At 37.5% G+C, this 123,156-nt stretch overlaps 7 protein-coding genes, 1 long non-coding RNA gene and 2 other non-coding genes across 13 annotated transcripts in view; 5 read left to right on the top strand and 5 right to left on the bottom strand.

Annotated features, from left to right (window-relative positions):
- Window positions 1-5,307: 5,307 nt before the first annotated feature.
- LOC129732308 (uncharacterized) lies at window positions 5,308-10,204 on the top strand. Of its 2 annotated transcripts, XM_055693107.1 has the most exons (3): window positions 5,308-7,284; window positions 8,148-8,195; window positions 8,502-10,204. In XM_055693107.1, the coding sequence occupies exons 1-2, from the start codon at window positions 6,058-6,060 to the stop codon at window positions 8,187-8,189; spliced, it is 1,269 nt and encodes a 422-aa protein (XP_055549082.1). In that variant the 5' UTR covers window positions 5,308-6,057; the 3' UTR covers window positions 8,190-8,195; window positions 8,502-10,204. The 2 variants fall into 2 exon arrangements, with proteins under 2 accessions (XP_055549082.1, XP_055549081.1); XM_055693106.1 differs by having other exon boundaries at window positions 8,148-10,204.
- Window positions 10,205-11,190: 986 nt separating this feature from the next.
- On the bottom strand, window positions 11,191-11,315 carry LOC129733485 (U5 spliceosomal RNA). The gene has a single exon (XR_008729565.1). It is a non-coding gene; the product is annotated as a U5 spliceosomal RNA (small nuclear RNA).
- Window positions 11,316-11,579: 264 nt separating this feature from the next.
- Window positions 11,580-93,225, bottom strand: LOC129730197 (uncharacterized). Its single transcript, XM_055689349.1, has 3 exons — window positions 92,600-93,225; window positions 38,284-38,487; window positions 11,580-12,446 (listed from the first exon to the last, which is right to left on the bottom strand). Exons 1-3 carry the CDS (start codon window positions 92,661-92,663, stop codon window positions 12,235-12,237), a joined length of 480 nt encoding a protein of 159 aa, XP_055545324.1. The 5' UTR covers window positions 92,664-93,225; the 3' UTR covers window positions 11,580-12,234.
- On the top strand, window positions 21,936-22,065 carry LOC129733488 (U5 spliceosomal RNA). The gene has a single exon (XR_008729568.1). It is a non-coding gene; the product is annotated as a U5 spliceosomal RNA (small nuclear RNA).
- Window positions 90,763-92,135, bottom strand: LOC129730198 (uncharacterized). The gene is made up of 2 exons (XR_008728805.1): window positions 91,938-92,135; window positions 90,763-91,527 (listed from the first exon to the last, which is right to left on the bottom strand). It is a non-coding gene; the product is annotated as an uncharacterized LOC129730198 (long non-coding RNA).
- A 14,503-nt stretch (window positions 93,226-107,728) lies between the features above and the next one.
- LOC129727601 (glyoxylate reductase/hydroxypyruvate reductase-like) lies at window positions 107,729-109,755 on the top strand. 2 transcript variants are annotated; one of them, XM_055685585.1, is made up of 4 exons: window positions 107,729-108,121; window positions 108,513-108,605; window positions 108,673-109,445; window positions 109,513-109,755. In XM_055685585.1, exons 1-4 carry the CDS (start codon window positions 108,051-108,053, stop codon window positions 109,638-109,640), a joined length of 1,065 nt encoding a protein of 354 aa, XP_055541560.1. In that variant the 5' UTR covers window positions 107,729-108,050; the 3' UTR covers window positions 109,641-109,755. The 2 variants fall into 2 exon arrangements, with proteins under 2 accessions (XP_055541560.1, XP_055541561.1); XM_055685586.1 differs by lacking the exon at window positions 107,729-108,121 and adding an exon at window positions 108,442-108,457 and having other exon boundaries at window positions 109,513-109,754.
- Window positions 109,756-116,935: 7,180 nt separating this feature from the next.
- On the top strand, window positions 116,936-118,288 carry LOC129727927 (glyoxylate reductase/hydroxypyruvate reductase-like). Its single transcript, XM_055686211.1, has 3 exons — window positions 116,936-117,149; window positions 117,224-117,990; window positions 118,056-118,288. Exons 1-3 carry the CDS (start codon window positions 116,998-117,000, stop codon window positions 118,172-118,174), a joined length of 1,038 nt encoding a protein of 345 aa, XP_055542186.1. The 5' UTR covers window positions 116,936-116,997; the 3' UTR covers window positions 118,175-118,288.
- LOC129727928 (28S ribosomal protein S7, mitochondrial) lies at window positions 118,192-119,093 on the bottom strand. The gene is made up of 2 exons (XM_055686212.1): window positions 118,952-119,093; window positions 118,192-118,893 (listed from the first exon to the last, which is right to left on the bottom strand). Exons 1-2 carry the CDS (start codon window positions 118,984-118,986, stop codon window positions 118,248-118,250), a joined length of 681 nt encoding a protein of 226 aa, XP_055542187.1. The 5' UTR covers window positions 118,987-119,093; the 3' UTR covers window positions 118,192-118,247.
- Window positions 119,094-120,724: 1,631 nt separating this feature from the next.
- LOC129732041 (uncharacterized) lies at window positions 120,725-122,401 on the bottom strand. Of its 2 annotated transcripts, XM_055692506.1 has the most exons (3): window positions 121,942-122,401; window positions 121,562-121,883; window positions 120,725-120,961 (listed from the first exon to the last, which is right to left on the bottom strand). In XM_055692506.1, the coding sequence occupies exons 1-2, from the start codon at window positions 122,285-122,287 to the stop codon at window positions 121,582-121,584; spliced, it is 648 nt and encodes a 215-aa protein (XP_055548481.1). In that variant the 5' UTR covers window positions 122,288-122,401; the 3' UTR covers window positions 120,725-120,961; window positions 121,562-121,581. The 2 variants fall into 2 exon arrangements, with proteins under 2 accessions (XP_055548481.1, XP_055548483.1); XM_055692508.1 differs by lacking the exon at window positions 120,725-120,961 and having other exon boundaries at window positions 121,529-121,883.
- The window catches only part of LOC129732040 (transducin beta-like protein 3), a 2,874-nt gene continuing 1,918 nt past the window's right edge, over window positions 122,201-123,156 (top strand). Inside the window, exons 1-2 of the mRNA XM_055692505.1 lie at window positions 122,201-122,620; window positions 122,680-123,156. The exon at window positions 122,680-123,156 is cut by the window's right edge and continues 1,918 nt beyond it. Of these exons, the coding sequence (XP_055548480.1) occupies window positions 122,538-122,620; window positions 122,680-123,156 (560 nt within the window). The 5' untranslated portion in view covers window positions 122,201-122,537. The remainder of the gene's footprint in view (window positions 122,621-122,679) is intronic.

The following is a 123,156-nucleotide window of genomic DNA, read 5'->3' as shown; positions in this document are numbered from 1 at the left end:
CCATTGTTGACCTCAGCCAGGTTTTCACCCGCCGTAATGTTCTGAACGAGCGTTCAATCGTGCGCGTTTCACATGGTAGAGCAAGTGCAATTTGAATTACTTTCTCAGTCGCATGGAAGAAAGAACGGACTTTAGTTAGCAGGTCTAAAAGATCCAACTCTTCCAAGTTCTTACGGTCTGCTCTCATGCTGCTGCAATGTTAATACAAAACTTCCACCTCTCCAACAGAATTGACAACTTTTTAAAAAATTACGAAATTTTCGGTTTTGCGCTTGAACTCTTCCAACGACATGCGTATTACGTTAGCGGGATGCAGCAAGGACAACGCGTAGGCAGGTGCACTATTTTCATCGAACCGTGTTTCAAGTGAGGTTACAAGAGAATCAAGGTAAGGAACCATTCAAATATTACATAACGCGGAATTTGGCACTTTTCATACGTGATACGGTGAACATGGTAGCTTGTGTACCACTAGTGTCTAATTCAAAAAGCTTTTTTTTGTGTGAAATAAAGTGCTATAGGTGATCTAGTGCTAGTGATCCGACGGCCAAATTGGATATCTTAACGTATAAGTAGAAGTGTCTTTGCATGCTTTTGATTTATTCTGTTTTTTATTGATTTAATTTGTGCCAGCGCCGACCACCGCGTCTATATCACATAGACGCTACGGCTGCTGATTGAAATTTCATTGTTGTTTTTTTTATTGTTCGCTGCCTATAGCCTCTGCCGTTGCTGCTGGACGATACCAGCGTATTTGTCTGCAGCGGCGTCTGCTTGTTTGTATCGGGATAATTGATTGTGCGAAATGTGGCAATACCATTCGCATTAGCGATGTTCCTGTTATTTGCGTTGGTAAATGCAAGTCTCAATTCCATAGAGTTTGCACACCACTGACCAAAATAGCAGCGAAAGTCGTAAATGTTAATGATAATATTGTGTTGTGTATGTGTATCATGTCTATCAGCCCAAGATGACGGCGGAAACATTGATGCTTTGAGTGGTGAGCTGACCAAGATTATGGGTGTTTTGTCATCTATGTCTCAGTCGCTTACCGATAACCAAAGCAAAATTGAATCAAAGATAAACAAGGCAATTTCAAGTGGTATCGAGATGATTTTGAAATCGGTCAGTGACTCTCTGCGTGAGAGTATGGTATGCATTGAAACCAGTGTTGCCAGTAAGCTGAATGATTTCAAAAAATATCTTGAAATTAAAGATCGGGAAAATAATGCAGCCTCAATGAACAGAAAGAGAGCACGTAATGAGAGAACGGTTCACTCTGAATCGGACTCAAATCCCAGTAAGAAAATGTTTTTAGCACGCGATGAACTGATTGTGGACGATACGAGACGCGATGACGAGGTTTTTTTGTTGCAATAAACAAACCTACGCGAACGTTTTAGCGGGTCAACTGGGGCCGTTTTTAAAAAAATTCAAAGAAAAGAGAACCGTAAGGCTCGGCCGGTCATTGTGATCAAACCAGTCGAGTCTTCTCAATCTAGTGAAAACACTAGATTATTTTTGAAAGAAAAATTGGATCCAAAAATTCACAAAATTAGCAATTTTAGGAACGGAAAGAATGGCTCGATTATTGCTGAGTGTGCAACAGGGGATAATGTTGAGGTTGTGAAAAAAGATATAGAGAATAATCTAGGTGAAAAGTATAGTGCTGTTATTCCCACAATTCCGAAACCAAAGTTGGAAATAGTGGGAATGAGTGATCGGTATTCCTCTGAAGACTTCATTGACCTGTTGAAAAGTCAAAATGACATCAACGTCAATGAAGTAAAAGTTATTGCGGAGTACGAAAATACTCGCTTCAAATATAATAAATATAATGTAATTGTTGAAGTTGACAAGGATACTTCTAACGCCTTGATGAGTGCTGGAAAAGTAAGCATTGGGTGGGATAAGTGTCCTGTACAAGAGGCCATTAATGTTTTGCGTTGTTTTAAATGTGGAGAATTTGGCCATAAAAGCACGGAGTGTGTTAATCCCGAAACATGTTCCAAATGTAGCGGGCAACACAAGACATCTGATTGCTCTTCAACTGAATTTAACTGCGTGAATTGTTTAAAGTCAAATAAAGAATTGAAAATGAATTTGGACGGTAAACATCCAGCTTCTAGTTCACAGTGTCCGGTTTATCGGAGACTGTTCGAAAAAAGAAAAAGCAACATGTTTTTTAGTAAATAGCAGCTAAAAGAATCGCAATGTGAGAGGAAGTTAGAAATATTATATCTGAATATTGCTGGTTTATCTACAAATTATGTTGCTTTGCGACATCTTGTGGAAACAAAACGTCCAATGTTAGTATTTATAACCGAAACTCATAGTAGATGCTGATGCATTTGATCAGTATAGTTTTCCGGGATACAAAGTTGCTTTTTGCCTTTCGCATTCCAGACATACTGATGGGGTTGCTATTTACGCCAAGGAATCAGTAACATTCAACATTCTATCAAACGAATCTGTTGAAAACAATTGGTTCCTTGGAATTTCAGTTGAAGGAGGCATGACGATTAGAAACTTCGGACTTTTATATCACTCCCCTAGATCAAGTAACCAGCGTTTTTTAGAAATATTAGATAACTGGTGGGATAACTTCGTTGATTTAAACAAATTAAATGTCATTGCTGGTGATTTCAATATTGATTGGTTAAATGATCCAAATTCGAATCAATTGAAGCAGTAAGCTAACTTTTACAATTTAACACAAACGGTTTCAGAATTTACGAGAATTTCCAGACATTCGCGTACATTAATTGATCACGTGTTTGCCAATTTTGACAACGTTCATTCTGTTACAGAGGCCGATTGTAAAATTTCAGACCATGAGACAATTTGTATTTTGATAAAGAATGATCGAAACCGTGATGAAAAGGTAAAAATTAAGTGCTGGAATAGATATTCAAAGCAGGCATTGTCTCAGCTTGTTTTGAGAAGCTTGGATTTTCTCCCAATAACTGGTGATTTGAATAATAAAGCAGCTGTTCTCACCAATACGCTGAAAGAGTGTACCAGTAGTCTAGTTTTTGAAAAATACATTGAATCGGATAAATCGAACAGCTGGTACTCTTTGGATCTTTTACGTTTAAAACGTAAAAGAGATAAAAAGTACAAACAATTTGGCCGAAGTAACGATAACAATGATTGGAATAGGTACACTGTCGCGCGTAATTTATATTCACGCGCCTTGAAAAAGGCCCGTTGTGAATATATACAGAGGAAGATCGATCAACATCAAAATAACAGCAAAGAGTTATGGAAAATATTAAAAACATTAATGAAAAATAAAGATCGTTTTCCGCAATCCATAACATTTGACGGTTTGAGAGAACAATCAGCGCGAGTAATAGCAGAGAAATTCAACAATTATTTCGTTGATAGTGTTCAATCGATCAATCAAAGCATTGATTTGGTCAATGAACCGGCGAGATAATACAGCCGATCAATAATAACTGTAGCTTTGATGGTTTTCATCCTATTACTTTTGCAGAGTTGAAAGATATTTGTTTTTCTTTGAAAAGATCGGCTGGTATCGACAATGTCAACGCAAAAGTAATACAAGATTGCTTTTATGTTATTGGACACGACCTGCTGGACCTTGTTAATGAATCATTACAAACGGGGCATGTGCCTGAAGTTTGGAAGGAATCTCTTGTGGTTCCTATCCCCAAGATTACTGGGACGAATAAAGCCGAAGAGTTCCGTCCCATTAACATGTTGCACACATTAGAGAAAATATTAGAACTTGTTGTAAAAGGCCAGCTGATGAATTATTTAAATAGTAATAACTTGCTAATCCCAGAGCAATCAGGTTATCGAGAGGGTCACTCTTGTGAGTCTGCTTTGAATCTGGTGTTAGCAAAATGGAAAGAAAAAATCGAGGCTTAAGAAACTATTCTTGCGGTGTTTTTGGATCTTAAACGCGCTTTTGAAACAATTTCTAGGCCCTTATTGTTACAAACATTGGAGCGCTTTGGTATCGTAGGGACAGCATACAAATGGTTTGAAAGCTATTTGTGTGCTAGAACTCAGAAGACTCGTTTTAACGATTTTGATTTGGATTCCATTGCTAATACACTTGGTGTACCGCAAGGAAGTGTTCTAGGGCCCATTTTATTCATTATTTACATTAATGACATGAAGCGAGTTTTACGGTTCTGTGATATTAATTTATTCGCTGATGACACTGTTCTGTTCATTGCAGCGAAGCATCCGTTTGATGTTGTAGCACTTCTAAACCAAGATTTACATTATCTAGTGAATTGGTTGAAATTTAAGCAACTAAAGTTAAACATTTGTAAGACAAAGTACTTGATAATTTCTTCAGCCAACTCCAGACTAGACGTAAATATTGAAATTGATGGTGAGACGATTGATCGCGTAAATAAAATAAAGTATCTTGGAGTAATTATTGATGACAGATTAACTTTTAAGTCTCACATTGATAATGTCATCAAAAGAATGGCCAGAAAATACGGTGTCTTGTGCCGGTTAAAGGATGAATTGACTATTAGAAGTAAAATTCAGTTGTACAAGTCAATTATTTCACCACATATAGATTTCTGCTCATCCATTTTATTCCTGGCAAACAATACGCAAACATTGAGATTGCAACGTTTACAAAATAGAATTATGCGATTAATATTAAAATGTAATAGATACACTTCCTCGAGTTTTATGCTGGACGCATTGCGATGGCTTTCTGTGAAGCAAAGAGTATATTTTTTGACAATGGTGTTTCTATATAAAATTTTTAATAATATGTCGCCTCGATATTTGTGTGACCGGATTGATAGAGGAAGAGATTTGCATAGGTACAACACTAGAAACGCGGAAGATGCCAGAACATCAAATTTTCTTTTTGGAAGATCACAGAGCTCTCTGTTGTACAAAGGAATAAACTTTTTCAATTCAATGCCCAGGCAAGTAGACCGTGCAGCAACAATGGCAGAGTTTAAACGAATTGTATTTCACACATAAAGTCTGTTTTGTAGACAGCATAGATTTTTTGTAAATTTATAAAGAAGATTGTAAAATTGAAATATTTTTTTTTTTAATTTATTTGGTACATTAAGTTATTATGTTCATTGATGATGATGGATTTTTTGTTTGAATATAATTATATAATATTAAATAGTAGAGTAAAAAAAAAAAAGAGTCGGCTACACATGTTTGAGTCACGCGCGCGGAGACTGACATAGACAATCTTGATATGAGTACATCAGGTTTAAACCCCTGAAATGGAAACAAAAAGCATATCGGTTTGACAAATTGCTTTTTGGCTTGTAATATTTTCTAAATTATTTTACTTTCTTTTTAACAATTCATCTGTTTTCACAATTTAAAATAGGGTTTGGAGCGAAAACTGAAAAGGCTTGAGTTTGCCTGTGATCTGTAGAGCTCGTTATCGAGAACTATAGTATCATTGCATCTCTCTCGTAGTTCTAGATCGTTATCTAGAACCAATTCTGATTAGTGCACGCTCTTAAACATTAGGTTCAATTCCTAATCAAGTCCAGATAATTTTCGGGTTGGAAACGTTCTGGATGAGCCTTGGATTGGAAATCCGTCATTTTTTTTTTTTTTTAATTATTGGTATTCATTTGAAGGGTTACTATGTCTGGAATTAATAACCAGTCCGTTATTTGTTTGCCAACTGGTTACATTGCACGTTTTTAAAAATATCTCATATAGATAAATCGTCCAGCTCAAACCGATGTTGGGGTATGAGGTGGGACCATCATCATCAAAAAATTCAATACCCACCCACCCCCGCGTAACGCAATTTTACATGTTTGCCACACGCAATGTAACGCTTCGCTGAATACCCCCCCACCCCTGAGCGCGTTATGTATTATTTGAATGATCCCTAAGGAATTGTCACAGCTCGGTTCCAATACTCCAAGCTAGTTGATGCAGGCGGATTTGCCCGGTACTTTTGCCGCTGCAATATCCATGGTGGATCAACTGAAAAACCTGTGCAATTACACGTAACATAGCGCAAGCATTTCAATCAATTATTTTTGATCTGGCTGATACTTTACACAGATGTTTCTATGGGCTCGTTTTGTGCTATTAGAGTTACTGAAAACGAAATTCTGCACCAATGTCAACATTAAGGGGGGGGGGGTGGCAACGGCCCTCCCATGCCCCCCTCTGGCTACGCCTATGGACAAGGAGGCTTACGCTATTATATTCGGTGTCAAAAAGTACTTTCAATATTTGTACGGACGGAGATTTATACTGGTTACGGACAATCATGCGGTTACGAAGATCTTTAGCGAACACAAGGGCCTTCTCGTGATGTCTGCATTGAGGGTGCAGCATTATGCTACTTATTTACAATCTTTTGATTACAAGATACGGTTCCGGAAGTCTACCGATCACGCGAATGCCGATGCGATGTCAAGATTTCCAGTGAAGCTATGTGGTTCAGAAAACATTATCGAGGAATCGGACGTGGTAGAGATGAACCATATCGATACCCTTCCGGTGACAGCAGAGGAGTTGTCGCAAGCTACTAGTGAGGACAAAAATATTCAAACGTTGCTCCAAGGTCTTCGGTATGGACAAGCAGTTGATGGGAAAGATCGGTTTGGCATCGATCAAACGGAATTTACGATTCAAAATGGATGCTTGTTGCGAGGAATTCGCGTGTACGTTCCGGTTAAGTTTCGAGAGCGTGTTCTTGCAGAGCTCCATTCTACCCATTTCGGTTTAACGCGTACCAAATCTCTTGCCCGAGGTGTCTGCTGGTGGATGGGGATAGATCGGGAGATTGAGCAACTGATCTCAAACTGTGCGGAGTGTCAATCCATTCGATCAGAGCCGACGAAAGTTTTACCTCACCCTTGGGAACCAGCAACTGGTGATAAAGTTCGTGTCCGCGATTTTCTGTCGGCAAACAAGTGGCAGTTCAGACAGGTCGTGACAAAGCTGGGCAAAATGCGATATTCGATTCGCTTGGATGAAGGAAGGCTGTGGGAAAGGCATGTGGATCACATGTGTGGCGTTGGATCGAATTTGGATTCGTCATCAAGAGCAGGTTCGAAGAAGATGGCTCCAGAGTTTGCGAATCCTACTGTAACAACAGCATCCAGTGGCGACAACCGCAGTTGCGAGGTTCAACCGGTAGTTGGTACATCCTTCACATCAGAATCTCAAGCACCCCCGCCTGTTCAACCCGCGGCGAACGGCGGTCAGCAAGCTGTAGTATCGGAAGGCGCACGAATGGGGAACGTTGAACCAGTTCAACCAATACGTCGTTCGAACAGGGTAGTGAAGCCACCATGTAGATTGAATCTCTAATTTTTTTTGCAATGTAAATTTTAATTAAAAAGGGGGAGAGTTCTAGAAAATCTATAACGAGCGTCTTAGCATAGTGATTGAGATCAATCAAAGAAATAGTTATCGGTTTCCGTTATGCTCTACTAAATTTTTTGGAAATAAATATTGAAATTCAGTCCGCAAATATATATTTCGACTGTGACGTACAGTCTTCCTCAGTGCTTATACCAGTCCACATAAGCACTGAGGAAGACTGTACGTCACAGTCGAAATATATATATTTGCGGACTGAATTTCAATATTTATTTCAAAAAAATTTAGTAGAGTATAACGGAAACCGATAACTATTTCTTTGATTGCGGGGGAGAGTTGTTATGATACAGTGTATCAATTCACCTCGCCTTTATAAACCGTGACATTCGGATTCACCCCGATATATATACACCGAACAAGATCTCAGAAGTAAACGAAAGTTCCACGAGTAAACACGTGTTTTCTTTGTGTATCACGCTGGATATACTAGGCAATGGATGCACTCGATCTTGCCCAATGTGTCTACAAAAGCTTGATTTAAAAGGCTCGACTTAACTCGGGATTTTATACGAGTTATTTCGCGCCTAATGTTAAACCATTACATAGCTAATACACACCTATACCGAATTGGATTAGTCGATAGCAATCTTTGCGAATGTGGAGGGTACGAGGATATCGAACACATTGTCTTCGTGTGCCCCAAACACCACAGAGCAAGAAAAAAATTGTTCGATTCCCTCTCTTGCTCCCTTTCTTGCTATCAAGATCTTCATGAACAATACTTATCATCGTTTTTCTTTCTCTATTTTTCATCCCAGGTTTTGATTTCCGAGAGACAAGGACTCAACATATATATATAGGAAAATGTACATATTAGTTATAAGTCAGTTATATAGGAAAATGTACATATTAGTTATAAGTCAAACTATATTTATTTAATTGTATTTTTGAAATGTATTTTTAACAAGAAAAGATGAGAGGGTTTTTATGCCAGTTTGAGGAGGAGTAGTCGGGATACAGGCTCTACTCAAGCTTGCTTTTCCCTACTCCAAAAGACATTCGGCCCCGTTATGCTTAGCGGTTGGGCCTAAATAAATATTAGAGTTTAAAAAAAAATATTAAATTTTATTTTTAATTCAATTTTTTTCATCTTTCTTTTATTTTTTTTACAGAGCATACTTTTTTCGGAAGGAGAAAACTACTATTTTCATCTCCGTCGGAGACGTCATACCGATCAAACAAATCGTCCTGGCTCAAAAATTATTCTTGTTCATTAATACCATTTTTACACAAGTTTATTTTTTTTTCAAAAATTAGTCTTGTTAGAAAAAATTTTACTAGAAAAGCTTCAACCAGATCGAAAATGGTCGATTGACATCGTTGTCTTATGTGGCTTGAAATTGCTTTACTGATCCTGTATATATCCCTTTTGTAGTGTCGAGACATTTGAGTCTTGAAGCAAAACATCAAACAGTTGTATACGTGGCGGTTTACCCCATGTATAGTGGGAGGCTTTGCCCCCAGTGGAGCATTTTCATATTCCACCGGAAAAGTAGTCAAAATTACATAATTGTTTTCGGCCTTCGAAATTTTCGAAAGAAGACAGATTCAGGCAAGCGATTAAACGTATATTCACAAATAAAACAATAGATTTTTAGACAGAAAAACCATAAGTCCCGTTGCCGCAAAACAATAGCGCCTTGACTGGTTTTGCCAGCTGAAAGATTGTTTTTGATTATTTCTGTGACCGTTCGCGCACTATCAAAACAGAGAGCGTTGCAAAATGTTATTTTCGAAGGAAACTACAGATATAAATGTGATGATCCTGACCAGCGTTGCCAGGTATCTAGATTTAGCTGGATTATCCAGATTTTGAAGTAGAATACTTCTCTCAGGAAGTTCGGCTACATAGGGATGTGAAATGAAAATCTAAAACCGAAAAAAGTGAAAAATATGTCCAATTTCAAATGCTAATAAATCGGTTAGTATTCGATGTATTTCCTTCGTTTTTGAAGCAATAGATTGGAAAATCTTCTATGATTCGTCCCTAAAGAAGATAATTGTTATTTTATTATTCAAACTATTGTACTATTGAAAATAGTCAAGCCTTGTCAAAACGAAAAATTCGAACTCTGCTTGGTCGTTGTATGATTGCTCCCCAAGCACGGTCGACAGAATCATATACCTTGCAATTGAAAATATGCCGAAGTTGCTCATAATAATTCTAGACAGCGATAACAGCAGTCATCCCTTAGAAGCAGCAGTAGCAGTGCAGTGGATACCAGCCATAGCGGATAGCGGCCACAGCTGTGGCGTAGCAATGAATAGCGCACTAGTTGCAGCGGATCTCAGCATCGATAGCAGCTGGGCCAGCTGATGCAGGGACAGCGGATACCAATGGCATAGGGATACCATCTGGTCGAAGTTAGAAATCAGGACACCTTTCCTCGGCACAAATTTGACTAAGCCATTCTATTCTTCGAAGTATGAGCAAATATAACACATAATATGTGATTTACCCTTTAAAATACAATATAACACTCTTTTATTTACTTAAAATACACTCAGTTTTTATTTACGCAGGGATATGTACCTCGTGGAAAAACGCGTAACTCGATTCCTTCCGCTTAAAAATCCACGTGAAAAAACCGTATATTAGAAAATCCGTGTGGAAAAATACCTAGTGAAAAATGAGTGTATCTCCACTTTTATCAAACCGCTTTGAATTGTTACGCATTAGTAGATACTTTAAAAATTCAACACACGTAAACTGTTTCAACTTAAACTTAACAAATGCCAGATGCTTAATGGTAACAGTAAACGCATTAACGAATCTTCTTATTACTATACTAAGTTTCAACCAATGAAAAAAAAATCGATCGCAGTGAGCGTTGCGACATGGAATCGAAAACACTTATTGAGCAATTTTCAAAAATTCTGCTCATTGCCTAACAACAAAATTAGATATCTTAAAAAAATCAGGACAAATGCAATAATATAAAAAATAAATCAGGACGCCCAAATAGGACTCCAAAATCAGGACATGTCCTGCTAAATCAGGACGGATGGTATCCCTACAATGGCAGCGTATAGCGGCCACAACTGTGGCATGGCTACGAATAGCGTAGCAGTTGCAGCGGGTATATTTGACCATGAAGCATTTATGCAATAATTGAATGAAAATTGCAATTGCAACAATCGGCCTTTTTCAAGGCTACTAAATGTTTTTGGAAGAGCATAATGAATGGTCATTAATAAACTGCAACTGAGGTTTGATGCTGCTGCAAATGCATTGCAGTGTGATGTTTATTACGATTTGTTGATACTGTGCTTAACAAGCGGTATATACGAAACAAATCCGATTTCAAAATGACTGACACGCAAGCAGCCGGGTTATCGTTCTTGTAAAAGTATTCTACTTAAACCTTGCGGTCGTGGCTTTGCACACAACCCTCCTGTGATTTTTAAACATGTATCCAGGTAGACAGATTTGATGTCCAATTATCCAGATTTTTCATGAATGATCCAGATTTTATTTTCTCTGTTCCGCAAAAAGGTCATCACTTCAAATTTGGCGCGAAATTTTGTCACCTCAAATTTTACGTACCCCAAGACTGTTATCCGAAAAATCTACCTTTCACCTCAAGAAATGACTAAGATTTTTTTTTTGCCTTTTCAGATTTTTAAAAAAATGACCTGGCAACGCTGATCCTGACGGTGAGTTAGCGGTTCCGAACCGCTCTTGCAAATGAACTGTTCGTCCACCCCTACTGAATCATTGATCGGTCCACCTTAAAATCTATATAAATTGATCATATCAAGCTTTTCCGGATGATTCAACGATTTTATGAAAACTTATGCCCGATCCAATTAAGGATCGGGACGGAACAAAAATTTAGTTTAGACTCATTAGAGTATCCCTCTCCACGGAAATCTTTAGTAAAAGGCGAAAGATTTATTCGACAACTGAAGAGAGATCAGAGTACCGAATAGAACGCTTCGACAAAGGAGTGATTAAACTGTACCATTCTTCTCTAGCGATTGCAAGCGGGTAGCCACCGCCCCGTGCGAACTGCGAACTGGCCATGTGCTATGCCCGCATACTAACATACATGAATTTATTCCTAACAGCTCATTTCTAAATATTTACCTGTTGCTTGCTCGAAAGGATATGTGAAGTTTGTCCTGTTTATTAAACTGCTTAAATGGTGAAGAATTATCTTATTTGAGGAAAAATAAACAAACAACGGTTTGGTTTTTCGAAAACAATTTTTATTTTACTTTTAAAGTTACCATTAGAGTTGCTGTTATTATGTACATGGAAAACTTTTACTCCTATGTAGCCACCGAATTTTTTAGTTTTTAGTAAAATCGGTATAAAGTAGATCCGTGGTTGTCTTTAACCATTTCGAATTGTGTTCACAAATTTAGACGGGGGATTTCAAAACATTGGAAAAATTACCAGTAAGAGATTCTTGTATGTTTCTACCAAACTATGCTCTCGTGCAGGAAGGCGACTAACGTTATAGTTCATGAAATCATGTGTGATGTAACAATATTTGTACATTTGCATCTTAATTATTCGTGTACTGTAGTGTGTAGCTGATGATGGTGGAGAATTTCTCGCTATGTTTGGTACGAATTGCAATACTCAACTTTTTTATTTGGTAACGGGGTCATTATGCTGGCAATATATTTCATAAGCTCGCAATAAATACTATTCTCTCGAGATGCTGTAAGGCAACGACGGTTATCGAATGGAAGTAATTCACGGTATATTGTGTCGGGGAAGTGGGTCTTACTATCTTTAACAATATTATTACATCGTCATTACATTTTAAAGCTAATCGGTAAGGAAGAAAAAGGACGGTGCTATCGACGCAATATCTTCGGACTTTCACCCAATTACCAGGCAAGTAGCTTCGCTACCAGAGCCGTCAGGGCTACCGTCAGCAGGGCTGGACCGTACTGGGCGGCACCGTTGCACCCGTCGGTCGTACAGGTTTCGCAGAATTCGGTCTTGATGTAGGACGGCGTCTGGGCGTTGATGCAGCTGTTCGGTGGGGCGCTCACGTCCTCCCAGGCACAGGAACGGGACACCACCACGCGGTCATTAACTGTAAATGAGAAAAAAGACGGAAGAAATTAATGAAATAATAAGAAAATGTTACTGTTAGTGTTCTGCATCATTCAACTCAAAAAATCAAGATTGATTATGTATGCATTATTCTAACGAACCTCTGTCTATACCTGCAATTTAGAATATGATAAGATAGTATCAGAATGAGATAGAAAAGGTAGTTAGCATTGTAGTGTGGCAAAAAACTATATGCAATAACACTGCACTTGACCTTGGCCAATTCGTTAGTTAGAGTTAGCGTGCGAAAAATTCCATCAAACTGCTTGCTGCATCTAATTCATCATCATCTCCATCCAATTGGGACAGAATGAACGTATGATAAAAGGCAGGTACTACGCTCCGGAAGGTCTTCAATGTGCAACTATTTATGCAAACAGGCAGATGATGCACGCGTATAACCCGCCGATGCATGACCGGGGCGGCGTGGAACTCGATACAGCGATGTAGGTAGCTGCTGTGCACCCACCAACCAATCCGCTTCGCTTCGATTAATCTCTGGGTCAGTGGTTCGAGCGAGGAATCTAGACAATGTCAAGGGATGCACGTCGTTCAACTGCGAGCATCGTTATTAAAGTCAATGGCAAACACGTATACGTTGAAATGTAAAACAATGCGGAAACACAAAACCTAATCAAATACTATAATACTAAGAACTACAACTAAATACTAGAACGTAAAATTTCAATAAAATTATTGCGTTCATCTTATTACAAAAATGACGTTATTAACTAGAAGGAACTTCTGTGCAAAGTTTCAATCAAATCGAAAACGACAATTAAAAATAAAAATAAAATTGCCAGAGTTTGCTTGGAATTGCTCTAGAATTAGCAAGTAATCACTTGTCATCATCTGTCGAAAAAATTACGAAAAGCAGACGATTTAATTTATCGTATACACAAAAAAGTAGAAGGGTATGTCTGGGTGGACAAATCCAGGTTGGATGTATGGCTACTATTTGGCATGACGAATTGTTTGGATTTAAAGATTAATAAAAACTCATAGTTCCAACTCTACCCAGCAAGAAAGACGATTAGGGCGGATACAATGAATCACTGCTAATTTATCTTAAATGAAATGATAGATTTTATGAAAACCATTGATCAACGGTAAATATCAAGTGCACCGTTGCACACTGGGAAAAAACGGACCCAAATTCCCACTAAATTAATGCCGCTGAGTTGGCAACCTGGAATATAGCATTTCCTATGTAAAATTGGTCAATAAATCGATTGGTGATAGTTCCATCCTGTGCAGGGCACGGGAAAAGGCCTATATTCCCAAAAATACGCAAAAATAGGGCGAAAGGTGGAAAAACCGGAACCCACATTTCCACTAAATAATCGTCGCTGGACCAGCAACCTGAAATATAGCATTTATTATGTAAAATTGGTCAATAAATCGATTGGTGATAGTTTCATTTCGTTCAGGGCACGGAAAATGGTTTATTTTGTAAGGGTGTGCGAAACTGGCTTTTCTGGTGTCGAAACGAAACGAAACGAAATTAACCCTTAATTTCGGTTCCGCCAAATTAGTCGAAACAGAATCAAGGTGGATTTCGAGTTCTCGAGACTAAACGAAATTGGTCCCTAAATTTCGCGAAATTTCGAAAACTAAAATAAATGTTTCTGAAACATAGCATTACAATGATTTGAAACGTTGGAGCGTACGCTAACGAAGTACCCTTCAGCAACTGATCGCAAGGTGCTTACCTGGTCGACGAATAGTAACGTAGGTATTCAGATATCGAAAAACCGACAATGACGAGAATATCAAAAATGGTAAAAACTAAAATCTTGAAGCATATATCCAGAGTGGCCATTTTTGTAATATCATGCGATTTCGATGAGCGCCGGGCGGAAAAATTTTCCTTTTTACTCCAAAAATAAGCCATGAAAATTTGAAGTAGATCGGAGTTCATTCGATGGACCCACAAAACGCTTTTATTTAAAAAAAATATATTCTCATAAGAACTGTTGTTTTTTATCTCTTTTTGAAGTTTTATGCCTTAGTTCCTTAAAATAGTCGTATATTTTGCGTTAAAATGCGCTTCAATTATAAAATCATATCATTAGAGACATTCACATATTACGTAACGCTAAATTATAGCAATTTTGAACACCTCCCATCCCTAAATAAAGCAATTTTGCATGGGGGCCTCGCGCAATGGAACTTTTCGTTGAATATCCCCTTCTTCTCAGTACGTTACGTAATAAATGACGACCTCTCATATTCGTTAGAGGATTTGAAGCTGCCATTCAGTGATTATATCCTTAATCGTACTTCATAGCAGCAACTGCGTGAAATAAACCGCCACAATCGGATTGGTGAAGAAAAATTATTAAAATTATCAAGAACTTTTTGTATAGATTTAATGTTTTTTTAGTATTATTATTATTATTATTTTCTATGAAACAGATCAGCACTAGTGATCTGAATGCACTAAGATGGTGACTTTTGTCAAATACGGTCGGTAGATCTCTTGTTAATCGAATAGCAATTCTCTTGAGTTTCGATGAAAGTGCAAAGTTCTTGGGGCGCGCTTACAATTGATTCAAGCTACGGTAAAAATATCGCCTAAAAAGCTCATAATACGCTAGTGGATTGAAATATTTCGGAAAAGTTTCGAAAACTAACCAATATTCATTTCTATGAACTTTAATGCAAAATATATTACATGGCAAAAGCATCGGACCTGGAACACTTTTCTTAAACCGTGTTACAAACAAAATCAACTCATTCACAGCCAATCAACTCACTCAATGATCCAAAAGTTCTGATTATTGACCATAAATTGCATTCAAGACATTTCCCTGTTGGTAGTCAAACTTCACATTCAGGTGTTTTTCGAATGTACGACTGCTGTCTAATGTATTAATCAAGTTATGAGTTTTCTACGTGATTCTTTCGCTTGTGCCGAATATGATAGTCGTCTCAGACGCTGTAACTGAAAATCGCTTGTGGTATTTAAGCCCAGAATAAGTTGGATTGGCCTGATATCCCGTTTGAAATTAAACAAAAAATTATCAGGCGATTAAAATCGAATGGTCCTTAAGGTAAAACGGTATTGAAACCACAAGCAGCCAATTTCGAATCACCACCTCGAATTTTTAGAAGCACAAGACTCGGAAATAGATAATGCATTTCCTGTGAAAACGCTATTTTATGTTTGCTTCACCGCAGCAAACATGAGATAGCGTTTTCACAGGTGACGCATTACTTCTTGCCGAGTCTTGTGCCTTTTAAAATTCAAAATGGTAGCTGGAAGTCGGCCATTTTTGGCTTCAATACCTTATGTTAAATTTATGAAAAATTCCAACCGTGGTTCAACACATAATTGAGACGAATTTCAGTTTATATTGCATGTTGTTGACTTATACCGAAAAAATACACACCTCATTCAAAATACAAACTTTTTAACAAACACCAAAAGTTATAGAGTTTTGTAAACTTAAATTAGGGTGATAATATTACTGTTTTATGAAAATACAAGTGTATTTGAATTCGTTTATCGAGAGATATATGTTAAAAAAAGAAAAAACTCCGTACAATTTTCATGTAAATCGATTTCTCAAATATAAGCACTTTGTGGGTCCATTAAATAAACGCCGATCAACTGCGAATTTTTGTGGCTTATTTTAGAGGCAAAAGGAAACTTTTTCAGCCCGGCGCTCATTAAGATCGATAGTTTCAAAAACGGCCATATAAAATATGGCCACTCTAATATCCATTTATATAGATTATATTGCAGGTAATAGTAGCACGATAGATACAAATGATCAAAGTTCACACTTGAAATGTCTTTGTAAATAACAATTTAATAAACTTCTGAACTGATTCTTTTGGTTTGAATGAAACTATGTTTAAAATAGTAATCCTTCCATGTTTGTCGACCAGTGTTATTTATATTTTTTAACACCGTTTAGTCAGATTAGACCAAGTGACATCTTCATCAATTCGACGAAAACAAACTTTAAGTTAACTATTCTGTAAACTTTGAACTAATTAGTTCCACAAAAAATGTCCCAGTTTCAAATTTTTTTGTCATTTTTGATTTGACTAAAACTTTGCATAGAGGTTTCTATAGGCTGAGAAGCTATTTAAAATGCTATTTTGGGAGGCTTATTGTGATTACAAATATTTTCAGAGCCAAAAGTTTTTTTGATCAGTGTGACGTCTCCGGCAAAGTTTTAGATAGTAATTTTATCTTTCCGAAAAAAAAACACTAAAAAATTCATTTTTTTAAATGTAAAAGAAACATTAAAATTAATATAAAAAAGCTTATTTTTCAAAAATCTAATTTTTTTTGTATAAAAATTACAAAAAATTCCGGGAGGAAGATGATATCAAGGAAAAAAACTTATAGTTTTTCAAAAAAAAATTTTTTTTCACAGCGTGTTTATTTTTGGAACAACAACGTTATTTTATTCCCCTAACAAAAAATAGTCTGATCATACATGTTTGGTAAAAAATTTTAAAAAGCAATCCTAATCAGACTGTTTCTGTTCGCAATACCGAATAAAATTGAATAATTGATTGAGTGAAGACGACAATATTTATGTGACAAACTCGATGCGAGTGAAACTTTGGTTGTATGTTATCTGATTCTACACTAACAATGATTTTTGCCTTGGGCTTGAATTATTAATTTTTTGCCTAAAATATATGTCAAAAGGGCCATTTAAAAATGCACTATTTTATTGCCGTAACTGAATAATTAAATATCATTCAAGTTTCGTTGTTTTATTTTTATTGTATTTTAATACTAGTTTTGGATAAAGGAGCTGCAGCCTAAATTTTCCAGAACAAATAAAGATAAATAAAGAAAAAGGAAAACACCAGATCTAAGTAAAAAAAATTAGAAACTTTGTAGAGCAAAATGTTACTCATTTTGACTTTCATAAAATAATTGATTTATGATCTTATTCTGCAAATATATGTACAATAAAGCATGAAAAATTTATGAAAAAAAGGAAGGCTTAGGAAAAAGATTATTAGTCATTGAGCAAATTGTAAATAGAATTTTCGGTAATATCATTTTATCAAAAACAAAAACAACAAATAGATAATGGTTGTTTAAATTTCAATAATATTTCATTGTCTTTAACAAATATAATAATTTCCTTACCTGAAAGTAATTCAAAATATGCTATTCTGTTGAGTATATTCAGAATTATTTTCAATATGATTTGTTGTTGAGTATCAAAATAAATAAAATTTGTTTGAACAGTTTGATGATGATCATAAATTTTTCACCTATAGTTATGATAAATTGTATACTCATCTAGAAATCATCTAGAAAAATATTTAGTTGATAATAAGTGAAACCTTACTTTTAGTGATTTTCAGGTATCGGATTTGTGATTTAGTTTTTTTAAATAAATTACAAAGTTTCACATTCAATGTCGAACAAAATATAAACATTTTTCTTTCTGCTTTCTGTTCACGAACATCCAGGTCTTATATATTGTTTTTAAGACCATGAGGTTAATTTTTTTACTGGTCGTTGAGTATTGAAATAAAATTCCAGGAAAAATGTCACATATCCCGATGCATTGCAAAATAGAATTATTATTCTATAGAAGTAAATGCCATATAAGGCAAAGCCTCTTTAGAACAAATATTTTCTTCGTTCGGATAAATTTGATATATGTTTCAAAAATTTGATTACAGCTAATTGCTGACAAACCGCAAACTTTCCGTGACACTTATGAATTATCAAGTCGCGTCAAATAAATTTATCAATTAAAAAATGCGAATGCTTCATTCTTGACTTGGTGGCAATAATAAATTATAAGTCAGAAAAAGGACCACGAGGTCTTTTCGATAACCCCCCTCCCCCACTTTCCAGCATGATTTTTCGTGGTCCACCTCCCCGTCCCCCTATATATAACTACGTGGTTAAGGAACGGACCCTTTGAAACAAACCAAAAATTATTTTTCTTTCAACCAATCAACAGTCAGAATGGAATGTTGTAATGCAAAAAACTAATAGTTTTTTTTTTACTCAATTAAGTTATTCGTAATCATCCTCGTTCTTTTCTTTCTCGTTCTTTCTAACCTTCCTAGAATACCCTTGGTAAATTCGTCAAGTGCAAAGTCAGAATCACTTCTATGCTATAATCTGAACTTGTTTTTGACATTGTAAAATTTTATGTCCCCTTAAAACAAGAACAAGACTAACATTTCTCAGTTATGTGTTTATTGAGAGCGAACTATGTACTTTTTATTCATTCATTGATAAAGTATACTTTTTTAGTAACACGTTTAAAATATTTTTGATAAGGTACCTGGAAATTTTGAAATCAACCTATGCTGACTTTGAAGTCAGCAGTCAGAGTGTTTTGAAACAATACTAAAAATTCAGGCAATTACAACTTTTTCTGCTTGACACATCGATCACTCTGTCTGCACACTATAAGGCATGCTATCTGGTCAGCCTAGTGATAGCAATGAACTATCTGAAAAACACATTTAAATACACTACGGTGTGAGAAGAAGAGTCCTCTAATACAGAGAAATCGGAAAAAACGCTTGAAAATTTTTACAAGTCGAGTAGCTTAGAACATGGAGCTCTAGTTTTGACAGAAATCGCTATGCTCTTCTAAACGAAAGAGAGAAAGTGATAATTGTGCACTGTCTTTAACCTTATGCGCTGCAAAGATAACCACATTATGATGTACGTAAAAGATGCGTAAAATTTATTCCTGCTAACAAATTACTAGATACCCTGTAGCGCAATTGGACGGCTTCATATTTCTTGAATATGGCTTCAGTGATGTCATGAATTTTATGCTCTGCGTGAATAAAAAATACATCCCGCATGATGTTGCGGTTTTGTCTTGAAGAACAAATATTACCGGCTGAGAGTTTATTCTTCTATGTCTTTTAATAGTAAACTAAATATCTGTTGAGATTCATTCAATTTAATTTATAGTCGCAACGAGCACAAACTAGAAATTAATGTAATCATGTGCATCGGAAATTTGGTCCGAAATTTCGCGAAATTTCGTAATAGTCGAAAATGGAAGTTTAATTTCGCGAAATTTTAGGCGGAATTTAGCGAAACTCAACGAAATTTTTCGGCAATTTCGCGAAACCGAAATTTCGGGAAATTTCGAGTTTTGCGAAATTATACGAAATCATTCGAAATCTCGCACAGCCTTACTATTTTATACCTTCTCACCCTATTTTTTTTTTTTTGGGAATATAGGTCTTTTTTCGTGCCCTGCACAGGATGAAACTATCTCCAATCGATTTATTGACCAATTTTACATAGGAAATGCTATATTCCAAATAGCCAACTGCTAATTTATACCATAATTTAGTTACCAGAAATGTGAAATAAGATTTTACAAAGAACATTAGCATAGTAATCAATCATTTACCACAGATAATCGAAGGCGGAAAATACATACACTTCGAACCAGTGTTGACACATTTTCATCTGTACTGGGAGCTGCCAAATTCTTTTTCATCTGTACTATTTCCGGGAAAAATCTGTACAAAAATCTGTACTATTGGCTCAAAGTTTTTATTTTCTATATTTTTTAAAAAACTGCTTCAACGAGAATTGTTTAGAGGAAACTGTGACTGCGTTGAAGATTCAGCAAAAAAAAAAAAACAATGAAACCCATAATTCAGCAACACTACAGATATTTCGAATATTTTGTGTCTTCATTTCAATTTGGTTTGGTGGTTGGCAGTAAATTCTAAGTGCGTGGATCGCAAGATCGCATTCTTTGTATGGTTGCAGAGTCGGTCAGAAAGTTTTGTCTAATCTTTAGTAACCATTTAAAAAATCTGTTCTTATCTGTGCTTTTTATCGAAATCTGTAATCTGTACGGTACAGAATCTGTACCGAAAAACCAGAGAAAATCTGTACATTTCCAGATAAATCTGTACAGTTGGCAACAGTGCTTCTAACTGGTTCCATGCATGATGTGATGTTCATTGTTCAGTTCTCAGTTTATTTTAAGTACATTGAGAAGAGTCAGAATTATTTCTACTGGAACTACTTCATAAGTACATATATTTTCGAAGAATTGGCCTTCGACCCATTCTTGCGCAGCATACAAAGTTTACAAATCAATTTCGGCTACCAGCGGACAAATAAGCGCTCGCTATACCAGTTTTGAAATTTGACTAAGTAAACTGAAGGGTGACATCAGCTGTTCCGAAGCGAGACTCTACCTAAAGTTATGCTTCTGCTTGATTACTCTGCGCAGGCTGCTTGAACAGCTAGTACACGTGAACGTTATTGGCAAGCGAGATGCAAATGATTCCACACAGATGTGAGCTGGTAAATAATTAATCAACGAGAGTACACTGAAATAATCTCACATATTCAGATTATATGGGAGTGTTATAAATTTGCACTATTAGAACTTCCAATCAAAACGATGTGATCGAAAATGTGTCATGCATTCTTCATAGGATCGTCTGATAGACTTACATTACTACCAAGCTTTTAAATAGATAGGCAAATCATTTAAAAACTAAAGAACATATAACCGATTAAACTCATTGGAAATGCCATAATTTATATCTTGACATACAATAACAATTTTATAGGAAAATCTCATGCATTCCTTGTTATTATCCTATAGAAATAACTTCACTAAAGGGACTGTTTCTTTCATATGATTTGTTCATGAAAACAAATCGAAATGTGTGTCAAAACAAAACTTCACAAGTTAAACTGACAAAACGTCCAAAGTCACGGCGACGTGTGTTTTTTATTGGATTTATCAATAAGATTTATATGTTGGTTTCGATACATGACGGTTTTATATATTTACTTTATGAAATGTATTCCGCAATATTGCCTGTAAATTTAAATTTTTACCACACATGTTAAACGTAAATGAATTTCAAATAAAATGGATGTGAAAATCCGATAATTATTATTTCATTGTGCGTTTCGTTAAAATTATTGTATCACATTTAATTTACAAATGGATTTCTAATGGAATCATATAAAATTAAGAGATCTTCTGGTACGGTAAATTCATTGGACAAATTTAATAGAGAATATATGTCGACTTGTTTCAGTGTAGTAACAGCGGCATCAACCTCCGGAATTGTCTACCCGTCTGTGGGTTCGATCGGTATCAGGCAGCCAATTGTGATTTATGGCAGTGATATTTTTCATCAGAATACCGATGCTGCGTTTTTTTTTTGTGAGCCGGTAAAACAGAAACACGTGAGCCACACACTGGCAATGAATGTCAAGACGGGTTGTGAATCAAGATGCGTTGTACATTAAGATTAGAACAAATATTCTTGTACCGAACAAGGTTCTATGTATGATTCATAGCCAGATGACAAAATATTCAATTCGCTTTGGTTAATGTGATAAACATAAATCTAATAAGAAAGCAACGGAAATGATTTGCTTAATTCATAACATGAATCGCAGAAAAACTTGGTTTACAACAAAAGCTCTTGTCTGGCAACCCTCCACACATCACTCTGCTCTCTCTTCAATTGTCGAATAAATCTTTCGCCTTTTACTAAAGATTACCGTGGAGAGGGATGAAAATCTCTGACGAGTTTGTAGTTATTTTTTGTTTGTACTCGTTCCTTGATTGGAACGGGCACCATGCACCAGACATTGAAAAATGCTGGCCACACTGTAAACCAAATTCGCTTTATTTCGTTCCTGCCAAAAGCGGTGACTGCAAGAAACAGATGCCAGGAGTTTTTGACTAAAGTCACAACGAATTACTATTAGATCATTAGACTATTTAGTAAACGAAATTCATCAATTTATCCATCCACATATTTCTTTCCCGCGTACTGCTGGACGTTGGTAGTTTTGAATTCCTTTGTAGCACATACAACAATCAGTGATGCAATAAAGCGTCGTACCTACCGCTCATTTGGCATCGAGAAGTGGCGTATGGCGAGTAATAAATTAACATTTTTCAAGGTCCCGCCGCGCGCTGAACTGCCGGTGTCGTTTGAGTAGGTACGCGCTGACCGACAATTAAAACCTGGACGCTTAGTGGGCACAGCTGTAAATGCAATCAATATTGCCACACTCCACCATGCAGGAGAGAAAAAAATAGAAACGAAATATTTGCAATCTTTTCCAGATAGCGTTAAGCAGGTATTAGACGAAGCAAATATTTGCTGTTTTTCAATACAGATTTAATTTTGTGCAAATAAAAATCGTACCGAAAATAGCAAATATTTGCTTTGTCTAATACCTGCTTTCGGCTTTGCGGATCTTTGTTCAATTGTGATAAGCTTAATTATGTTTTTAGTTTTTGGTTGATTTATCATTATTATGCCTGTTAACATATGAGTTCTTCATCGGCCAACTAAAATTCGAGTTGTTGCCGACACTTTTATCATCAAATTGAGCTCCCGCCTCAAAATTTTGCCAACAATGATGATATAGAGTCTACTGTTGATGACTACTTCAAGAAGCTCGGCTATTCTTACCGTAAGCCTGATATTCAAGACATCAAAATTCGCATTGAAAAGTGTGTTAAGCCAATCGTATACTGTATCGAGAAATAAAGATATAGGTACATATGTTGCTGAATTTTAGTTTTTCCACATACTCTTGCGAATTTGGATATAAGACATATGTACGCAATGTGGATGCCGCGTTTGCTCATTGTGGATTAAAAACTGCGTCATGAGGATGACGCAAAGTAATTACCTGCCAGGTTCGTCCCTTCTACGTTTGCATACGGAAGAGTTCATTTAAATCTCTAAAAAAGTTATCTTTGCTAGAGGCACCAAACTTCACAGGAATGGTGAAGTTTGGTGCCTCTAGCAAAGATAACGTTTTCCTGTTAACAGGAATCGATGTTAACACAGCAACACAGAGAAATAAGGGGCCTCCAACAATCCACGTGGATAACTTTAGGGGAGGGAGGGGACCCTAAATGTCCACGGAAAGGGGAGAGGGGGTAATGGAAATGTCCACGTGGACATGTTTTTTCCAAAAAAATGGAAATCTGCGTAAAATTAAATTGGGTTATAAAAATAATTCTACAGATATTCTGTTTTTTTTCATAGTTGTCAGCTATATTTAAGATAAACTTGAAATAATTTTATTTGTGGTCTTTTCGTTTTTTTTTTTGGAAAGACTCTTTGGACATGTTGAGCACATGTTGTGAACCTTTTCGAGAATTCCGAGAGCAATAAGAAATTTTTTAGTTTGTCTTGTTATCAGAGATACTTTTTAGTTTTTAGGCTAATTTTTAGGGGTGCTTACAATCATTCGAAGCATGACTTGGCATGATCTTTTGATTTCTTCAACACTAAGCCGTTTCAAGTATTATAATTTCTTGACTGATTTGAAGAAAAGTTATTGAATTTTTTGTATTAAGCAAAAAAAGATAAATATTTCAGCTTTTTTGCCAAAGAATTTCCAGCAACATTGGACTTTTTTTTTTGTTTTTAGTCTGTTTCAACTTTGAAACCACTCACAGCAAAATTTAGAATCTATTTCTTCTTTGCTGATGTTCTGATGCGTTTCTCAACACTTTTGGGCTGAATTTTGATGGGATTCTTTTCATTTTCATGGTTTAAAACTGAATCTGAAATTATTGTTGTTATTCTTTAGCTGACATTTTTTATGTTTAATCACCAAATAAATTACAGAAACGAAAGTTTTTAAATTTTTTCTTTGCAAAAAAATGTTCACGTGGACAGAGAAGGGGGGAGCGAATTATTAATTTAAAAAGGTCCGCCCTGTTATAGTGTATTCCATCAGAAAAATATTATGGTTAATTTTTTATAGATATGCAGAAGATTATTCCTCTATGTCGCACGCTATGTTTAAAGAAGGTTATTATACAAAGTCAATGTACCTAAAATGTTTCTCCGTAGAACCATAGTTTTAGCCCTCTAGTTTCAGAATATGAACACCCGAAAATATTTCATAGGTGAAAATTTGTTTTTTCCTCAATTTTACATTTTATATTTTAAAAAAATTACATATTCTGATTTTTAAAAAAATCTACGAACAAGGTATCCAAAATCTGAATACAACATTTTTTTCCGCGTAAAATTATTGAAATGTTCGTGTAAAAACATCCTTTATACGTTAATCCAGCTTAAAATGAGACCAAAAACACTTCATTTAGTTATGTTTATTCTTCATCTTTTTCGGCCCAATAATACAAACCAAGTCTTCCGATGCGCATACATGTTATTTAGTGTGCGTAGCAATTGCCATGGTGATAAAACAATTTTAAAATAAAAAATTCAACTTCATATTAGGTTTTAGCAATACTCAAAATGCATGGCCACGAAGAAAATCGCGAAAAGTGTGCATTTTGTGCTCCAAAACGACCAAACAACTTGAACGCGTTGATCAAAGTGTGAAGCAGGTCAAACCAAAACTTTTCAACGAATTATACTGAAAATTATCATCTATTTTGAAGTGTTTTGTGGCAGTTGCTACAATATGGTATACAGGTTTTCTAAAGGTAACTTCATGATAATTAACTGTCTTGAATTTTGTTTATTTATAAATTCTCGTTAGGTTTTTCCTACAAACATATGCTGCCAGTATCCGGATAACTGTCCCATAATGAAAAACAACATGTTGAGAAAACGGCGATTTAACATTATCCGTGAATTTTCGGATTTCCAGCATTTACATCCAGAACCTATGACCATAACAGTTTCAGGGCATCACAAGTTTATCGATGAGAACAAAAAAACAATGGATGAAATTGGTTTTACGTTATATAACTTGAAAAAAAGACAAAATGGGACAAAATATGCGGGTACATTCCAAAAGTACTCGCATATGTTGTCCCATCACATATAAATTCAACCAGCAACCGGCAGTATCATTGGCAACGTAGATTGTACTACAGAAACGAAAGTTTTTAAATTTTTTCTTTGCAAAAAAATGTTCACGTGGACAGAGAAGGGGGGAGCGAATTATTAATTTAAAAAGGTCCGCCCTGTTATAGTGTATTCCATCAGAAAAATATTATGGTTAATTTTTTATAGATATGCAGAAGATTATTCCTCTATGTCGCACGCTATGTTTAAAGAAGGTTATTATACAAAGTCAATGTACCTAAAATGTTTCTCCGTAGAACCATAGTTTTAGCCCTCTAGTTTCAGAATATGAACACCCGAAAATATTTCATAGGTGAAAATTTGTTTTTTCCTCAATTTTACATTTTATATTTTAAAAAAATTACATATTCTGATTTTTAAAAAAATCTACGAACAAGGTATCCAAAATCTGAATACAACATTTTTTTCCGCGTAAAATTATTGAAATGTTCGTGTAAAAACATCCTTTATACGTTAATCCAGCTTAAAATGAGACCAAAAACACTTCATTTAGTTATGTTTATTCTTCATCTTTTTCGGCCCAATAATACAAACCAAGTCTTCCGATGCGCATACATGTTATTTAGTGTGCGTAGCAATTGCCATGGTGATAAAACAATTTTAAAATAAAAAATTCAACTTCATATTAGGTTTTAGCAATACTCAAAATGCATGGCCACGAAGAAAATCGCGAAAAGTGTGCATTTTGTGCTCCAAAACGACCAAACAACTTGAACGCGTTGATCAAAGTGTGAAGCAGGTCAAACCAAAACTTTTCAACGAATTATACTGAAAATTATCATCTATTTTGAAGTGTTTTGTGGCAGTTGCTACAATATGGTATACAGGTTTCTTAAAGGTAACTTCATGATAATTAACTGTCTTGAATTTTGTTTATTTATAAATTCTCGTTAGGTTTTTCCTACAAACATATGCTGCCAGTATCCGGATAACTGTCTCATAATGAAAAACAACATGTTGAGAAAACGGCGATTTAATATTATCCGTGAATTTTCGGATTTCCAGCATTTACATCCAGAACCTATGACCATAACAGTTTCAGGGCATCACAAGTTTATCGATGAGAACAAAAAAAACAATGGATGAAATTGGTTTTACGTTATATAACTTGAAAAATAGACAAAATGGGACAAAATATGCGGGTATATTCCAAAAGTACTCGCATATGTTGTCCCATCACATATAAATTCAACCAGCAACCGGCAGTATCATTGGCAACGTAGATTGTACTACAGAAAAACAACATCAGTCTAGTTAATTAAATGACATACTTCTATATGCCTAAAATAATCCGATATACACTAATCTGGAGCAAAATTATATGTTTGCAGTTTGCACCACTATGCAGTGGGACTGTAATGCGGGTACTTTCAATATGGGACAAAAACAACTTGGTATTTTTTCCATGTTTTTCCATACAAAAGTGTCAATTTTAATTTTTTTCCAGAAAATATGATGACAATTAAGTCGATTCCCGATGATAACTCAAAAGTGACCAAAATCAGTATGGGACAGTTATGCGGGTGTCGGCAGTACGACGGACACCAAAATTTCATATCCCGAAATTTCATGTGCCAGAGTTCTGCAAGCGATCACATGCAGGCCTTGCGCAATATTCAGAACAAACGACCGAAGCTTTTCACAAGGAAATTTATGAAATGCGAGAAAACCATTTGAACTACAAATCTAAAATATGTGCTGCTGTTTCAGCATACAACAGTAGTCACATTTTAAAGTTCATTTTTTTGCTGTATCAAATAATTCAGCTTCTATCATTTCATGTTTGAGCTATTACTATTACAGTCAAACCTGTTTTTGTGCGAGGAATAGAGACCGCACAAAATCAATCGCACAAAAAAATCATTTGAAACTTCACAATAAAACAATGTTTCTGCAACATTATGAAAAAATCATTTTTTTTTATGCGGTGAATAGGGACCACATAAAAAATCTCATCTGAAAACAAACTTGAAACTTGATGATTCTGATTCTGAATATCTATGAGAACATTTTTTAAAACATCTAATTGATTAACGTAACTTTTTTAAACCAAATAATTTTTCCAACTGCTGTACTTCGTAGGCTAACAATACAGGGGTTTTCTATGTAAAACTGGCTCAAAGAGTAAATTGCGGACGTAATGCTCATGTAATGCGTTGAAATTCATTTCAAGGATCGAAAAAAAGCTTGTCGGATGTGGTTCTTTTTCATATACCGCTTACAAAAAATCGCACAAAAACAGCCGCACAAATAAAAAAAAAGCGCATACAGAAAATCGCACAAAATAAATTTCGCACAAAAACAGGTTTAACTGTAAAGGTTTTCAAACGTAATGAAGGATAAAACTGATCTTGTTGGGTAAATAATTTTATTGCGCTTCGGAAGACTTGGTTTCAATATTGAGCCGAAAAAGATGAAGAATAAATAAATAAAATAAAGAATAAATAAATGAAGTGTTTTAGGTCTCATTTTAAGCTGGATTAACGTAGAAGGAATGTTTTAACACGAAAATTTCAGTAATTTTACGCGGAAAAAAATGTTGTATTTAGATTTTGAATACCTTGTTTCTAGATTTTTTTAAAAATCAGAATTTGTAATTATGTTAAAATATAAAATGAAAAATCAAGGAAAAAACAAATTTTCACCGATGAAATATTTTCGGGTATTCATATTTTGAAACTTGAGGGCTGAAACTATGATTCTATGGAGAAACATTTTAGGTACATTGACTTTGCATAGTAACCTTCTTTAAACATAGCGTGTGTCGCACTTGTCACTTCGAAAAAATATTATGAAAAAAATTAAAAAAGTTGTAGAGGTTTTATATGAGACACGACCGCAACATTCCAGTAGAATTACGACAGCCTGTCTTATGCCAATGTACTTGTTGCAGTAGGTTTAGAATACACTCGACTCTATTTGATGGTTTGAAGCGGTAAATTCAAGTTTTCTCTCAATTCTCTCTTTTTTCAATGATTGAATTGGCTTGAAGTAAATCGAAAATTACTTTTCTTTTTTCGACTCTAAGCAAAGTTATGCTATTTTTAATTTTTGTTTAAGGAGTAAATGTAGTAATGAAGATAGAAAATGGTCGGTAGAGAACTTTTTACCGTCAAAAAAATGCTCGATAAAAATGTTATGTAAAATTTTAAATTTTATTCAGAGACAAGGGTATGAATTTAGCAAGAATGGACGTGTTAAGAGTTACAGTGAACCTATAAGGGTTAATTTTTTGAAGACACCCGGAAAGTTGTGCGGTGATTTTTATTTGACGCCTCTTTTTTACGGAGCATGTGTTCGTTCTTATAGTCTTGGGCTAAGGTAGACTATCTTGTCTCAATATGTTTATGTCAATAACTTGTTTGCCACACTAATAAAATAACTCCTAGCAAATAATGTGGTGCAGCTGAAAAAAATCGCATCGCCGGCGCCGTCTAGGGTCAATTTACGGCCTCTGGACACAATCCCGTTTGCGAGTTTCCTGGAAGTCGGAGGTGACCATCTCAGACTTCAAAATGAAGTCTAAAGCCGATTTTTGGCCTTACGGACTACGTAAATACTCATATTGGGTGGTATCTTCGGAAACTGTAAGTCATCATTTTGAACAGGCTTGTCATTTCTCCTCAGAGAATCACTAGCCTGTACGAGAATATCTTTCACTGCGAAACAACTGCTCTTACACTGGTGGACAAAGCAACGCACTTGTTTGAAAACAGCAGCGACTCGTGTGTATCTGAGTAGCTTGCAGAAAACAATGCGGTGGAATTGTGGAGTCTGAAATATCTTTGTGATTTTTTTCACACGAAGGGACATTACGCTCAATAACTACTCAACAGAACTCACTGCAGTGATTTTTCTGTGTGTCTCTTACGCATACATTAAATGAGGGAAGGTAGAAGAGTAGGTTGCGTTGTTTGCTTTGTATCTCGAAAATGACAAAAAAAATAAATCCAGCCGCCCGTCATGCATATTTGCTCAATGAATGCTTATCTCAGCAGTAAACTGCGGTGTACTTCTGTGTATTCTCCCTAGAGTGATTCACCACTCTTGTTTCGTTCAGCTGTGATGTAAGCAGCAAATGTATTATTTTTCTGCGATTGTCAGAAACATAGCACAAAGAAGATGCAAAAAGTGTAGTGCAAAAATACGCAGCGCTCATGCTCGGCAAGAAGTGAGCGGTGAATATTCACGGTGCAATTTCGAAATGGCACCTGGAGTCGATCTACGTTTTCTGGGCATCAACCTGATTGCGGCAGTATTCATATTAGGTCGTTTCTGGTCTTTTTATGATGTTTTCCATGAACCGGAAGATGCAGCCATGGGTTTCAAAATGACGTCTGGGGTTGAGAACAGATATCTGGGCATAATCCTGATTACCCTTTGTAGAGCCCGGAAGTCACCATCTTGGAATTAAAAATGGCGTCGAGTTTCGACTTCAGGATATCATCGCGGTTCCAAGACATATTTGATGGTATTTGGGTTTGTGTGGGTTTGGGTTTGCTCTGGTTGGTCGGAATCGGCGTTCAAAACAAGACTCCACATTTTTCATTTTCTTCTATCCAACTTTCCTAGGATACGAAGTCATCGGGTTCGCTGATGACATTACTATTTTAGTTAGGGGTAAATGCGGGTCTACCATTACTGATAGAATGCAATCCGCCCTAAACTACACACTTAAATGGTGCAAGCTGGAAGGACTAAACGTCAATCCATCTAAAACAGTCATAATCCCATTTACAAGAAAAAGAATATATAATATTGCAACTCTTAAGTTGGGAGAAACACAGTTGGTGCTATTCAAGCGAACTAAGTACCTAGGTGTAATGCTCGACTATAGGCTCAACTGGAACGACCATTTAGAGTATGCAATCTCAAAGGCAAACAACGCTCTTTGGGCTTGCAGCAATACATTTGGCAAAAAGTGGGGACTCAAGCCGAGGATGATCCACTGGATATACTCAGCAATAGTGAGACCCAGAGTAACATATGCTTCGCTAGTGTGGTGGCCCAAAACTACACAAATATCAGCTCAGAAGAAGCTAGATAAACTACAACGTCTGGCATGCCTATCAACAACAGGAGCAATGGCCAGTGCACCATCCAAAGTTTTAGAAGCACTTTTATATCTTCTACCCTTGCATCAATATGTAAAACTTGAAGCCGAAAAAGGTGCTCTTAGGCTCAAACGTGTTAAAATTTTTCAGGAAGGGGATTTAAAGGGACATTTACAAATCCTCAAGAATTTCCAACTGAACACCTTAGTAACCATGAATGAAGATTCGATGGACTCTAGGACTAATTTCAGTGTTCCTTTCAAAGTGATTGAATCCAATCGCAGCGAATGGGAAAAAGGAGGTCCTAAAGTTCGTCCAGGATCAGTCATTTTTTATACAGATGGCTCTAAAATGGGCGAATCTACAGGCGCTGGGGTCACTGGACCAGGAATCAATGCATCAATTCCAATGGGACAGTGGCACACTGTTTTTCAAGCTGAAATAAATGCTATTTTAACATGCACAAATATTTGCTTAGCTAGGAAGTACAAGCATGCCAATATCTGTATTTTCTCAGATAGTCAAGCAACTCTCAATGCATTAAAAGCATACACATGTCAGTCGAAGTTGGTATGGGATTGTATTCAATCCCTACGACAACTAACTGCAACAAACGTTGTAAATCTATACTGGGCAGAGCGGGGGCCTAGTGTGGTTGGTAACCTCTCCGCCAACCACGCTCGACGCCTGGGTTTGAATCCCACCGCCGACATAGGTGTCGATGGTTGTGAGGTGGCGTGATCCACTCACAACCAACCCAACTGGTCTAGATTCAATCCTAGCCGACACCGGGAGATTTTCTGAGGCGAAAAATCTCTGGGATCACGCCTTCCATCGCATGAGGAAGTAAAGCCGTTGGCGCCGGTCCGTTAATAAACGGGTCGTGAGTTAGGGTCCTGGGTGGAGTCGCCTCCCTGGGCGTCGGTGATTGGCACAACAACAGTGGCGGAACTAGACCGACGGAAAATAAGCGAGAATAAAAAAAAAAATCTATACTGGGTGCCTGGTCACTGTGGTATAGAAGGAAATGAAAAAGCCGATCTCTTAGCAAGAATTGGTTCTTCAACTGCATTCATCGGGCCGGAGCCATTCTGTGGGGTGTCTTCATCCTGTTTGAAATCTGAGCTCAGAGGCTGGGAATCAATGATGATTGATGCCAACTGGAGGGCTTACTCCAAAGCAAGACAATCTAAACTATTCATTACGCCATGCAAAAGAATCACACGGAACCTGTCCGAGTAGGTATCACATTAAAAAAATAGTTAAACTGACAGATGACATATGTCGTTTCTGTAATTCTGAAGTAGAAACCTCGGAACACTTACTATGCCAATGCAGCGCATTGATTCAGCGAAGACTGCGTATTCTTGGAAAAGGCGTCCTTACGCCTAACGAGATATGGGCTGCTGAACTAACAAAGGTAAGCAACTTCATCAAAGAAGCCATACCTTCTTGGGGTGAAATGCAAAGTCTGGGGGCGGCTATCACTGATACCCATAGTGATGGAACGAATTGACAGTGCAAATAAAGTAACGCGGAGTACACCACAATATATCTAACTAATGGTAGCAGTGGTCATAGGCTCCTACAAGGGAAAAAAATCCAACTTTCCACGAGCAATAATGGCGGATAGTGCACTCAGCTTATTTTGAAGTTTTCTGTAGGTTTGGTAGGTAATTTTTATTCGCAACTACGGAGTAAAACATAATCATGTCGTAAGGGCCATCCACATACCACGTGGACAGATTTTAAACGATTTTGATTTTGTGCATTTAACGCGTATCGGACATGTTTCCAAGGTGTTAGTGTCATTATATTCCACTAGCGTGGGCAAGGGGGTGGATGGTTTTTGACCCTGGAGCGTGTTATCATGATGGTTGACAAAGGCAAAAATGTAATGTTATGACGTGAACTATGGAAAAATGTTGAGACACGCTTTGAACGCAGATTTCGACTAAACAGGGCTGAAGGCAAGGTCAAATACCATCCAATCTGAGTATTTTTAGATCCAAGATAATCTCTAAAGATTAGAAAATATCCTAAAATTGACAAATACTATCCAATCGGACTATTTTTAGAACCCAAAGACTAGAAATCGAATTTTGAAATACAATCTGGCGATTCGCGGTTTTCAAAAATGACCGAACCTAGTTGTATGTGTTTGGTAATATGGTTTATGGTTGGTAATATGGTTTATTTTGGAAACAAATTGATACCCAGAGGCCGAAAATCGACTCTGGACGCAATTTGAAAATCAAAGCTGGTGATTTCGAGTTTCTGAGAGTTATTGACATAAACATATTGATTAAAGATAATCCATCGTAATGTTATCAACTATCATTCAAAAAATTACACTGTGCTACAAATGAAAAAAAAAAATGCAAGAACTTCTGAAGTGACCTAGTGTAGTATGTAGGTCTTGTTGAGTGTAACATTTGCTCATACTAGAAATTATCCAAACACCCCCAAAATCTGAAGTTATGGTTCAAATACGGTTTTTTGGACCTCGGTGCATACAACTTTTTTTAACTTAGTCATTTCTAAACCGATTTTCAATATTTTGGCAGTTTTGGAAAGAGGATAAACAGGTCTTTCAAAACATATACAAGTTTGTACTAATATCACTGAAACATGTTGAGTTATTAGAGTTTAAATTTAAATTTTTAGATTTTTTCACGAAATGTTTCAACTAAAATTGAAATTTGTCACCTGGTTTTGTGAGAAAGATACTATAAATATACTAAAATTTTGAAAGTATATTCAATGACAAATCAAACAAAAGTGGTTTTTTGAAAATCGGTGAATATTTAGCTGAGTTTATGAAAACCAGAATTTTTGGCTACTATCGAACAATTATTTCACGGTGCTACAAATAAGAAAAAGTGCAAGAACTACTTAAGTGACCTAGTGTAGGTTGTAGGTCTTGTCGAGTGTAACATTCGCTAATACTAGAAATTTTCCAAACACCTCTAAAATTTGAAGCTATGGTCAAAATACGGTTTTTGGACTTCATCGCATACAATTTTTTTAACTTAGTCATCTCTTGTCCGATTTTCAATATTTTAGCAGTTTTGGAAAGGGGATGAACATTTTTTTTTATTTTAAATATATATACAGATTTGTACCAATATCACTAAAACACGTGAAGGAGTTGTGAAGTTTGGTTCGAATTTATCCCTTGCGATCGATCTCGAATGAAATCATGCAAGCAAAGTAACAAACAGCGATATGTAGTTCTACATCAAACTCGCGGTGGTGACTTTGCATACAATCCTTCTAATTTTTTATAACGAGATAAATACCTTATTGAAATAAAATTAAAATGGATTTTTGCTGATACTATTGATCTTGATAATTCTGATTTTTTTTATTACCGGACTGTTTTTTAATTAATCTTAAAAATTACAGAAATAATTAGTTTTTCTAACATTAATAATAAGACAATTTTCTGCTTGACGATTTGGACCTCTACATAACAGAGTTTATTATGAGAGAGTTAAGATAGTTTTAAATTTTCAGACGTGAAGCGAAAACACTTCATGAATTCCCCCCTTTGCCCCCCACGCCGCTTTTAAATCCGGGCCTGGTTGTTGTCAGGAATTAGGAGCCGCAGCAACACGGGCCGGGTATCAACTGGCAGTACAATAATCAGCATCATAAAATCACAATTTTCTGCAGTTTTGTGGACACGAAACTGCAGGAATGAAGGAAACCCGTTGAAAACTGAATGTTTATAAACATTTGAAATTCGACAGTTTTCGTGATGTTTTCAATGTTTACATTTTTATTTCACACCCTTTCCCAGAATCGGCAACATTCTTAAAGTTAATTTTACGTCAAAATAAATAAATAAATAAAACAACTTCTGACTGATGACGACACTTCTTTAACACTTGCCGACCCCTCCAGAGCCGAAAAATGGAAATTCTTTTACTTGCCATTCCGCAAGGTCTGTACCGATTTTGATCAAACCTTTTTTCAAAAGATCACAAATTTATCATAGTTTTTTGGACAGTAGGGGACATTCCGAAATTTTCCGTTGTTCCGGATTTATCGAGGGGAACCGTGGGGTAAGTACCCTTTCAGAGACACAGGCTAGATTAAAAAAAGTAGCGAAACCTTGCTTGCGACATATCAAACTTTAGGTTTTTGCAAAAAAAAAACACCATTGGCGATCGGAATTTGGCCACTTGGGCGTGTTTTGGCCACTACTGGCCGAGTTCTAGAAATCGTTTCCGGGAAAGGTTCCGAGACCTAGCTTGCGGCATATCGAAGATCTCGGACAGGAACGGCCATTAGTCGTCCAAGTGGCCAAATACCGATCGTTAATAGTGTTGTTTTGCAAAAACTCAAAGTTTGATATGTCGCGAGCAACTGTTTCGCTACCGTTTTAATCTAGCCTGTGTCTCTGGCAGGGTACCCACAGTTCCCCTCGATAAATCCGGAACAACGGAAAATTCAGGAATGTCCCCTACTGTTCCAAAAACTATGATAAATTTGTGATTTTTTAAAATAGGTTCGATCAAAATCGGTTCAGATGTTGCGGAATGGCCGGTAAAAGAATTTTCATTTTTTCGGTTCCGGAAGGGTCGGGTACGCATGTGTTAATCAGTATCTTTATTGTTGATAATGAAGTTTTTTAGACAGTCATAATTGAACTTGTTTTCTTTGAAGCCTCATCCTTTTTTTTCATTAAAACATTAGTATACTGTCTCAAATATCGAGTTGTAAAAACCTCCAATAGGTATCGTAATCTAATAAATTTCAAATAACAGGTGTTTCCGCAGCCCTTGATTGCTAAGCACTTCCTAAGGTAGGATGGAACGCGTAGAGAGAGAACATAGCGGTGAACCGTTTTTTCGCGGAAAAAGACTCGCTGTTGTACCGGTGTTGAGGCGAAAACCTCAACCGTGATGGTTAAAGGCTAAAAGAACGCCTAATCACATTCGATCAACACACTCCAGCAAGCAACGGCCCAAGAGCATAGGGCGGAAGTTACTTTTAGCCTTTTAGGTGCACTACCGATTCAATTTTTAATGAATGGCAACTCGAATACTTCACCGCGATACAAACCACGACGACGACAGTCGTATGATGGCACATGTTATGATCGAGTGGCGTTGATTGACAAAAAGCCGTTGGAGCTGTCAAACTTCGCTGTACGCGCCCGAAAGAATCCAAGTGTCGGAAACGTATGGCCAAAGGAAATGTTCAAGTATATGTGAATAAACAATTCATTCAACGGAATCAATATTTACAAAACAGTTATCATCAGTATTAAAAGAAATTGACAGTTTGGGATTATTTGTACGCTGTGAGCTCCATTCTGCTAGTATCGAGGTCGTATACGAAATCGCATTTCATTAGTGCTAGCGTGCACGACTGACAACTATTGTACAGGGTTTGTCATATCAACTCAATTCAAAGTGCAATGCGGGCATATGATAATATTGTCATTAGTTAATTGTTTTTTTTTATGACCTTTCGCCTGGTTTGAGTATGTTATATCGCGTGACACCGATTAGCGTTTCTAGTTTAAGTTGATTAATTATAATTGCATTTTTTTTAAACTTGATAAAAGCCTTTCTAAAAATTAGCTTTTTTGTCTACTAAGTAGAAAATATAATGCTACTAATTAATTAAATAATTATACATTTAGCTATAGTATGTTCAATTTCACAGTAAATTTTGTTTTTGATTGTTGGGTAAACCCCAAAAATGCATGACAGTAGAAGAGATAGAGATTTTTGTCCAGAGATTCAATTTGAGCTACTTTACACTCGTTTTCTTCGCGCATTTTGATTGTGCCTCTGCCTGTAGCAGAGAAATCAATAATAAATTAGTAATCAGCGATTTGGAATAACCCTATTTACACATGACACACATCACTTACAAATTTACTCAATAACTATGAGTAAAACCTAAATTAATCCACCTAGCGGTCAGACCCAGCCTTACTCGTTCAAACTTTTATTTGTAAAAATAGATTTACATGAACGCTTCAATCCAATAAATGTATATTCACTCTTTAGGTTCTAACATATTGATGTTGTAATCTATACATATAAAAATGCAGTCCGGTCTGTCTGTCTGTTTGATCCATATAGGCTCGAAAACTACCGAACCGATCGACGTGAAAATTTGTATACAGGGATTTTTGGTCCCGATAAAGGTTCCTATGATAGTTTGAAACCCCTTCCTCTTCTGGAAAAGAGGGGTCCGATACAAATGAAACATACATTTCTGCTCAACTCAAGAACAAACCAAGCAAATGAAACCGAATTTGGCATGTGGATGTTTTAAAGGGTAATAAATATGTCCATAATGGTTCGACGCCCCTCCCTCTTATGGAAGCACATGTTTCTGCACAAATTTCTGCATATCTCGCGAACTAATCAACTAAATGGAACCATATTTGGCAGGTGAATGTTTTTAGTGGCAACAAATATGTTCCATAATCGACCTCAGGCAACCATCACATCTTGGATTGTAAGATGGCAACTTCCGGTTTCTGGCAAACAGACAAAAATGGACGATTTACACCCAATATAATAATATCCGGATAAAGAAAGATACACAGGAGCTAAATTCGACCACAGATACCATTTTGAATTCTAAGATGGCGACTTCCGGTTCCGGAAAAACAGCGGCAAACGACCAAATACCACCCAATATGGGTATTTTCGGAATCGTAATGATGCACTGGAGCCACAAATCGACTTCAGACACCATTAGGAATTGTAGGATGGCAACTTGTGGTTTCTGGAGAACAACCAAAAATGGCCGATTCCCGTCTAACATGAGTATCTCCGGATCTAGAATGATACACAGCAGCTGAAATCGACCAAAGACCCCATTTCGGATTCTAGGTTTGCGACTTCCGGTTCCTGGGAAACAGCGGAAAATGATCGAATTATACCCAATATGGGTGTTTTTTCAGCCAGAATGACGCTCAGAGGCCAGAAATTATCTTAAATACCATTTTGAAATCCAAGATGGCGACTTCCAGTTTGTGAAAAACAGCCTAAAATAACCAAATACCATCCAATAAGAGTATCTCTGGAACCAGAATGATGCAATGACCTAACAATTGACCTCAGGCAACATTTTGAATCGCTAAATGGCAACTTATAGGAAACAGTCGAAAATGACCAAATAATACTCAGCATGGATATTTCCGTAATCGAGATGAAGCATAGAAACCAAACATTGACCCTTGACACCATTTTGAATTTAAAGACGACCACTGTTAGTTTCTGGAAAACAACCAAAATAACTGAATACCTCCCAATATGAGTATTTCCGGTGTCAGATTGATGTTAGAAAATTTGCTAAAAATGACCGAATACCACCCAATATGAATAAATTCAGAATTAGGGCGATGTACAGAAGCCAAAAGTCGAGGATGTTGTCATTTCGATAAAACCAATCATTTCAAACTATTTGTCTTTTGATTTTGATCATATCTTATGGCCGATTCGTCGTGCATTTGCAGACTTTGAACACATCGCAGGGAATCAATGAATTTGGAACGTTCAAATAGTACAAAACCACATTTAAATTATGTGGAGACCACATATATCAATCAAAGCAGGTATAGTTTTAAATAGCCTTTGAATTTCTTTTCTTTCCATAACTTTTGAGCCACATATCAAATTGTTATGAAATTTGTTATTTGTAAGTTTGGGAGATGACTCGTTCGTATGACACTAGTTATGTTCAAATAAGTCATGTAATCTTTAAAATAATAGACTTTCGTTGTTTTATTAACAATTTAATACATAACGGTGGCTCGCTATTTTTCACACCATGTTTTGTTATTATGTACTTCGTATTTCATAATTTGAATTTTCTAGTTAGTGTGAAAAAGATATTATTTTGAAAAACAAATTTACTAATAGCATTACACCCAATACTCACTGTATTGCTTCATCTTCTTGCACACCGCGCGGGTCTGCGAGAGCTGCTGGTTGAACGGATACGATCCAGTTCCCGGTGGGTAGCTGCAGTCAACGTAACTCCAGCGACGCTGCTGCTCGGTAATGATATCCTGGCTGAATGGATCGTCGCAGAAGGCCGCCGTCGAGGCATCGGATGAGCATCGCCAGCATCTCAGCGCATTTGCTGTGAAGAAGTGGTAATAACACAATCAAGAGGGGAATAAATTAGTCCTTGAAGTCAAAATCTTCAACTTAACATCAAATTGAATTAGTTCCAATTCAAATCGAAAATTAACGTGTACATTCATAATAGAAATGGTCTGTCAGACGGTTTGTCTCGTGGTTTTCTTTACTAGATTGAATAATTCGGATGAATGAAAGAAAGAAACGCTCAGTCGTGTCAGCAATTGGGATCTGTTTGACAAACGAAATTTTAAATTTGCTAACCAGCTGCCGGCTTCACGGGTAGCTAAATTTACGGCACACTTGCACTGCACTCAGAAAAGCGAACCGAACGCGGGTGGAATTTTTTCGAGAGTTCACGGCTGTGTATAAACAGACACAGTGACACAATTTGTTTGCTAAATTTGTTCCAATATTTAGTTATGATTTAATTTACGTCATAGGCTTTTGTCGCCCAATATTCGGTATAGCTATAACATAATAGTACAAATAAACCAGAATGTTTATTTCCTTTTATGACAACAGGAGAAATAACACATAAAATGTCTTGCATATGTGTGTACCGTCAAGGGTTATAAATATCAATCATCGATTTGTTTGCTTACTGACGCTACAATACACACTCCCCCACCCCTCACAACCCATGCGCCGATCGAAAATCTCACAACAAACATTCACGTACTATAAACAGAGGAAACTGTGCGAATCAGACTTGTCGCTGTGCTCGGGGAGATGAAAAGCTTGGCAGCGTGGATTAATTAAGTAGACAATTTTTCTTTGTCTCATGCTCTCTAGGTCATCCCAAACAATTTGATTGCCCTGTGTGGTAATAAAAGAAAGCAAACGATTGTCGTGTTGCTCTCTCGTTCGTAGGTACAATGTACTTTACTTGAACGACATGTCTAGGTATCGACATTTGATGTTGTTGACTTTATTTGATGATTGTATTTCTATGTATGTAATTTAAATCAGAAATGCTCTCAGTGAATCGAGATTTTTTAAAGAAAACATTTTATTTGCTTTATTGGTGCTCACATATGGTTGCAAAATCTATGTAACAAAAATGTTGGTTAAATTCCAAATTTAAATGTAGCAGTTGGAGTTTGTTTCTTTACGTAGAATTACGTCTTACAGCAACATTCTGGGTGAAAATTGAAATACCAAAACCATCGAGAACGTCACGAAAGTTGTCCAATTTCAATTGACTATAACTCAGTCAGTTTGTTAACGGACTTCCTCTATTTTAGCAGTAATCGATTGGAAAATTAGTAAAGCATTTACCAAAACGCGAATGATTGTGATTTTAGGATGCTAACTATTGTACTACAAAGAAGCAATGCATGTTTTTTAACGAAGGTGTGAAAAATGAACGAGAACACAAGACGTGCGTAAGTCATAGAAAAAAATTTCCTCATCTAGACGGAACTCGAATCTGCAATCTCCGGTGTGTGAGTAGTAAAAAACGGTTTAAACCTGATCGTTCATTATCTGGTCTGTCGTTGCCTAGGGCCCATGTCCAGCTGGGTCAGGATTTCAACAGTTCTTGAGTAAGCGCTATTTGCATCTCTGCATAAGCTTGTCTGACATACACGATTTTTGGGTGATACTTTTTGAGAGAGATTAACTTTCTTCAAAGCTTTCCAATTTAAATATTTCGTTACTTTTGAAAGGCCATACAAGGTACCAAACTGTACTTTAAATAACAATAATTATGCGAAAGTCATGATGTAAACCGTATCTTGCCATTTTGGAGGGTTCAAACACAGAACATTATCGCTTTCCTTTTTTATTTGAATTTCTGAGGTAATTACCTTGCATAGATATCAAATTTATAGAAGGTAAAAAATTTTATTTTGGAGGTAAAATTTCTTTTACCTTAATTGTCACTATGCCGTTAAATAAAATCACCACGCGCTTCCATTTGAGGATTATTGCGGTGCTTGATGGAGACGCATCTGATATATTTGGTGACATTAGAGATTTGAAAAATTCTATCTCCAAAATAATATTATTTGACAAAATGAAACAAACATTTTAATTCATATATATTTAGTTTTTATACTCTTCAATATACATCTTTCCTCTATCCTTTTTATTTATTATTGTATGCCAAAAGGTTATTGGGCAGAAGTGCTATTGCGAAGGGAATGGTTGTCTTTTATAACTGGCCCCGATTGCTTTACACAGTTTACAAGATGCTCGAGCTCATTGATAGAGTTGAGCTCTTTGGTTGAAAATCCGTGCCTCAATTCAGTATCACTTGATTTATAAAACCAGTGACCGTTTGGGGATTAGTACTCCAAAGAAGTTGAACCCTGATGAAGCGAGAGTCCCGCGAAAGCATAGCAAACTCGCTGGGCTCTTCGGTTCAGCTTTGCAAAAGTGCCAAGTGATTAGGAATTGACCCATAAATAATTTTTGAAGGTACGATGCAAGCTAATTCAAAAGCGAGGTAAGTGAAGGTTACCTATTCTAGGCAGCTACCCAAAACTTTAATTAGCAAACATTGACATTGATTTTCATCAATCAGAATGCAGTTGCATGCAGTTTTTTTTTTGACGGCGAAGAGGTGCTCTACCGACAACTATGTTTTAGCAATCTTCAATATTATTTTCGAATGGTTTCGAGTCTATTACACAACGCTCCTTGTCAGAGTTATCAACCATTAAAAAGAGAGAGAGAGAGATGAGAGAGAAATTTTACTTAATTTACCGCTTCAGAGCATCAAATCGAGTGTATCCCCTAACCCAACGACAGGAATTATATGGATATAAAACATGCTGTCGTAACTCGTCAATGGTCATAATTGCCCCGGAAACGGTAACTGGGTCGCGGATAAGTCGAGTATTGCGGCCATATGAATGACGAGCAGGTTCGAAGAATACGCGAGTACCAAGATGAACGGAGTGGTCTGCTTCAGTTTGTAACGCTACACCAAGTTGGTCTATAGAAAGGTTCGTATAGATGGTCGATTTCGTAACCATTGAGCTGACGGGCTGGTGACATTAACTAATGGGCTGTTGAGTGGTGAAATCGCTGTAGAAACCAGAGGGGTCAGATCATCAGATCAGATCTGGCCAACGTTGGGACCAAAAGTACATTCAGCAGAAATGGTGTGGAGTCGATCATTGACGCGACGTTCTACAGCCTAGGACTGAATATGAACTGGAGGGTAAAGGATGGAACGATCAAGAAGTGCTTAACTTCATCAAAGTAGCATTAATCCCATTATTGTAGAAATTCCGCTCTTGTCGCATAATCAGTTAGTGAAAAAGCTCAATTTGCCTCAAACGACGTTGTTTCAAGTGATTAGACGGGAAGGGGCAGGGTGGCAGTGATATTTGAAAACAGTAAATTGTCGAAATTCGCAAAGAAATATCTGATTTAGCAGACGATATGCTCGTGCGGAGAGAAGAGAGGTATTTTTGTAGCAACCAGCACCAATAACCAGGAAAGTTACGTCAACGAGTGCCTCCAAAACCGACTCCTGCCGTTCCTGCAGCAACACACGAGTTCCGTGCTGATTTGGCTTCATGCCACTTTGGCAAAAAGGTACTAGAGTGGTATGCGGCTAACAATGTCTAATTCGTGCCTAAGGATAAGAACTCGAACAACACCCAAAGCTTCACCCAATCGAACAATACTGGACCATCGTAAAGCGGAACTTACGGAAGACAAAAAAGTTGTTGGGAGCGAGCAGCAATTCGAGGTGAATTGGCGTGTAGCAGCTGAGAAGGTCAACAAGTCGACTGTACAAAATCTGATGCAGTATGTGAAAAGGAAGGCCCAAGCATTCGTTTTTTCATCGCAGAAGAACTAACCAAATTTTTTTCATCATATACTAGGGTAGGGAACATATTCTAAGCAGCTTAAGGAACCGCCTGTGAATTCAGACAAAATACTCGAAATTTGTTGGGTGAAATTCAAACAGTTGTATATCAATATGTTCCCTATCGTTTTGTCTGTCAGAATTTGTTTTCAGATTGTAAAACTAAGTTAGCAAACTTTAACAATAATCAATTAAAGTTACCAATCGAGGGACACTATTCCAATCACCCCGAACCTATTTTAAGCAGTTTCCATCTGTTTTTGCAGGCGTTTTTTTTTCAGCACCCGAAGTGGCTCCTGAATGGCTGCAATATAAGTCGATTTGTTTCAAATGCTGTTTGTTCACAGATTTCTTTGTGATTTACGGTATTTCTAATATTCGTAAGACAGCTAGACAATCAAAGTTTTCGTTTCCATCATTGAAATTGTCGATATTGATCAAAATGCAGGAGTTTTGGGCCTGTTTTCTTCGACTGATTAAAATAGGCGCTACTGCTAAGCCGTTCCTTACCCTACATGAACTTCTAAAAGAAAAAAAAAACATGAATTTTTGAATTAAGAATAAACATGCTCTAAACGTTATTTGTCGTAGCACTTTTTGGTCGTTCCACCCTTTAGACGACGGCTACACCAATAGCGATCATCAGTCGGTGTGTTATAGTACAAGCCATAATTGGAGGCGGCGTGGAGGGCACCTGGCTTGCCTGGATGCTGATCCAGTTGTCACACTGTCGCGGGCGTGTGACGCCACCATGCCTGGGATTCACTGGTGTACAGGAGGACTGACGCAATAGTGTGTAATACGGAGGATGCAACGTGCGCAAACCGTTGAGCATAAGATCGAGCATCGTGCAGAATTCGGAACTGCAAGATTGGCACTTGAGAGTGCGATGAAGGCGAGCAAGAGGGTGTTATTCGGGAGGTTATGCGCGAGTGCCAATAAGAACCCGTGGGGTACGCCTACAGCGATGATGGAGCCTATCATCGAGGGACTCTTTTCATGCCATGAGCAGACACATACCAGGAATGGTAGGCCACCCTGGCTAACATCCAATTCGTTTTTTCGCGATTTTCACGACACTAGTTTGCATTGTTCTAAGCAAGAAAAACATGACGAAGAAAATTTTTACCGACTTTCCACGGCCAGGTTATTACTGTGTTTACTGTGGGCCAATGTGTGAAAAAAAATATTGTGAAGAATCCTGGAAAATATTATTTCATTGAAATTTGTTCTTTATGTGATACAAAAGCTTCAAAATAATCAGAATATACATGAACATTACATTTTTTACAGATGAAGAGTGCGGGTTTGTAACAATGTCTGAATTAGGATCCCAATGGAATGTATGAGAAAAATTTGATCTTAAAATTTCGTTTCGCGCCAAGACTCGTCTTTTCGAAGGGAGCTCTTATACAAAATTTATGTGTAAAAAACTTCTAAAGTACTGTTCGATACATAGAACAATACCTGGGCCAACAACACAACAACAATATCGCACGCCAGCCTGGAGGTCTAATAGTCGAGATCGAGATTAGTTGAGTGAATTCGTTATCGTTATTGTTTTTTTGGCACATTTTGCATGTTGTAGGATAAGTATAAAGATACACCGTACCCCAGTGTTGAGTCGATAAAATTTCCAGCTCGAAAAGATCCTCGACCTCGATATCGCTAACCACAGAACCACGGGGAACACCTGGGCCATAATGGATTAATATTCGTGCACTCTAATTGAATGTTATTCTTCTGATTCACCAGAGAGGAATGTGGCATTCATATATTCGTATATTGTTAACTGTTTCAACTATCACAGTCTGGAATACAATAGATTATAATGAAAACCACAACATACACATGGTATGTTAGTGGTATAACGAACTGGACAACCAAAATACATTCAATTACACCACGAAAATATATTTAGATTAATGTTACCTTCAAAGGCGCACAAAAATTGAAATGGTACAGCTCATTTCGCATGTTCTGAAATATTACTTGACCACTGCTAACGAGGGAGTTGAACAGTAATCCTCCATGAAAAAGGGATTATCAGGATTTTCTCTTGTCGCTTTTTTTAGCAATAGTTTGCGAAACCGCCCGTCGGAGTCGCAAAATCACTTGTAGCTATTATAAAGCAGTACCTTCTCTGTTTAAATATATCATTTTATGGATAAGATCATTCTACGATGTCAAAAATGCATATAAAGGAAAACATGCCAATCATCAAAAAACTCACGTTTTCGCAGGGTTTGGATCTGTAACAGACCATAAAGTTTTCTGCTGATGTTGGTTATTACATTCACGCTAAGTTTCAAATCAATGATATATTCATTTGTTCTTATTTCTAATGGGTTGATTGAAGAATTGGATTCCCAAAGTGTCAGATTTCACGAATTCCTAAATAGGTCACGATTATCCAGTGAAGGCTATAATAATCTCAAAAAAGGTAACTCGCGCCGCTGCTCGGTGCAATCAAACTGGTTTTCGGAGTTAATAAGGCAAACTGCGCAGTAAATAAAGCAACTATTTTTTCAGTCGGCTACATTGTGCACATTTTTTTTAATTCATAACTGAAGTTCATGTATAGTTAATTGCGATGACATGATGTAAATTTCCGTCGAAGGTTAGTACACAATACGGTGTCTTTATGGTGATTCATGACTTTGGACAAAATTCTCTGTTTTCCACTGAATAAAATAGAACAAACAGTTCAAGAATATGAACTAATATAAGAGAATGAAGTCTATACTACTCGCAATCGTTTGTGAGTCTTAGTGAAGTTGATTTCAGGCGAATAAATATCAACATCGCTTGGAACGGCGTCTGCCAATAGCAGATTGAAAACAAACCATCGAAATAGTAAAAAACCGGTTTAAACCTCGCTTTGATCGTTCATTGTCTGGTCTGGTGTGGCCTGGAGACCTTTTCGATGTGCAGATCAAGACTAGTCAAGATTTCACCAGTTTTTGAGTGAGCGCTATTTGCTTCTACGCTTGAGCCTGTGTGACACACATACTTTTTTTTGTTTAGAGAGAGAGAGTAACTTGTGATTGCATCAATCAGTTACGCAATAAGTATAATTCATAAGTACAATGTGTAAATTAACTAAACAATAGAACCTAAAATTTGAGGTGACAATTCAATAGCTCACTCACTAAGGTTGGATGACTCGATTCACCTCGAGTTAAACATGTAAAAATTAACAAGAAAAAAAGCTTTCGCTGATGATATGCGGTAGTATGCATGCACAGTACACCCTATTCAAGGTTAGCGACTATGTCACACGCAAAGCGCTTATCCGTGCCACACAAGACCCCATGTTTATATCTTCTACAACCCAAAGACGATGATGTAATGCGTAGTATGTCGAATGACGTGGTACAGTAAAATATGTATCTATCGTATTTAGCCATCTCTCGCCACTGAATGGATTAACGACGAATTGGAATGTAAACAAAACAAGCGTACGGGAATCAACGGTAGCATCATCATCATCATCATCATAATGCAAACGAGCTTAGAATGGCCAAGTCGGTTGACGTGGTTTTATTTCAACATGATCCATGTGGATTTCTTTCCGACATTGTTTATCACCGGCGTACGAGCCGCACGTTTCTGCACTGGCCCCATAAAATTCATAGGTATATTCCATTCCAAGGCTTTGTTTATACCAGTTCTTACCAATTCCTTCGGCTGAGGGCCAATCTATTTTATCGGCTTCGATTGACCTATTCCATCTTTGCTGGCGCTGCGGGTGGTAGAACTGGAAGTGTACGATTATTTCTAGATAAAGAACAAAGGAAACAATTCGAATTTCCTGTTATCGAAAGGCACTCCCATCAGGATGAATCTATTTGTTAATGGAAGTGAGCTGTTCGGGAAACTTTTTTGCGTTATATATACACAACGGATAACGAATATGGTTTCGGGGTATTATAGGTGTGCCAGGATCTGGCCGTCGAATACTTATATTGTAGCTGATACCATGACATTGGATATGTGAATCTTACTTTTTGCCTGAAATATGCAATGCTAGATAGTGCAAATCAATACTGTAAAAGAATTGAACACTAAGCAATTTTATGGTATTTTGTTTTATCCAATACTTTCAGAATGTTCTTACACTGGAGGCTGAAGGTGCGGTAAAATTAATCCTGTTATATTAGCTCAAACAACACTTCACTTGTCATTGAAAAAAACCTAGTTCTACTGGTCATTTGGCTGTTGAGCCCCCGTTTCCAGATTTAGCAAAAAAAAAAAATAGTCCAACAATCATGGTTATGTGTTCATTTTGTACATTTGAAAGGCAATACGACTTATCGAAAATCTTGTGAAAGCGAACCAATACCTAGATTGCTTTTGACCAAAACACACAATAGAGTCACCTCAATTCAAACAATGTTGAGTATGCAAAAAAAAAACAAGAAGAAAAAAGTGAAATGTTAAGAGGCCTTATTTTCAATTGAATTGAAATGTGGATTTACTACCCAGAATATCGAAAGAAAAAAATTACACCACGAAAAATGATGCATTCGGTTATCGAGCGAATTGAGGGTTGGTGGTTTATCAGTTTCTTTCGCTGGTGTTAGTTGAAATATGCTAAACTTGTTCTGATACTTTCCAGGAGATTGAAACGAATGAAATTTAGAGCAAAAAGGGATTCCCCTTCATTGATTCGTTTGTTGAATGAAACAAACTCAAAAATGCACATTATAAATTTAAGACTTATTTTGCGTCAGTTATTCAAAGACTTGTGATGACTTTTCAAAAAATGACAGTCTTTTTTCGTCCATTATTTTGTCTGGTCTTCCGCTACCTTCTTTCCTAATTATTGTTGAAGGATGCTTTTTGTCTTTGAAAAGGTTTACCTTGAACTTCCAACCAAGATCTTTAGCACAGTTCAGTAGGAACTGCAAAATGCGCTTGCGCAATGCTTCATGTTTAGGCACCATTTTGAACAGAATAGAGTATGCATGAACAAAACAAAAATACTAACATAAAAAAGAGAGAGAGTTGAGTAAGAGAACCTTAAAAAAATCCAAAATTTTAGTTTTTATCCGTTTTACTAAAAATGACAACAAAAAGTCATGCTGAATGAGTTTATATCAGACTCTTAACAAGAATAAAAAACAATATAAATACTGCCTAAAAATATTGCATCTTGAAATTTTTTTTGTTAAGCTCTATATGATAATCACAATTATATTAACAAGGATATTCATTCACGAAAGTAGACCTGTGTGTTTTTTCTTCATACATTCGTCGTTAGAGGAAAAAAGGATAGCAATAGGAGAATATAATGCTGACTGAGCGGCAGCAGAGGTGTGGTGCAGTGAAAGGGAGAGTGTGGTGAAAGGGACTACTTCAACTGCGATTAAGTTGAGCGCGAGTAGGAGGAGAGTATCCACTGCCATTTACTCTCTTTTTTGACAAAAAAAAAATCACAATCATCAGCCAAATAAATACGAAGAGAACAGAATTGTTCGCTTGATGCACATCGTAAGAACAACTTCATATACCGAGTTGGGCACATTGAGAACCACGTATTGCGGCTTACGCTCACAACAAGAAATATATCGTAAGAAAGAAAGCAAAGAGAGTATGCCAACACCGACACTTATCTACTCGCATTTTTTCCATCGCTGTTGGTGATTAGAAGCACCTTTTTCCACGCAGATATATCCACAAACAGGCATCCAAATAGTACAACTCTTTTTTTACAGTCTTCTCAGAATACTTTTTCTGTTGCTGTTTGTTCGTGATACCAACCCGCGTTAACTTTCGGGTGATCGCATTGAGAACGTATTGGCAACAGAGCATCACAAAAGGAAACGAAAAACGTACTTCGTGTGTCGTTGACAATCGACTCAAGCACAAGCTCCTATAACGCTACTGTCATAGAGGAACGCTTTTGAGTGCCATCAAAAAACTGTCATCGCTTAATACATTTTTTCTCTGTCCACAAAACCACCAGGAGATCACCTGATCACCGAACAACAAATCAAATTTACCGCGTTCTCATTGATGGCAGATTTTGACGTAGAACTACGTCTCTCAGGTAGTTCGGCTACATACTCAGCTACATAGGGTTGTGAAATGAAAATCTAGAACCAGAAAGAGTGGAAAATTTTTCCAATTTTTAATGCTAACAAATCGGTTAGTTTTCGATAGATTTCCTTCATTCGTGCAGTAATAGATTGAAAAATCTTCTAAGATTATTTTCTAGGAGCAATGAAAGGAGGCGGAATTTAATCTTAGTTAAATCTTAGAATTAATCTTAGAGTGCCTACAAATGATACCAATAATTTCCAGGATTCGGGAGGAAGAGGGACTACCAAAGGAATGGATGGAAGTGGTTGCCCCATCTATAAAAAGAGCGATCGGCTACAATGCAGCAATTACCGTGGCATAATATTGATCAACATTGATACAAAGTCCTTTGCCAGATTCTGCTCCACCGTCTCTATCCGCTAGCAAAGAGATTCGTAGGACAGTACCAAGCGGACTTCACGCAAACACGCGCTAGTACCGATCAAATCTTCACTCTCCGGCAGATCCTTCAAAAATGCCGGGAAAATCCGTCATATTACGTCTTCGTGGACTTTAAGGTGTTACGTGTGGGTATTTGGGACACTTACGATGCCCTTCAAAGCGCGCAGAGGGTTGAGACAAGGAGATGCACTATCCTGCACGGTGTTCAACATTGCTCTTGAGGGTGTAATCCGACGAACGGGCTTCGAAACGAGAGGCACGATTTTCAGTAAGGGTAGTCAACCCATAAACGTCGCAGGCGATCTTGACATTATTACAAGAAACTTTGCGTTATCGGAGGCAATCTACGCCAGAGGCTAGGAGAGTTGTAGATCATGGACGGCGATGAACTCGAATTGGTATCTGAGTTCGTATACTTGGGATCTCTGGTAATCACCGACCATTCATTCAAGCTGGAAATTGGACCTACTTTGGCTTTTGCACGATCTAGAAGCATACGGCGTCGCACGAAACTGACGATAAACTAAATCATAACTAAACCATTAGTTTTCTATGGACTTGAAACCGTTATTATTATTATTATTATTATTTATTTTGTTCACATTTATCGGACAAACACTCTAAATGAACACTGAAAAACTTATGACTAGAACTATATCTGCACATAGAAGTTTGTAACACGATCACGAAAAACAGTAGAGGAAACATTAAAGTCGAACAAATAACAATATCTCTTGAATAGAACGCACATAATTCGAATAGGCTCGTTTTGTGAGTAGTCCGTTGTTGTTGGAGCCTCAAAAAACTGTTGACGCAGTGGACGTGGCAGCACGTTCACATCCATTTTATTGAGAATCCAGGGCGTGTTAATCTCTCCTAGCAGGGTCTTTCCGACGAAAACCGCTTTTTGCACATTGCGTCGCTTTTCGAGAGTGTTCATTCCTAAATGTCTGCACCGGGATTCGTACGGAGGTAGCGCATCTGGATTTCTCCAAGGAAGTAGTCTTAGAGCGAATTATATGAACTGTGATTGGACCTTATCGATTCTGGTTATCCAGATGCTGCGAAAAGGGCTCCACACGACGGCAGCTGTCTCCAGAACAGACCACACTAGGCTATAGTACATGGAGCGCAGGCAGTAAGGATCACGAAATTCGGTTTTCATCCGGAGAATGAACCCAAGATTCCGCCTAGATTTGTTGGTTATATGACTGTAATGTTCCCGGAAGTTCAACTCTGCATCAAGCAAAACCCCAAGATCGCGCACTACGTTAGCTCTGGTAATGGTTTCATCGCCTATACGATAGTTCCACTGAATAGGTTGTTTTTTCCCCGCATAAGTAATCAATGAACATTTCGATACACTAATAACCATCATGTTGTGTTGACACCAGTCGTAAAATCTGTTAACTACACTTTGCAGAAGTTCACAGTCGGCAGGAGTTTCGATTAGGTAATACATTTTTAAATCATCGGCATACAGTAATTTACAGTCTTTTGGCAGGGCTAGACAGACGTTGAAAAAAATGGTGAACAGTAGTGGCCCCAAGTAGCTGCCTTGCGGAACATCTGATTGGTTAACGAATTCTCCTGACTCCACGGAACCCAGTTTGACAGATAGTCGGCTATTGCTTGAATACGATTCGAACCAGTGGACAACGTTCGAGGACACGCCAAGCCGGTTCAACTTAGCAAGCAGGTTACGGTGGTTAACTCTGTCAAAGGCCGCTTTCAAGTCAGTATAAACTGTACCGATGTGATACCCTTGTGGCATGGAGGTGAGGCATAGTGATGTGAATTGAGTTGGATTAGTTACAATGGATCTGCCAGGGAAGAATCCATGTTGCTCATGCGAAATATATGACTCTGCTGCCCGGAAGAGTTCTGCGTTCATAAGAGTCTCGAGCAGCTTTGAACCAGTACATAGTGAGGTAACTCCACGATAGTTAGATACGTCGCTTTTATTACCTTTTTTTAGAACTGGAAACATATTCGACTTCTTCCAACATACAACGGCGCATTTTATCAAAACTGTCAAAGTAATTCCATCCGGTCCAGGCGTTTTTGAGGACATCAATTTTTTAACAGCTGCTAGGTCATGCTGCTAACGAAGGACATACGCGCACTAGCCGTATTTAAACGGACAGTGTTGCGGACAATATTTGATGGTGTACAAACCGAAAGCGGAGAGTGGCGCAAGCGTAAGAATCACGAGCTGCAGGCACTACTTGAAGAGATCCCCACTGTGCACCTGACGAAGGTTGGGAGGCTGCGATGGGCCGGACATGTCCCGAGGATGCCGGACGACAATGTGGTAAAATCGGTTCTCTTCAAGGACTCCTCCAGCACCATAAACAGAAAAACCCAACGGGCTAGGTGGCTTGATCAGATTGAAGCGGATCTTCGAGTGCTGAGACGCCTAGAGAATTGACGACGAGTGGCCCCGGACCTCAGGAGAGTGGAGAAAAATTCTTGATGCGGCACGAGTTACCGCGACTCCAGGCTGCTGATGTAAAAAGGTAAAATTCAACTATAATGTAATTTTCTCGTAAACGGTGGGACCAATTCTAAGGCTAGCAGCTTTATTTGGGTTAAGGAACAGTTTAAGCAGTGGTGCCTATTTTAATAAGTCGAAGGAAACGGCCCTCAAACACTTGAATTTTGATCAGTATCGATAATTTCAATGAATAGAACAAACACTCCGATCACCTAGCTGTCTTACGATTACATAAAATAACACAGAAAAATCTTCGAATAAACATCAATCGAAACAAAATCTACCAAAATTGCAGCCTTTCAGGCGTCACTTTGGGTGCTGAAGAAAATCCCCTGCAAACAGATGCAAACTGCTTAGAATTAGCCCGGGTTGATTGGAATAGTGTCTCTTGACTGGGAACTCTAATTGATCATTGTTAAAATTTGTTAACTCAGTTTTACAATCTAAGAACAAGTGCTGACAGAGAAAAAGATGGAGCACAAATTTATATACTTGAATTGGAATTTCACCCAACACATTTCGAGTAAGCCAAGCAAAGCCTTGGTGCTACATTCCGATTCGGAACTCGACCTTCTGTTTATTTATACACAGACTTCGCAGCCGACTAATTAGTGTACAGGACAATTGCAGGGCTAGCGCTACGATCCTACTGACACTAACAGTCTCTCCCGAGCCGAGACTTGTACCTTCGGCGACTGGCTTGTTAGGCCAGCACCGCACCTCGAGACCACCTGGGTGATTTGGGGACGAAAACGTTAATCGATGACAGCAGCCGAAAGAAATGAAAATGGTGTTGCTCAATTATAGTTTCCGTTTTTTGCAGCGTTCTCAGTAAACTTGAGTTAAACCGTGGAAATATGCATTACCATGCTCGACTTTTTTTAAAGTGTACACTTTATTCGTTGTTCGATAAGCGAACTTTATGTGCCATATATCATTATTCTATTTTCATTCACGATTTGTACACGTTTTTTTGTATCTGGACCCCGGTGCCTGCTATTTTTTTCAGGTCCAGAAATAAGATGAGTTGCTTTTGCTGTTTTTCGTTATTTATGGTATAATTTATTCTTAGCAATCTAAAGAGAACCATTTTTCTTGAACTTTTGCACCAAAACTTACAAGAAAACAACAACTTACATGTATGAAAAATAGAATTGTTTTGAAAAGTTTCCAGCATGTTTAAAGTATTTTCTAGTTTTTGTCGAATTTCCCAGCATCTAATTTTTTTTAGGTTTTTCGGAATTGCTGAGAAAATTTTACAACACAATCCATAATAATTTCTGCCATGTTCGATTAATGAGTTATGAGCTCCTAATCAAAAATTGCACTAGTTTCGCGCAATATCTATGTGGTTTCGCATCATCCCACTTTTGCAGTGATGCACAAACATATGAGAAATATTTTCTGAAGGTAAAAAAATAACATACAGCTTCGAAAAGTAAGGAAATAAATTAAACTAAATCGGCCAAAAACGCACGCGACCTGCAAAGTCGTCAACTACCCTGTCATCGAAAATTCGTAATTTTTTTGACGCGAAATATTTTTGAATATTTTAAGCCAGAGTGGAACAACACTTGCTCCCATCTGGCAAAGGCACATTGCTTTGAACGACGACTGGTTTACATACTGAAAATTCAAAAGCAAGCTTTATTGGTATGTTTTGATTAGAATTCTCGCGATTTGCATACGATAACTGTCTCTCAAACCACAAACAAGCTTAATCGGCTATAAATGTTGGTAAAACTGTAAAATCCTGAATAAGAGATTTATTATTTTTAGCAGAGAACAGCCGAAATTGCAAACATGTCAAAACTTTTCATCACACATACGCTTGCATCATGTTAAGTGACTTCCATCGCACGGTCCATCACCCGTACATCATAGCCGTCATCGGAAAAAGAAATTCGGCGGTAGGCACGTGTGGGTGAAAGGGTACACAAAAAAGTGCCAGAAGCAACCGCACTCCAGGAACGCCAACGCCGCCGCCGTCTTCGTCGTCGGCGTCGCATCGTGACATTGACTTTGCACCACCGATAGATGCGAGCGTTGCTGTCATACAGGCTACCCATTATGCTTCGCCAGCTGTAAATTTTATTCATAAAATAAGAAGAAAATCTACCACCCCGCCACATATTTTTGGCAACATCTGTTTTGCGTGGACGCTGCGATATTGAGAAAAACCCGAACCCGCACTCGCACATGACTGATGAAATAACATCGTACGTATATAGACAATATAGACGCATAGGAAAACAGCAATTTTCCCGTTCAGTGAAAACCAATCGCATCGATGGGTATGCTTTCTACGCGGAACATTCCATCGCGATCTTTAACCCGCACACAACAGCGAAAGTATTAATCAAGCTTTAAAGAGGGCTCAAACAATCTTCACCATGAAATGTGTTCGAGGATAACAAGACTTTAGTTATTTTTTTTTTTTTTAAATTTTGAAGTTGATGTATTAGTGGGTAGCTCAATGTGCACTAAACATTCCATCACAAAAAAAAAATTAAATTATTGAGAACAAGGTATATTTCTATGCAAACTACGCAAGATAACGCTGAGGTGACCCGATTTTGCAAGCTACCGGCGAAGCTTTCTATCGACGTGTGCAATTAATCAGTGGCATCATAGACTGTGAGTAATACTATTTTAATCGATGCAATTATTTATTCCTACAACTGACAGTTGCGTCAACCGTGGCTGCTCGATGGCGTCTGAAGTTCTCCAGTTTGCCGCGACGCACCTTGTTTCGGATTGGTGGCGGGTGGTGATCCAATCGTCGCGATCCCTAAGTAATTACACTTTTAATAATTGCACCTTTATTCTGAACAGGCAGCGTGCAGTGATTTCCCGATAAGCAATTCAAAATCATTTTGTCAAGTACGCTGCGGGCAGGGACGTGATTCACTTCACAGCCGATCATCGATGCGGTCATTGGGGATGATCATCGGAATGCCTATGAAATTACTTGTTCTGGTTAACGTATTTATTTGTCTTATTATAAGTTTGTTCGAAATAATCAGTAAACATTGAAAAAAGACAACGTTCCGTCACGATTAAAATAAAAGGAATTCCATGATTGCTACAAAGATCGTACACAATCGTACGTGTCAAAAAAATCTTTCGATAATATATTTCTTTCTATTGTTTTCTACTTTTGTTTTGAAATGGGAAAAAATGTACCAATAAAATTGCTACCTCAACCAGTGAATTGATGACGACTCGATATGCAAAACGTATTTCATGTCAGTATCGGTCGTAACATACTAAATCTCGCACCTCAGCTCAGAGTGCAATTCCGGCGCGGCTTGTCACGATCGGACAACTTGGCCGACTGGGTACAAAGTTTTCAATATCGCATAACAATTACTACAATCGCACCACCGCATTCACCCGTCGTCTGTGGTGTGGCTGATAGTAATACCGGTTGATACTGTTGATTTATACGTATCTAGAACCCTTCCCTTCCCTTGCCATGATCGTCGCCGTTCTGTGCACCCGATATGTGCACTGGAGTGTTACAACATTCACGTATTAGTTGTTCGACAGCTACAAACAACTTGCCTGCGAGCTAGCTAGCCAGCGTGTGAAATAATACAGAGAACTCTATTATCCCGTGTTAATAGGCCAAGAAATGACGCCGGAGCAGTGTGACGCGGTCGGATTCAGGACCTCGTGGGGGAGAGCATAAATTCATTCTGCGTAACTCAATAATAGTTCGAAGAGTTGTGAAAATATCAGATATTTTATCTAGAAATAATAATAATTTTGATTCGACATCAATATGTCACTAAAACTTGACACGCTTCCGAGCCTGGTGTAAGTGTGCACTGCTAACCGACTGCTAAAGTAATGTGACTCACAAACGACTGGACTAGGCACTTGAGATGTGAGCCATCCGAGTCGCAGCTACGCGAGAAAATGCCTGCCTGACAGTAATACTGCACGGGAAGAGACAACCAGGTTCACAGGTGGAAAAAAATATCACGCAGATGAGGAGTGCAGCAAGCAGCAGCATCATACCTGGGTGCAATTTTTAAATTGCCTTGGAAATTTTCCATCTACGTAACATTGTGCTCACGCAAACCATGTTTGCCACTCGGAGACGATAAACGTTTTAAATCTGAAATTTATGGGCACAATTTTGCAGCTGATTTGAATGCTTCACTTTGTGTCAGTAGTAGAAAATTATTTATAATGTCGTTTTTATGTGACTAGAATCAATTGATAAACCTATTTGAAATATATTACAGAATACTATACGTGTCATGTAAGGTAATCAATCAGATAAAAAGTGATTCATAAAATCCATTTTATTTCCAGAATTGGCAGACCAATTTCACTGACCCGTAGACAGCCCTTGTTGAGAAATTCACTATGTACATTGCACCACAGACAGCTGCATAGCAGTTGCTCTGAGATTTCGCTTTTCATATTACAAAAGCGGAAAAACATTATTCTGAACCCAACCTATGTTCTTTAAATGATACTTACTCGGACAGTGCCCTGCAATTAGGCCAGTGTATGCACATAGCGCTCTCTTGTTGAGCTCTAAGAGCTTTTTCGTGACTTTTGCACTTGAGGTTACAACCCATCTTTTTGGATGATGACATCCTCGGTATTTACGAGTCGTGTCTTTCTTTTGATTTAGAGACAATAATATCTGTTGTATCCAAGTTAGTTTAGATTTAAATGAATCAAGGTTTTATTTTTCCATAATTAGGCTGATACAAATTTCGAATTCTTTTTATGTCCAAGGATATCAAAGTTAGCAAAGTAGGCAAAAAATAAAGAACACCGAAACGAAAAAAAAAGAAATATCTTTGATCAAAGTTTGTGTGCAAGTTATGACGTTTGTAACTTGCACTCAAATATATGTTGAAAAATAACACTTTATTATTATTAGTATTTATTTCGCTTACCTCTCGACTTGTTTGTTGCTAAATTAAGCATTTATGCTGTCGGAAAACCAAAGAAATGAACAAAACGGTTTGAGCTTTTTTTTCTTCCCCTTCCAATATTCAAGGTTTGTAACGACCTTATCTATAATTTGCTAAATTCAATTTTCAAAAACTAATTAGATGAATGTCAATAAAAACTCCCAGAAAATTTTTACTTTGAGGATAACTTAAAAAGGAAAGTTGGAAAAAGTGTCCCAAGAATGATAACAAAATATTTAAAAAATATTTTTTTAAATGTACTTATATCGATAGTATTCAGTACTTACATTGATAGTCTAGTACAACTGTCACCTTAGAAAAATCATTCATTGCGATAAACGTCTTCTTATACTTCCGACGTTGCCCTAAGGCTTGCTATCTAAATTTATTCTTGAACAAACATGTCAAACGAGTACTTGCCACCACGACGTTTCTTCTCTAAACGCATTTTGACATTTTTTTAGAAATGAGAACTACGCACTTTGTGTGGGAAGATTTTGGAAATTACTTATATCATTGATCTTGTAATAACATTTCTAAGTAAACAACAATAAAACAAAACAACAGTAGTAGAACTGAGTAGACAAAAATAAAACGAAACAACATCATTAAACGAATAACAGTTGGCATCTCTTCGATGCGCGAGTGTCAATTCACCACCTGTTTTTTGTACGAGAGCCGACAATCGTTCTACATTTACGAGCGAGAGTCACTAACGAAGCGAATTAAATGAAAGTGTTGAACGTTCATAAACCTGCAAGTGACTGAGCAGGGCCGGCGGCTCATGGGGGTACCCAGCCAACAATTTGGTCCGTATATTTCAGTTGTTGTTGAGATATAAGCACCCTTGTACAATCTGATAAAGTTGTATATAACGTTCTACATGAGCTTATAAGTACCAAAGTGGAGGCAATATACGTACCAAAATGGTTCGCGCAGTTAAAGATATACAACTTTTTATTCCATTTTTTCCAATTCTATAACAATAACCCTTTAAAGAGCGGGGGCCTAGTGTGGTTGGTAACGTCTCCGCCAACCACGCTCGACGCCTGGGTTCGAATCCCACCGCCGACATAGGTGTCGATGGTTGTGAGGTGGCGTGATCCACTCACAACCAACCCAACTGGTCTAGATGCAATCCTAGCCGACACCGGGAGATTTTCTGAGGCGAAAAATCTCTGGGATCACGCCTTCCATCGCATGAGGAAGTAAAGCCGTTGGCGCCGGTCCGTTAATAAACGGGTCGTGAGTTAGGGTCCTGGGTGTGGAGTCGCCTCCCTGGGCGTCGGTGATTGGCCACAACAGTGGCGGAACTAGACCGACGGAAAATAAGCGAGAATAAAAAAAAAAAAAAAAACAATAACCTTTTGCATAAAATCTGAGATATGAACAACTCTGTTTGCTACTTAGTACATTTTTCTATTGCCATAATTCAAGCATACATACAATTCCGTTTCACTCGTATTATGATTCTACCACGATGCTCTATGAACTTAAACGCAGCAGTGTGTAACCTGAACTGCGAACAAATTTTGCATCAAATACAACCAAAATTTTCCAAATGAAAAAAAAAAACATAAAATTGAGTAGCAACAATTTTAATTATTTTTTTTTTAATGATAACTACGCGTACCATTATAATTTAGAACATTCTTTGGTATGTATTAATTATTGAGGTTGGATGCGGCATTTTTCTTTATTATATTTTACAAGGCTGTGTTCAGCCTCGAACCCCCAACGTTCTGATCACTGCTCTTATCCTCAGAGTCATTTTACGATGCTACATGTCAACGAGTTTTATCTAGTACTGTTGAACACCTCAAATTGTATGAACCTGCAAATCATACATAATGTCACTTATTGTCTTCAATGTTGATCCAAATCTATTTATAGACTCTGATGTCAATGTGTAACTCATTATTGCCTCATATACGAAGAAATAATAACATGCGATCTGCATCGACCTTCTTTTTAACTGTTAGGCGATTCAAGCAATTGCAATCAACAAACATTAAAAATCTTTCAAGGCGTTCCCCATGATTATGTGAAACCCAACTGTATGTGCTATTTTTTTTTTGGGTGATTTTTCTTTTAGTCGAAACTGCGTTCATGATTTATACCCAATTCTTCAAATCTTTTAGGAACTAGATTTAAAAAAAAAAGTTGCTGAAAGGGACATTTTAATTTAAAATAAATTTGACATAAAAATGGTATCATTCTATACTATTCAACGATTTCGTGTTTCATAATAGACGATTTTAAATGTCACGAAAAAGTAAATTGTATGAAATTCATTATGCAATCCTCTTACAACTGTTATTGGAGTTTTCAAGGAATATGAATATCAACGTGGATCACATAAATTAGAAATCCTTCAATTTTGCACTGCAATTAAGTACTTACCCACACGGAACTATCTGACGAAACCCAAAAAAATGTAATGTTACGAACGACAGATTTTTTTATGGATATCGTTGAGCGAGAGGTTATAAATCTACAGATTTATGTACATTTGTAAAGTTTCTCAGGGAAGGGGTTTTTTTTTTAAATGCATCATTTACGACAGAGATTAGAGAATTTCAGTTACGATAGAGTTCTAAAGTTTTGTTTTCTATTTTAGCGCAATCGGACTTCGGGAAGTAGAGCCTCGAGGCGGTTAAAGTTACAGTTCTTTGGTCGATGAAAGAAATGTTCTGTGTGTCTCTTGTGTGTTCTGGTGTAGCTCGAATCTCCAAGCCCAAAAGTGTCCATGTCCCTGAAAGTTAATTTTTTTTACCAAATTTTTATGAAATAACATTTCATGCATTTCTAAGAGATTTGCTATAAAAAAAATCGATTTCGGAAACTTCAAGAACTACTCTTGTACATTTTTAGACTGGTAAAAAATGTAAGACTTTCACGACTGTAAGTGAAACCTTATCAAAAGTTCGATTAAGCTCAAATTTTAGATAGAGATTTTTTTCGAGAAGACAAAATTGTTAAGCCCCAACGTTAAATAATAAAATGCTAAAAAAATGCCGATTTTTCATGGGTTTACCTTTACACGCACTGACGAATCTACCCATGCAGCATCCATCATAGTAACCCATGAGAAAAAATTGACTCGAACTCTAACCGTAATGGCGAAAACAGTGAAGCTATTCCATTCAGAAGTATGCGCGATCAAAGAACGTTACCCCGCCGCGTCTGAAGCGGACATCGTACGGAAAAAGGGACACCGGTTACGCTTGTTTCGGTATCTACAACATTGGCACTGTTGGACTACAGTCAGAGCATTGAAAGAAAGACCAGTTCCGGAAGGCCGACGACCCTGCGCCACAAGAAGCTCCAATAAATGCTAAAGGGGAAGACCGAGGGAATAGTGGCTACATTGCTGCGTACGCTTGATCAGAAGGTCGGTGTAACCGGCCAAACAGTGGAAAAGTACCTGGCAAACATGGACATCAGAAAGCGGTAGTCCCGTCCATTGCACAGTGGTCCAGATCGTCGATTTAGCGGTATTTAATTTTTTGTGCAAAAACAGCTGTTGTTAGGTTAATAGTATATCTGAAAGATATTTTGTGTTTGAAAAGGCGCTTCTGTATAGAAAATAAAAATTAGGGTGGCTCCATTTTTATCGAAAATAGCAAAACTAACTTTTTTGCTGATAAAGATACGGTTCTTTTTAGTTCAGAGGAGTTGTAGTTGTAGATATTCTAAATAACTTTGCCGAAAAAAGCTAGTCTCTGTCTTGCATAGTTTTCACGGTATGATGAATTTAATATAGCAAGTTAGGGTGTCGCTGAAAAATCTAGTTTTTTCGATGTAACTTTTTATTTTTGATTCTATTAAAACTTGGTCTTTTAACAGTTTTTAGGTCTTTTCGAGGTGCATATTTTCTCTGAATACTGGAAAGCGCTATCTCATTCACAAGAAAAGTTATTAGGTTTTTCGCTTTCAAAATACGCCCTTTTCAAATGATTGTATCTACTTAAATAGCAAACACAAACTAAAACTATTGATTGCGTTTGAAAGGTCGTACTTTTCTGTATATAATATCTAAAATCTGCAGGGTGGATATTTTTCTATCTCAAATAAATCCAATTTGAACTTTGCGGTTTTGGTTGGATTTCTAGATATATGTCACATGCATGCTAAAATATTTTTATTTTTTTGTATTTGATCGGTCTATATCACTAAACCCAAACGTAAGATCATAATAAATAAGGTGTTTTTTAATAGTTTTATGACTCATGAGAGCTGTTTACATAGAAGTTTGCAACACTCACTAGTATATTTTTATGTTCTGTTTGTGTTGAGTTTTCAGCATGGTGTGCATTACTCCAGCACTAAATGCAATGTGTTTTCTGATTTATTCTAGCGTAAACGGTTTGAATTTGAATTTGTTTCGTGCTTCCTGTGCCTCGTCGTTGCACAGTCCAATTGATAGAAGCGTACCTATGTAATTTTACGACAATGTGAAAAAAAAAACGAGATTTAACAGTTTCACAGAGGCTTAGAAAAAAATATGTTCATCATCATAGCGTGTGTTCGATTTTCTCAGTATATGTTTCATACTCCCATTTTATTTTTGATTAACGTTAGGATTACGTAGAAACTCTTAAATATTTCTTCATTGAGGCTTGTGATCTCTGATACTAATTCATATATATTGACAAATCTGCGATCTAAATTCTGTTATTCTCACCATCATATAGAAGTTCACTAATTCGCTTTCAACGCATTCCGAATGGCGATTTCTCGTGCTTCAGAAACTAGGTTGTCGCTACTCACCACAATGATTAAGCTATAGTTAACCGATAGCTTACTTCCGCCAAGAGTTGTATGTAGGTGTGCGAGGGTGACATCCTAAATTTGTATTTTTCAGGATCGTCAACGTCACGATCGCTTTTTAATGTTCTTCCTTAACGATGACGTATATTAAAAGCTTGTGAATTTGTTTTAGTGAAATAATTTCCCACTTTTGTCTCCTTTATGTAGGAAGCCATTTTCGATGTAACGTAAATGCTGCTGTGCGTAAATTCTGCTAATTTCCTGGGTTGTTTCGTGTTTGAAAAACCATTTTTGATAAACGTAGCAGAGTTAAAGCTTGCATATAATGCAATACTTCTACTGCTAAAACACATGTAGAATATAAGATATTTGGGACGAATGACCGCCTCGGTTAAAATCCCTTGAACAAAATAAATATATATATATAAAGATATACTGTTGCCTGTTTTTTTATGAAAAAGACTTTCATGAATCATAAAACTGGTTGAAAAAACCTTATTTTGTATGATCTTACGTTTGGGTTTAGTGATATAGACCGATCAAATACAAAAAAGAAATAGTAGCATGCATGTGACATGTATCGAGAAATCCAACCAAAACCGCAAAGTTCAAATTGGATTCATTTGAGATAGAAAAATATCCACCCTCCAGATTTTAGATATTATATACAGAAAAGTACTACCTTTCAAACGCAATCAATAGTTTTAGTTTGTGTTTGCTATTTAAGTAGATACAATCATTTGAAAAGGGCGTATTTTTAAAGCGAAAAACCTAATAACTTTTCTTGTGAATGAGATAGCGCTTTCCAGTATTCAGAGAAAATATGCACCTCAAAAAGACCTTAAAACTGTTAAAAGACCAAGTTTCAATAGAATCAAAAATAAAAAAGTTACATCGAAAAAACTAGATTTTTCAGCGACACCCTAGCTTGCTATATTAAAATCATCATACCGTGAAAACTATGCAAGATAGAGACTAGCTTTCTTCGGCAAAGTTGTTTAGAATAAATGGATCTACAACTCCTCTGAACTAAAAAGAACCGTATCTTCATCAGCAAAAAAGTTAGTTTTGCTATTTTTGATGTAAATGGAGCCACCCTAATTTTTATTTTCTATAGAGAAGCGCTTTTTTAAACACAAAATATCTTTCAGATATACTATTAACCTAACAACAGCTGTTTTTGCACAAAAAATTAAATACCGCTAAATCGACGATCTGGACCACTGTGATTGGTCTCGGAGCTGCAGGCAATGACGCAGTGGCAGCGGCGGAATAATATGCTCGAGTCGATTTTTACAGCAAAATCACGACGTTATGGTGGTGGTCGACGTCGAGACCTATCTGGCAACGGCTGGCAGGGCACTCCGTATTTTACTTCCCCCACGAGGGAAGTAAGCTCTGAGGTGAAGTTTAGTAGCTGACAATCAGCGAGAAGCTCCGTACTGGGCGTGAATCAATGCGGTACCCAGGGTGCGTCCCATCCAGAGTTTCTGGGCGAACCAGAAGTGTAAGACCTACTCAAAATTGAGGAGGAATTGATAAATAAAACATAGAAAGAACTCAAAAACATGCCTACAGGCATGTTTTCGTCCACCATGGCGACTGTTCCGGTAAACTCCCGAAAGGCCACCCGCAAGGGCGTGGAATTACTTCTGCAAATGAGCTTATATAATTACTTTCCATGGTGAATTCATTGAAAACAATTATCTGTCTTGGTTTTTTGCTATCACCATCCGAAATTTTTTTTATTTTTTTTAATGCAAGCATTACTACTGAACAAAACTCGAAATCCAATTTCTCTTAAACATTCCATTGGCATCCATTGTTGATGCACTGTCAAATTTTCGTAAAATTATGTTCATGTATCTCTCTTGGGCGCCCCCCGGCTACGCCTTTGTCACCCATGAGCCTTCCCAATTCCTTACTACCCACTCGGGAAAATAATGTGACGCCGGCCCTGTGACTGAGTGATTAATTTGGAAATTATCATGCAAACATTTGTGCTCAGTTTAATGTTTGCATTCAAAGAAAACAATAGGGAATCAGTCCTGATAATTTGACCATTGAGAGATAGATTATTCAGTGATTCAATATGAATATATCCCTCAAAAATTGAAAATTTTGAATTCCGAATACTTCTCATCGTAAATTCATATTCTAGCTTCATTGCTAAAATTGAAAAGCTATAATTTAGGATATAGGGAAGATAAGTCAGGAAGAGGAGGAATGTGAAAAATTCGAGCAGCACACACGGAACACGAAAATTCTACCAAAAACTCAACGCATCCCGCAGAGGCTTCGTCACACGAGCCGAAATATGTAGGGATGAGAAGGAAGGCATTTTGACAGATGATCGTGAGGTGATCGAAAGGTGGAGGTGTAAGCGCCATCAAGAATACGATCTGACAGACGAAAAGGACAGGGGTTCTTAAGTCAGAGCGAAACTTATAAAAATGGGCTCCGGTTAATTGGCCAGCTCACGGCATCGGCTGATCGAGATCTGGGAGACGGAACAGCTACCGGAAGAGTGGAAAGAAGGTGTTATCTGCCCCATCTACAAAAAAGGCCCCATCAACAAGAAACTAGACTGCGAGAACAAAAATGCCGTGAGTTTAGTGTCGCTTCACACCATCTTTTCGGCGATTTCGGAGCCGCATACGACACAATAAAACGGCAAGAACTATGGAATATTCTTGACGAAAATGGCATTCGTGGAAGCTGACAAGACTGATTAAGGATTAAGAACGATGGAGAAATGTGTTGTATGAGGATTTCGGGTGGAACGTCGGACTTCTTCGATTCCCACGGGAGGCTTCGACAATGTGGTGGTCCATCTCCTGCCTAATGTGTAACGTCGCGCTAGACGGTGTTATGAGACGGGCAGGGTTTAGCAAACGGTGCACAATTTTTAAAAGATCAGGTTAATTTATTTGCTTTACGGATGACGTGGATATTGTCCTTAGAAAATTTGAGACGATGGCAGACTAGTATATTCGACCGAAACGTGAAGCAAGATTGATACGTTTAGAACCAAGTATATGTTTGTAGGCGGGTCCGAGCATGACAGGGAACGATTATGCAATACGGTAACAATCGACGGGGATAAGTTCGAGGTAGTCAACAAGTTTGTGTACTTCGGCTCTCTGGTAACTGAGAACAACGATACCAGCCGGGAGATTTGAAGGTTTATTAACAGAGGAAGTCGTGCCTACTATAAGATCCATAAAAAACTACGGTCGCAAAACCTGAGTCTTCACACGAAGTGTATTCTGAACAGAACGCTAATAAAACCGGTCGTGCTCTACGGGCACGAGGCATGGATAAATCTCGGGGAGAACTTGGGAGCGCTCGGAGTTTTTTATTTCGGGTATGTGATTGATAGGAAATGTAAGAGATGCCTGTACAAGTGAACACGTCTTGTATTCGAGTATGTTCTTACAATTGACATAATTTTTCCTCCAGAAAGTGAGCAAAACAAATGGAGAATGGAAAAAACGGAAAAATAAAAGACGTCAAATGCTCGTATTGACCAAAGTTTAATTATATGAAGCTAGTAAATTTCAAGTTTTTGACGTTGCATATTTCTCCTTTCTCCATTCTCTTTCTTTCTCTTTTTTTTTATTGATTTATTTTTATTTTATTTATTTTTATATTTTTGCTATCGGGGAAAAGCCAAGGTGGAAGCATTAAATTAAATTTCCACTTTATCATGCTTCAATCTCGGGCATTAAAACCCCTATTTAGATTTGTACATAACTTGCTTAAGTGGTAGGTTACAATTTTTTTCGGTTTTTTTCCCCTTTAATAAAACTGTGCATAAATGATTGAAAAACTTTATGGACCTCAGGCAGTCCGAAGACTGATTTGGAGGTTCTCCAGCGATATTTTTTGTGTGCAAAGAGATCTAAGTATAATATTGCTAATTTCTAGAAAATGTTTACAATGACGTACTTTTTTAATGCTTTTTTAAATGTATATATGTAAGAAATATTTTTGATGTTCATCGGCAAATTGTTATAGTTTACTATAGCAGAATAGACACAACCGTATCGAATGTAGTTAGTTCTAGGCATTGCTAATCTGATTTTATTATGATTTCGTGTGCTATAATGGTGTGTATCGCTTAATAACTGAATATTTAGGTTGTGTTTGATCACATTGTTTTTAACTTTGAATATGAATAGAGCGGATTCATAAAATTTAATTTGGTTGAAATTCATAATTTGGTTGGAGGTATATAGGTTCATAGTTCTTATATTTGGGTCTTAGTACTGTTCCCAGAAAATAGTTCTCATGTACTTGTTCAGTGTTGTACTGAACTCTCTTTTCGGAGGAATAATGATTTTACTCTCTTTTCGGAGGAATAGCAGATTTAGCTTAGCGTGTAGAAGCCAAGTCAGGCCAGAACAGAGGGGGAGACTTATGCTGTTTATAGAGGGCAGCACTCTTTTCTCCAAGCATTCATCAAGGTACACTTGAGCATTTATTGTATCTTTCGTGAAAATAGATGATTGCAAACCACAGGTACAAATAGCTTACCAAACTAAGACCTTCTGTCCAAGTTTTTCCAGCGTAACCGTGCAGTCCGCATCGTAGAATCGCGGTCCCAGAAGTGTTTTCGCATCCTGTTTAACGTATGTTTTATCTTAAGTTTAGTAAAACGGGCAATGTATGTAGTTTGCGAGAATGCGAAAATGAACGGGAATAGAAGGTATGACTTTAGGCTTAGAAAAACTTAGGCTTAGAAAAACTTAGGTTCATTTCGCATTCTCGCAAACTACATACATTGCCCGCTTTACTAAACTTAAAATGTAATTCATATTACAAAAATGAAATTAGTTCGTAAAGTATGTTTTATCGTCCATTGAGATGTACTTGCCCCAATTGTCCAGAATCCGATTGTACAGTTTCCTTTCTCTTGTTTTTGCGCGAGATTGTGCTCTATTGACTTTTCAAAGAGTTTCTAGTCTTGATTCTTTGAATCTGAATGTTGATGCCTAGAGACCAGAACATGATGTTCGATGTTATAATTAAAATACGTTTTTTAGTCCGAACGGTGAATCACGTTGCTATGTTTTATGTCCGAAACTTCCTTTGAACTTGGCCTTCCTCAGGAGATTTACAAATTTATTAACAATTTATAAAATACATTTTAAATCCTTTTTTTTCCAAAACTCTAAAACTTTTTTTTTCTAAAACCAACGCATCGTATTTTTGATGTGGTAAAAGTTTGTAGGTATTTTTAAAACTCCAACTAACTTCATCGTTTCAATATAGGTATCTTGAATGTGAACCTGTTGCTAATTATGATAAGCGATCATAAAGCTTTGTACGCTGAACAAAAAATGATACATGAAGTAAGTTTTAAAAAAAAATTCAATAAATTTGAAGATCCCCTTAAGAGCGCCAAATCCAAAGGGCGAAACGTTGGACATGAAAACTCTAAGTTTTATGTGCGTACTTCCGATATCACCAAATCCATTAAAAGTTATTATGGCTAGAATATTGGTATTTCCGTTAGTAAGGGGGCATCTGGAGGCTAAAAAGTGCAGACAAATTTGACAACGCTTTTTTCTTTGAAGTAAATTTGAAGTAAATTGACATTTTCGAGAGTTTTCGGCTGCATCAGATATTTTTGGAATAGCAAAAATGAGTGATTGTTGCAGTCCCAATCTATCTGTATGAAAGTGATAGTGTAATTGAATTATGATTTTTCATAACTCTGTAGCAACTAGACCTGTCTCTACCAAACATGATACATGTATTTCTACCAGTGCTGATCAAAGTCATTTTCCCCAGCAAAATTCTTCGAAAATTACAGCCAATCATTTTCAATTTTCACTTCCAAAGATCGCAGCACTCTTTCAGATACACTAGATTTTCGTCCTAGTAACGTGCTGTTATACTCAGATGAAATAGATCGATTTCGTTCACGGTTACGGAATAAAATTTAACGACAAATCCAACCAAACATTCCACTCAAGAGTGTCAACAAATATCAACCCAGATTTCTATTTCTTAAGGGAATGGTTAGATGATGGTAAGCCAAAGGTTTGCTCGTGATTGGAAGAATTATCTTCTTTCAATCCGATTTAAAAATATATGGTCAAAAATAGCATAGAATATAAATATCCGAGCTAAACAAATCAGATCTCAGTAGGTTCTACGTCACCATTACAATAAGAGCTGATATTGAATTTTTTAAAAATCAAATCAGTATCTGAAGCGTTTTTAGATTGTCTAGACATTCCGAACTAGAAAAAAAATTGACCCATTGTTGATTGCACTTATAAACATATAGTGCTCTGTCTCTGTTGACAGGATTAATAATAATAATATTTATCATAAAGCAAAGAGAACAAATTTTTTACTAGAACCAATTGAATGTCCAGAAACATCCAGTCTGTGCTGTTTTATGTTATCCAGATTTAGCACCAAAACATTCCAATTCATTTTCAATGTCACTCACGTTTCATGCGCTCTGAAGCAATCAAGTTCAGAAAACTTAGCTGCATCATAAAATTTTTCATCTGATGAACTTTTTAAGTCCCATTTTGTACAGAAAAGACTAAGGGCACGAATATTCTATCACACATGAAAAATGTGCTGTTCGAGCCGCAGTACTCATTGCCAAGCAATGACATTCTTTGTTTCTATCGTATTATCTTATTGAGTAAAGTTTCTCACTGGTGTTTATCTTCGATTGTAACTTGATGAGGTGATTGTCCACGTATGGAATTTCCGAAGAAATGTGACGTGGAGTGAAAAAAAAATGATAGTTTTGTGATCAACTTTCAAAACATTCACCTGATCAACGTTCAAAGCAAAATCTAATTTTGATTTATCGCAGTGTCATCAATACTTGAAACAACCTCCTTTACAAAAACATAGTGAAGAAAATCTACAGTGTAGAGGGCCATGTATGTAGGGAACATAGTGGCAGCTTACTAAGGTACACACCCCTTTTTCGATGGGATTTCTACACTGTACGCTGTAGCAAACAAACTCAAACATTTCTGGTTCCTCAAACTGAAAACCAAGTTTTATGACATTGAAAGCAACAAAAATAGCAAAACCACAGACGGATAGAGCATGCGGTTATTCGTCCCTAAAACACTAATACAACATAATCCGGCAAACCCGTAAACCAATTAGCTAATGACTGTCCTTTTTCCATTTTTTATAGCTGTTGATATTCATCTTTTGCTTGCAACAGATGATGTAAGCTATTATCGGTGTTTATCATAATTTGATAGGATGATATCGAGAATAGAGTCGCTCTTATTAATGCACTCATATATTCAATCGCGAAAAATGAAGCTAAAATCTGTTGAAACTTGAACGATTTTCATATATTTTCCCAACAATATTGTTCGAACTTTATATTGACAAAATTGTCAAAATATATGAATTGATTAATCACTTATATAAACATAATTTTATATTTCTGAACCTCCATCGTTTTATGATTACGAAATTTAGTGTATAGCAATATTTACTTGCTGTACAATTTTAGTTAGAAAAATATCACAACAATGTTTCACAGGTAATAACCTCATCAGTGCTTATTACGCTTCAATTTTATGTGTTCACCAAAACTGTGTTGTTCACAACATGTGAACGAGTCGACATCCACAATACTCGGTCTAATCAAACTAATAGCATTTACTAATTAAAGAGTTCCATGTGCTAACCATCTGAAGGTTGCGTGCAGCCTGGTGTCAATTTTGCCTGTCAACAATGTAACAAGCCAATTCATAGACACCTCTTGTATGAATGGAGAAACCACCCAGCCAGTGGTGGTACTAGATCATAAATCTTCAAAAATACAAGCATAATTCCGTCGAGTTAGTAAATATTCTATGGAACTAATGGAACGGAAACTTCCGAGAAAATCAACTAATCGACCCATCTGCCCACGTGAGATTTTCCGTACAGTGAAACGTTACAAGGAATCTGGCGAATTCCACGTTAAGCTGAAATAACGAGTTTTTACAACCAGTTGATAGGTTTTTGGAATTCAGAATATTGACCAAATAATTCATTTGGACCATAAAACTGCAAACTGTGCTTCCACCATTCACATGTGATCATGATCACGGATTACCGCCAAAACATCCAATGGCGCGTGACTGCGGGATGAAAATAGACGATACTCACAAATATGCGATACCGGTAGCAGGCGTAATTCTGTTATAATAAAACCTTTCCAAAAAATCATCGGGAGGCACATTTTTACGCTGCCTCACGGTACCTGTTGTGGAACGACGCCAAACGTATGAAGTTTCATTTTCATTAGATTTGATGAAACATTGCGTTCGTGTGGTAAGAACGGTGGGAGTTGGGGTGGCTTACGGGCACTGTCCATGCCTGTTATGTAACTGGAGCATGAATAGGCTCTACTCGGATTGCATTCCAGCTGCAAACGTATGAGGCGAATCGTACGCACAACATAAAAAAAAACAGTGGAAATGCGTATTGAAACTCGCAGACGAGCAACACGGAATGTACGTACTAATTTGATTGTACGAGTTTACATCTGAGTGAATTTTTTTCTGCATTCGTGGAACCAAAATTTGTACCTACACTGCTCGATAGGTAATGTTTTCAATAATGTTGCAATGATTTTTAGCATTCAGAATTGTAATCATTTCCTAATGTCATTTCGGGTGGTACTCCGACATTTTTTAAACTAGTATCAACTGAAAATGTTTTTCTCAGTAGTTAATTAGTAAACCTCTACGAAAACTGATTGAAAGATTTTAGTTATCAAGGAACAACATGGAAACTCTATTTCTCTTATGAACAGACAGAATTGCAGTGCCATTGGCATCCCGAGAAAAATATTCTCAGAATAAAACAATTTTAATGAATTGTCAGCTTAGTTTTGAACAGAACCCCTCTCAAGCAGAAATCTTACGTACGGCTATGGTTATTTTAAAAGCACTCTGAAGTTAAAAACGATCAACGGAACTCTTGTATATGACTTCACGCCTTAAAAATAAATTTTCTCATGTTCTGTTTGAAGAGCAATACTAATAAGTCATGTTTTGCCAATAAATACAGTGTCACTTACTCTCAAGTCGTGAACCCGAACGTATGATTTATAATATTCAACCTTTTCACGACTGAATACACAGCAGTGGCGGAAAAATATGGTTATGCACACCTTCAGCCTATAAGGCTATGTTGCGCATTGCCTTAACGACGCAAATTGGAAGAACAGGCTATTAAGTTCGGTATACCATTTTGAAGACAAATTGACGAGCTATCATTGAGCCGGCCCGAAACAATGGCTGCAATCCATTAAGAAACATCAAATGCGGCGTCAAAGTTTTGTTCACTATCAACGCACTTCCTTACTGCCGACTCTGTGTGATCGGGGTGTGATTGAAAATGTACGAACGCAGAAAAACCTGTGCGGAAAAGTGGCGTTAGGGAAACCACCAAATGATCGCTATTATCGTTATAATTTCAAATTAGGCTTCAGCCTATTGTTGTGCGCCGGGTAGAGTGACATTTGCATTTTAACATCGAGCAACAGATTCATCCAGGGACGGGTTGACAATTTGCTCTCTTCGGCAGCGAGTGAACACAGACAGAATCGAGCAGGGAGTGTGTCAAACAGAAGATCGGATGGCTTAGCGTCACATGATTTGTATGCGACACAAGTACGAAAGCAAGCAGCCTATTCAACTTCGTGAGAACAACGATTAGACGGACGTGTTTCTAGAATATTGAAACATAAGCTTTACCAGCGTTGTTCTGAAACGATGTAACATTGAATTAACGAGGTGCATTTCACAACATGCGAATTTCACAATAACCTAGTAATATATACACACTTAAAAATTTTTGCCAGGTCTCGGTAATTTATTGCCGAGAACGGCACCACTAAGGGCTCGGTTAAGAAAAAAATGACAGCTGTCACATTTTTTGTAAATCTCGGTTCAGCCTAACTGAAATCTTGAATTTCGGATATTTTGTGCCGATATTTCAGTTTGGTGAAACGAGATTTACGAAAAAATTTGACAGCTGTCATTATTTTTTAAACCGAGCACTCAGCTGTCATTATTTTTTAAACCGAGCACTCAGTGGTGCCGTTCTCGGCAATAAATTACCGAGACCTGGCAAAAAATTTTAAGTGTGTACGTGTTAAAATATCATATTCTATTTAAAGCAGAGTGGAAACATTGAGAATTTTAAATAGTTTTTAACACAATATAAATCTTTTGAAACAGATGGTTATCAATTTGCTCGAATATAACAAAATAGGTTACACATTATACATGATTGAAAAATATGGGAAAGTTAGTATGTAAGTTGATCGTAATGTTTTCATTGAAAAACTTGACAAAAATTGCCGATTTTATATGGGTTTACCTTAACACGCACTGACGAAACTACCCATGCAACATTATTCATAGCAACCCAGGAGTCAGCAGAAAAAAATTGACAGCTCTATCAGTCGAACTCTAACCGTGATGGCAAAAACAGTGAAGCTTCTCCGTTCAGAAGTGTGAGCGTTCAAAGAACAATACCCTGTTGCATCGAAAACGGACATCGTGCAGCAGTTCGTGGACACCGCATAAGCGCGTTCCGGCATCTACAACATCTTGGTACTATTGAACATCAATCACAGCATCGAGAAAAGCCCGGTTTCGGACGGATGACGACCCTGAGCCCCAAAAAGCTCCAAAGGATGCTGAAGAGGAAGATCGAGGGAAAAGTGGCTACGTCGCTGCGTGCCGTTGGCCGGGAGGTCGGTGCAACCGGCCAAACAGTGAAAAATACCTGGCAAACATGGACATACATGTCGAGAGGCGGCAGTCCCGACCACTGGTCTCGAAGCTGCAGGCAATGACGTAGCGGCCGCGCCTGAATTAGATGGTCAAATCGATTTTCCCGGCAAATCGCGACTTGGCGGTGGTGATAGACAACGAGTCTCGCCCTGGATGGCAACGACTGGCAGAGCCTTTCGTATTTTACTTCCCCCACGAAGGAAGTGAGCACCGAGGTAAAGTTCATTCCACACACCAAGTTTTCCAAGAAGATACTGCTGTGGCTGACATCAGCGAGAAGAGGATTTCAAAGACACTTTTCTTTCGCTCCGGACTGGCCGTAAACGAGAAAATTTATAGTACGAAGTGCCCGCCGGAAGTTGCATCATTCAACCAGAAATACTATGAGGCCAAAGACGCGCCGGATCTGGCGTCGGCCCATTACTCAAAGTGATCGTTGGAGGAGATGGAGCGGCTGAATATCGGTACCCCAGATGGCGTCCCATAGAAGATTTCTGGGAAAGCCTGAAGCGTAAGATTTACTCCAACAATTTTTTGTGATAACTGAAGAGGAGTTGATAAATAGAACGAAGAAAGAACACAAAAACAAGCGTAAACGCATGTTTTCATCCGCCATAGCGATTGTTCCGGTGAATTGCCGGAAAGCCGCTCGCAAGGGCGTAAACTTTTTTGTAAGTAAGCTAACATAATTACCTTCCATTGAAAATTTATCAAACTCAATCATCTGTCTTAGTTATTCTTCTACCACCATTCGAAAAAAGTCCATTTTTTACCGTATACGTTATTTATAGATAGATATCAAATAGAAACTTTTGTCTGTTAAATCCGTTATGAGTCGTTCGATATGGATTTTTTGGAATCATCCCAAAACAATTAACAATTTTCTAGGAGGCAATACGCCATCAATCAAAAGAGTTGGTAATCGAAAAAAACGGTGTTAATAGAATACGGTGGGATTTCTGCGTTTTCAGATATTTTATGACGACGTTAGCAATATGTGATCAAGGCATTATTTGTAGTTTTTAGAAAGCTCCAATTATGGTTTCACTTTCAATTTCGCGTCCACATTTTTTTTGTAGCTCCGAGACGCATATGTCTTCTGTGTCGAAATCGTAATTTTTGTAGCGTTAAAATCATTCGCGGACAAGTTCACTTATCAATTCTCCACCATAAGTTTAAACAAACATTCGACTCAACTCCAGATTTTTTGGAATTGAAACGAAAACCAAAACTTCCTACAGATGATGCTTAGGCGGCTTGATTTTACATTTATTTATTTATTTTTTGACGTAGAAACACGTCTTACGGCAACATATATTGTAAATTGGATTGGATTGGCACAAATTGGAAAACCAAAAACTCGAGAGCGTCACAAAAATTGTCCAATGCTAAAAACTTAGTCAGTTTCAAATGGATTTCGTCCATTCTTACAGCAATCGTTTGGAAAATTAGTTATACGTCCGCAAGAATTCGGAAAATTGAGATTGAACTATTGAAAAATGTAGAACTTTGTTGAACAAATGTTTCAACCATTCAGAGCTGAAACAATGCCTTCTTCCCCAATAAATCCGACCCCGAAGGATATAAACGATTTGACTTTACAACCGAATTGTCGTTGTTGCTGTTTTACTCGCTCTAGTCCGCAAAGACTCGCCTATCAGAAGTTTACCTTTCAGTAGTCATGTATAAAAGCTAGCATGCAGAAATTTAGTGATCATTGTATAACCGATTACTGCAGCCAGAGGTCGATTGACTCTTACTAAAATCTTACTGGATTGTAGCGCAGCAAGGCTGAGCAGGTGACTTATTCGATCGCAGCGTTCCACAGTAGACGGACCAACCGGCGGATCGCAGTACTGCATAGCATTTCATGTTCGGGCATGTCAGTAATTTTGTCCGGATTTGTCGCGTCGCGTTTGTTTTCAACCAGTTCTAAGGGCTTTGAGTGTGTATGATCGTTATTTCTTAGCTACCTTGCAGTGGGTGCGGAGCAGACAATAGTAAGATAACTAGAACCATCCGTGTTTCGGTAAATGGCCGTCCAAAATCAACGCATCTCGTCAAGGCTGTCAATCAACTATTAAAATTGAGGCAGCAAGAATGAAAATTATCACTGAAATTAATCACTTAACACCATGAAATTGATTAAGCCCAATCGAGTGTATTGCAAGAAATTCTTTTACATGAGTCAGGTTGTCGTAATTCAACGTTAACTTGCGTTCGTGTCTAATGAACAACTCCTTCAACTATTTGATTAATTCATATCTATTTCTTAGTGGTCTCTATTGGGGAAGTGTATGCTCGAGCCCATGCGTGTGACATGTTCATTGTAACCGAACATTGAGCGTTGCACTCTGGGCACTAAAATTTAATAAAGATTAGATTCTCGATGAATCGATTTCACCATTCAATAAGTTGGCCACAAACACGGTTTGCTGAATTCTCCTGCGTCAACTGAGCGTATCAAGACCAACAGATCGACAAGCTCGGAATTCGGATCAGAATCACACCAGGAAAGGTATCTCAATGCTAAACGGTTGAATCTTCTTTGTAGTCGTTTAATCTTTAAAGTGCAAGTATGCTGATAAGGGGACCAAATCAAGCTCGCATTTTCCAATAATGGTCTCACTAATAAACAGTGTAGAACCATTTAACAGTATGGATCCTTAAATTCACGTTCGTTTTACCAATGAAGCCGAGTTGTCGAGTTACCTTAGAAATGATAGATGAGCGGTTAAGATTAAAATTGACCTTAGCGTCGAGCACCGAGATCGATTACATCACCATCAATCTTGTAGTCGAATAGATAGATTGTCGTTAGGCTTCGCAGTGTACGACAATCATCACTGGACCGCACAGTCAAATACATTTTCAGGTCATCAGCATACACCAGTTTACTTTCAGCATCTGCAATGCGGCATTGTTAAAATAGAGCAAAAACAGAAGCGGCCTCAAATTACTGCCTTGTGGTATTCCAGAAGCATTAGAAAATGTGGATGATAAGTAGGAGCTCAGCTTAACGCGTAGTGTTCGACTACGTAAGTAAGATCTTAGCCAATAATATGCCAATCAATATGCGATATGCGAACCTATGTGAAATCCAGAGATTCCTTACTGACTCCAGAGATTTTTTACTGACTGTCAATATTGACACCAACGATAAAAAGCGATGGTTTTCAATTCGTGAACCTGATATTACAGATACCTAACTGATGAAAGAATCAGTACCGGCTAAAACATTGTTGTGGAAATTCTTGTTTAGTAACTTGAACTCATAGCTTAACATACCTGCATAAAGTCTGCATCTTTCTTCATATATTCCACAAGAATCAAAATAGTTTGTTTCTGGTTATACATGCAATTAAGATTTCTTCTGCTTATTGCGCATCACGTGGAACAATGTAGCAACCATGGGTGAAGAAAATATTTGTACGGATAAATATGGATTGTCGTTAACCGGTAGAATAAATAGATACGACCAACAGTTTATTTTGACGAGCAAGTTAACACACACGCTATTTTGGCGGCAAGGTACAGCCAAACAACCCAAAACGAAGCCCAAGAGAAGGGAACAATCATTCCATACACAGTTAAATGTTTTATCACATAAAACTAGTTGGCCTGTAGTGGCTAGCCACTTTCAAATGCATTTTGGACTATTAAAAGTTGGTTTTTAATTTAACATGATGAATTATTTTTTTGAAATATCGAGTACAAATTCAAGATGTAACTAACACTATCGACAATTCGATGCAGATGGCCAGCGCTGGTTTAAAACTTAATTAATTATCTAAACTGCGATAAATCTTTCGTTAAGTAGATCATGCAAACGCGTGGATTTATTGCTTACTCGAAAACGAATCTGCATCTCGCTTCTTATACGGATCCACTGCATAAACAGCTATGCAGTGGATCCGTATAAGAAGCGAAATGCAGAATCCAATTTCTAAAGACTTTTTCTCCATTATTGGATTATTTTGGAAAAATTGTTTTCTAATGATTTAATTTTTTTTTTAATTTCATAACTTAAATAATAGTTGATTTTCTCAATTGTTTGATGTTACATATATTATATTCAAACTAAACTTACAAAATAACTAAAAATGAATGTGATTAAAAAAAAACAATTTTACAAAAAAACAGTCCACATAAGCACTGATGATGGTTGCATGTAGCAGCCGAAATACGTATCTGCGGACGGTATTCGATTAGAGGGTATTCGATTTTTTGTAGTAGAATTAAATGGAAACATAAACTATTCTCAATATTCAATTTTACAAAAATCATTGCTCATAAAAAAATACTGATTTGCTCAAAAAAATATTCACACATGCAAAAGTTTGTCTCAGCAATTTGCTAATAACTTGGAAAAACGAAGTACTGTCTTTGATGGGTAGTTCAGATCCCTCTCTAATACCCCGATATAACATGATAAATGACGCGCATGAATAATCTGTCATCTACGTTCCATTACAAAAAGCTTTTCTAGTGCTGCGTAACAACATAACAATCCTCATTCCATCACCACCACCTTTGTCTACTTATTTGTTTTCGTCTTCTTCTACATCAACAAAAAAATATTATTTGATAAAAAATAAAAAAAGTTGACTTACTATAGCGCATTTGCAGGATTGTAGATAAACCTATGTTTAATTTTTAAAACTTTGAAAATTTCATGTCGATATTCAAAAATATTTTAAATCAAAATAGTTGATCAGATTTTACATAATGTTCAAAAAAAACGACCAATAGCTTAACTCGGTGGATCCCGGTGAATCCCGGTGGATCCCGGTTAATTCCGGTGGAGAGAAATCAGTTTTTACCTAAAAAATGTACTTCAAACTCTTATTACTCATCAACAATATACACAATTAACACAAACTGTATTGCATATTGAAGACTTATCTGTTCTTTTACCTTACTGAATAGGGTGATTGATCGTGGTTCGCACTATGCAAAAACTGATCCTGGTTCGTGCTATTAACTAAATTATCGATAGACCATTTAATAGTCAAAGATTTTTAATTAAATTAATTTAAAAAACTGCTTTCATTTTTTAACAATACATAACTTTGATTTATTTTGAAGGAAACCACTTCAACTAGCCCTGATAGCTAAGCTAGTGAAAGATGTTAATTCGGCTGCCAATGTCTTCACCGAAGCAGTCTGTTTAAACTTCTCTACCGTATTTTAGCTCCTGATGTAAAACTTCAAATTTATTTCAAAACGTCGATCCATCTATATTTTACCAGAATTGAAACTTTTATCATAGAAATAAGTCTCTGATTGTGATTTTTTTTTAAATAATACAATATTAGTTTTTTGATCCTGGTTCGTGCTGCTAATGTTCGTGGTTCGTCCTAACAGCTTCCGCAACTCACCGCTAGAGGCAGTGCGCATTATTTATTTTAAACCTGAGAGCTTCAGTCAACCGCTCTGGAAAAACGTCGCGAAATCGAAACAAACAGTCGAATTTTTCTATAAAACACAGGAATTGGATATAACAACATTTTGATTTGTAATATCTTTATAATTGTATTTATTTGTATGAAAAGATGAGAGGGTTTTTATGCCTGTTTGAGGAGGAATAACTATACTTATTTTACTCAAACAGGCTTTCCCCTACTCCAACAGAATTTTCGGCCCCGCTATGCTTTTTGCGATTGGGCCTTCTACTATTATTGATATCAAGAATTAAAAAAAAATAATTTAAATAACAAAGCAAGTTGATATTGATTTTCTGGCCATTAAAATATATAAGTCCCTCTTATAATAAAACTGGCCAGAGAAACGCCCCACTTACCTTCTCCAGGAAATTATAAGTGACGATATTTGGCAGAAGGAACAAAACTCTGTAAAGTAGAGCAGTAAAAGTGAAAAGGAAGAATAAAATCATATCACACACCAGCATGAATAAAATAATAATAAGCATGCCACTTTTTAATAGCGGTATTGTTAATAATAAAAGTGCGGGTAAAGCAGACACCCGGGTATATCTCACAATAGATCAACAATTCTGAGCGCGGTGAGAAAGTTCGTGCAGAAAAAGTGTGAAACCCTCTAAGTAAATTTCTGTTGAAAAAAAAATGTCTGCTTTTATATTTTTCGAAATAGTGTGAATACCAATTATGTACAAGTTTCTTTCAAACTGCTAAGTAGATATCTGGAGAATATAACTGTATTTGACACAATATTGCGTTTATATTACGTGTATTCCCTCAATTTGCAATGCTGCAATTCTATTTTTCATCAGAACGAACCAAGATCATAAATGGCGCGAACCACGATCAACATGGCACGAACCAGGATCAAAATTGCGCTTGCATTGAAACTCATACAATTAATATTTACTAGACATCAGGTGTTTTTAAAGTCAATAAATTTAATCGTGTACAGTTGCTCTTTCTATTCAATCTAAATTTTAGTTAGAAAGTTTTGCAATTTTAGAAAAATCTTGCATTCATTCCTAGGATGTCATGGAAAACAGTGCGACAGGTGCGAACCACGATCAATCACCCTAATTTCATCGTTAAAATTTTCTAGCATAATTGTTGAACTCGAATCAAAGTTCGAATGTCACCCGTCGGGAATGGGTTTATCTTATACTCTAAATTTTATTGAAACAGCTAAAATTTTCACGTATCAGCAAAATAAATATCCCTTTCTCCGTACATTTTGAACGACGTAGTATATTTAAAAAAAGTATTTAGGGTACAATATGTGCAACATATCTTGTGTACATAGGTTAAATGTTATTCCTATTTTTGAAAATATGGAAAAAAAATATATTGCTCTATCTTTAGGTAAAACTTCTTGAGAACATTATTGAAAATTTTGTTAGAGCTTTGAGAAAAAAATTTGATAGATTTCAAGTGCGGTTTGTCACGCGCCATAAGCTAAGCTTGAAACTCGATATGGTGTTTTGCATAAAATAGCTTTGCCGAGTTACAGCCAGTTTTCTTCAATTTTTTATAAATGTTCGTTATTAACGTCTTCGGTCGTAATTGATGTATTTAATAAACAAACAACTTTTTGTTATCGGATAACTGTACTGTTGAAAAATTACAATTTCAATGCATAAAAAAAATGCTACACACTTAAAAAATTCCAAACTGCTTATTTTCTCGAGCAAATGGTTTATAACCCCCATCATGTTCTAGACTTTTTCATAGTCTATCCTCAATGAATTACAACAGGTACTGCCTTATTTCATCACTTGACAACCTAATTTTGATGGCAATGCCATGACATTACAGAACTTATTGGACTTGTAACTATAAAGTCACGTTCATTATCAACTGACAGTGGTTTGGCTAACTTTAGATTTTATTTACATGCTTGATATCTTTGATACTATGTCTTTCTTACATCTCAAAATTGCCTTCCGCCCAATATTACGCTTTTGGCGGTTTTTGTCGTTGCACCTGCATCAGAACCTATAGCCATGTGCTAATTTAACACGTGTGCCGAATATTAGTTAGGGGCAGTTAGCTTTGATTTCCTTACGACTGGCTTCATACCAGGCGAGAGGAAGTAAGTGGAGAACTAAAAGCAAAGGTAACTTGTAGTCAGAAAAGGAGTGTTTGGGTTGCTACCCACAAAAAAATAACAAACTTTAGTGTACCTCAACTTCAGAGTTTGCTTGGGAAAAAGGCAATTTGAGTAACTTTTGTTTGTCGTGTGCGTGACTGACAAGCAAACTATATATATTCCGATTGTATTTACTGCTACGAAAAAAATCAAAGAGAATTATTCCATATTTTACATCAAATACATCACATCAATGCTTGTATTCTCAATTGGTCCACAATCATTTACGACAACATTTTCCGACACCAGCCGCAATTGGCAATAACGTTTGCCACACGTTGAGAATGCCTTATGAAGTGTGACATTAATTAGCGGCAATAAATTGCATCGATTCATCACCATTTCGCTTGACTGTTTTGTTTGAGCTGGCTGCATGGAATTATGCAACCATCAACTAACTTCCAATGTCGTCAAATACTTTGAATGACAAAACATTTTCATGGTGAGCTACATGAATAACATAATACACGAATACAAATTGGCGCGTAGCAACAATACGTCTATTCGAGATAAAAAGTGAGGGATTGCACTGACAAGCTGTCAGATTTTTGAACTTGACTGCACTGCTTTTCTCCCGCCACGGCTAGAAAACAGATCACACATTAGCGCAATTAGCCACAGTACAGGAAAACATACAACTGACACAGATAAACTGCATGATTATTAATGATGGTAACCGTACGTGCACATGAATTAAATTAGCTCATAATTCAAGATCAAAAGATCAACTCCGGCTGGCGAGCGCGAGTTGTCATTCAGTGGTCTCGGCTGACAGACTCAACTATGCACTAGGCTGGCTCAGCACCGTAATTAAACTGTTTGTCCTGCGCCCACCGTACTATTTTGTAATTAATTGTTTTGGTTGCTGCCTGTTCTACTACGCGTTAGAGTGCCGAACAATAGGCTAGCAAAATAAAAGTACGATTGCGGAACACTATGTTGTATTTATTTAAGGAAGATTACATTTATCACCCAATGTATATATTTTTTTCGAGAAATTACATCCACAAGTTTGAACCGCTCTACACAGTTCGAAGAATGGCCATATCGTAATTTCAAATGTCTCTCATCTTGTCCCGTATTGCATGAATGCAATAACGCAAGGTTGTTATTTGAAGTTGTAGGCCTGCCGTCTGCTCTACGCGTACTCAAACGGTGAACCAATATGTGTGCTCTTGGGCGAGGGAGAGAAGTACACGAGATGAATCATTGTCATGAATATTAATGGAACGCAGGAGACAATTAAATGGATATAAAAGTCGGTTAATTTTGACCTGTTAACCTTGTGGGCTTATGTAACTGTGATGGAAAGAATAGAACCACTATTATAGAGTATGTTTTACCCGCTGTTGGGTTGAAGAATTTCGAAATATAAATATGTAACAACAAGATTGAAAAAACAATAAATAATTAAATAGTTGGATTTAAAATAGTGAAGGGACCCAGCTGTTCAGAACTGTAGAAGCAAAATTAATATTTCTATTGGAAAACAACACTAGAACTGGAATAACCAATAATTTTTTACTAGTGTAAAATTTTGTTCAGATTTAGAAATAAATTTTCTACATTTTGTTCATAGACAACATTTTAGTAAAAATTAAAGTTTGTAAACTGTTTTTAGAATTTCACCTGCTGATATACCCTTTTGAAAAAAGGTTGAATTAAAATGGTCCCAAAGCCTGTGCAAAATCATGTTTCTTCTAGTCGAAAACAAATTCTTAACAATTTGATTCTTTAGTACAACGATAAAAATGTACTTGATTTGATGGTGTTTGGATTGTAATGGTCATAAACACTAATAGAAAACTTCTCCCTAATCCGCTAGCTCTAAATGTGGGCACAAGTAAAGACCAATTTATTTTGTTAGAGATTCGTAATAAAAGCTACAGTGATCAACGTTTTCTGTTAAGTTTAAATTGTTTTCATTCGTTTTTTATTCGACCCATGTTGGTATGACCAATAGGGTATTGTGCTTGAATTTTGCACTCCTACAGGCCAACCTAATGCTTCTACAGCCAGTTTTTCGGTTAACAAGTTTTTCATGGTGGCGATCATTATTAATTGATTACACACCAGCTACAATCACGCATTTACGCTTTTGATCTGCAAACACGGGAAGGCCATCAGAGAGCTACTGATTGTCGGTTATGTACTTTTTCGTTAAATGTCAACTAAACATTTATATATTATCTAGCGGAAACGTGGCGCTTCGGTGGAACAAAAGAGGACGCAGTCTACTCCCGTCACCACAACGTGTTGATTTGAACCAGCATATATCAAGTTGCAAGTTATTGTCTTACACCCAACCGTTAGTACTACACACTATATACATTTATTCATCACGCAATATGCGGAACCACATTGGAAAAGAATGTTGTCGATGACAAGATCATAACTTATTAAGTGTGTTTTATTTTACCGAAACGCATACTTGTAACTGCCACCATTTTCCCCTTTCTTGAATCGATTTATCCTTGTACGGTCATTTCAGTGCAGCTGTTGATTTGCAAATCAGTCAGTTCATTAGTGTCGGATTGATATCTATGCCGCCGCATTACAAGCTGGTAGCGGTCAGCTTCGAGAACATGAAAATGAAATTTCTCTATCTCTCAGCAACTTACAGTAACTTGTTTCTAGATACAAAGTGATTCTATCGAACCCGATAGTGATGGAAGTGCGAATATCGTTTGTTGATAAAGGGCGTGTCACAGTAAGAGCAATCAATCCGCTACGCTTGACAGGTTATATTTGCATAAATAGAATGTATGCTCACATATTGACAACAATAAGTTTACACGTGTGTAAATGACGGTTCGTGCAAAAGGCCGAGTTGATTCGGCATAGTTTATTGGTTTCGGCGTTGTCATTTTGATATTGCAGACAACCAAAAATATGTAATGAAATAGTAAACATCGTTAGATGAAGATGACCGACAGTGGACAGACGACGCACATAGGAGTATTTCAGTCAAAAACCGCAACGGTCTGAGATCATTGAAACCAGAAGAGGATGGTTTATAATGCGCACTGCCACTCCCTTCACATTATTCGCTACAATGATTTCACCAATAATGATATTAAGTTCGACTTCCACAAATCTAATTATGCTGCACTTGGTGATGCTATTGCAAGCCTTAATTGACCATGAATATCAGATAGCAATATTCAAACTTGCCATTTCTTCTCAAAGAATCACTAGCCTGTATATAGGAGAATATCTAACACTGCGAAAACAATTGTTCTTACACTGGTGGGAAAGCGACGCACTTGCTTGTGATTGTGTGGAGCATGCAGAAAAAACACCGCGGTGGAATCTGAAGTATCTCTCCAGAGAGATAATAACCTGGTGGAAGCTTTCTCACTCGAAAGGACATTACGATCAATAAGTAAACAACACAGTTCACTGCTTTTACTGTGTGTCTAGTAAGCATACACCAATTTAGGGGAGCATCTAAGTGGGAGAGTAGATTGCGTTGTTGGCTTTGCATCTTAAAACTAAAAAAAATAAATCCAGCCGCCCGCAACGCATGTTTGATTTTCGAATGCTATCGAATTTATATTAGGCGTGTTCACCTCGGTGTACTTCTGTGTGTTCTCACTAGAGTTATTCACCACTCTTGCTTCGCTCAGTTGTGGTCCATGCAGCAAATGTATTATTTTTTTTGAGGGCAGCAGAAACACAGCACAAAGCAAAAGGAAACAGTTTTATGAAAAAAATTGTTACACGCAACTCTCTTATAAACCGTAACTCCTAAAGTTTTTGGCACCTAATAAATGGACTCCCGCCAACTGTATTTCTTAATACGAAAGCGGCTGAATCTCGTGAGGAGATTTGTAATCTTTTTGCAGACCATTTTTCGGGAGTGTTTAGTGTTGAAGTTATCAACGAACAGTCCGGCCCTGGTACTGGGATCTGTGCCACGCGATGTTTTTTAATTTGAAGCCTTCTTGTTCACTATCGAAGAGGTTCGCATAGCAATAGGGAAACTGTAATCGTGTTTTGTAGCTGGGCCATGGTATGCCATCCATTGTACTGAAGCTCTAAGCTGAGTCAATTGTGATTTCGCTGACCATAATCTCCAACGCATCACTATCGCAGACGAATTTTTCGGAGATATGGAAATAATCATATCAATAACTACCGAGGGATTACAAAACATTCGGCATTTGCCAATCGCTGTTAGCGATCTAGTTAACTTCGCTAAATTTGTGTGTACTTTTAACGCTAATTCAATAATCGATATATTCATTCGTTTACTAAAATTATTTTTTTTTGTGATCAATTTTTCAATGCAATCATACAAAATTAATGTATAAATTTGTTGCAGTGTTTCTCGTTTGATAGCGAACTACACCTTCAAAGGCGTCATCCATAAATTATGTAAGGAATTTTTTTTTCCAAATTTTCGACCCCCTCTCCCCCCATAATAAGGCTTAATAAGATTTTGCAATACCTCCTCCCTCCACGAATCTTACGTAAAATTTTCTTTTGAGAAAAAGAAAACATTTTCGAAAATGAAACTTTTTTTTACATATAGCGTATTCGTAGAGAATAAAAACAAAACAAGTTAATGCAGTTAAAGTCATGTTAAGGTAAATTTTAAATTTTAAGTAGAAATGAAGTGAAGAACATAATCCTTCAGCGATGGTGAATTCACTGCTTCCTCAAGGTTCAGCTGTTAAGATCACAGCGAGAAATAATTCAACTAATTTTATTTTTTTTTAGTTCTGTTATTTTTTTTTTAGTTTTTCAAAATTTTTCAATCTTACGTAAGATTTGCTTGAATCCCCCTCTCCCCTTTTGTAAGCATTCGTTAGAAATTTAGATAGTAAACGTACGTAGTTGTAAAACAGCCTTCCACCCCAGCTTGGAGTAATCACAGCTTGAGAATTTTGAAGCGTAAACGAAGCGCATGCCTGCGCAGGCTTCGCCGTTTGCGGTCTTACGAATCTAAACAAAGTCTTAAACGCTCTAGTGAAGAATACCGGCGGTAAAACACTAGTCTTTACAAATCATATGTTTTGGGAGTTCAAACAGACTTGCGCAGAAATCCGAAAATGTTTTTGGAATTTCGTTAATTCAAAACGGTAAAGCCGCTCAACTCCTTCGGGCGTCTATTTGGAGGAAATGGTATCCTGCTCGGACTCTGATTCTTGCGAGCTTTTTGCGAAGTTCTTCTCCTCAGTATTTGCCACGGACTGTGCCTCAAATGACGATGCTCGGCGTGCTGCGGCTAATGTGCCAGTCGACCTTGTTGATCTTGACATTTTTGAGGTCACGCATGACATGATTACCACCGCCGCTAAAAAACTTAAATGTTCGTACACTGTTGGTCCCGACGGAATACCGGCTGTTCTTTTGTGCCGTTGTGTTGATATTCTGGCTGCTCCACTTTGCACAATTTTCACCCGATTTTTGGTTCAAGTGAAGTTTCCTGAGGTATGGAAGCACTCCTATATGTTTCCGGTTTTCAAAAGTGGTGATCGACGAAATGTCAAAAACTATCGTGGTATAACTAATCTGTCAGCTGCGTCTAAATTGCTTGAGATCATTGTAAGCTCTATTGTATTGAATTGCACACGCAACTGAGCGAGATCGCGCCAAATGACCTATGGTCGAATATCGACCATTTTTGATTTGAATGAAACTTTGCACACGTGTTTGGCTTAGCAAACTGAGCATTTTTCACAGATGGAGAGATTTTTTACACCCATGAGTTACATTCTAAAAGGGCGTATGCCTTTTGGCATAGGTTTTATTCGAAGCATTGTAGCCCAGAAAACGTTGGTTGTATAGAAAAACTGTCTAAGAATGAGTTGTAGGGAATTAAAAACGCACCATAAAAAGTATGCACTGTAGAAAAAAAAATTTTTTTGACCAAAAAAAATAAAAAATAAACATTAAATTTCAATTAAAAAAAAAGAGTTCAATTTTTTTTATTATTTTTTTTAAAGAAACTTGACGTTAATACGCAACTTTTAAAAAAAAGTCCAGGATGGAGAAATGAAAAATAATTTTTTTATGGTAGATTAATTTTTTTATAAAAATTCTAATTTAAACATTTTTCAAAATATTTGTATTCTGATGATTTTAAAAGATGCAGAGTCATTTTGAATCAAAAAGTTCTTGGTAATAATCATTCTAAAGGCATCGGTTTTCGAGTTATTTCTAATTTAAGCTCGAAAAATTATTAATATTTAGGAAAATACACGTTTTTCTTAATTTGTCCGTGGTTCTCCAGCAAAAACCATACGTTCATTGGAATGCTCGATCAAAATAATTGGATAAATAACTCAAGCGCTGAACCTTAGGCTACCTACACGTTCCTCCTTGCCGAATGTTTTATAAAAAAATATGTTTGTCGCGCAACACTACCTACTTGTTTACTAATAACAACTGTTTGTAAAGTACGCGCTCTGTGGTCCCCGTGGCTCTGTGGTTAGCGATGTCGGTCGGCTAGCTCTCCCACACGGTTGTGATATCGGGTTCGATTCCCGATCGAGTCGAAGATCTTTTCGAGCTGGAAATTTTCTCGACTCAGCACTGGGGCACGGTGTATCGTTGTACTTATCCTACACATGCAAAATGTGCCAAAAAACAATATCGATTACGAATTCTCTCAACTAATCTAGTTGATCGAGACCGCTATTAGCCCCAAGGCTAAGCGTGCGATATTGTTGTTTGTAAAGTACGCAACCAATAACTACTGGGTTACCTATAATATCTGTTTTCGTATATAAATACGATTGCACTACTCCAGATGTGTTAGTAACAGTTTGCATTTTGTGAAGATGCATAAAGTGAAAATGGAATACACCAAGCCCAAATGCTGTAAACCCTTTCATGATCATCGGTGCTCATCAAGCTTACGCAAATTAAACGAAAACGTTATTGAAAAATTAAAAATATTGAACAGTCAAGCTCATTTTAACACGTCTTTATCGATTTGTGATTCGTGTAGTTATTGGAATAATAGTCAAGCCACCATTCATCCCTTCGTTGTTTACTATTCAGAATCTGGAACACTTAAGAATATCAGTTTCATCATAATATCGGAAGTACTCCATCATGATACTGTTGCGGTTCAGGTGTTCATAGCCAAATTAATGAGTTTTTTGAAAACAACAATAGAGTTGAAAAAAGCGATATTAATGTCTGATGAAGCAGCCTCACAATATAAAAATAGAAAAAAACTTTGCAACAAAATATAACGTCGATGCAGAGTGGCATTTTTTGCGACTTCTCATGTTAAAGGCCCATGCCCTGCAATTGGTGGCATATTAAAACGAATGGCAGGAATGCAAGTTTAGCTAAAGAACATGAACATCCCATTACAAGCGCAAAAGAACATCCCATTACAAGCGCAAAAGAAAGAAAGATTGGTCTAATCAGAAAAGTAATAAAAATTCATCAAAAATGTCATTTAGTTGGGTATCATATGAAGAATATGAACAAGGAGTAACAGAATGGAGCAATATTTTAGAAAAATCTATAATAATAGCTGCCACACAAAAGTATTACTCTTTTGTTCCGATTTCAGAAAATAAGATACAAACAAAGCTGTTTTCAAAAGATGACGAATCATTTACTTATTTTTTTTTTATTTATTCTCGCTTATTTTCCGTCGGTCTAGTTCCGCCACTGTTGTGGCCAATCACCGACGCCCAGGGAGGCGACTCCACACCCAGGACCCTAACTCACGACCCGTTTACTAACGGACCGGCGCCAACGGCTTTACTTCCTCATGCGATGGAAGGCGTGATCCCAGAGATTTTTCGCCTCAGAAAATCTCCCGGTGTCGGCTAGGATTGAATCTAGACCAGTTGGGTTGGTTGTGAGTGGATCGACACCTATGTCGGCGGTGGGATTCGAACCCAGGCGTCGAGCGTGGTTGGCGGAGACGTTACCAACCACGCTAGGCCTCCGCTCTAATCATTTACTTATGATGTATATAAAATAAAAGTTGAAAGCACTTCTGTAAAGTATATGTGTCATAAAAAATATGTTCCTAAGATAATAAAACTCGAAAATAAATATTAGATTTTTATATATATTTATATCACTTAGAACATTGACCTCTTTTCTTGAGAACCGTTTACCCAATCGTTTTGTTGTCAAAGAATGAATTGTATATTTTTGATCAAGCATTCCAATGAACGTATGGTTTTTGCTGGAGAACCATGGACAAATTAAGAAAAACGTGTATTTTCCTGAATAATTATAATTTTTGGAGCTTAAATTGAAAATAACTCGAAAACCAATGCCTTTAGAATGTTTACTACCAAGAGCCTTTTGATTCAAAATGACTCTCTGCATCTTTTAAAATCATCAGAATACAAATATTTTGAAAAATGTTTGAATTAAAATTTTCATAAAAAAATTAATCTGCCATAAAAAAAATATTTTTCATTTCTCCATCCTGGACTTTTTTTTAAAAAGTTGCGTATTAACGTCAAGTTTCTTTGAAAAAAAAATAATAAAAAAATTGAACTCTTTTTTTTTTAAATTGAAATTTAATGTTTGTTTTTAATTTTTTTGGTCAAACAAATTTTTTTTGTACAGTGTGAATTTGTTTTATGATGCATTTTCGATTCGCTACAACTCATTCTCAGACAGTTTCTCTATACAACCAACAGTTTCTGGGCTACAATGCTTCGAATAAAACCTATGTCAAAAGGCATACGCCCTTTTAGAATGTAACTCATGGGTGTAAAAAATCTCTCCACCTGTGAAAAATGCTCAGTTTGCTAAGCCAAATACGTGTGCAAAGTTTCATTCAAATCAAAAATGGTCGATTAAATTTTCGCGTATTTCCAGGCGATTTGAAATGATTTTGCTCAACTACATTTCTTCGGACCAGCATGGTTTTATTCCTGGACGATCTGTTAAAAACCAATTCGATGGATTTCACGTCGAATTGCATTTCTGAACTCGGACGAAACGTACAGGTTGACGTTATTTACACGGACCTCAAAGCTGCCTTCGACCGAATTGATCATCGAATACTGCTGAACAAAATTTCCCGTTTTGGTGCTTCATCACGGTTTGTTAAATGGCTTGAATCATTCCTGTGCAATAGAATTTTGCAAGTTAAGCTTGGATCTGATGTATCGTCTGCGTTCACGAACAAGTCTGGTGTACCACAGGGTAGTAACCTAGGACCGCTTCTTTCCATTATTTTCTTCAACGACGTCGCTGATGTACTCGAGATTGGTTGCTGATTAGTCTACGCCGATGATTTGAAAATTTACTTGACGATTCGCACCATCGAGGATTGTTATCGTCTACAATCACTTTTAAATACCTTTGTGACGTGGTGTAAACTAAACTCTCTAATTTTAAGTACTGCAAAATGTGAAGTGATAACCTTCCACCGCATTGAAACGCCAATAATTTTTGATTATGCTGTCGACGGAGAAGTGCTGCGTAGAGTCGATTACGTCAACGACCTTGGAGTTATTCTTGACCGATAGCTGACATTCGATAGACACCGTGCTGAAATTGTTTCGAAAGCAAGTCGGCAATCAGGATTCATCACAAAAATTGGACGTGACTTCAAGGATCCCCACTGTCTAAAAGCTCTATACTGCTCACTTGTACGGCCTCTACTAGAAAACGTAAGTGTGGTTTGGAGTCCGCACCAGCTTTCATGGAACCTGTGCCTCGAGCGTATACAGAGACGTTTCATCCGATTGGCCCTGAAAGAATTACCTTGGTGTGATCCTACGAATTCGCCACCGTACCCGGATCGTTGCCGCCTGCTTGGACTTGACACTCTAGAACGCCGCCGCAAAGTACAACAGGCTGTATGCATTGCTAAGATCCTGAATGCTGAACTGAATTTCCCGAAGTTGCTGTCATTGATAAATTTTCGTGCATCTTAACGTATGCTGAGGCTCTCTTCGAAGCTTTTGAACCAATTCCATCGTACGAACTATGGTTATAATGAACCTGTTGCCTTTTGTGTGAGAACATTTAAGAGTGTCGAGCATCGTTTTGAATTTGATGTGCCTAGTCATATTTTCAAACATAGATTAGCTAACTCTAGTTACTTTTAATGGTTATCCTTTTTTCATTAAGACTTTATGTCAGAGGATACACTTAGAAATAAACAAATAAACAAATGAAAATCTTCAGCATGAATCGATCAAAAAATCTCTTGCAATGATATTTATACAAGAAAAACCATTGCTTTTTAGTGATACTGTGTGTCGCACATCAAATTGCAACACGGGAAAAAGAATTACCCATTGGGTATTTTGTCTTGAAAATTTGGGTAGAGGTAGTTTGGAGTGGATTGCTTACACTGTATTTTTATTGCTGTCATTTTCACGAAAGTTGGAAAGCAACGTTGCGTTGTTTTTGCGCAACCACCTTAAAAATCGTTAACGCTCTCATCGGGACATCGGCTCCTAAAGGTACCTACTAGATGCGAAGTTTGTGTATTTATAAACAGAAGGTCGAGTTCCGAATCGGAATGTAGCACTAAGGCTTTGCTTTGCTTTATGAATCTAAAAGAAACAAGATGTCAGAAAAAGTTCTACGCGTTGCAAAAATGTACATTATGATACACACTCCTACAATCTGAAAAATTTCCGGTGTATGTTGGTCAAGTCAAGTTCTCAAGTAATACTAGGAAACAAGGATAGATTTCCAGTGAAGTGAAACCTGTTATGTTGTATATTTGGCGGGACTAAGTAGGTGTTTTTTATTGAGAGCTGTTGAAATCTGACGAAATCATCACTGGAGAACAGTACAACTTCAATTAATGCAATTAACCCGAGCACTGTGCGGAAAACGGCCATAATACGAGCAGAGGTACAAAAAGTGGTTCTACTGCATGACAATGCTCGGCCACATACCATTAAAGTCTTTAGAACTTACATGAAAACGTTCAAACGGGAATTTGTACCACATCCACCATATTTTCCATATATTGACAGTGAGAACTTAGTTGCTCACCTATTAATAGAAAAAAAATATTCATGTGCGCAATTTTATAAATCAAAATAAAATTATCATAAATCGCATTGTTTTTTTTTATTTTTTTTTCAAGATGTACACCAAAAAATATTATTGATATCAAGATAAAGCAACTGTCTGATTACTAGTGCCAAAAGCAATCCGCATCCCCAATAAAAATGAAACTGAATTTTTTTTGCTATCTTTTAAAAAAGCTCACCCTAAGAAACTTTTATTGAAGGTTTGTTTTACGTGACAAACAAACGAAAACAGTTTCGAAATCGAGTCGGTCATAGTTATAGGAGAGCACCAATCAAGCAGCGAAGTATTCATATTGAACATCATACCAAAAGGTCATCATGATCCAGTTGTAGCCATTTAAAATTTAAAATAATATTTGGCCAATTTTATTTTCACTTTTACAAAATGTACCTCAGTATAGAAAACAAAGACGTAATCCTACTTAAATAAATAAATAAATAATTTCACCATTTTGCATAGCATATTATGCTTAACATCCGTATGACCTGTGTCCATATACTTCGTGCCTCTTCCTCCGTAACAGTGTTACAAACTCAACACAAATAATATAGCAACATTGCCAGCCAGTATAATCGCAAGCTATTGATCTCAGTACTTTTCCTGAACGCGTTTTGTTTCCGGTCCAAGCCTGCAAATATTTCCTGCTTCCTTCCGTTAAGCGGATTAAAGTGCCCTTCATCGGCTTGCGTTCGTGAAAACTCCAAATCGGTTGAAATTTGAGCCCACCACTCCGAAGGTCAGTACTCAAAGTCGGAACGAACGCTCTCGCCGACTGTATTTTCACGGCAAAACACTTGGAATCTCATTATAACTTAAACTGTTGTCGACTGTCACTTAATTAGCTTCTGTGAAACAATAACCGAGAAGTTCAACCTCCTTCAACCTGCGGGGGACATGACACGAATTTTGCCATTGTTATTGGGACTGTATTCATCGTTATGCACGGTGCAATTTGCTTCTCCCGTTTATCGAAAGCCGATGCGGCAGCTCGAGCGGTAATATTGTCATTTCCTCGGCAACAAAAGCCCTGACACTGTTTTCCGTTGCGAACCTCCAATATTCGAAACTCATTGCAGTACAAGATGAATGAGTGATGACTATAGGCGTTTGCATCCTGTGAATAAGTTGTTCACAAAACGTTATTATGTCGAACCTGGAAAATTAACCCTATAATAAAGTTATTTGTTTCGTCTTTTCAAACTATCCTCTGTTTTTCAGTCTATGGATGGCGTTTGTTATAACTAGATTTTTTCTCTGATAAAAAAGAATGATTTTGTGAACAATTTTTTTCATTATTATAGAGTTGGTTCAATCATTATGATAATAATTGTTCGTGCTCAATATTTAGTTTAAGAAAAAAACATGAACATGTCTGGTGACATAGAGGTTGATCTAGTCGTTTATTTGTTATCTGATAGTGCTATATTCGCGCAAAAAATAAGATAAAAATTAGACAACTACTACAGAATTTGATTGCACCCCGCACAGAATGTCTGCTTGTGTTGATTCCAGAAAATTAATAACCTTCAATTATTTTTTTATGGCGACACACGCAGAGAAGAACCGCGCTGCTCCTGAGACGTGGTGACCAACCACAGGGCTAGTGCTGCTGCTAAGGAAGGACGACTGCTGTTGTCGCTGTCTAGAACTATTGTGAGCGGCTTCGGCTGAAACAGGCTCTTATATAGGCCCAATAGCATGTTTTCAATTGCAAGGTATATCATTCTGTCGACTGTGCTTGGGAAGCAGTCATATAACGACCCATAAGAGGTCGAATTTTTCGTTTTGACAAGGCTTGACTATTTTCAATAGTAAAATAGTGTGAATAATAAAATAACAATTATCTTCTTTTGGGAAGAATCTTAGAGGATTTCAATCTATTGCTACAAGAACGAAGGAAATCCATCGAATACTAACCGATTTATTAGCATTTGAATTGGACATATTTTCCACTTTTTTCGGTTTTAGATTTTCATTTCACATCCCTATGTAGCCAAACTTCCAGAGAGAAGTATTCTACTTCAAAAAATAACACTTTTCTACTGTGACCATAGAGTTGATCAGCGTTTTTTTAGCTGACAGACCATTAAATAATTAAAATAAATTTTAACAGAATTTGCAAATCTTCAGTTCATATGCTAATATGGATTCCAACTACCTCATCTATGAAAATATCCATAACATACCTTGCTGACAAACAGTGACCATGAAGATCACAGAAACTACCAACAGCGCTCCGTATTTGGCCATTGTGTTATTTTTTGTTCACTTATGTACAGCTTAAACGATTCAGAATACACCAATTTTGTTTGTTTGGCTTAAAGCTTTCTTCCTGGCTCTAGTCACCCAATGTTTGAAAACACTTTGTCTCAATAATGGCGATGCTTCTAGTGGTTTTTCACTTAAGCCGTTGGAGACTCTCAACATACACACCCAAAGACTAGCTGTAGGGATTGCACTTCAGGACCGAGTTATTTTTGTCAACAATTTTCACGCAAAATTTCGAAGAAACAAAAAAACACCAACGATATCGAATCGTAACCACTTGAATTTCTTGAGCACCAGGCTTCTTCTGGATATCCGAACTGCGGTGTACACCTCGGTTACGTCACAAACTGACCTCGCGCGCACTCGATTCAAATCAAAACCGTTTTACACGCGTCTACGAAACACTTTCAGCGGGATTGAGGCCTGAGAAACAATAACAGATTTTTCCCACGTCGTATGAATAGCAGATTCGTTTGGTAGCGGTAGTGGTACGGAAAAACGTGTCCGAACTGGTTTGTGCCTACTGCACGACTGAATGGGGGCCGGTTTCAAAGTCGCGAACAGGCCTGTAGCAGCGCGGATCGGAGACACAACACCATCGCGGAAAAGCATACGCGATGACGACGCCAACAGCGAATCGTACGCTGCACGGCGAACGCCAATAACTTTGCTGCCTTTGCTGGCAGGAAAATCGTAAACAGCGTTGTTGGGTGGCCCACAGCGGAAGGAACTGAGGTGGGTGCCAGATTGATTCATTTTGTCAGTTGAAATTTCTAAAGCAAAACTCTACCTGTTGAATCGTACGGATGGATGGGAGAGCAACAGTTTTTTTTTCAACTGACAAACTTTAATACTAGTTACCGGTTGAAAGTTTGATTGCTCCATGACGCATTTGGAACGAAACTTCTAGAATCGGATGCATCCTGATTCTAAATGTTTTCGAGAAGTTTTTTTTTAAGCCAGTGAATTTGATAAGCAAGTGAAATCTGCTAGAAAGAATAAGATGAAATTTTAACGGAGTTGTACTGTCCATAAATACCTACATAACAGTCTGATGTGATTTGTCATCACTTTTCAGATAAACCTCAGAAACTTCTTCACATTATGTGTACTCCCAAAAGTTACAATAAAAAGCAATATTTGATGCTGAATAATGAAAAATATATATAATTGAATAATGAAAAATATATAAATTTTGGTCAGTCCCATGTTCGTTTTCTTCAGTTGTACGTTTTTGGAAGTGTGGCTCTTAGGCGTTTATGGACAGTGTAATTTATTTGGAAACTTGATAGAAATAAAATACAAATCACTGTTATGTCACGAAAAGCACATTTCTTACCGGAATAATTTAATAAGGTGCTATTCCACCCGGAAGAATGCTGGCTCGATTCAGAAGTATGTGAAATCACACCATGTGTACGTCTTTACGTTTAGTCATTTTTTGTCAAGTGCGTAGTAGGTAGTGATTAACATACAATTAAACATAATAACATTTTAAGCATTTCTTGATTAAATATGGATAGTCTGGAACTTATTGAAATAACAGATGAAAAAATTCATTGACAAATCTACAAATGATAGATGAGACACCGGGACTGTGCTAAACCCGTGTTATTCATTTTTCTCTGTTATTGAGCAATAGCGTAATAATACAAGGATGTAGTTTCTGGGCACTTGGCCGCTGTTACACTCAAATCCACGATTATTACCTGAACGTCTGAGCTGATGACTACTATTAGGTTATCTTGCCAGATAGTATTACGGAGCAAATATTGCGCGTTGAGTGTGTATGAAATAATTTCTCTTAAAGCTACTTGTGTTATAGTGAAAATTTACCAAATACAAATTAACCCTCTGAAACATATTTGAAAAGACTTACAATAAAGGTGAGAGCATTACGCAAAGGTACATTAATAAATCAAAGAATTTAATTCAACTCAATGTAGGTTGGAAGACAGTATTGGTGTTAAATAAATTTCTCGTTGAGCATCTTAGTAAAATGGAATTAAATATTGAGAATAGGCTGTTTCCTTTTGATTCTATTGCAAAAGATTATACTGTCCGCAGATACTCCGGTTGCTAAAGCGTTTTTCAATGAGAGCGCTACAAAAGTAGACCGATAGGGACAGTAAATTCTTCTCTTCAGTAAGGTTTTCCATTACATAATTGAAAGATCCATGATCCAATAACGAGTTTACTACCGAAATTCGGAGTAAGTGGCCTAAACTTTAAGAGTGCTACGTCCAATTTATGGTCATCATAATCGTTCTGTCAGATCAACAATTGAGCGTCTAGTGGAAAAAATGGGGCCCTTACCATCATCAGTGCTTCTGTGGACTGCTGAAGAGCATTACTGAGCAACCCCCTTTCATATGTATATGTCAGCTAGTATGTCAGGTTAGTAAGTTAGGTAGTCGGATTCTGTGTGTGTTATGTCCAATTTCCATAAATTAGTAACAAAGCAAAGCAGGTAAATGTTACCCGAAGTTATTGGATAGCCCTCATTTAAAATATGTTCAGCCACTTTCGATTGAAAAAAGTGTAGTGAATTTTTCTGGAAATTTCACCTGCTTTGGTAACCTTTGCCATATGCTCTTTGAAATTTGGTTTGCCCAATCTGTAAATAGTGGCAACAAGTAATGTTATAAAACCCTGCTTTTTTCAATACATCAATTGAGTCGTTAGAAGAGCTCAATGTTGTTTTGAGCTGGGTATTCTTACTATACAGTACTTTCATTGTAACTATTCAGTCTTGCTACCTCGAAAATATATTCCAATTGCTTTATCTTGGCGATTATACTGAGAAGTAAAGTTTCCATCCGATAAATCATAAAAATCTAAGCCCTAAGTCTTTAGACTTTCTGACAATAGCAACGTCTAGAACAGGTAGACTGTTGTTTTGTACTTTTTCAATTGTTAATTTGACATCTTTGTGGATCACCTCTTCCGAAATATAAAAAATATCATTCACATATCACCACCACCGGGTTGGTGAGAGGTTATTCAATTTCAATTTTTTTTCTATATTTGCCTTGAAAAGTTCACAAAGGAAGAGAGAAAGATGATTTCCCATTGGTGGTGGTTTGTTTGTAATTTTTACCCCGAAAAGTGAAATAATTCTATTTCATTCCGGGTGCTATCAGTATATTGGGGAATTAACATATCCTCTAAAAGATTCAAGGTTTCGTTCACTAGAACACTAGGGAATAAAGTTACGTCAAACGAGCGACAGATATCATCCTGAACCCGGACAATGTTCTTTAGATGATATCTACTCGGACAGTGCCCCGTTACTAGCCCGGCATATGTACAAAGAGCTCTTTTGTTGAGCTCTAGGAGCTTTTTTGAATGGTTTTCGTTTGGTGTTATAAATTTTTTAGATTGGGAACACTTTTTGACATCCAACCAATTGGTTATCACTTTTTTTTCTCCCAGCGTTTAAGCTCCATTTTCACTGCACAGTTTGATATACCACAGAAAGGTTCTGGGCCGATAAACTGTGAGTTAGATCCTTGTTTTGCAAGTTCGTCTGCTCTTCATTCCCACCAATGCCAATGTCCTGGAACCCAATACAAATTTACTGGGTTTGTTTGACACAGCTGTCGCAATGTGAGAATACATTCCCAGACAATCTTGGATGTGCATTTATAAGCATCAAGTGCTTTCAGCGCCGCTTGACTGTCAGAGAAAATACAAATAGTTGCATGTTTGTATTTTCTAGTCAGACAAACATACGCACAGAGCGAATACAATATCGTTGTTTGCGTATCGCCTTAGGTTGCATGCAGTCGACCCATACGATGAGTTTGGAGGTCTTAGCTGGAGTACTACCATTGAAAAACCGCTCCTGGAGCCTGTCTTCTCGTATTCTTATCAAATGTGAGGTCTTGAACCGTCCCGTGATTGAAAATTTTGAAAGGTTAATCGAACTTAATTCTCAAACCCGTTTTATGACATTGTATTTCCATCACATGTCCCAAAATATTAACCCTTCTTCGAATATTCCAAATCGTGTCGACTTATCAAATACTTCTGATTCTACTGTGTTTTTCGATACATCCATGATAGAAGAAACTCGTGGAATCCCGGATCATTTACGCGTGCAGCAGATCCCCAAAATTTTTTCCAATAAATATCGAAACATCAACTGCAACAATATGTTCTACACTGACGGATCACTTCTTGATGGGTCCACTGGCTTCGGTATTTTCAATAACAATTTAACCGTCTCCCATAAGCTCGATAATCCTGCTTCTGTTTACGTCGCAGAATTGGCTGCAATTAAGTACACCCTAGGGATTATCGAAAAAATGCCCACGGACCATTATTTCATCTTTACGGACAGTCTCAGTTCCATTGAGGCTCTCCGATCGATGAAAGATGTTAAGCGCTCTCCGTATTTCCTGGGGAAAATACGGGAACATCTGAGTGCTTTATCCGAAAAATCGTTTCAGATTACCTTAGCGTGGGTCCCTTTTCACTGCTCGATACCGGGCAATGAGAAAGCGGACTCTTTGGCTAAGGTGGGCGCAACAAACGGTGATATTTATGAAAGACCAATTGCTTTTAATGAATTTTTCGCACTTGTACGTCAGAATACGATCATCAGTTGGCAAAATGCTTGGACCAGAGGGGAATTGGGAAGGTGGTTACATTCCATAATTCCCAAAGTATCGACGAACCCGTGGTTCAAGGAGTTGGATGTAGGTCGGGATTTCATTTGCGTGATGTCCCGGCTTATGTCCAATCACTATAGATTTGACGCGCATCTCCGTCGTGTTGGGCTCGGGGAAAGTGGTATCTGTGCCTGTGGTGAGGGTTATCACGACATAGAGCATGTGGTTTGGTCATGTTCTGTACACCGTGACGCCAGGTCTAAATTAATAGCTTCCCTGCTGGCCGAAAGTAGGCAGCCGGCTGTTCCTGTTCGTGATGTCTTGGCGAGCCGTGACCTATCCTACATGTCCCTTATATACGTTTTCCTGAAATCCATCCACGCCCCAGTTTAATCCTATTTCCTTCCGCCTACATCCAACCAAACGACAAGAACACGTTAAGACCCCGGATCCGGAAACAGCAACTAGACCATCGTGTCATATGGAAGGTCTTGTTGCCCCATAGGACCCTATTGATTTTTTTTTTTGCAAACAGATTATTACTTTGCGTGTTATGTTTGAAAAAGGTGAAATCCAGCTATGAAAATAAACATATTCCGAAGACTACCTAAACTCACTCACTTTTCTCAGAGATGGTTAAACCGATTTCCACAAAATTAGTGTCAAATGGAAGGTCTAGCTGCCTTAAAACACCCTATTGAATTTTGCTGTAATCGGACTGTAACTTCGTCTGTAATGTATCGAAATGTGAAAATCACGAAACTTCATTATCTTAAAAACTACACAACCGATTTGAACAATATTGATATCAGATGAACGGGCTAGTTAAAGGTTAACTGATGAATTATAATTGAACACGTGGTTTCAAAGTTTGGTTACCCTATACGTTCCCTATCAAGTCTAACCCAAAATCTTGCAGTTTTGGTGATTTGACGGCTTTCTTCGAAAAAACTTCAAGGAACGTTTTATCCCAAATTGCGTATCTTCTGGTGAAGTAGGTAGTTCTGGTAAGGTACAGTGATAACCCAAATTTTCAATACAATTTATTAAGTCTAGCAGGAACTATAGTGATTTTAGTGATTTTGACGGTTTTTTGAAAAAAACCTTCTAGGGTCGTTTTACCCCATTTGGCACACTTGGCTTATACATGACATTAAAGCTCTTGAGTTGCTCTACAAAAAGCCATATTCAGATATTTTTTCTAGCGATGTTGAGAAGAGTAGGATGACCCTGAAATTTTTAAAAGAAAAATGCGTTTTTTTCGTCAATTTACTTCATTGCCATATATTGTGACCATGCGTTTTGAAGTACTCTTATTGTAGAATAATACCACAAATTTTTAGAAAAATTCATCAAGTCTAGCAGGAGTTATTGCACTTTTTAGTATTTGGACGTTTTCGGACATATCATATCCAAGAGCCGTTTTACCCCATTTAACCTCAATGAAAAAAATTGAAATTTTGCGAAACATCCTACCTTGAATAGACAAACAAACGCTGAAAATTTCAGCCCAATCGGAGAACATCAAAACAACATGCGGTTGCGCCTCTCGCGAACTGGCTCTTAAGCATTCATGTAAATTCAATTTTACAAATAAGTTTGAATGAGAAAGGCTGAGTCTGACCGCTAGGTGGATTAATTTAGGTTTGGTCTCAAGCCCCACTTTCTTCCAACGGTTTTGGAGCACAACCATAATGCACTGACCGCCTTGCTGATTGCATAGTCAAGATATGCATTCCAGTTTAGCTTGGCATCAAGGATAACTCCTAAGTATTTAACCTGTTCACTGAATGGAATTTCTACTCCTTCAAGCTTGAGAGTTTTTAGATTGAATTTCCTCTTTCTAGTGAAAGGTACGATTACAGCTTTTGACGGATTGATGCTGAGACCCTCCTTTATACACCAAGACTGGGTATACTTCAGAGCCTCCTGCATTCTTTCCGAAACTATGTTGTCAAACTTTCCTCTTACCAAGATGATTATGTCATCTGCAAAGCCCACAACTTCGAAACCGTTTGCTTCTAAGCTTTTGAGAAGATCGTCCACCACTAAAGACCACATAAGTGGCGAAAGAACTCCTCCTTGCGGACATCCTTTCATTGCCCTTATCGTGATAAACGAACCTCCCAACTCAGAAGTGATTTTTTTTGCAAGCATGGTATGAATCCAGTCAACAATACTCGTGTGAAATCCTTTTTTCCTCATTGCGCTAGACATTGAAGAATAGGACGCGTTATCAAAAGCACCTTCAATGTCCAAGAAAGAGCACAGAGCAATTTCTTTAGCTGAAAGTGACTTTTCAATTTTCATAACCAGCGTATGAAGCGCTGTGATAGTGGATTTTCCAGTTTGATAGGCAAAACTGGAACTTTGAAAGCGGTTTTGTTTGCATGTAAGATGTATGAATGAAATCATTCAGCACTTTTTCCATTGTCTTCAACAAAACCGAAGAAAGACTAATGGGTCAGAATGATTTAGGATGCGTCTTATCACGCTTCCCAGTTTTAGGTATGGAGATTACTCTTACTACCCTCCATTTTGATGGAATAAGATTCAACCTTAAACTGGCCTTGAAAATCTCAATGAGAGAAGGAATTAGTATTGCTTCGCCTTTTTGAAGCAATGTTGGAAATATTCCATCTACACTGGCAGAATTGAAAGGCTCAAAGGATCTCTTAAAGGACTCAAAGGATAGCACTTTCCACTCTGGTTCTCGTAAAAATTTCATCCGCCACATCTGATACAGTACCTTTTGTTCTAGTAGAACCGGGAAAATGCGTTTCCATCATTAGATTTAAGGTATCACGAGGACCACTAGTATAGATTCCGTCATGACGCTTTAGATTGCCAAGCTCAACGGTATGATCTTTGGCAAGAGTCTTTTGTAATCTGAAAACAACTGGAGTTCTTTCTATACATTCACACATTTGAACCCAAGACCTCCTTTTAGATTTCCGGATTTCATTGCTATATTCAGTTAAGGCTCTTCTATATTGAGCCCAGTCTGAAGTACGTTTTGCTTTATTAGAAAGTTTCCGACTATTTTTTCGAAGACTTTCAAGCTTCTTGTTCCACCATGGCACGTCCCTACTTGATGACGATTGTTTGGCGGGACAACTATTATTGTATGCATTTATCACCATTTCATTTAGCTGAATTGTCATAGATTCTAATTCTGAAACTGTTTCAATTCTGCTACAATTTAAAGGTAAATCTTTTCGCAAATATTGTGCATATTGATCCCAGTCTGTTTTTTTAGGATCTCTGTAAGTAACAGATGATGGTTTACCACCAATCCAAAGCAAAGCCTTGGTGCTACATTCCGATTCGGAACTCGACCTTCTGTTTATTATACACAGACTTCGCAGCCAACTGTTAAGTGTACAGGACAATTGCGGGGCCAGTGCTACGATCCTACTAACACTAACAGTCTCTCCCGAGCCGAGAGTCCCACCAATCCATTCAAACAAAATGTGCTTGTGATCAGATAGTAAGGTTTCATCCGATACATGCCAGTTAGCAATTTTCTCAGAAATTGCTGGACTGCATAGCGTCAGATCCAAAACTTCACCTCTGATAGCGTCTGTAAATGTTGGTTTGTTACCTTTATTGCAAATATCTATATTATTCGACGAGAGAAACTCCAATAGGCACTCACCACGACCATTAACGACCTTGCTCCCCCAAACTGTATGGTGAGCGTTGGCATCACAGCCTATGATGACCCTTTTATTGTCTCTGCAAAATTTGACAAACGAAGCAATCTCAGGAGGAGGCGCATCATTTATTTCTCCTGGAAAATAAGCCGAAGCAACAATTACCTCAGTATTCCCCCTGGTGGTTGGCACCTGAACCATGAACGCTACAATATCTCGTTTTAAAAATTCTTTCCCAGGATAGCATTTTACTGCTTTGTTCACTAAAACTGCAGCTCTTGGCGAACTCTGTGAAGCGTCGTGATATAGTTTGCAAGAATTCATTTGAATCCCTAATATTTTACCTTTATTGCACCATGGTTCTTGAATGGAAACGTAGTCTATTCTCAATATTCAACACCGGTGTTGTTTCTTAGAAGACAAGTCAAATTAGAAGACAAGTTACAAATTTTATTTTCGTTTTATGTCACCCCTCCCCCGCTACAAAAATCTTGAAAGTTGGAAGGGGAAGGAAAATAAGTTTTCCGACAGCGTAAATGCTCAATTTAGCAACAAACAAGTTCAGTGACAGCGAGAGTCAAAAGGCAAGCAAAGTGATAATTAATAATAATAAATGTTATTTTTCAACATTGATTCGAGTGCAGGTTACAAACGTCGTAATTTGCATACAAACTTTTATCAAAGATCGGTGTTACTTATTTTTCGCTCCCTCTTTTGGCTAACATTGACAATCTTAGACATAAAAAGAGTTTCAAATTTGTATCAGCCTAATTAGAACCAACCGAAGGCCACGATGAAGAGTAAAAATCAATCAAAATGCAAAACCAAGGGAACAAAATCTATAAACTTGAAAAACCGTGCGAGCAATTCCCATGAGAGCATTTTTGACTGAAAGATCAACTGAGGATTTGATTACAAAATATTGTTATTGAATTTGAATTAGCTTCGAGCATGAAGCCAATCTTTCCAAGGAGAGTAGCTACAATATTTCTTGCGGAATTCCATTACACTCTTCCCTTACACATTTTTCCAACTTATGAACTACTCCAAACTGCCGTCCATCGCTGTAAACACGGTGTTGCCAAAATTCTTCAAACGTTCTCGACGGAATGTCAAAGGCAAAACACATTTCAACTGAATCAACTTTATCGAAGACGCGACTATTCTGTCTCATAGCTAAAGCGAGATTTTGATGTTTTGACCGGTTCTGGCCAAAAATGCAACCCCCCTTCCTAAAAAGGGGAAGGATCAATGAACTTGTTACTGACATTTATCGTGGATCAGAACCTACCAAACGTTTTCTGAGTTTTTTCTCCTCAATATAAGGCATAGTTTGACTACCACATTGGGTATTAGCGGATCCACTTATACCCTACACACTTAATATTATTTCGTAGAATCACTGTTTCGAGGTCAGTTTTTGTCTGATTTGAGATCTGTTTTTTTCTAAAGATGGGTAAGAAAATGTTATTATGTGGACGAAATCTTAAAATTTTGATATTTGGCTTTAAAACAAAATGTAGTCGAAAAAAAATCGAAAATTTTTGATTTGTCAAAAATTTAAAATGGTGCCATTGTTGCTCCTTAAGGTGAAACGGGTCCAAACTAGGGGAAATGTGTTTTTGCATCAAATACATCATAAAATCGTACATAGAAGCCAAGGCAAAAATTGTTGCGCTGTGCCATCTTTGCGATGCTGGAAACACCCATATTTCATAATATTCGCATAACATTCGGTCACAAAATGGTTTGAAAATGCGATTGCCTCCAAAACCCTCAATGAAAATTTACAATTTTCATTGACAGTATCGAAACAACAAATTTATAAGCTGTGTATATTCCGGGAAATGAAAAGGATTTAACATGGTAAATTGCGTGGTGCAAACCTTGAGAACAAGCGAAATATGGAACGGAGCCCAAATGGGAGCAGTGCATTCGAGAAGGCTAAGAATAAGATTGCAGTACAGTGTCTTCAAAGCATAGATATCCATGAAATGCAAAGCGTATCGCTAGATGAATACTAGAACACCATAAGCCTTCGATGAAATTAATACTACGTGGTCGTTGTATGGCAGTTTAGAGTCAAGTGTACCCTCTAAGTCGGTAATGGAAATGACACGTTCCAATGAAGATGACTCTGGGGTATACTAGTAATCAACGATGGTAGTGCGATGGGAGAATAAAATAAATTTACATTACTTGACATTGATTCTCATTACATTTTCTCCGCATCACTGTAGTAAATTTTCTGTATCACGTTGAAAAGCCAAACTATCGAGACTGGAAGTGATGATCCTGTACATCTTCTGGTCGTCTGCATATAACTGCTTGAAACATCATATAGAAACCGTTCACGAACAATACGAAGATCAGCAGCCCCAGGACACTGCCTTGTAGAACGCCCGAGGTTATCGCAGAAGATTCCGAACAATCGATTGGTTAAGTAAGAACGGATTCACTCAACCAGCCAATCAGGGAGACCTAACGCACTTAGTGTGTCGCAGGCACGCACGTGAGGTACCGTGTCGAATGCTTTTGTAAAGCCAATGTGGAGGAAATCAACTTAGTTGCGTAGCTCAATCTCTCGAAACAGTGTATTTGTGTAGCACATCAAGTTCGTCGTTGTGGAGCGACGCTGGACAAATCTGTGTTGAAATTCCGAGACTAAGGGTAGAACAGCATCATACAGTGCTCCATGAACCAGCATTCCGAAGGTGTTACTGATGCAGCATAGAAGCGAAACCCTTCGGTAATTCACGACGTTATTACGATTAAGATGTATGGATAGGTGAGAGAAATGCAGTTTTCCAAAGGCTAGGAAACGTCAGTTCCAACAAAGAACGATATCGGAGGCAAAGGTAAGCGCGCACAGTGTTTCAAGAAGAGCGGAGGGATACCATCTAGTCCAGGACTCTTAGTCGGATCGAGATTGCCTATTGCCTTCTGAACTTCATCTGATGTGAAGTTCAACAGAGGGAAATTCAAGCCGTGTTCCTCGTTACCATCAACTCTGTGTGCCACAGCTTGCATTATGAACGGACTAATAAAATAGATTTGCCACCTCATTGGGAGAATTAGTTCTATCCAAAGAGACCGTGTCAGGAACGCGGTTGCACTTTTATCTGGCTTGGTTTTGGATCTATAGGGCTAGTAGCAAACTTGGAGTAAGATATAAGTGATTTTCTTCATTCAAATAGTGACCAAATATGGACCAAAAAATGAAAAATATAGAGCTTTAAAATTCATTACTAAACTTTAAATGAACCATATTTCATCTGAAATATGTGTTCAGAACATAGGATGCGGAATGACTGGTTCTCGTGGAAATAAATCGAAGTAAACTCTCTACTATTATTTCACATTGAAAATGTAATAATAAACGGATTATGGATTGCATAGAAATAGATTTTGATTTTTTACTTGTCCAGTTCGAAGCACAATTACGAAAGTCGAATCTTGTTGATTTGCCCATGTTTTTCAGATGAGACGAGTTGCTCGTCGAAGCTTCTGTAATACGATTTTTTTACTCGAAACAGCAGATTACAGACGATATAAGACAAGAAAACTAAACTAGTCAAGTGATTTTATGCACAACACTGATAAAAGATGCGAACTGCTTTAAGAATAAGCCTTTATATTAGCAGTTCTTAGACAATTTGTTCGTATCTATCCTGCACTGATCATCCCAATGAGAGATTCGAGGATGCGAGAACGAGAAGCACTCTTTCCAATGTACTCTTCAATACAGAAATAGTTATTTTTGCGCATTTAAAGCTACAACAGTGGCTTTAGTAACCATTTAGTTCTAAAATAGCGACTTCGGTGACTTTTTGTAGAGAATAGTGACTTTTTAGTGACTAAGCACAAAATAGTGACAAAATCACTACAATGTGATTCGTTACTAGCCCTGTAGTAAGTAACAACGGGTAATTTTTGGAACAGCATAAATACGAAATGTATCGTGCAACGTCACTCTATTCAAACAATCAAGGTAAAAAATTGTATTTCGTAAGGTATATGAAGCATAAACCATGCCAACTAGTATTCTGCCAACACTGCTTTCGGCATGCAAATGCGGTTTAAGATATCTACGCAAACAAAGCTGAAATAAGTTCAATTGAACAATTTCATTCAATGCGTTTGGGCAGCAAAAACGAAAGTATTACAAACCTGTAAGAAAGCTGTTGCAAATTAAGCTTTTCTTTACCACCAGTTCGCTCTCACGGGCTTTCAAATGAATCTTGAGTCGTATTATATTTGAGGTGGGGCAGGCGTAAATATACAACAACAACAACAACAAATATTTGCACACACACCCAGGAAGCAAAGTAAAGAATGAACACCAGCGAACCTCAAGCCTGCCGAAACTAATATGCGATAGGCTTCACATAGGGTGACTTAATGTTGTGGTTATAACAGGCCTTAGACGCGCCTATGCTTTTGCACTGGGTTGTATGTGACTTTTTTTGTGGCTCCATTTCCATTTCGAACCCACTGTGGTTCCAATATTTTGCTTGTTATTTTTCGGTCATAGAAAAATGGCGTTTTTTCATAGGCCTGGGTTATAAACATAGCGTAAAGTGATGAATAAATTTAATCATTATAGGTATTAGAAAATAAGGAATCAATCGTTCTCTAGAATGTAGCTTTTTTATAGTAAGAGAGTTACATCTCTTTCTATCACCTTTTACAATAAGCACAACACGCAAGCGCGACTTGCTCAATGATTCAATGCGAATCATCGCATAGCTACTGATTGCATTTGTGTTGTTCAACCGCTTGCTTATGGATCCATTATAGGTAGCCTTGCATGCAAGACACTTAAATCTGGTGGTGTGTATATGATGGAATGCTACCAGAATTCAGAGTTTTCAACAGAACTACTGTGCAAAAAAAGGGGAATAGAGCTTATTTTTTATCACTAGTCTTGAAAAAAATTCACAGTAACTGATTGGATAATCAGAAAACCCACCATAAATTTTAATTTGTTATACGTGCAGTAATGTGACGCCACTGTTGAAATACACTGGGGTCGTTTTTTACGCGGGTTGTTTTTATGCGTTTTTCTAAATGGGATATTTTTACAATAACGCGGATTATTTTTACTCGATTCGGAAGATTATTTGTACGCGGTATCAAATAAGTTTAGTATAAGTATGTTTGATCTAATCTTTTGAATGCGGTACAACCAACCGCGTAAAAAGCGACCCCAGTGTATTGACTCGATATAAAACAAAAAGTTTTTATTGGAATTACCTGAATGCATATGAACAAATTTCGATACAATTAAAAAGCATCGCCTCAATTCAATTGAAGTATAATTTGTGATTTTACCTGATTTTTTCATAAATCCATCTTTAAAATCCTCTTCGTAATCTTTGAAATATATTATCTTATGGACACTATTATCAATTTTGATATTTGCAAAATTCGTATTCTTGGGCAAAATGCACTGAATCATTCAAACCACATACGTAGAAAAATTAACAGAAAGTCAAAACATTCATAATGAAGACAACAGAACCTTCAAAAAACGTGTTAAACAATGTAATAACGTTTACATTGCCGCATAAAATAAACAACCGTGGTAAAATACCATCAATCATAAACCGTAGGCACTGTTCCACACATGATGACCGCCACCGCCGGGTGCGTACGCGTCCTTGACCACCGCACGAATGAACTTGAATTGAAAATCCATTTACTAACGGTGAGTAAACCATAAGATTACGGTGCGTAAAGTGATGACGATATCTTCTCCACTACCTGGTTGAAATCATTTTTGGACAACGAAATGCCACCAGAATCTAACCAATCATCATCAGGAACTACTCAAAGCATGAAGGAACTACTCAAAGCATAACTGCAATTAGAGCGATATGCGTTCGTGCGCTTGACTGGCGATGGGTCAACACCGCACCGTTAAATAACAATAATCAATCCCCATTTCCGGTTAAATCGCTACTGCAAAACTGGACGGTGAGGTGTCGACCGTGGTAAGCTCATAAGGTTGATAGCGTTTTTTTTTCTGTCACTATCACAGATTAGAAAATCGAGCGACAAACAGTTGCTGAAGCGCGGATCGACTTCGTATCAGTGATTTTCCTCTTGATAGTCATCATCATTAGTCCTAAGTTATTATTGGTGCCCATTATAACGAAAGACAACTAAGTCGGTTGGATTGTTAAGTAGTATCGATTAGTACAATTAATTGATCGTTTTTCTTGTTAGCTTCATAACTGAGTAATGTTCACGCATTTAGCAGGAATGGGATTTTTTAAACTTGTGTTGCTTAGCTGAATACTTGGGATTAGCTGAATGCTTAGGATTCAACTGTCTTAAACAATTAGACAACTAAGTAGTTTTTTTACCAAGTAAAAATTGAAAGATTCAGAGTTCAAATTCTGGATATTCATTTCAATGGCTATGATTAAGAATTTTGATTCACTAGATGCCGTATTGAGCAAAATTATTACGAATATTTTGTTGTAATATTCAAAGGTTTATAAAGACTTCAAAGATTCAAGTTCAAAATAAACAACGTAGAAAGAAATACTATAACTACCTTTAGTATATTATCCTGTGAATTTCTTTCAGTTATCTAGGGTGCTGTTGGCTTATACAAACTCATAAACCAGCCAAATACCGGCCGGTGTGCGATAGATGCACCAAGTCGATTTAGCATACCGGCAGCACCGATATCAACTGTGTACGCTCACAAAACATCACAGCATGTGGACTGGGCAAAAGTTGATAATCCAGTTTTTAATGTTTCGCTTAGCAGTTCACTTGCCCATATAACTTAGTTCGCGCAGTAAGTTCGCAGTTTAGTGTAGCACGAAAGCCGCTTAGTGTTGTGAAATATTTTTCACCATATGTCTAGCGATAGCTAATTGTGCTCTGTTTCTCATCAACATTTCTGGAAATATTCATCACATATTTGTTGAAGTTGAGCTTAAACTTGTAGACTACTGACAGATGAAATCTATCGGCAGTATGAAGAATGATGATAAATGTTACGAATAATTAATGAAAAATCGATCAAATTTGTGTTTTGTTTTCAATAAGTTTCTACCTTAGAAGCACTATTTTAAACCATGAAATCGAGATGTCAAATCCAACTATTAATAAATTGGGGAGTTTTACTCACGTTTGCGTTACAATATAGGTAAGTGTTTGTAAACAGTTAAAGTTTATTAGTCATAAGCAGTCAAGACAAATTAAGATATATAACTCGGAGAGATAAAAATTTAGGCTGCAGTTCTAGCAAACCGATACTTTTAATCACATAAGCCAGCACAATTTTTTTGCATGTTATATCGAAATCATGCAACCAAGCAACAAATAATAAAATACCGATGGAATATTGATAACATTATATGTATATAACAGAAAAAAAAAAACAAATTCTAATATAGTAAATATTCTTCAAAGATAACAGCGCCTGATTGTGGGTTTCGCGATAAACTCACTATCAGTCAATCGCTGGAGTCAGGCCAGAGCAGTCATTCCACTCATTCTACTTTTGTATTTCATACTAACCGGCTGTCAACTTGCAGCTCAACAATGGCAAGCAAACAAAACTGGCGTCCAAAAGTGTTGGTAACCAACAAGGAAACACCTCCAAAGGGAGTGAATATTTTGCGCGAAAAGTAAGATTTTTTTTCTGAATAAAAACTGACTTGAATACAGTTAAAATATTAAATTTTTACTTCATAGGTGTGACGTAATCTTTCCGGAAAATGTTCCAGCAACGAGAGAGGAGATTCTCAAGCTGGTACCCGGTTGTGACGGAATCATGTGGGTTGGACACTATGCCCTAAATGGTGAAGTGTTGGACATCGGTGCGCCAACTTTGAAAGCGATTTCGACCATGTCAGCCGGAATGGATTACGTAGATCTAGAGGAGTTCAAGCGGCGTGATTTTCCGCTCGGGTACACACCGAGCGTTCTGAATGACGCTGTAGCTGACGAAGCTGTCGGTTTGATGATCGCCGCTGGCAGACGATTCCACGAGGGAAGATTGAAGATCGACAACTCGCAATGGGATGGTGGACCGCAGTGGATGTTGGGACAGGATATAAAGGGAAGTACCGTTGGTATTATCGGGCTAGGCGAGATAGGGCAGGCGATTGCGCGCAGACTGAAGGGCTTCGAGGTAGGACAAATTATCTACAGTGGAAGAAAGCCCAAACCGGCGGGTGATAAACTTGGAGCTAAGTTTGCGTCGCAGGAAGAATTGCTGAGGGAAAGTGATTACGTATTCCTTGCTGTACCACTGAACAATAGTACCCGGCATTTGATGAACGATACTACCCTGAAACAGATGAAACCGACCGCTGTTTTGATCAATATCTCTCGAGGCGAAATTGTGGATCAGGATGCTCTAGTTGCTGCGCTTAAGAACGGTACCATTTTCGCGGCAGGGCTCGATGTGATGACACCCGAACCATTACCCGCCGACAATGAACTTCTGAAACTTCCAAATGCTGGTTAGTAGTTGTTGCTGCTGCTACTATTATTGTTTGCAAAATCACACTAGAATGTTCTTTTTTTCAGTCATTGTGCCACATTTGGGTTCAGCCACCAGAAGAACTCGGGATGACATGTCGGTGATTGCGGCTCACAATGTTCTCGCCGGCATGGAAGGTTCCCCGATGTTGGCTCCCTATCCCTATCCGGATTGATTGTGCGATATTTTATCTCCTGAGTTGAAACCCGCTTCAAGTATCGCATAAATGAGTAACATATTTTACATGAAACTTTATGCAAAGATCGCGCAAAATAAAATATAATAACAAAAAAAAATTGTTTCAAGTTCTGTCTAGCCTGAATTTAATAGATTCACTACTGATTGCTATGAAGTTTTATAACCGTTGGACAAGAGTTAGATGTCTAGTAAAAATTGTTTCAACAGGAAATTCAATCAACGGGAACAAACATATCAACCAGTGGTGGGCACTATTCCGCTAATTCGCTAATCGCCAATTAGCGACGCTAATATTCAGTTAGCGGTTTAGTGATTTCGCTAATTTTTGAGTTGGTTAGCGAAACTGTTAGCGTCGCTAAAATTTTGGCCTTCGAAACCCTAATCGCTAATTCGCTAAATTTTGTAGAGAAGCGACAAAAGAACTATTCAAAAAATTGTGAATTGCTGATGGCGTACGTAAATTGCCTCGAAAAATGAACATACTTCACTGCGAAAGTTACTTTTGGAACGTTTGTTTCATTTAAACAACGTTCAATTGTCTTAATTGCTTAGAGCTTCTTTCTTTACGACACAAGTGCAAGTCAGTCTTTTTACCCTAGAATGGAGTTCCAGTTATCGTACAAGCCACAGGAGCATTTTGAAGAACAAGCTCAAGGTCTAGATTGAATTTTAGACACACCAAGAACTTTTGTAAATTGCAATGCGCTTGAAATTATGATAACTTTGGTTCTACTTTTTCGATTCAGATAATAATTAAACTTTTATGAAAACATTCCTAAAAGCATCTATTTTTAATGAAAGCTGAATAACTTTTGTTACTCCTTGTTTTTACAAAATCAAGTATGACCACCGTTTTGTGAAACTTTTATTGTAAATAGCTCTGAAAAGTAATTGCTTTCGTTTGTTTAATTTATTTATAAGTTATCGATTAGCGATTAGCGAAAATTCCGCTCTTTTGGGTTTAGCGTTTAGCGATTATCGAGCTAAATTTTCCGGTTAGCGGCTTAGCGATTAGCGTCGCTAAATTTTCGGTTAGCGGTGCCCCCCACTGATATCAACTAATAAAAAGGTTTAAATCATTAATATTATTCCACTGACTGATAGATTTCACTTCAAGTTTTCAGCTGGCGGTGGATTTAATGTAATGTACCTTTAGCCGTTCCACCATAAAACTCTGGTCACTCGGGATAAAATAGTACTGGTTGGTAAATAGCTGGGAGATGCGTATCATTATTCGAACATCCCGTACCTGCAGATATACAGGGTGTTCAATAAGTTCGAATACAACCTTTCATCGTTGTGTAGGTGCGCACCATGTCAGAATGCACATGTATCGGTATTGGTGTCAGCTTTAGCCTCATATATAGGCTAACTGACGCGCATGGTGTCGACTTGCTGACATTTGAAGTTTTTTTTCCGTCCACGATTGAAGAGTACCGCGACATCAGTTGTTGTGGCACGCAGGTCAGGAATTCGTGTTTTCTGATGTGGAACTTTTTGTCTTGTAACAGCCGCACTCTGACCAAAATGAACAGCTGTGGGCGCCGACGTTGGCCAGCATTTCCCCGTCCCAGATAAACATTTCATAAACAACGGTTTCAAAGTGTTGTGTCAGTGATGGTTTGCGGCCGTATCCAGGTGTGGAAAGCTCCCACTAGAGAAATGTTAAAATTCACGCCACGTGCTACGAGGCCGATGTTCTGGAGAAGGTTGTGACCCCGGTACTTCAGAACCTCTACGTCCTTCAACAGGACGGTGCACCGGTCCACACGGCGAATATCGTCCACGCGCGGTGTCGGGTGAATTTGATGAGACTTTGTGGTTTCCCAGCCCTGGATCTTAATTCCCAAGACTTATGTATAGTCGTACTTGCGGGCCAAGCAGAGCAAAAATGAATGGACTAATTAAAAAAGCTTTTTTCCAAGATCTGAGACAAGAAGTCGGTGGACCAGGTGCGTGCCGCGTGCGATTTTTTGAAAAACATCGCAAGCGCGTCATACAGCGCAGAGGGGGAATGTCCCTATCTAAAATGTCGTAAAGATTCTTAATAAACACTTCTTCAATAAAAATTGATTCAGGAATGAATAACTTGTATTATCATTTTTTTTAACACGTTTTAAAAGTGTATTCGAACCTATTGAACACCCTGTAAAATAAATGAGATTGAGGAATCAATGGTGATTCTTTAGTCTCGTGTCCAGTAACTCCTATTCCTACCTCCTGCTCCTTCCGGGAGCTAATTCGAGCGTTTGACATCCCTGTCATGGGCGGCACGAAACAGCGTCTGTTCTCCATGTTAGAAGCTAAAAGTTAGAGTTCTAAACACCAAAGTCAAAAGTCCTAGTGGTATTCGGAACCTATAACAGTGGTAACACGTTAATCTAAGCGCCTACTTTCTGTGGTATAAATTTCACTGTGTTTCGTGCAGTGAGTCAGAAATTATTCAAGATGGAAGCCGAGGAGAGAAAAAATTTTCACACCCAAGTTTATAATCCAACGGGGTCCGCAATAAAAATCGCAAAAACGTTGAATGGATGGATTTCGGACTTCCTGTTCAAAAATTTGCTTAAATGGACAAATTTGCAAAAAAAACTGATGATTTAGCAAGGGATATGCAGCTGCGGAGCAAAGACCACAGTGTTCGTGACGAATAAGACAATGGACTCGAAGCTGTACAAGGAAGAATGCCTTAAAAATAAATGCTAGATCCTATGCGTACGCCGATTGTCAGACTAACGGAGCAATCCGCTGCTGGTGACAAACGCTATCTGAAAGCACGGCTGCGTGATCACAAAACTATACGGTACGAACTTTCCTTGCTTTCCTGCATGATCAGCCAATAACGGTATGCATTCGAGGAATCACCAAAATTAGTGCATCGGTGATGCTGGCAGTTGAAGGACTACCAACTGACTTAAACCTGCTACGTGAAATTTTCCTGGACGTACATGAAGAACTGGGAAGATCACGCGATGACGCTTTAGCAGACCTGCAGTCTCATCGGACATCGTTATCCAGTGAACGAACACACCGCCTACAACAACTAAGAGAAAGCACCGACAAATTTTACAAACCGAGTTTTCGGAAATAACGACCCCTTTCGATGAGAAAGAAGAAGACTTACAGGTAACACTCACCAACCCTCAAACATCGTCAACCACCATATCCCCAAAAAATTCTTCACCAACACAAAATGCGACTGAAATTTTGGTTTATTGTCAAAATTTCAATCGCATGAAAGGCCCAGCCAAAATGAAACAAATTTACAACAATCTTTTAGGCTCATCCTTTTCAGTCATATTGGCGACTGAAACAAACTGGGATGAAAGTGTCAAATTTTTGGAAATATGTTCAATGTATTCAGGAATGACAGGAATCTTCAAGAATCCGAAAAGAAGTCAGGCGGAGGAGTCCTCATAGCGGTCTCTGTGAATTTTAATTCAGAAACTGTTGCTGCACCTAAATTCAAAGAATTCGAGCACATTTGAATAAAATCGCACATAGCAGGTGAAACACACGTATTCGCCTCTGTGTACTTTCCCCCACATAACGCTAATAAAATTACGTATGAAAAGTTTTTTAATTGCGCAGAAAGAATTTTATCTGAACTACCTCCTGACGTGAAAGTTCACATCTATTGGGACTTCAATCAAAACACCGCTGACTTCATCTTGGACCCTGAAAACGAAAGCATCCTACTCCCAGTCGTTGGAGATAACATCACTTTGCACTTCATGTTTGACGAAATTGCTAAACTAGGTTTGAACCAGATTAACCATGTAAGAAACCGTGGAAATTGCTATTTGGACCTACTCTTAACGAATATCCATGAAGATTTCTGTGTGACCGAATCAGTTAACCCACTGTGGAAAAACGAAAATTTTCACACAGCAATTGAATATTCTTTATTTCTACATGAATATCAAAGACCCAACGACTGTGAGTATGAGGAAGTCCTTGATTTCAAACTCGCGAACTATGCAAATATTAAAAACAAATTAAACTGTGTCCATTGGCAACAAATTTTTAGAGATGAAGGAAACGTCGAATCATCTGTTAGCGTCTTTTACAAAATTCTGTACAACATCATCTCTCAAGAGATTCCATTGAAGAAAAAACGACGCCACGCTAACACTAAACATCCAGTCTGGTTTAACAAACAAATAAAAAATTTAAAAAACCGCAAACAAAAAGCCCACAAAATTTTCAAAAAACACAATAGCAGTGAAAATCTAGCAATTTACTTGGAAATATGTGATCAACTGAATTTTGCAATCAGTCATGCATTTGAAGAATTCAATGCAAAAACTGAACTAGAAATTAAGTCTTGTCCAAAGAACTTCTTCAATTACGTCAAAACAAAACTAAAATCAGACAATTTTCCATCAATAATGCAACTCGATGAACATGTTGGTGATAACTCGGAGAAAAATTGCAATCTCTTTGCAAAATTTTTCCAGGAAATCTATACCACATTTTCCGAAGAAAATCGCGACCGCGATTATTTTGCAATTTATCCAGAATATCCAAGAAACATTGGTGTCAACCAACTTCAGGTACAGGATGTTTTGCAGGGTCTGAGAAATTTAGACCCTTCCAAAGGACCTGGACCTGACGGAATACCTCCAGCACTCATGAAAAATCTTTCGAAGGAACTTACATCTCCTTTGTTCTGGCTGTTCAATATGTCGTTGGGAACTGGAGTCTTCCCAAATATATGGAAAAGCTCATTTTTAGCGCCTATTTTAAAATCTGGGCGTAAATCTGACATACGTAATTATCGTGGAATCGCTATTATCTCTTGCATACCTAAACTCTTTGAGGCAATTGTCAATGAAAAGATATTTGCTCAAGTCAAAAATCGAATAACTGACAAACAACACGGCTTCTTCAAAGGCCGCTCTACATCCACAAATTTACTTGAATTCGTAGATTACTCATTGAATGCAATGGATAATGGGAACCGTGTTAAAGCTCTTTATACAAACTTTAGCAAAGCATTTGATCGTATTGACATACCAATGCTACTTTTTAAACTGCAAAAAATTGGAATTGAGTCTGGTCTCCTGAAGTGGCTTGAATCATATTTAACAAACAGGCAACAAATAATAAAATTTAATGGAAAAAAGTCAAATCCCATTCAAGTTACTTCAGGTGTTCCCCAAGGCTCCCACTTAGGACCACTTTTTTTTATTTTGTACGTAAACGACATTTCCTTCATCCTCAAAAATATTAAAGTTCTAATATATGCCGACGACATGAAGCTGTTTTTGGAAATAAAAAGTCAAGAAGACATCAATGTATTTCAGAATGAAATCCACACATTTTACATCTGGTGTAAGAAAAGCCTACTTGAATTAAATGTAAAAAAATGCAATGTAATATCCTTTAGCAGTAAACTAACAACGCCCAAAATCGTAATTGCATTAGGGGATCAGAATGTGAAGAAATGTGATAAAGTTTGGGATTTAGGAATAATCTTAGATTCTAAACTTAATTTCATCGACCACTATAACACTATCATACACAAGGCAAACAACATGTTCATCAAACGCTTCTGCTACAATTTTCAAGACCCGTACACTATCAAAACTTTGTATATTGCCTATGTGAGGTCAATACTGGAATACTGTAGCATTGTGTGGTCTCCTCGTCCTGGCGTACATGAAGAAAGAATAGAATCAGTACAAAAGCAATTTCTACTATATGCTCTTCGTAAGCTAGGTTGGACCGCACATCGTCTTCCGTCATATGAAGCACGCTGCATGTTGATTGACATTCAAACATTAAAAGAACGGCGAGAGTACGCGATGGCTTCATTTGTAAACGATATCGTTTCGCAGAACGTTGACTTAGCAGTACTACTTTCTAAATTGAACTTTTATGCACCCATTCGACAACTTCGACACCGTAGTTTATTTGCTCTTAACCATTATCGTACGGAATACGCAAAAAATGGACCTATAAATAGTATGATGAATTCTTATAATCAACACTGCGAAGCCATTGACTTTACGATGTCCCGGTATAAACTAAAACAGTATTTCAAGTCCTTGAGGCTGAGGACACAAAATTAATTTGTTTTATGTTCGTGTATAGTTTAGAAATTATTGTAACCAGTCTACATATATGATTGACGAAATAAATAAATAAATAAATAAATCGCGTATAATCATTTGTCGAAGCCCATGAGGGTCCCGTGAAGCTTTGACCAGATTTGATGAGTTGCCACTACAGCCGGAAGTCATCCAGTGGCACCGCGATAATAGCGTAGATTTCATCGATAAAAACAAAAATCCACCAAACTGCCCGCAGTTCCGGTCCATCGGGAGATTTTGGGCATTAATGAAACGGAAGCTCAGAAAAAGTGGAAAAAACGGTTCGGGACGCGACTCAGATGACCAAAATATGGAAATAATGTGCCAAGGATGTTGAATCCGAAAGTGTGCAGCGTTTGATAGGAGGAATAAAGAAGAAAGTGCGAATTTGCATTAGAAACCAAGAGAAATGATTTATATTGATATTTTTTTTCTTAAAGTACAGTGAATTACCTTTGTTTTGATGTATTAACCTTATTGGTACGACAATCCATCAACGAGATACAGATGATTTTATTATTCCGGATTCTAAATGGACATATCTTTAGCAACAAATGATCAAGAACTTTTTGGCAGATCCTCCAAAAGTCCCGTGAGAATAGAGTCTCTACACACCATCTATTCATCGTTTTTGAAGCCGTATATGTTATAAATGATCGGAAAGAGCTATGGAAAATCATAGACGAGAACGGCGTTCGCGGGAAGCTGATTCGACTTATTAAGGCTTCAATGGATGGGAACTAGTGCTATGTGAGAATTTCGGGTGATGGTCTTTTTCACATGCAGGGTACAGTTTTCAATCGATCCAGCCATTGACTGGTTCCCGTTTTAATAGAGTCTCCATTGACTGGTTCCCGTTTGAACAGTTTATATTGGTTCCCAAATCTTCTCCGCCAGACCAGTAAAATATACAGTGACTATGGTTAGACTAAGTGGAGCAAGACTTGGTAAGTATTGGATACTCGCGATATTGGAGAAACGCGAACAGGGACCAAGTTGATTGGAGGAATTTTGTTTAAAATCTCACAGAACTAAGTTCGACTGTACTTTTTCTCACCGAACACAGTCTAACGGAGATGTAATAATAATAGTATAAATTTAATCATAACTATTGCGCGCGCACTATATACATTTTAGTAACACGGGATGCAAACTTTTAACCAGCAGTGTGCGCCTTTGCCATAAAACACTAAATAACACGACTATATTAGCAATCCACTTAGTAGCGATTCTGAAATGCGCCTGAACTTAAACCGTTTAGTAAAACAAATAGGCACAATGCTAGAGGCAGCGGTGAACGAGTACAGTTTTCCTGCAAACTACCGGCCGAAACTCCTGGTGACCAGCAGTGACGTACCGGTAAGCTACATAGATTTGCTCAGACGCAAGTGAGTTGACCTTGAAATGTGACCCGGTGCCTAGTGGCAGTTTCAGATAGGTACTAACAATGAACTCCTCGTAGATGCGATGTCTCCGTGTGTGATGGAACTACTCGAGAAGAAATATTACGTGCGAGTCCGGGAGCTGAAGGAATATTGTGGCTGACAGCCGACAGACTAGATGGCGAAGTGCTGGACCTAGCGGGTCCTCAGCTGAAGGTGGTTTCCACTATGACGTCTGGCATGGATTATGTGGATGCAGCAGCGTTCAGACAGCGCAAAGTCGCACTAGGGAATACTCCACAAGTGGTAAACGACCCAGTTGCGGATATTGCGATAGGTTTGATGATTGCTGCAGCCAGGCGGTTTCATGAAGGTCGAATAAAGATATTGAATTCTGCGTGGGAACAGCGACCACAGTGGATGCTAGGTCAAGATGTTCCCGGTTCGACGGTGGGAATAGTGGGGTTTGGTGGTATTGGACAAACAATTGCCAAAAGATTGAACGGATTTGATGTTGGTCGATTGTTATACACCGGACCTAGAATCAAGTCAGAAGCCGAACGGTTCAAAGCACAGTTTGTCACGTTCAACGAACTGCTTAAAGAAAGTGATTTCGTTTTTATCGCGTGTCCTATGACTAATGAAACAAAAGCCATATTTAACAAAGAAGCGTTCAGTATAATGAAGCAATCGAGTGTTCTAATCAATGTGGCTCGCGGTGGAATTGTCGATCAACCAGCGCTAGTAGAAGCACTAAAAAATGGTGACATTTTTGCAGCAGGACTGGATGTCATGACTCCAGAGCCATTGTCTCCCACTGATCCAATTATGGATTTACCAAATTGCAGTAAGGAAAAACACCTAATAATACTTAAGTACCCTTAAATATATATTCTATTGGTTTATTTTCAGTTACCGTTCCGCATCTGGGAACTGCTACTAGAAAAAGTCTCGAGGAAATGTTCTGTATAACCGCCCGTAACGTGTTGGCTGTTCTGGCAGAACAAAAACCTGTTGCTTCTTTCATTTAATGTTTTAAAATCATTGATAAATTTTACAAACTATTACTTTTATTTGCCTTTTAAAAATAAAAACCAACCTTTTCTAACTCCACCGATAATGAGCATAAGCACGATTTGCTTCGCACTGGCGATGCAGTTCTTGCTTGCGCTTAATCACCTTGCCCTGATTAGCGGCAGCATCGAGCACCTCCCAGGCCATTTTTTCCGGAAAGTGAACAGTCCGCTCCTTCTCCCGGCAAGCTTCTAGAAGCCACTTCATAGCAAGGAAATAGGATCGCTTCTCGGTTATCGGCACCGGTACCTGATAGCGTACACCTCCACGTTTAATAGGCGTCAGCTGAAGCAAAGGCCGACTATTTTCCACAGCCTTTTGTAGCATCACTCTAGGATTTAACTCGATTTTTGCTCGTTCCTCGTCACTCTCAGCCAAATGGTACCGTTCCAACTGTAATCGTTTGATGTTTTCAAATCCTTTCTCCACCAAGTCCCGGGCCAGACGTTTCTGGCCTTGTTTCATTACATAATTAGTGAACTTGCTGACCAGATCGTCGTGGAAAACCGAGCATGTATCGTTATTCCGTGCGGCTTTTATTGGCACGTGTGCAACTCTTTCGATTTCACCACTTTCTTTGAGTGCGTTTATAGTTTCCTTCTTAAACACAGGTTCGACAAACTGAGGCCCATACTGGGACATGGTAACCCTCGGGATATGACATGCTAGCGGTATCCTGTAACGATACGCACCCTGCATATCATGAACTGAGAAAGTAAAAACACTACACTTACCGCAACTGCACATTTGGAAGAATTCTTCGCAACATTTTGTTCAATTTACTGACTTATTCAACGTAGTTTTTGTTCATTGCAATTTTTCTGAGAACAATCGGCGCATAAAAAGAACCTCGCTGACAGTTCAAGTGGAAAACATCAATAAATAGAAACGTACTAGAATAATACAGTGAAGGCGTTCTAGGATTTATGGCTTGTAGATTGCACAAGCGACAAGTTCATTCAAATAATATGTTGTTGAGTGCGTTTTCAGTTTCAAAATCCCGTAAACGTGAAAATCAAAAGATAAATATTCCAGTGATTTCGTAACTTTATTAGCAACCCGAAAGTAAAAGGTTTTGTCACATCTATGAATCGATGTATCCATTTATAAACGTGTACGCACGAAGGAACTAGAATATCGATCACATCGATTAAAAACAATACCAAACCCATGATCTAATCAGAATTGAAACATGTTTTAAAAGAGCTAGGTTAGCTAAATTTTGATACAGGAACAAAACAAACGGGTGTTGAAATAGATACGAAGTCAAACAGCAATACTTGTTAGGTTTTTCAAATAAGTCTTCAGAGCTGACTTGTAGATATATTTTACTATGAAATGTAATATATTAGAGTTGAAAAGGTAAAATGTGACGTTGCGATACCACCGATCAGTGCTGATAAAAGTCATTTTCCCCAGCAAAATTCTTCGAAAACTACAGCCAATCGTTTTCAATTTTCACTTCCAATGACCGCAGCACTCTTTCAGATACACTAGATTTTCGTCATAGTAACGTGCTGTTATACTCAGATGAAATAGATCGCGCGCATCGTTCACGGTTACGGAATAAAATTTGACGACAAATCCAACCAAATGATCTTCACTTCAAAGCGAAAAAGAAAAAAAAAAGTCCACTCAATCAAAATAAACCTCACCGAAACACTTTTTCACTGACACTGACCGATGCATTGACAATCTTTGTTAAGTGATAAACTGATTTTGTTGTCTTGCTTTCATCGCATGAAATATAATGAGGTGTTTTGACAGTTCACTTCCATGCAAAAAGCGGGAAAGGAGAACTCTGAAAGGATTGTAAAAAAATAACGTTTATGGATGCTTTTTTTCACTTTCACTCAAGAGTGTCAACAAATATCAACCCTGCCACCGATACTAACACAGAATCGATCCTTCTACTTCCGATACTCGGATATTTGGTATCGATGTTTTACCAGCAATACTTCATCAATATCGATAAACACCTCTCAGTATCGAAAAGACTCAACAACCCTGTAAAGAAGAACGAACGAAGCAAAAAACTTGCTGTTTCCTGTGCCATTTTGATGCATCGTATGCATGCATGCCATCTCATCGGCAATGCCAATTTAACAGATATATAGATTTACCTACGGGAACGATCCTTTTCTACGGTCATGCAGATCCGAAGGTAAAATTTACAGAGCCATGCAAGCGACTCTTTTCGAAAACAGGATCAATTATTAAGGAAAAGCGTAATCGACTTTCGACTAAGTTTCTGCAGAAGCTGGTGTTTCTAGATTCAGTAAATTTATAGATCATTTTACAAACTGACAGGTGTCACGTGTCAACAGTAGAATAGTCGATGATGTTGCTTTCAATAGCGTTATGTCAGCGGTTTCGAGCTTTCTGTCAAAATTTCATTCATAGATTGAGTTCAGAAACGTCTCGTAAAATGGTCTATATAAATAGTTTAATTGAAATAAAAGTTTTATCTTGAGGAATAAACAATAAAAAAGAATTATGACTTATATTTTGAATGAACTGGTACTGGTATCGCACAACGATACATTTAGGTTATCGATACGTTAGCCTCGATACTATCGGAATATCCGTACTTGCTCTCGATACAGGTATCGATCTTAAGTATCGATGTTTAATGGTATTGCAACAGGGGGCTCTTGTGGCTGTCAAACTCCATACATTTTCCATCTACCACTCACTGATTCTGGTACCAGCGTTTCTGGTACCCACTTTTTGGTTGGTTTGCCCTAAAACAAGTGAAATAGAGTAAACGTCCCATTTTGTCGGTAGACTTATCCTCGAGTAAATGTCATTTTAGATGCGAAAAAACAAGAGCTCAACATTTTTTTTTAGTATAATGTGCAATTTCAATGAATAAGATAAGTTTTGTAAGCATTTGAAATGAAATATTACCGCCGTGTTGAATTTATGATTGGTAGGCAAAATGTTGACGTTTATAGGCCCCAGTATTGCAACGTCCTAACTGCCATTGTTTTATTAAAACGTGGAAATCCAGCAAACAATTATGTAGCCTTACAGCTTATTAGGCTGTTGTTACACAGCAGACAATTTAGTTGATTTACAGTCTAATAAGCTATTATCCAGTGAATTTCGGCAGAACTATAGCTTAACAAGCCGTTATCCAACAAAATTATTGACCAATTTTGGCTTAACTAAAGCTTAATAAACTGTTACTCAACAACATTGTTACTTGGATGAAGCACTAGTCAACATTTGTTAAATAAAAAGAGTTTCATAAAATATCGAAATTACTGTTTGTGTGGAATTCGGACATGTATTACACATCAAAATGATTCTTTCTAAACGCAGTGTGTCTGATTACTTACATATTTATCGCAGATCCGCATTAATCCTTTCCAAACACAACGTTAAATGCTTGGTCGTTGTAAATTTGTCCATATCGATGAACTAACTTGTACACCTCATCGTTACTGTGATTTTTGATAGGAAAATAAAACTTCAGCAGTGATCGTCCAAGCTCAGTGCGCGGTACGATTTCGTTCACGGGATATATTCGATTTTGTCGTTTGCCGTGAAAGTCCACGTAAGAAATTTTAACATTTTGAAAGCGATCATCAGCGTAGACGTATCCAACAAGATTATTCGTGAAATAACTAAACAATAATAGAGTCAAAGTAGTGGACAGGCCTGTAGAACGTAATGGTCGCTTAATGTTTCGTTACAAAACACAATATAAATATATTACCTATCGATCCACAGATTTGCGCTGTCACGACAGAACAAATCTCGCCGTACGCCAGTCCTATTGATATAGGAACAGTTATTGCTGTCGCTGCAACCGGGTACATTCGAAGTCGTTTAATTGAAGCAGTAAGCATTATTCCTGGAAAGTGATAGATGGTGTTCCATGATACATTCGGCTCACTGTCGGTTTTGAGCTCTGGCAGCGACCCTTCTGTTTGTAATGATTTTGTGGAGCAATTGCGCACTAGCCCCGATACAGCTGCTGCCGGTTGCAGTAAAAAGCGAGGAAACCTTTGCTTCACAACGCCAATCCGATGTACTGCACACAATCGGTTTAAGTGTAACATACTTTTTAACAGATTCACCTAATTAGTCACGATAAGTTGTGAACTTATTTTTCCCTGCAAATCTATAATTTGAAATTAAACTTTACACAAACGCGCGTGATGCAACGCAAAGAAGTACTAGAATGTTTATAGACCGCCTGGCTGTCATACTTCGGTTTCGGGTTTGATCGGAACAAAAAGTCGACATCGATACCAGCACGTGTATTTGTTTTGATTCGAGCCGAAACCGTAGTTTGTCGTGTGGAAGCGAATGCTATGTTGCTATCAGAATAAGTTCAACGTTTTTGTATTAAGTTTGTTGAATCTTTGCACAACCATGAAGTTAAAGGAAATGTGAGTATTTCATATGATTGCCAACATCTCTTATGAAAGGTAATGGTACATAATTTCAGATTCGAGGTGCAAAAGCACTATAAAGCATTCTACACCGGCGGAGCGGTTCAGTGGAGTGCAGACGGGCAAGAGATACTTTGCCAGAATTCCGGAGCTATAAGTTTGGTAACGGTTGCAGAAAGTGACGCCATCGAGGACACGATAACATTCAATGAAAACGAAGAGGATGTTATCAGTACTTTTGCGCTAAGTAAGAATAATCAGAACATAATATCTGCTCACCGCTCCAGTTTGTTAAAGCTTTGGGACAAGCAAAATAAAGAAGTTATTAAAATGTGGAAAGGACTACACCAGGGACCTATCACTAAACTAGTATTTAGCGAGGATGACTTGTTAGTTGCTAGTGGCGGATCAGATACGCTTGTTCGTGTTTGGAGCCCTAACGAGCAAGTCTGCAAAGGTACCCTTAGGGGATGCCAAGGCGTTATAAATTTGCTTGTGTTCCATCCCGATGTTGAGAGTAAAACTCTACTGGC

Source organism: Wyeomyia smithii, chromosome 3 (assembly GCF_029784165.1).
Source record: "Wyeomyia smithii strain HCP4-BCI-WySm-NY-G18 chromosome 3, ASM2978416v1, whole genome shotgun sequence".
NCBI classification, from domain to species: Eukaryota; Metazoa; Arthropoda; class Insecta; order Diptera; family Culicidae; genus Wyeomyia; species Wyeomyia smithii.
Note: the sequence above shows the minus strand (reverse complement) of the source record. Positions and strands in the feature narration are given on the sequence as shown.

Excerpts from the sequence above, each read along its gene's own strand:
- LOC129732308 (XM_055693107.1), top strand. The coding sequence starts at position 6,058 with ATGTTTCTATGGGCTCGTTTTGTGCTATTAGAGTTACTGAAAACGAAA. Across the intron at positions 7,285-8,147 it reads CAATACGTCGTTCGAACAGG|GTTTTGATTTCCGAGAGACA; the intron begins GTAGTGAAGCCA and ends TTTTCATCCCAG.
- LOC129732041 (XM_055692506.1), bottom strand. The coding sequence starts at position 122,287 with ATGTTACACTTAAACCGATTGTGTGCAGTACATCGGATTGGCGTTGTG. Across the intron at positions 121,884-121,941 it reads GCAAATCTGTGGATCGATAG|GCCTGTCCACTACTTTGACT; the intron begins GTAATATATTTA and ends TACGTTCTACAG.
- LOC129730197 (XM_055689349.1), bottom strand. The coding sequence starts at position 92,663 with ATGGCCAAATACGGAGCGCTGTTGGTAGTTTCTGTGATCTTCATGGTC. Across the intron at positions 38,488-92,599 it reads GGTCACTGTTTGTCAGCAAG|CAAATGCGCTGAGATGCTGG; the intron begins GTATGTTATGGA and ends ACTTCTTCACAG. Across the intron at positions 12,447-38,283 it reads CAAGAAGATGAAGCAATACA|TTAATGACCGCGTGGTGGTG; the intron begins GTGAGTATTGGG and ends TCTCATTTACAG.
- LOC129727601 (XM_055685585.1), top strand. The coding sequence starts at position 108,051 with ATGAAATCGAGATGTCAAATCCAACTATTAATAAATTGGGGAGTTTTA. Across the intron at positions 108,606-108,672 it reads GTGAATATTTTGCGCGAAAA|GTGTGACGTAATCTTTCCGG; the intron begins GTAAGATTTTTT and ends TTTACTTCATAG. Across the intron at positions 109,446-109,512 it reads TCTGAAACTTCCAAATGCTG|TCATTGTGCCACATTTGGGT; the intron begins GTTAGTAGTTGT and ends TCTTTTTTTCAG.
- LOC129727928 (XM_055686212.1), bottom strand. The coding sequence starts at position 118,986 with ATGTTGCGAAGAATTCTTCCAAATGTGCAGTTGCG. Across the intron at positions 118,894-118,951 it reads CTTCCAAATGTGCAGTTGCG|GATACCGCTAGCATGTCATA; the intron begins GTAAGTGTAGTG and ends GTATCGTTACAG.
- LOC129727927 (XM_055686211.1), top strand. The coding sequence starts at position 116,998 with ATGCGCCTGAACTTAAACCGTTTAGTAAAACAAATAGGCACAATGCTA. Across the intron at positions 117,150-117,223 it reads ATAGATTTGCTCAGACGCAA|ATGCGATGTCTCCGTGTGTG; the intron begins GTGAGTTGACCT and ends AACTCCTCGTAG. Across the intron at positions 117,991-118,055 it reads TATGGATTTACCAAATTGCA|TTACCGTTCCGCATCTGGGA; the intron begins GTAAGGAAAAAC and ends GTTTATTTTCAG.